General features: G+C 42.2%; 1 protein-coding gene and 1 long non-coding RNA gene across 14 annotated transcripts in view; both read right to left on the reverse strand.

The window, feature by feature from the left end:
* Positions 1–8,893, reverse strand: part of LOC119155822 — a 9,696-nt gene extending 803 nt beyond the window's left edge. The window contains exons 1-3 of one of the 2 annotated variants that reach the window (XR_005106854.1): positions 8,538–8,893; positions 6,752–6,913; positions 1,092–1,325 (exon numbers count right to left, since the gene is read on the reverse strand). This is a non-coding gene — a long non-coding RNA (uncharacterized LOC119155822). Of the gene's footprint in view, positions 1,326–6,751; positions 6,914–8,537 lie in introns of both variants that reach the window. The other variant, XR_005106853.1, reaches the window with a different exon arrangement.
* A 16,894-nt stretch (positions 8,894–25,787) lies between these two features.
* On the reverse strand, positions 25,788–106,796 carry ZNF644 (zinc finger protein 644). Of its 12 annotated transcripts, none has more exons than XM_037404465.1 (10): positions 106,658–106,796; positions 103,800–103,945; positions 101,441–101,523; positions 98,034–98,117; positions 58,520–58,571; positions 45,872–45,944; positions 41,684–44,730; positions 40,881–41,486; positions 30,908–31,010; positions 25,788–30,386 (listed from the first exon to the last, which is right to left on the reverse strand). In XM_037404465.1, the coding sequence occupies exons 7-10, from the start codon at positions 44,697–44,699 to the stop codon at positions 30,194–30,196; spliced, it is 3,918 nt and encodes a 1,305-aa protein (XP_037260362.1). In that variant the 5' UTR covers positions 44,700–44,730; positions 45,872–45,944; positions 58,520–58,571; positions 98,034–98,117; positions 101,441–101,523; positions 103,800–103,945; positions 106,658–106,796; the 3' UTR covers positions 25,788–30,193. The 12 variants fall into 12 exon arrangements, 11 of the variants coding, with proteins under 11 accessions (XP_037260362.1, XP_037260368.1, XP_037260363.1 ...); XM_037404471.1 differs by lacking the exons at positions 98,034–98,117; positions 101,441–101,523; positions 103,800–103,945; positions 106,658–106,796 and adding exons at positions 32,405–32,560; positions 38,216–38,338; positions 77,993–78,135 and having other exon boundaries at positions 41,684–42,239; positions 42,681–44,730; XM_037404466.1 differs by lacking the exon at positions 101,441–101,523.
* Between the last annotated feature and the right edge of the window lie 3,865 nt (positions 106,797–110,661).

Genomic DNA, 110,661 nt, shown 5'->3' on the forward strand with positions numbered 1-110,661 from the left:
ACTGCCCCACCGGCCTCTCCGGGACAGGAGCAAAATCCCTCTCTTGAAGTCCTCGGGGCCAGGAGCCTCTCTGGAAGGCACATTTTACTCAAGCTTAATGCCTCAGGAACTAGATGAAATTATACGGCCCTGTAAGGCAGGAGGTCAGGGAGATGATTTAATGGTCTCTTTTGGCCTTAAGAGACGTTAACTTGCCCGCTTCCCGCCTGCCGGCACCGAGCCACCCCCCGGCGGCGGGTGCCCCGCTCAGCCCCGGGAGCCCGGTGCGGGCCCGATCCGCTCCCCCGCGTGGCTGGGAGCCGCCGTCGAAGCCGCCCGCCCCGAGGGGGCCGCGCTGCTCGCGGGGGCCCGCCCGCCCCGGCTCCCCGCACCCACCGAGGGGCACCGGCCAGGAAGAAAGGCATCTCCTTCTATCGCGGTGTCGCGACTATCGCCCTTTCGCCGTCTGGGGGCAGCGGGGCGGCGAAAGAGCATTACACCGGAGAGGGAGGAGACACACGCACCCCCGCCGCCGAGCAAATGACGATGGTGGGACGGCGTGTGCAGCCGAGCAGCCGCCTGCCCCGTCAGGGGCCCGGGGCCGAACGCGGGGCCCCCGGGGTGCGTACCCTGGAGCTGCTCCGCGACCGGCCCGAGCGGGGTCGCTGGGGGTCCCCTCCCTGAGCGACAGCCACGTGGGGTGCCCCTCCGGCACCGCCTGTCCCTGGAGCCTCGTCCCCATCCCCGAGGGGACAAGTCACAGCGTAGGACACCACGTTTCGCACCGTCCCTCAATCCCCGCGGGGAGCGAGAGGCGCGGCTGGGGGTGCCGCTGCTGCTGGGTGTCCAGGGAGGGACAGGGCCGTCCGTGCCGCCTGCGCCGGAACGGCGTCTCCCTTTTTGCGGGGTCCCGGGCAGCGACCCTCGCGGCTGGGGTGCTCTGCACGGGGAAACCATGGAGGTGCCGCCGGCGGGGACAAACCCGACGTGCCGCTGCCCCACCGCGGGGCTTGGTCAGGCAGCCGCGGTGCCGGGCAGCACCGGCACCGGCACTGCTGATGTGCCTGTGACGGCTCTAACGCTACCTGCGCCGGGAAGTGCCGCAGAATTACCGAGGGCTGCCCCGGCCCGTCCTCATCCAGCGCTCCCCGGCTGTGCGGAGCGCTGGCACGTCTGAGGAGCCAGCGTTTACGTTCACAGTGCTGGGGCTGGAGGGACATTTACAATAAACCAGCCCGGATTCCTGAGGACATTTTCTCTTCCAGCTGCTTTCTAAATATAGCGCACGGCAATCCACTACCCAGCACCGCGTCCTCGGTCTTCACTTACAGATATTCAAAGTCAAGCTAGAGGAAAAAGAGAGAGCGACAAAGACAAGATAATTTTAAAGGAAAAAATATTTAACGTGAGCATCGAGTATTTAAAATCCACGTCTGCATTAAGGTCACCCGAACAGCGAGAAGGACCGTCTATTCCTATTTTAAAACGGCCGTCTTTTCCACGGGGACAGTTGTTTGCCTCCTGACCCATCGATAGCCTATTAATACAATTTAATTTTGCAGTTGTTTCTGTTTAAGAGTGTTTGGAGCGGATTGTTTCTTTTGTTTATGATCAAACAAACGAGCTCTGGTAATCTTATGTTTTATCTCCCTAACATATGGAAAAGCTATTTATCCCAGCCAATCACAATAAAGTGAAGAAAACCCCATTTTATGGAAAGGTATATATCACAAGTTTGTTCATCATTAAAGATATGATTACCAGTGAAAACCCTCCGAAAGTGGCACATTTATGATTCCAGGAACAGATGGGGACATCCATTTTCCTTGCAAATACTTTTGAAATTGCTCTACTGGTAGCAGTATAAAAATGATATACAGATGCCAGTGCCAACGAAGCCGGGACAAGAGGTCCAGATTTACACAGCAAAAGCTTCACATGCGCTCTGTCAGCTTTGATTGATCTGCACTATACCTCAGAAACTTGTTGACTAGGAAAGGAAACAGCGCAAATAATTCACTGCAACAAGGCAGATAATTCACCCAGCCAATCGCTCCGCTCCGCTTCTCCGGGCGGTGACATACGAGTCCTCCTGCCGCACAAAGAAGCATCATTCTCCAGCGCGAGCAGCGGTCGGTGTCACCGAGGGGGGAGAGGGGGGAGGAGGAGAGAGGGATAGGGGAGGGAGGCAGGAAGGTGGGAGCAGCGCACACAAAAGGAGAGGCGAGGAAGGAGAAGTTGCTTTCGGGCAGTGGGCGCAGCCACCTACCTTTTCCGAGCGGAGCCCGGGCCGAGCCATTCAGCCCCAATCGTCATTATCATATTGATTAAGTTCATCAGAGAGCAATTTTAGGTTTAACGCCAGCGGATTGGGAGAGGGAGCAAAGAATTATCTAAGAAAAGCACAACATTCTTACCGCAGGGACGTTTCCCTGTTCCAGTTCATTGAGGGAGTTGATTAAGTTTAAATGAAGCAGACACTGGATAAAAGTAAGGGTATTGACCACTGGGCAGCGCGGTCTGTGCTTGAAAAGGCCTGATACATGCAGAAAAGCAAGATTTGCTAAATGCTCTAATCTTCAATCAAATCTTACATCAATACAGACAAAGTTTGGTAATGAGAGATTCAATGAAGCATGCGGGAGAAAGAATTAATCCTCTTGGTCTAAACTGGGTTCAACTTTGAAGCCTGCTCCGAAGGAAAGACAGTTATCTAAATGCTAAATAAGAAACTTATTGTACTTTTCATGGCATGCTAATCTTTTGTCTATTTCATCTCTATTATTTGTATGCTCATAGGCGGCAGTTGTCATGGTGATTATATCAAACCACTTCTGTGCGGATGGCTGCGAGGAGTCAGGGCCTCCCTCCAGCCCTCCGCCGGGGCCAGCCAGGCCTGCCCGCCGCCCTGCGAGCCCGCGGCAGCGCCCGCACCCGCACCCGGCCCCGCACCGGCCCCGGCCCCGCCGCTCGGCCAGCGGGGTCACGGCGGGGCAGAACCCCCGGCACCGGCGCTTTGGCAGCACCGACCCCCGACCCTTTCCGCTTTCCCCCTGCATCACCCAAACCGGAGCGGTCTCCCTCCATGGAGAGGTGCTCTTTCCCTCCTTCTTCTTCCTCTCTCTCTCTCTTTTTTTTTTTTTTTTTTTTTTTTTGTATAAGCTTGCCTTGATAAGCTTTTGATGTCACAAATCAAACACTCGCCAGGAGGTAGATAATGGGGAGTGTGATCTCCTCTATTTGTACATAGACAGCGCTTTTGCACCGGCGCTGCCTTGAACCAGTGTCAAACTCCCCGGGCTTTGTTGGACTCTGCCCGCCGCCCCCTGGCCCGGGGAGCCCGGCACCGCGGGGGGGGCCGCTCCGCTCACCGCCCGTCCCCGCCGGGAGCCGCAGCTCCCCCGGGCTCGGGCAGCCCCTGACAAGAGGAATTAAGATTCATGTTATGCAAATGCCGAGGTGAGCGCAGACACTCTAACCGCGAAAGGTTTGGAGGAAAAGAAGAAAGCGGGGGCGGGGGGCGGGGAGACAGAAAGAGCGCAGGGATTATTTTTTTTCACGGCACGCCGTTAACACTTCCAGGCAGCCGCCGGCAGCAGGCACCGGGCCCACGGGCAGCGCTGCGGGGCCTCGGCCGGGACCGCTGCGGGACGGGCTGGGGGGAGCGGCCGCCCCGGGAGCCCGCGCCCAGCCCCGGCCAGCGGAGCCGGGCAGAGCTACCGCGGGAGGGGGCAGAAATCCCCAAGCTGTCGATCAGACATCCTCATTTCTCCCCCGGTACCCGGGAGGGGCTAACGGAGGCTTTTTGCACAGCTCCGGAGGGGAGGCTGCCAGCACCGATAGGTGGGTGCGGGAAAGAGAGGGGGGGGCTTCCCCCGGCTTGTTCCCTGCGACATAATAATCTGAGCGCACAAGGGTGGCACCCGAGCTTTTATGTCTTTTACAAAAGTTGCTAAATTAAGGCCGGATTAGGGCTCCCTTCAGGATTTGTGGGCTCTTTAAGAGGCTGGGAGCTGCTCGTATAGCCCGCCAGTGCTTATGAAAAGCTTAAAAAGTAATAAAAGGGGGAGTGATCCCGAGAGAAAGTAACATGTATAACTCTTATTAAAGGAGCAGCGAGCGGGGCTGTGAACTTGAATAACTGTTTGAACTTTAATTTGTTCATTAACAGGATTTGCCCCTGACTGTGAATGTTATTACTTCTCTTAAAAGCGAGGTGCAAATGCAAAGCCATAATGAAAGAGCCTGGCAAAAAGTTAAACGCCTCGTAATTACACCAGCCTCATTGAAAACCTAAAGTAATACAAAAGTGAAGGAAACGGGAGTCGGGCTGGTACTCGCCCACCGCCCCAGCCCCGGCCAGCAGCGGTGGCGAGCGCCGGGCCCCAGCTCCCAGCCCCACGAACCCCCGGTAGCTCACTCTAGCTGTATGTGAAACGGTTGTGTTTAAACAAGTTCAACACCTTTAAAACATTTAGAAAAAAGAATCCATGTTTTTCTGTTTTCCTTCTGCTCGGTGGGGGAAACCTGGTTTATTCCTCTAACCGTTTTAAGTCTTGAGTGAAACACGGTGTCTGAAGTCTGATCTAATCTGCATGTTTGTATCCTAAACAGGGCACATTAGCTCCTCTCTCCCCCATCACACCGACAGTAGATAAAACTCTGGAGAACCGGAATAAAACAAACTACTACTCCTCTCAGAAGGTATATGACTTTGTACTGATGCGTTTGCCAGTTAGCTCCGCGCTGGCTGTCGTTTCATCTGTCACTTATCCCTTTCCCGGGCTTGTCAACTGTGTTTTTATAGATTCGCTTGTGATCTGCATCCTTCCTCAACAGGAACATGCAGCCAGGTCGCAATTAAATATACAGATACACGAGCTGTTAGCAAGATTTCACCCTCCCATCCGCAGCCGAGCCGGGGAGATGATTGCCCTGTCACTTCTTTAAGCTTAAAACGCCTCAAAACTGGCCGGCGGAGCGCCGCGCCGTTAGCCGGGCGCTCGCTTTGTCCGCCCCCTCCCGCCACCGACGGCTTCTTTGAGGTATTAACTTCAGCGCCCCCGCCGCGCCCCCCGCCGGTCCGCCCGGGATCGGGGGGCTCCCGCACCCGGGAGACGCCGGGAAACGCGGCTGGGCACGGCCTGGAGCCCGCCGGAGCAGCGGGGCTCTGCCCCCCGCCGCCGGTGGCAGCGGGCACCGGCTCCGGCCGCGCTCCCGCCGCCGGTAGGAGCGGGGACGCCGGCCGAGCCAGACTCCGCAGCGGTAGTTCGGAGGGGAGCAAAAGCGAGACGGCGCTGCGCAAAGACCGCGGGAGTGAGAACTCCTCTGCTAGTGTAAAATGCTTTCGTACTTCCACAGCTGCATGCACGTTAAGGAGATTATGCTATTTTAACACTACCAAGTGGAATAGTTTCAATTACACCACTATAAATAAAGATATACCCTGGTTTTTTTACTATGCCCTAATTATTTACTTTTAACATTTTTTCGGCACCATTGAACTCAGAAAACAACAAACCCCAAACCCTACTCAATCAAATCGGTAGTCAGAAAAAAATGTCATATTACTCACAAAATAAATCGTTTCAACTCTACCTGTCCATTCTACTGTGGACAGTCAGCACTCTCACCCCAGGGAAGATCTGCAAAACCAGCAAGACCCAGCTACCACCCGAGAAGAAATAAACACAGCCTGTCTTGAGCAAGAAGGCATCATACAGGAAAGGGATGCCACTTTCTGCACTTTAACTCATCAGAATCGTGGTACTAACTTGGAACTGGAAAGAAACCCTTCCAAAATACCCAGCTCTCAAGATAGTAGCATCTTAGCCAAAAAATACCTTCCTCTGCACCTGGAGGTGAAGCAGCAGGCTAGGCAGAGCATGAAACACAGGTGGAAGGTGTTCCCTGCAAGAAACAGGACAAACTCAGACAGCTGCATTCAGTGCCACATCCAAGTGGCTTTCAGCTCCCATCACCCTGCCACCATATCATGAAAACTCTGGGCACGAGTGACAGGACCATTATTTTTAGCCGTGTCCCTGAATAGAGAGTCCCAGCTTTCTCACCGGGCAGAAAAAAAAAAAAAGTGTTTCTGGCAAGGGTTGCTAAATAATAGCATACCCAAGCTGTAATCTGGTTAGTGACCAGCATGAAAGTGTCCCAAGAACGGGAACCTCACTGTGACCTTGGCCTTGCAATGAGCACACGCCAGCACAGGCTGCTGTGCTTACAGGCCGTGCTGTGCTGTGCTGGGCCTGCACAGCATTTCTTGCAGGATCAGGGCAGGAACTACAGCTACGTTGTCCTGAGGTTCCCCCATCTAACCCCTGACGACTGCTTTACATTTGAAGAGAGTTTGATACAGGGCAGACAAATTACATCCAAGGCTTCATCAGACACTGATTAAATTGTTCAGCTTCCCCAAGTGGACTTGATTAACTGCAAACTTGGAGCTGGATATCACTTTCGCACAGGCACCGCAAGCCTCCTACGTCTGCTGGCAGCCTCAGCAGCACGCTGGCGGGAGGATGACAAAATGGAGCCTGCCGAGCCACCCCCTGGAGACCCCTTGGGCACAGAGGCAACTGAGCCTGCTCAGAAAGCAGCCGATTACAGGAAAGCAACACCCTCGCGGCTCGTAGGCCCCCAGGATGTGTCACCTGGTGGTCAAGAGCCCATCAAAGTCAGAAAAGAGTTTAAAAAAAGAGTAGGCATCTATTTAGTTGGCAGGAGGCATTTTTCACTTTCAGCAGGGCAAGGTGCTTACCGCTCCTAGCAAGGGCTTGGCTGAGGACTGCGCACGTTAGGCCGCAGGAGTTTGTTATCAGAATATAGGAGGGCTTTGCCACAGCTTCTCCAGGATGAGGCTGGTTGTAAGATGTGCCTTCTACCTCTAGCTTCTGCTCCGGTACATCTCTGGCACCCTCACCTTTGAAGACAACATGAATTTTGCTTTAAATATGCACTGGCAGATCAATCCTCTATGTATTTCTGATCACATAAAGCATGCAATTCAACCTGCAAGATATATGGATTGTAACATTTTTATAAATCAGCATTTTACACAGCGCAGCCTGCTCTTGTGAGCTAACCTTGTCTTCAGAGCTGATAGTTCCCAACACCATAGCTTCAAAGTGAGTGAAATGGTGAGACGGCACTCTAGAGCTGGAGTATATCTCTGAAAATGAGTATATAAATACTGCACAGTGCATCTGAAGTTGATTTATGAGATAGTCAGGAGTTAAAATCTTGAAATATTAGCAAAAATAACTAGACCTTTAAATCCAAGAAACCCTTAGGCTGTAGTGAAAACCATTGACGTACGAAAAGCATCTGTATTTCAATGATGGTGCAATCACACACAGGGAAAAAAAGACATTCATAAAACTGTTTTTCCTTTCCTGCAGACAAAAAATGAAAGCAATTTTGCACCAGCTGCACGAAATGCAGCTTCCTAGCGAAGCGTTTGCATTTAAACTTTCGGTTATTAGCCATTCAACTTTATATCGCTGCGTGAATCCGCTTGCTTCTTCGCGGAGAAAATAATAACAACCGCAAACAAAAGGCAGCCCCGGTCCGGGGGGCCTGCAGCCTGCCAGGGTGGCTCCCCCCGGGCGGCGGGTGCAGCCCGGGGCCCGGCACCCACCGGGGCCGCGCGGTGCGGCGGGGGCTCTGCCCGCCCGGGAGCTGCCCCGCGGTGCCGCTTACCTGCGCGGCGGCGGGACGGGGCAGCCGGGCTCTCGCTGGACGAAGCACGGGCAAGGGAGGGGGGCAGGAGCAGGGAGAGGACCCTCTTCTCCAGGAGCTGCTCCGGAGGGTCCCCCTCGCCTCCTCCCCGTTTTCTTTCCCGGAATCGGGAAGAGGGAGCCGGCGTGCGCGCGTTGCCCTAACCGGGAACCGCTGCGCTTTGCCCCAGGGGCACGGGGGGCTGCCCTGCCCTGCTCCCACCGGCACGGACACGCCGTCCTTCGGCGCCGGGGCACCCACCGAGCGGCAGCGCCCGGCCCGGGAGCACCGGCAGCACGGCGCGGGGGTCGTAGCCCCGCCGCTCGGCACTCCGCTGCGGATTCACCCCGGCGCCCTCCCCAAATATCGCGCTTTTTTTCTAAAATAAAATTACTAATGCACTCGGTTGTATCATTAAAAATTTTTAATGGGGAAAACCACGCGGGGACTAAAACCCGCAGACGACGGGAGCAGCACGGTGGCACCCGCGCCTCACCGCCAGCTCCGGCGACGCGGCTGCCGGAGGCTGCCGGGGTTACGTCCGCGGCCATTCGCGTCCACGGCGTAGCTCAGATAGAAATATATATTTGATGGCTATAATGAGACATATATATATTTATAATTAGCAAACCTCCCTAGCAGGTTGCGGGGGTCGGGGGGCCGCGCATGGCGGCGAGCCCCGCCTCAGCGCCGAGCAGCGGAGCGGGCGGGGGGGACTCTCCGCACCCGCGGGGAAGGGCCCGGCCGGGTGGGGTGGGCGGAGGGGCAGGCCCCGGGGCGCGGCCCCGCGCCGGCGGGCAGGGCAGGGCAGGGGTAGCGGTACTTACGATGCCGCGGCCGGCCCTGCCGTGGGACGCGGAGCGGGCGCGGGCACCGCCGGGGCGCGGAATCGCCACCACCGCGCGGGAGCGGCGCCCCCTGGCGGCTGCGGGGGGAGCGGCCGCGCGTGTCCGCGCCGCGCCGGTGAGGCGAGCTCCGTCCCGAGCCCCGATGTCCTGTCGATGGCCGTCACTTGCGCCTCTCCGTCCCCGGGCTGAAGCGGCCAAGTAGCGCTGCGGAGTCAGTCGCCTCCCGCCGCGGCTCGGGAGTCGGGCACCGGGCGTCCGGAGGCGCCCCTGCCCCTCGGAGCCACCGCGCCCGCCCCGGGCCCGCTCCCGTCCCCGTCCCGAGGCCGGGCTGCCCGCCCGCGCACCGCAGCGGGCCCGGCCCAGCCGCCTCCCCCGGCTCGGCTCGGCGCGGCTCTGCCCGCACAGGGAGCCGCCCGCTCCCCCCACCCCCCCATCTGCAATCCGCAATCAAGAGCCCAATTTTGTCATTTGGAAACACTAATTATCTAATCACGCCACGCTGCAGAGCGTACTTGTCTGCCCAATTAGCTAGGACAATTATTAAAATTCGGAGGCCTAATTATGTCTCAATTTAATGCTGGCAAACTCGCGTATAGAGCAGTAATTAAAATCCTCTCCTTGGCTCTGCCTTCAGGGCAGCGGCTGATGAGGACCTGTCAGGGGCTGCGCCGCTCCCAACCAGCCGAGCGGATTGTGCAACATGACCCCGCATTGTTAAGTGTGTCAACATATTAACCTGAATTCCCTTCAGCCCCCGTAATCACATTTGGTAGGAGGAAGAAAAGGGGCTAAAACATGAAGCATTTTATTAAAAAAACATAAATTCTTTTTAATTAATGCTGTAAGAGATCTGACGCTGCTTGAGCTGCCAAATGCTGCGAGTCATTTAAGACTGGTGCTTCTAATTACCAGTAAAAGAAGGTTTGCACTTCTCTGTTAAAAAGACTTTCCCTCTCTTCTCATTTACAGAAAATGATCCTTCTTTTGGGTAGTGTATTTTTTAAAACCCGGCTAGTTGGCTTCCAGTGATAAAGTTGATTACCAGTTTTTTGTTTGATGATGGAACACAAGTGAATATTGACTTCTGCGAGAATCAAACAGACGACCGGAGGCGTAAATAAAACGGTCAGGATTTAACACTTGAAAGAAGTTAATAAAGTTGAAAATTAAAAATCATAATATTGGGATAATTTCTATTTATTTATTTTTGCTCAGCTCTCAAGTTTGATAGGAAGTCAGTGCTGAAACACGGGAGTTAACCCAGCCGTCTGCGTTCCCGCCTGGCGAAGCATCGGCTCCTGCTGCGGCTGAGGAGCCCCAGAGCCCAGCATCCCCCAGCGACAGCCACTGCAGAAAGAATCCCGGTCCCGCTGGCCTGGCCAGCAGAAGCATTCCCCTGGAGTGTGTCCCTTTTTGGCTGGAAAAACATAGTGCCGAGGAAGGTGGTTCCTTCATCTGCAGTTAGAGAGTTCTCGGGTGGTTGGGACTCTGGAAAAATAAGCAGAATTCCCCATGCAGGGAAGGCTGCCTGCTGTGCGGGAGGGAGGGATGGGGCCTCTTCTCCCACTGTGCGTGCCCTACATCTTGGAAATGGCCCTGCTTCCAGCCTCCTCGGATGGCAAACCAAAGTGCAAATCTGTGTTCCGGCTTGTTCCAGTGGCTGTCAGTGTGTTTTCCTCTTGTCAGCAGCAATTGACTGGTCAGGTTCACCCTTGTACAGCGATTGTAACAGCTCATTGACAGACTAGTGACCCAGCCGGACCCGATAATGGAAAACTATTGATTTCCGTGGGCTCAGCAGATTTGAAATGAATGCCCAATATAATGTCATCAGCCGTCTTGGACTCTGATAAAGAGACAAAGTATCAAAGACGTGCTGGCTATCCTGACAATTTACTTGCAAAAAAAAAAAATGCAGGATACAAACAAACAATGAAGTGGCCTCTCTGGGTTTCCCCCTTAATAAGCAATGAGCAGTCAATGCCTGGGTAAAGGACAGCCCAGATGTGGCAGGGACTCCAGCTGCCCCTTTAACCGAGGAAGCCTGTGGCAGTTTTGCAACACTTGGTGCAGAAGCAGCAGCGTGTAGGTGGGTGAGTGGCATTGACCTCCACACGCACCCACCAGCCTCCAGAGAGGCACAACGGCTGCCAGGAGATGTAGCCCAGCAGGGGCCACGCTTAACTCCTACCTGCAGGCAAGCAAAGAAGCTTGAACAAGCCCATGATGCTCGAACTGGTCACACCCTCATCCGGCATCCCAACAGATGCTCTGGGCTGAAGAGGATGTTAGGTAATAATGATGAATCCTAGTTAATAAAAATCTGATAATGCAAGGTGAAATTTTAAATTGGTACAGCAGCCCTCATACAGTTGAGGTGTTCATGGATAAAAAAGTACTGTGAGTCCAATTGAAATTTTGGGAGGGGGGAGATGAATATTTGAGGATTTGCAGAACTGTATGGGCCGTTTGCCATAAGCAATACTGTATATAAATTTAAAGAGGAAGAGACACGGGCATGGCAGCCTTCTTGGAAAAAGTTTAACTTTTGGGGAAAAAGCAATAGCTCAAAGATTGATGTTTTTGGTCTTAGGGAGCCAAAGCATGGCCTGTCCTTCCCAAGTAGATCATTCCACCTGGATAAAGCACTCGTCACTTCCATGTCTCTGTAGCTGACTGGCAGAGCTTGAGCTTCACCAACACTTAGGCGCATCAGGAAGCTGGTGGGATGTACACCAGCACAAGGTCTATGGGAATTGGGATCAGACAGGTGTTGGCTTTCTGTGGAATACCAGGTGCTTGCAGGAGATGTTGCACTGTGTCCCAAACCCTTTCTGTAGGGCCTGGAGCCTTCCAGAACTTGCTTCTTCCAGATTAACCAAGTTTTCTACAAGGGGTGGGAGGACAAAACAGATACTTACCCTGGCAGATGCCAGCACACATTTAATTCAAGGTCTAATACCAGCAGAGATTAGAACAGCTTTGTGATTCTGGAGAAAAAATTCAGGACCTTGAGGAAACATTTATTTTAATTATGAACAACTAGTCAGTTTTATCACAAAAACACCAGCTCTTCTTGAACGTATTTTCATCTTTTGTAGCCTTCTGCTGAGTGATTTCTCCACATACGTGCCTCATAACTCTCGCATCGCTGTTCTGTCCATGACATGCACACATGTATGTATTGCCTTTACCTTCCTCTGACAACAGGCTCAGCTCTGTGATGTGCTACATACACTCGTCAAGGGGAAATGACAGCATGGATTACGTTAACATGACTGCAGCTGAATACATTTCAGTTTCTACATACTTTCATTTTCCGCACACTTCCCACTGCGTAGCCTTGGCTCCCTCTCCTGCAGACAGCTCCCGAACCACCTACCTCCACTCAAGCTTTTACTTCGTGTTCAATTTCCATATGTTGCTTTCAAGCATTTCTCTTCTTGATGTCCCCCCAGGGCCTGATCCTGTGAGAGTAAGTGTGCTACACCTGAGAAGTGTTAAGCAAGGCTGTGCAAATTGCTGACTATGCTTTGAGTCATTTTTTTAATGATAATTTTGAGTTAAATTAAATGTAAGATCTTGCAGATTTTTGTATTGTTTATCCAAAACACCCCCCCCCCAACATTTTCCATTAGCTCGAACGAGGAGCTGAAATCCCTCCTATCCATCTCACAGAAGAGTTTTTCAGAGACCAGAACCTTGTGGGTGATGCTCAAACCCAGATGTCTTGTCCCTGGAGAAGCTCAGTGCAGTTCTCAGCTCCTCTTCCTGCCCATTTCTCACAACCCCAAACCTCATGTTAAGCCAAGCGCAGATAACATCTCCACGCTATTCCCTCCCTAAGTACAACGAACACATTCAGGCCTTTGGATAGCAAGCTCCTGAGGCAGGGATTATGCTCTGTAGTATTACTGTTGTCATATTTTCCCTATTGTAATGTTCCATGTACATTTATGTCATTTATAAAATACAATTAACAGACATATTGGAATCCACAATGGCCCAAAGAAGGGAATAACAGAAGTAGAGTAACCATGTACATTTGCTTCCTACAATTAAGCTGGCTGTGGTGACCCATTCCCAACCAGGACATGAGTAATAAAAATGAAACACAATCCTGAATATTTAAAAAGTATGGCAAAGATGTCTATAGTTCCCTTTCACTTGGCAGAGACTTCACAATGGGGTTCAGCTTCTCTCTGCCCGGAGACGTTGACCCCCCCCTGTCCTGACAGTGCACCTCTCCTCCTTCCAGTGAGTACCAATAACTAAGGCTTAGTACTGTTAGAACCTGCTGGTTCGTCCAGCCACCAAGAAAGCACCAAAAAATACAGTCATCCAAAATGAGCCACTTGGTAATACCAAGTCATTACCCTCCTTGAGAAAGACCACTGCAACGCGTACCTAACTGCACTTCCCAAAGATACTCACTATGGGACCAGCTGCCCCTTGTTGTCAATGAAAGACATTGATGGAATGTAGACTGCTGCTTTTTTACTAAAGTTTCTCAATCAATGTAAATATGTATTTTTTAGTGTTCAATAATTCAATAGTGCATACACATATCTACCTGTCTGCTCTCAGGTCCAAGCCTCAGTGAGCTCTGCTGTGCTGGGGCATTACTGTCGCTGGGAGGATTGCAGTCCACCAGCATGGGCTGAGATTTCATAGGCAACTGTCCAACAAAGCCGAAGTTGTGCTTCTTAATATTTTCAAATAGGTTTGGGCAAATAATTGATTCTGCTGTAAAACAAGTCAATGAAACTAAAATGAGCAAAACCCCCCATGTTCAGAACAATCTGAAATAATATTTTCCAGTTTTCTTTGCTGAAATAAAACAAATCCCATAAATCTTGCAGCGAGAAAAGTGCTTTGTTTCATCCAAAATGTTTCATTTTGGGCACTTGCAACAGAAAAAAAAACCCCAAACCCACAAAGGAAATAAGAGGTTGGATTCACCACAGCTGCTGTCATTCCCTTTTTATCCACTAACCCAGTAATTAGGGCAGTGACCCAGGATGTGGGAGATCCATGTTTAATCCTTTCTCTGCCTGAAGGGATTTGAACCTCCATCTCTCATCTCCAAGCAGAGTGTTAGAGCTGCAGTGCTGGAGGGAGCCCTTCTCTGCCGCCTCCTTCCAGCTCGGTCCCTCCCTGGACAGGTGATTCCTGGATCGGGTGATCCATCTCGCCCAGGCACAGCCCAGCTCCCAGGGCCCAGCTCCTCCTCTGCCTCTGCCCTGTGGCTCGGTGAGTGCGGAGATGCTGTGTGCCAGCTGGAGGAGTTTTGGGAGGTCAGACAACTCTCAGATACACTATATCACCTCGTTTAAGGTACATCCATAACCAGATCACCAAGGTGATCTCAGGTCTGGGTATCCATCCCCTAAGGCAGAATGTGAGTCCTCCTCCCTAGATACATATCACAATGCCAGGGCTTTCCCCCAGTAAATAAGAAATATGTTATTTTTTTAAAAAAAAGTAAAAAACTCTAGTTCAGGTACATATTTCATTTCTCTAAGCCTAAATCTCTTCCCACTTCTCTAACCACACTTTGCTACAACTTTCAATTACATCCCTAATCAATTTTTGTCTATTATTGTCCATTGCCTGTGGTATTAGGAAGGACTGATGTAAAGAAGGGTTTCCTAATATAAACTTATTATTTTCATGTTATCTTTTTTTGTACCTTTTAACCATAATTAGTTTCATAAGCAGCTCACACTAGCCCAGGAATTAGTTGTACAATGCTGAGTACAGAACTGACCATGTCAAACCTTCAGCCTTACGCATAGCTTTGCTGGGAAGCTTTGCACACAGTAGTCCACATGCATAATTTTCATATCATCAATGAGATTGGATGAAGTCCTTTATTTAATAAGGAAAATTTGGCACCTCAGTGCTACATTTTTGCCAATTTTTAAGTTATTTTCATCATTTTAATAATGCTATTTAAAATAATTTTCTACTACATATTTCTATTGAAAAGAATGTCCTCCTCTATTCATTTTTTGCTCTATTGTTTCTAGAAGGTAAATAAATTATCTGGCACTTCTTACGAGCAGACTTGGATTACTGAGAATGCCATAATTTCTCAGTATTTGATAACCTTTTACTGGAGCTGACCTCTGGCGACTCTCCAGACAAGCGGCCACACGAAGTCACTGTGGGAGAAGGGGATTCACCCGTCCGAGTGTGAGAAGGACTCCTTTGTAATCAACATTAAAAAACCCCCTCTACTTTCATCTTGCTTTAAGAGCCTCTAGCACAGCATATTTACAGAATAATAAAACAGGGCTTCAGGCCTTTTCTCCTCATACATCAGTAACAGGACCCTTGTATCATACTTGTATGCTCTGTACACTATATAATTTACTGTATCTCACTTCTCACAGCTAATAGTCTCAAATACACTAAATGAAATAAATCTTCTGATAATGCTCCCACACAAGAATTAAATTATGCCACAAAACTGGCTGGGAATATCCCTGTGACAACTTCTGTCCCCATGAGTTAACCAGTTCCCCCCAGCACACCTCTTGCGCAGATCATTAATTGTTGCCTACTACAAACCATCACTCTGATTATTACTATTTATTTGTACTACCGAGAAAAAACTTCAGATGAAATCCCTAGTACCGAAGGATGAAAAAGATACAAAACTAAGATGCTTTCCTTCTCAGAGAGGTGATTCTCTAAAGAGATAGGAGGTGAGAGGGAGGAGCAGGGCATTTACAAGCAGTCACGACAGAGCCAACTGCATGTGCAAATGAAGGGAAACCACTGCTTCCAGAATTAACTTTGCACTGATTTCAGAAATAACAAAAAACTGTGGAGTTATGAGAGTCAGAAATTAAAACAGTGAGTGAATGGCTTGTTCTGGGGAATAACATGAATAACAATCTATTAAGGTAACCTTAGACCTTCATCTCAAAAGTAATAAACACCTGGGATCTTTATACCCACTTAAGTCAGTGGGGAAATGCTACTGTAAATTACCTGCATTTGATGTGCATGTGTGAATGGGTGTGTAAGTAACTGTATATAAATATATGCTCCTTGTATCATTTAATTTTTATATCAATCAAAAATATATTAAATGGTGCAGAAAAAGTAACGGTCTTTCTTCTCATGGTATTTTTAATTTGAAATTGTGCATGAGAGGAAAGAACCAAGGTCTTATGCTATTTTGAGTTATGAGGAGGTTTTTTGTAATGAAGGTTCACACCGATTGCAAACAGTCGAGGAAGCCAGAGCAGCGCAGGTGCCCTGGAGCCCAGAGGCGCAGCCCCAGCCCGGCACGGGGAAGGTGCGCACCCAGCTGCCGGCACAGAGCCCACGGCCCCTGCATGGTGCTCTGCTCTGGTCTGCAAAACCCGCCACAAACCTACGCCTTGTTCTCACGAGTCCTCTTCGCTGAGGAGAAACACAGGTGCTGAGGAGGCACGGTGCAGGTTTGCCAGCGCCCTGCTGCCCGCGCTGGCCTGCGCTCACCCTCGGCCCGCGGGGTGCTGGGCAGGGCTCCGGCAGCGGTGCTGGGCTGCACTGCAAGCTGCCCGGCAAACAGATCCAGAAGGCAGGAAAGCTCTGCTCAGCCCGCTCCCTTACTTGCCCACCAGTTAGCCCAAACAGAGTTTTGATGTGATTCAGGATCATGGCCCAGGAGTCCATCTACAGAATCACAGGGAACGCATTAGTGTGATCCTACTGGCATCCTGCTTTGAAGTGAAGTGTAAAACATTAATGCTTTCATTGGCTAGTGACAATCCCTGCTAAGAACTCCCCTATTCCTAACCCCATATGGGGCACTCTTAATTTAGTCTCACTTGGAGCACCAGATGCTCTAATTACATCATCCTGATCTTCTATAAGGTGTATTAGACAAACAAATGCTACATCTGTAACAGTGACAAGTATTATTTTTAATCACATCCATGATGGTTTCATTTCAAAGCTCAAGAATCCTCTCCAGCCGGCCCATTTTATGTTTTTACATGACCCAAGAGCCTCAGTGAGGAATTCCTAAGACACATTCACTTGTATCTGTTTACAAAAAGTTGCAGGCACATAAGGCCATGAACATTTCTTGCCCATCTGCTCCATAAATTTTTCTGTAAGGCTTATTGCAGAACACAGTGACTGAATTATAGGTGGTCAGCTGTTGCTTTCCAGTTTTGCCACAGTTGTTGCTCAGTATGTCACAGATAGAGCCCGTACCTGTGCCAGCCTGCTTCATACAATCTCCGTCCCAATGAAACTTCGATCCAGCATCCAAATTACTGTATCTGCACCATCTCTTAATGATTCATCTACCCTGGTTATATACAGGTGCTGGAAAGGACCTTGAGGTCTGCAAGATATTTTATTGGAATATTATAGAGAACAGTTGTTTTTCCCGTAACGCTGATGACATGTTTAAACACAGCCCAGGACAGTTAGGAATCCAGTGGCCTGGAGGCCTACTATCCATCACTGACAGTTTTCCAGATTATCTAGTTTTGTTCTCAAAGCTGATATTTGTATCATTGCCTGCCTCCATCCTCTTTGAGTACAAAAAAACCTCCCGAGAAGTACTTTTCTACCAACTTTCCTTGAGAACAGCAGCAGCAACATCCAACATGATGAGTGACTGTTCAGAAATAACTGAACATCTCAGCTGCACAGAGACAGAACGTCAGTATCTCCATCAACTGAGACACGCAGCTCAACACACTTGGTGTCAGCCCTCTCATTCACTCCAAGCCACACACAGTAAAACTTAAAGAGCTAATCCGATTCCTCTTTTGATGCTACTCATTTCAGAGTACTCATTATGCTTGAAAATCAACATATAAATCCAGTGAAATGCAGGTTAAAGGAAAAAGCACAACCTAAAATGAGGAAACCAAGATCACAATCTGAGCAGCAGCATGGCCACCCATTAAACTCCACCAGAATCCACGTCTGTTCCAGAATAGTTCATTCAGCAAACAGGATCTGGGGCAAACAAGAGCAAGACAAAGACAGCGTACTTCCTGCTCCGCAAGCATCACCAGTCTTGCAGAATTTCAGGTCCCTGACTCTGCTCTGCCTAGTGTTGCCTTAGCACATGGCAATACATGGACATTATAGCCCTTGGTGTAGGGATCACTGCGTCTTTGGGCCATTGATCTGGTCTGACCACTTCACTTCCCAAAATTCTTCATTATGACAGTATCACCCATGACCAAGAGTCATTGCCTTCAGGAATTTCACATGGTGAAAGCTTTTGCTGCATCAGCCCAAGCAGGGCATGAAACACCTTTTTGCCTTATTCATGCTGCGACCAAGCAAGCAGAAGATACAAATCAAGTGTGTTTGGCTGGAATAACTGTTCCTGGTACTGACCACAGCAGAGCTGAGAAGATCTTTCTAGAGAGCTCCAGCGTTAGCTAATATCTGCTTTGCTGACATATTTGGGCGTTCCTCTCTGTTCAGGTGAAGTGTTAAGATTTCTGCAACTCCAGTATCTCCTTTGCCTTTAAATTGTGCCTTTGTCCACGTGGTTTGTCCTTTACATGGGTGCACAATCCAAAACCCACCCACTTTCTGGGGAAAAAAAAATTATTTAAATATTTAAATTTAAAATATTTAACTTACAGAAACTGTTTATAGAATTGTTTGTTATGTGTATAAATTATCCAGTTACTTGTTTACTTCACAGAATAATTTTGACTAACAAAACTGTGTGGCCCAGATAGCGTCTTACAAATGCAGGCAACATTATGCCTATGGATTTGCGGCATGCAAGGGGAAAAAGCCTATTTTTTAAACATGGTACTGTCAGAGGGAGGGAGATGTAAGGGGAAAATTCCCATCAGACCCAAGACAAGGGTTGACAGGAAAAGCAGGGAGACAAGTAGCTGAGATCCATTCTCAAAGTTGTTGCTTCCCGGGAGGAGCACAGGGTGGCTTGGGCTGGGACTTCAGAAGAAGGAGCTTCCCTGCCTGCTGTTAGCGATAGTGGCTGTTTGAGGACCAGCAGAAGGTAAACAAATCCATTACGCTTTAAAGGATAGCAACACACGCCCACTCCAGACTTGGGGAGCAGTTAGTAGATGGCACAAGAAGTTCAGAAGAGGAAGCAAATACATCACCCCACACCCATAATCACATCCATCACACACTGCCAAGAAGAAACCAGATGATTACAAAAAAAACCCAAAAAACAAAACAAAAAACCCCATTAAAATACAGACAGTGGGAAAACCCGTGCCTTTTTAAAGGACTTGGAAGCAGAAGTGCTCCACCAAAGGGAAGTGATCGAGAAAGGAAGCCCAGCTCGCACGTCCTTGTGGCTGCCGCAATTCTGTAGCTGTGGGCACACCGTACACCCTTACCAGCTTTCCTGAGCAAGGGCGTAATGCCCTCGCAGCCCGCGTGCCCCACGCATTCCCCGCCACACTCGTGAGCAATACGAGTGCGTGAAGGACATTTATAGGCATGTGTCCAAAATACACTATATCTTTGGGTTTAATCTCTTTTGAATGACATACTCCCACATGAGGCAAAATCGGGGCCACGTTCAAGCTTTTGTTAGGAGAAGATGCTGTGCCCACATGAAAGCAAATTCGGTGTGTCCCAGCGGGACAGGCGTGCCGCCCCGCGCTGCGCTCCCGCCGCCCAGCCAGATGGCCGGTGCAGCAGCCTCTTGCAGGAGCACATCTCTATAGCAGGGGACGACGCGCTGCGCTGGGTGACCAGGCTGTCACTGAACGCAACTCCGTCACGGTATTTAAATCACATTAAAGCTTTCTTTTATTACATACCCCCTTGTGATTTTGCCTAGCTACATTCTAATTACCAGCCTTGCTGCAGCACATGCGGGTTCCACAGCTTGCTCCCCCTCCCATTTTGTAGGAAATTACTTATCTTGCACAATCCTAATGAAAATACTGCAGTGAGATAACTCTCTCCTTTTTATCTTGCATTTCCCATTCTATAGCATAAGCCATTTTTTATGTGGCAGAGAGACAACAACATGTTCAGGTTTACATGCATTTGTTTTTTGGAAACAGCAGGTACCTCTGTTGGGTCCCTGAAGTAGTTGAATCACTTACGCTGTTTTCTTACATAACGCCTGATCTTGAAGTATCAATATATATTTCCATGTGAGACATCAGCTGCACCTGTTTTTCAAAGATACTATGTTTGCATTTATTATTCTCCACCAATTAGCTTCTCAAATAGAGTATTTTAAAGGACATGCGTTTCACTAACTTCTGATGACCGACACCAGTTCTTTTTCTGAGCAGTTTTTTTAGCAGTAGCCACAATTCCTCTCTCCTATCCAATTAGCTCCCAGCACTAATCAGGTCAGAGATCACGAGGACATTAATGGAAAACTTAATGCTCAGGAAAGCTGAAGGACTAGGACGTGGCTTTGTTCAGTGTGTCCACAGCACCACCCTTGGCCACGGCTTTGCCATTCCCCATTTTCCCGCAGCAGCACCAACTGTGGCTAAACACGACTGCTGAGCTTGTTTTCATGGCTTCCTTGTTGAGGGAAATCAAAATAATTTTGACTGTTAACCAAGGAAAAGCACTGATGCGGTGAAAGGCTGCATTTATACTTATTTAATTTGATTTGGTTCCTAGGTATAGAACTGGAGATGGGCTCATTAACCCGCGCAGGCAGAGACCACCTTCGGGTAGGGAATTAGTTTAGATCTGCAGGGTGAGGAGGGGTAAGAAATCTCACCTTTGCAAGCCTTCCAGAATTAACACAGGCTTTTAATGAGAACTTTTCTAGGTAAAACCGAGATGACTAACAGTCTCCTGGGGGCAGGGGAAAGGGACAGAAAGTACGTGATGCAGGGGAAGTTCAAAAAAAAGTAGGGAAAGCGTTCAGATTTTTTCTGGTGGTAGATGAGCTTCCCTCAACAGCAGCAAACACCGGCGCTGGCTGCGGGCAGCACGTGCTGCCAATCGTTGGAAGCCGGAGCCTGAAGCAGTTGTAGCTCTGCACACATCTGGTTCAATTTTCAGTCACTGCTCAATTTTTATTGTGATCCCAAACTGGCCGGAGCTTTCTCTCTGTGCACAGTAGTAACAGCAACAAGCAGAACAGATTTGCCAGCTTGGGTCAGATCCTCAGAGCCAGCTGGAATAAAGCACCTGTGCTGGGCTGAGCCTGGCTGCACCCCAGGTGCCCAGCAAAGCTGCCCTGTCCCTCCCCTCCTCAACCAGCCGGGGGAGAAAATTTAGTGAGAGATCTATGGGTCAGGATAAGGACAGGGAGAGATCACTCAGCAATTACCATCACAGGCAAAACAGACTCTACTTGGGGAAAATTAATTTAATTTATTACCAATCAAATGAGAGTAAGATAATGAGAAATAAAACCTAAATCTTAAAATGCCTTCCCTCCACCCCTCCCTTCTTCCTGGGCTTAACTTCACTCCCAAATTTCTCTGCCTCCTCCCCACAGTGGTGCAGGGGGATGGGGGGGAATGGAGGCTGTGGTCAGGTCACCACACTTTGCCTCTGCTGCTCCTTCCTCTGCAGGGGGGAGGACCCCTCACACTCTTCCCCTGCTCCAGCATGGGGTCCGTCCCACAGGAGACAATCCTTCACAAACTGCTCCAGCGTGGGTCCCTTCCATGGGCTGCAGTCCTTTGGGAACAGACTGCTGCAGCGTGGGTCCCCCGTGGGGTCACAAGCCCTGCCAGCAGACCCGCTCCAGCCTGGGCTCCTCTCTCCATGGGTCCTGCCAGGACCCTGTTCCAGCACAGGCTGCCCGTGGGGTCACAGCCTCCTTTGGGCATCCTCTGCTCCGGCACGGGGTCCTCCCTGGGCTGCAGGTGGGATCTGCTCCACTGTGAACCTCCCTGGGCTGCAGGTGGGATCTGCTCCACTGTGAACCTCCCTGGGCTGCAGGTGGGATCTGCTCCACTGTGAACCTCCCTGGGCTGCAGGCGGGATCTGCTCCACTGTGAACCTCCCTGGGCTGCAGGTGGGATCTGCTCCACTGTGAACCTCCCTGGGCTGAGGGGCACAGCCTGCCTCACCAGGGTCTTCACCATGGGCTGGGGGGGAACCTCTGCTCTAGTGCCTGGAGCACCTCCTGTCCCTCCTGCACTGGCTCTGGTGTCTGCAGAGCTGGTGCCTTCACATATTCTCACTCCTCTCTCTGGCTGGTGTGCCGTTTTTCTCCCTTTCTTAAATACTTTCTCACAGAGATGCTACCACCAATGCTGATGGGCTCGGCCTCGGCCAGCGGTGGGTCTGTCTCGGAGCCGGCTGGCACTGGCTCCATTGGACATGGGGGAAGCTTCTGGCAGCTTCTCAGAGAAGCCACCCCTGTAGCCCCCCCACTACCAAACCTTGCCACGCAAACCCAATACAGCACCTAAATCCAAACCCAGCCTTGACTGCTGAAGGATGGGGAGCTCTCACCAGCCATTCAGGGACTGACCCAAGACCAGGACACTAGCCAAGTGTCCAGCACTAGATAGCCAGGATTGACACTTTCAGCCTGTTAAGGTAGGGAGGATGTCTGAAGCCTGGAAGGCAACAGCAAAATAAGCATCTACTGCTTCAACGGAGAAAAAGGCTACAGATGTGTCCACTGTAAACCTGGCTGCTATGATAGCAGGTACTTTTGTGTGACATACCTGCCACTTTCAGTTTCCAAGGTAGTCCAGGCCACCATACAACTTCCACAGCCCAGCACACGTTAGAGCAGGAGTGACGGGAATGCAGGGCATCCCTCTGTTCTCCCCACCCTTTATGAAATTCTGTGCCAGCTGCTGCATATTGCAGGGAATTACCGAAACCTGTGGGCTGCTGATTTTGTTTGCTGTTGGCAGTGGAGAGGGCTGCTCACATACTCCTGGCGCATTTCTGCATCTAAATCTGAAATCACAGTTTAATTTCCTAAGAATTTAATGTTATCCTATTTGTAATTTACTCGTAATTGGGCTGAGATTCTTACCTCCAGTATGTTTTTACCAGTTTTTAATAGATATCCCTGTTTCGTTTTGCTCAAAGAAGCTAACCAGCTGCTTGTTCATAAAAATTGTTCAAGCAAATGCTCAATTTTCTAAATACTTCTATGGTTTCAGAAAGGCTGTCAGGAAAAAAAAAAAGAAAAAGAAAACAAAGAAAAAAAGTAAGAAAAGCCAGTAATCTGCTTTTATGCAGACAAAACAGAAAGAGCACAAAATGTTTACTTCCCCAGCTGGATTCATGCCAGGTAAGGTAACTCGTGAGGTGAGAATTCAGCTCCCAACAGCAGCCTCAGCTCCGGAGTCCTGGGCTGGTACCAACTCTGTAACTTGGGATTTTTGTTCTGTGTAATTCCTCTTCCAAAATCACTCTAAAATCAAAAAATTTCCTCCTCCTCCTCCCACCACTTAGGTACAGATAGCTACTGTGGCCATATAAAATAAATCACAAATCAGGCCATTAGCTATGCTTTTAAGAATATTAAGCAGTACTCTGTCTGTGTTCACAGGGATCTAGCTTATAGGATTTTCCCCCAAAAAGCTTCATCACTGGTAGTCAGTGGTAAAATAAAGTCCTAAAGAACAATGGAGATGAAAAATGAGGAAGAAAAAGCAAATGTGGATATAAGCAAAAACTGAGGAAAGGGAAAACAAACCAAGCTAGGAATGAAGATAATGAAAACGGTCAGGTTAGCAGCCCAGTGAGACGCAGCTAAGTACTGTCCCCAGATGGGAACCCAGGCCTGAGGGCACAGAAATGAGTTTGGGATCCTGGAAGAACACTCGCATTCTGGGTCAGGGTCTTTAGTCGTTTATTAGCACTCACGGTCAGCTGCAGCCAGAGAACACTGGGTTTAGTAGTGGAGGTTATTTCAGTGAGAAGAGAACATTATAAAATGCTGCATACCAAATAGTAAAGAGGAGATATTTTTTTGGAGGCAGGGAATGGTAGTCCCTACACGGACAGAACCTGGAAAATTCAGATTTCTGTACAAGGTTGTGAGTGAGGCCAGATGTGGGAAGAGGAGCTCATGTTCCTTCATGACTGGACCAAGCGTCTATGGATTTATATACAGCACTTAAAAAGCATCAGTAAATGTACTCCAGACGGCAAAGGGAATGGGTATGGCTGACGTTCAACACAAGAAATCAGATTTAAAGCCTCTTTTCCCTGTCACTGCCTATTTCTTTAACGGTTTGGGGTTAAAACTTATTCCTTGACTGTTCAGCTAAGGATAATATTTGCCCTAACCTCCTCTGTGCCAGGAGCCCAACCGCACCCCCGAAGATTTGGAGGCACAGCAAACACAGCCATCAGCTGGATTTCGGGGACTACAAAACAAGTGTCAACCTCAGGCTTACGCTGTCTTCTCCTGTTTGCAGTTTCTGTTTCAACCTATGGGGTTTTTGTCTGTTTGTTTGTTTTTAAAAGATTGTTTCCACTGCTTCTTTATCCAAATAAGGCTATTTTCTTTCTCCTGCTTCCACACAATTGGTTTTTTTTTTCAGGGAAGAGACAGATGAAAGAACTATTTCTTGTCAGCAAGACTTGTACCTGGGTGACACACAGTGCCTTATTCGGTTAGAACACAGGTTAATGGTGTTAGCTTGCATTCTGCTTTATCAGTCACTTCTTTTCTGAAGCCATTTCAAAGAGCACAATGGGATTCGAAGCTTCAGCATTTGTTGCTGCAGCAGTGAGGATGGATTTGGATGAGTTTCACAGAGAGCTACAAACATGATTCACAGCTACTGCTGGCTTGAAGACACATAATCAAATGTTTAAACATGAAGTTTCACATTTCCAACAAACAGATTTTTTACTAGCGGTAGATTATGTTTGGGAACATGCACCATAAACATCACGTAAACATGTTTCATGTTGCAGGTCTCTGACACAAAAGTACAGAGATTATCATCACCTGGTATGTAAAGCTCAGAGCTTACAAGTTGAAAGTGTACTTATAAGTGAAAATATAGCACAGACAGAAAGCCCACCAGTGTTGCGATTTATACAACATGTATGGTACAAGCACTTTGGATCTGTAAGAAGGCTCTAGGGCTCTCTTCGTTCCCCCACTGGACAGCAAGAGCTGTAATTCTGAGGCCTGTGGGCTCACAGTCACCAAGGATGCTATTTGTTGGGTTTTAATTGTAACAAAAGGAGCGTGCAGAGCCTGCACAAGAAAGGTCTTTCAGCTTTTGTAACAAACTTTGCCTCCACCTAGAGAAGCGCACCCCAACAGGGGTGCAGTTAATCCATTTTTTATTTCTAGCCAAAATAACAGCATGTTAGCCTTCAGGCAAGATGGGCACACCACCTCCATAACCAGCACCACCCCACACAGCCCCCCCTCCCCGTGCTGGCACCCTGGCACTGCCCGCACTTGAGCTAAGGCAGCCAGAATGGCTCCCAAAGGGAAAGCGCTGCAGCCACTCGCAGCTACTTGGACCACAAGGTTCTTCCACCTGATGCATGTGAGTGCCACCACGTTTTATGAGAAAGCTGTTTGCTGACATGTTCAAATCTTAATAGGCGAATAGGGTGCTGAAGTCAGAGGGCTGCCTCGTTTCGCTTTTTCAAATACAATTTTATCAGCCTATAGTGCAACTAGAAATGAGAACGAGCAGCGCTGGAGTATCAGCCCTAGTAGGACAGTGTGGAGGGAACCCCCACTCCAGCCCTTGTTTAAAAAACCAACCAACCACCCCAACGCTCTTCTACGCTGAATTTTATTATCTCTTCATTTTTGTTCTTACAGCATGTGTGTGTGACTGCTTGCGGCATGGCAATGAATCCTTTCGTGCTGCAGCAGGAGACTGTGGGGAATTTGTTGTGGAGTGCCAGGCAGACTGGGTTTTCCAGAATACTCTGGGTCCAAGTATGTGTGGAAGCCACCGCACGGCGAGCATTGTAGGGAAAAACTGCTTCTAACTGGGAAAGAAGGCATCAGCAAAATGAGACTGTGCAAAGCAAGAAGCGGGAGGATGTGTGCTAATGAGAGCTGCTGTTATTTGTGATTCGGATCCAGATTTGGGCCCCTGGCTCTGGTGATGTTCCCTTCGCCACCAACCCTTGGTCTCCAATACTGGGATGTAACCACCCTCTCCTTGCCTCACCTCTGCATTTTCAGGCGGCTACAGCCAGCAAAGCCACCCTGTCTTGCCACACACCCACGTTAGGGTGGAAGTCCCCCAGTTAAGTGACACACGCTGTGTGGCTCACCTCCGAACAACGGGAAGAACACCAAGAAGCCTGTGGTGTTAAAAAGGAACATTTTATTGCAAGAGATTACAGACCTGGCACTACGGCCAAATGTTTCCATTACATCAAAATTGCTACCCATGTATCAGGCAACAGCACCTACAAAGCATGGTGGATTCAAATATCTGAAATCATAATGCAGTTGGCTTTTTTAAGTACGTACCACCCTAAAAAGATTTTTTTAAAAAAACAAAGTCAAAACTATAAACCCCTTTTTTTTATTTTAATATGAAACTGGTGTTTAAGTATCCAGGCCATTAACTACTGTGATAAAAAGTGGAAGTCTGTTGACCACGGTGCTCAACTAAACAGGCTTTGTTCACAGCCCTCACATGGAGTTAGAAGAAAGTACTTGTTATTTGCTGTTAATTTTTCCACATTTGCGCAACAAACTTATATCTTCTGTAGGTTTTCAGAATCTGGTAGATTTAATGAATAACACTTCTTTAAAGCACTAGTGACATGCAGGCAATCCAGCCCCACAACCGGCCCAGACAAAGCACTGGAGTCAAAACACTTTTGCAGGAACCGACCTCGCCACCCCCATCCTGTGGCGCTGACCTTTGGGAAACTTTGGGTGGATGCACCTCTCTGAGCCCTAATTCACCACTCGCGTTCCTCCTGTGAGCCACTTACCTCAAAGACCTTGGTGATCTCCCTGAGTGTGGCTGAAAAGGTAGAACTTTGAACCGGCACACAGCTCAAACACAGCCTGGCCCAGGGCACAAGCCCCAGCCGTTAAGTCGCCCATCTCTGGCACGTTAGGTGCCCGCTCTCCTTCCCCAGTAGCTAGCGTTACCTACTGTCTGGCCTGTGCTTCCTCTCCCCTTGAGAAGAGCCAGCAGCTCATCTCCTGACGCCACCGGCCGGGTGAGGCAAGCCCTGGGGAGGTCTGAGCTGATCTGCAGGCAGAGCTGGACCACCTCGGCTTGCGGGAGCAGCCCGCCTAATACAAGTCACACAATCCACACGAAGCAGTATATGGCAAACAGAAGCAAATGCCCAGGGATCTTTGTGAGCCAACATTTGTTATCCACTTGCCTCCATCTCCTATTTTCCATGCATACAGCCTGAACATGCTACCACTGGGCAGTGGCTACCACAGGCACTTTAAAATCGCCTTTTGGAGATCCTGCAGAAACATCATTTCAAGGAATGCAAACAGAGTTTTAATTTTTTAAGATGATTTGGAAGTATCACTGGAGCTAAGGGATATAGGCCATCTTACAAAATGTGGGAGGTGGGGTCTTCTATGATTTCCAGGTTTCTCTAAGCATTCTCAAAATTTTGTCATAATTTTCCAGAGGCTGCTACTTAAAGAGACCTTTACCAGACACTAGAGTAACTCCAGAAACACATAAGATTATGATAATGAACCAAAATCAACCAAATAAAAATCACTACGCTAGCCTTTACCCCACAGCAATCTAGCCAACGTGAACAGACTAACACTCGTGTTTATACGTGCAGTTCTGGAAGCCCAGCTCTTCAGCACAGACTGCCACACTGCCTCTCAAGCCACACATCTCAAAACATGAGATTCATATAATATAGAGATTTAATTAACTCTGTTCTATCATCAGATTATTTAGAATCTCTGTCACTCTGGAAAGGGGAATTTGTATCTCCTTGCAGGCAGTGACAGAAGATCTGTATTTCCAAACAACAGAAACCAAGAAAATGAAGAGCCCCATTTGAGGACTGGAGGCTAAAGAAAGCTTAAGGGTAGTCAGTTTTGTTTTAAGAAGATCATTCAGTCTGTATCAACCATATATGCAATTAACTTAATATATACAGAAATTGTAGAACTCTTCTGGTTATTTCAAACTATATTGCCAAGGATCTGATGCAAGCAGGGTACACAGCTCCAGCGCACCCACTCAGAAAGCCTGCCACTGCAAACTGCTGCTCCTGATCAAAAGAATCTCATTTTGGAAAATAATCAGGCCTTGAGCTAGCTCCCTGCTCTGCAGACACAACCTTGCATTTTAGTGTTACACAAAGCAGCTCACTATTGGGGTTTAATGAATTAAATAGAATTAACTAGTTTTTATTATTATTATGAACCTAATAGAGTTTTTTTGCTAATGCAGAATTCTGCATGGTATGGCTTCACCTCACAAGCTTTCTTAACAATACTAGATAAATATCATTTGCACTCAATTGATTTTTTCATCTGTTAAACAGCCACAAAATACGGTGCTCTTACAAGCACCCTTTTTGGTGAGAAAGGTAAACAAGCACTCTATTAAAGCATTATAAACATTCAAGGTGATCTGATCACTTCCCTCTATTCCGTTTCCACACATTGCTGCTACTCTTCCATTTTCACAGCATATAAACCCCCCCCACAATCATCCACAAATTTAGAAATTCGTTAGTCTGCATACATATAATTTGTCTGCAATACACTTCAACATCCCAGTTACCTTTCCTAAAATCTCTAAAGTATTTTTTTCTCCAGCCTTTAAATGAACTGATACAGCTTTCCCAGTTAAAAAAAAAAAAGGGAATAAATTTTGTCAATAAAGCTGAAGTTATCTGTAGCAACGTGTACAGTAAAACACCCAATATCACTCATTTAATGATAGCCTTGACAGAGCGAGGATGGCTTTGTCTCAGGACTGTCCTGTACAGCTGTGCATTTCTAACCCACCTATTTTTACCAGACCGTTAACAAGCCTTGTGTGTTACCTCTGAACCATGCACATACAGGAAGACAGACATTTATTCATATTTTCCACCAATCAAATGTAATGTGTCTGTGAACAAGTCAGTTTATTGCAAGTAAATGTACTTTTACTTAAGATCATGAGAAGATTCTAATCTCAAGCAAGACAAATCAATTTCACAAACTTAATTCACACAATGCAAATAAATGCTTCACATTATAGACATTTAGATTTTATTTAAACCTTTTTATTTAGAGATTTTTCTGGTAAGGAGATATACCATAGGAAAGCAATTTCACTGGCAGTGAGGTATGTATATACTCTACCAAAATACTCCTCTTGTTTTAACTGCTTTTAACTTTATTTACATATAAAGAAAATATCAATGCATATCCTTGGCTTAACTACAGTATCGGTTACCCTATATGAGTAAAATGAAATGTTACTTGCATACAAAATTGATTTGTAGAGGAATCTAATTTGATTTAAACAAAAATCATGTTCTGAAAACAGTTTAAATGAACAAACACAATTCAGCATGACCAAGACACCTGCACCATATTTCCATCCTCACAGCACATTTATTTCAGTAATTCTGTAAGTAGGTCCTTAGCATGAGCATAGTGTTACAGTTTTCATACATATAATCACATCCAAAACAAGCTCTAAAATTTAAGTTGTAAACATTCTCTTCATATGTAGAAACATTTCAATCTGTGTTCAAATTTTCTAAAATGATCAATCTTTTAAACAGAATTATAAATGAAAAGTCTACTCTAACCGTGTAGTGAGCAATGCTTATTAGTACATTTCTACAGTGTTAAATAAAATAGTAGAGAGGCAAACTTCTGTAAGCAAGTCAGACTTTAAGTAAATCATCATAAAGAAACAAACTTGTTAACAAAAAGATGCTTTGTAATAAAGATAGTTGGATTGAATCTACTATGATACAAAAACTTAAGGGTAAATACCATCTTTGTTGACAAGTAGGAGGTAGCATGGATGCACCACTTTATTGTCAGTGAGAAATGCAACTGAAGTAAAGAATATTTCCTTACCACAAATTTCCAGTATTATGTACATATTTCTCTTAGAAATTTGTTTAAACAAGTTTCCCTCCACTTTTTAGTACAAAAAGCCTCATGTGATTTAAAAAAAACACGTACACACCTAGATAGAAGAGTACTAATTGCCCTATTTGAATGAAACAGTCTCTTGAACTATGAAGTACATGATATTTAATGCCCTAAGTTGAGTAAATTGTATTAGCAGTTCTTGGTATTATACAAAACACTACATACATACAAACAAAATATAATAATATCTTATTTTACTATGTAATTCTTTTTGGAATAAACAGAGCCTTGATTTGGGTAACACTGAAGAGAACATGGTTTCTTTGCTTTATTAAAATCTGTCTTTTAAGTACCCATGTGCAACAATTTAAAAATGGCTGCCATACATGTAATGGTCTTGTATTGATAGTGAACACAGTAACTGACAAAAACATAATAAACCTTAAAAACACATCTTCCACCCTATATAAAATATAAAGACTACTTACTGTAACTGTTAAGTATTCAATTTAGTTTGATGTTACTGTAATCCACTTCCTCTATTTTTCTGTCTTTAGCATTTATAAACATAATTTAGTGTAGCAATTTATTTTAAAAAATGACAAAGTATTTCAAATTTACATCCAATTAAAATTTAAAACGTTTCCTTGTTCTATGATGCTGCTTCTGCCATCAGTAAAGAAAATGAAGTTTCAGTAATTGAAGCAGGCTTTTTAAGTAGTGATGTGACTTCAACCATGCCAGCTCCAGTCCGTGGAAGATTTGCGTTGACAATGTGTCGCTGCAAGTGCTTTATCCAGTCTTCTTGAACAGACAAAGGTCCTCGAAAGACCAGACCACAAAACCTATGCAAATATTAAAATTATTCCATCAAGATATATCTAGCTTTACTGTAAAATTATAACATAAAAGACATTGAGTGGGAAGTCCTGATTTTCTTTTAAAGTTTGTTTTTACGTATTTTAGCTGAAAACCTTAGTAACTGAGTTCATTTATATTATATTATAGGAAACGTCAGCATGAAAAAACTGCATTTTTTTTTTTTTACATTCTTACTTTTTCTTTTTACATTTCTTACATTTTTAACGCTGCAATAATAATCTGTTGTTCTTATGTAAGGTTTATTTTGAAGGAGAGAATATTACTCAGACATGACCAGTAAGATTTTAGTTAGAGAAAACAGCTGGCAACCTAATATCCAAATATGACTGATTCAAGTTCTTTTGTTCAAATTAATGAAAATAGGCAATTGCTTCCCCCCTCTTATTACTCAATTTAATCACAAACATTCACAGGATACAGTCTCAGGATTAAAATTAGCAAGCCTTTAGGAATGTGTTCTTTCAATTAAAATAAGCCTATGTACCTGCATCTGAGTATGTAAACTTCGTCAGCACTATGAGGTAAAGGCAGCATTTTTTTCTTGCTTCCGGATCTTGACCTTGACTTCTTTTGCTTACAGTCTAAAGCTAAGAAGAGAAATTTCCATATGTGAAAGTGATACTTCAACGAGTGTTAACTAAACAGAGATATTTAGTAAGCATCCCCTATAGCAGTAGTGAAAAGACATCTACCTCCTTGTTATTCTACATGTAATTATAATGTAAATCCAAAACAATTACAGCATGCTCTAAGAAACTTACTGGCAAAACACATGAAGCTATTTTTTTAGTTTAGCACAGTGCTTGCTCTTTAGAAGACTAGATAACTGACATTCAGCATTAAACTGTTGTTTTAGTATCAGCAAGGACCTACTAACCTATTGCAGAATTATATAAAAGCAAAGCACCACTGGAAACTCCCTTTCATGTATAAAACGCCGTCAAAATCTTGGAATTTGTTCAGTAGTTCAAGTACCATTATAAGACGACTCATGTTCAACCAAGTTACAATTTCACGAAGTTGTAGCTTTCAGCTAATACCATCAAGAATTGCTAGTTTGAATATAACACCTGCCATTTATTTTCAAACATAAAGCAAAAGTTTGTCCTTTTAATTTAAGAATGTCATATGAAGCTTCCCCCCTTACTCCTGCCTGAATTCTAATGCACCTTATAAAAATTATGTATTAATCCTTGGCAGTGGGAGCTTGTATTTGGACAATAAATGGGGATGGCAAGGCCACTTTTTAAATTCAGTCTAGCATTTGAAACTATGTATGAAAATGTGTATGAACAAGAAACACATAGCAAATGTGTTCAGTTAGCACTGAGGTCCATACCTCCCATAAACAGGTGTAATAGGAATCTGTAACAAAACCTGGAGATTCTAGGAGCCAGAGCTGGGGAATGAGGGGATTAAGCGAAGTTAATATTGTTATGATGAATACAGCTGATAAAGCTCAAGAAAAAAACAGTAAGTTTGGGATTGCTTGAACTGAGAAGTATTTCTAGCTTTACTCTACTCCAAAACACAAGACACCAACGCTAAAACTCCACAGAACCTGAAAGACAGTAATAAGTGGTATACTTGATACCAAAAAGGCATAACACTATGCTACTGAAGCAACTTGGCAGTAACATCTTAAAAAATTGTTACACTTGTCTGACTCCTGTAATATAAAACAGAAGAATAAACCTCTTAGTATTCTGAAGCATAAGACATCATCTGGTGAGGCAAAACATGCTGATTTAAAGAACACACAGTCTTGATTGCATCCTTCATTTTTCTCACATCGTCCAGATGAGCACCTCTCATGCTCTTACCCTGTAGCCAAACTTTTAAGTTGTAGGTACACGAGACATTTCCCAGTTCCATCCCCAGCTTTAAAGATTCCTACAGTATATCTAGAAAAATTAGAATGACTTTTTGATGTTTGAAGGTACCCGAGAACTAATCATAAAAATAGAAAGCAGATACCAACCTAAAGAGAATTCCTTCAGACCCTGGGTCAAACCATCATTAGGAAGATGAGGCTCAACAGCATTTTTTCTGACAGCAACAATGAAAGCAGTCTGGATATAAAGGCAGTAACCCAAGGTGGTGGGGGGGAGAGAGACAGAAATGGCCAAGATAACTTCTGGAAAAGTGAATAGGTAAGGGGTTCTTAATGCTTTATGGTCTCATCAAAAGCATATTCCTCATATAATCAGGAAGAAAAAACCTGCTAACCATCTTTCAGGCTGTAGCAACTACCGAGTAGTACAAATATTTTACATACCGCAACATCAGTAACAACATCACCACAAATGTAAGCAGATAAAATACTGAAACCCAGAACCCATTCTCTGAAGAGAACTATTTGCATGAGCTGTGGCTTATGTGAAGCAGTTATTACAGCAAAAGCTTTGCCATTGCTGATTTTGCAGAACATCATGGGAAGGAGGGAAACAGAAGTCAGTATTATCTGAATGCAGACATATCCACGAGTTGCAGCTGATGTCAGTTAGTTGATGTCAGTTGAGATGAGAGAAAAAAAAAAAAGCAGTAGACCACAGTTTCCTCCTCCCAGAGAAGCCTACATGCATTTGAAACAAGAACAGGCTTATTTCTTTCATGTTGGCAAACTTAAGACATCCATTCCCCTCAAGAAATTAGATTCTACTCACATACATCCCAAGCATTTCAGAGATCTTTCACTTTCTAACTAGACCTGAACTGGTCCTCTGCAACAGAGTTCCTGAAACCTAATGGCTTTTTGTGCCTGTGTGTCATCTTCTAAAAACCCTCTGAACTACTGTGCAGTCAAATAGACAGCAACACAGAAACTGCCATATGCACCAGGAGGGGTAGTTTCTACTTCCCTGAAAGGTACCTTTTCCAAGAACAATGAGAACACAAGGAAAACAAAAGAATGGACATCTTCCCCGAGCCGTTTATGAGAGGCTCTAGATAAAGAAACTACAAAACAAAGAACAGAAAATACCACAGTAAAAGACGTCAAGAAAAAAAATTCAGATCACTCAATGCATTCTCAGAGTAGCTTAACTAAGACTGGAAGCCGATTTGCCCAAGCAAGATGCTGTTGCAAGGGGTATTTTTTGTTCCCTTTGTCTTTTGATCTGGTGAACATATTCCTTCACATTTTAATGGGGCACAAAGCAGCACAAGTACATTTTCAAGTTACTCCAATGGAGCAGGAATGTAAGTGGAGAAAGAGCAATATCTGGGTAAAGCTGATGGAAAACCGTAATTCATAAACGAGTTATCAGATACATGTACCGGTAACTGTCACAATTTCATTTTTGTCTATCCAGAGAGCAACACATTTAAATGAAGTCACATGCATACACCGAAGTACTCTTTTCATATGATGCTTACAAGTGCTTGCAAGCATTAAATCAGTCACACCACTGCCCCACCCGTAAGAAAGCATAGCCATGTTCTGACAAAACTTAGTTACTGCTCTTCTGATGCCTTTACTGTAACAAAGCATGACCTCCTCAGCAGGTATGTTTTTAGCACTTCCCAGACGAGACCAAGCATAATTTAGCTCTAGTAAGCTGCATGGAAATCGCAACAAATTGCCAGAGAGAAGCAGGAACTACCTACCATTAGCGCTTGCTTTGTGGCTATCACAGCTCCCAGACTACCACCCTGCATTTCCTGTAAAGGCCCAACTCTTTTTGGAAGAAGCCTCCTTCCTTCAAGTTTGGCCACCTGGTGTTTCCTAATTGCTATTCCAAAAACATTTAGTAAACAACCAATTATACCACTTCATCAAACTTCTGATACAGCATGACAGAGAAAGAACCCATCTAAACCAAAAGACAAACAAACTTTGGAGAAGTCTCCTTGAGGCACTCAAGTTCAACTTCAGAGCCCACTACTTAGAAAAATACATGCTAGGTAAAAAGGCAGATATAAAAGCCTTCTTTACCTCCATGACCGCTTCCATGAAGCAGATGGAGACAGGAGGCTGAAATGTGCATGCCTAAGAGAACATGAATTAGAAAAGTCACCATTAGAGGTCCTTCATGCCATTAATTTTGAACCTCACACCAAATGTCAAGTACATCTATGCTACTTTGCACGCTCTGTCTTGATGTCCCCCAACATAGAATACTTCTCATTTCAGGAAGACCAAAGCTAGGTCTTTATTCAGACTTCATTATGTTTGTCATAGTGAATGTAAGCTAACGCAAGTTGAATAATTGAATGCACAAATGGATCTAATTAACCATTTATAAACACCACCCAGTAAAAAATAATGAATTATCTTTCTTGCATATTTATTCACTAGTTTCTCAAATTCTATCACTTGCTATCTATCCTCATCATTACTGCACAGTAAAATGCATTAAAAAACCCTCCAGTAATTTGCTCCCTGAAGGATTTTATAGGACACTAAAAATTAGCTCATTGTGCCAGCTGATCAGTTATAACTGTAACAGCACAGAATAAAGACACACAAAGCCCGCAGATCTGATTTCTGCTGTAGCTGTATATGCTTCCACAGTAAACTTCCCAAAGCTACAATTTTGGCAAAGCAGTATTAGAAATTATTTGGAAGCATAGCAGCTGCATGAACTGCTACTTCAGCCATACCACTGGCTCAAAGGCCAGACTCCTTGCTCTGTATTTTATTGTTCTGTCTCGAATTTCTGAAAAATCAGGCTCCATTACATAAGCAAAGACCAAAGAAAAAAGTGGTGATTCCCGGAAGATGACAGCCAGTAAGAAGAGACTGAGTATGTGAAAAGAGTGAACAAAGAAAAGATGTAAAAAGCCAAGGTGCAAAAGAGTATTAAGAGACTTTGGGGGCAGGGGGAAGTGAAGCCTGGAGAGAAGAAAAGGAAGGAAGCTGAATACACAACTGTGCCAAGAAGAGTAAGATGCATTTTGAAGATTTTGCATAGGTCTCTCTAATGCTTTAAAGATAATCCGAAGAAACAAGCAAGTTTGCCACATGCTCTGAGAAACACTTACACGTTGCTATTCATCAAAATAAGTATAGAAGGAAAGTCGCATCTACTCAGGATGAGCAATTAAATCATTACATTGGTCAAAATTGGACTGCATAACAAAACAAAAAAAATTAATGTTCCAGTCAGACCTCTGAAGACCATCACACAAGCACTAACACAAAAGCCAGTCACTATCAAAATGAACCTAGACAGGCGTTTGCTATACAGTGGATCCATACAGCATAACTATAGGCACAAATTAAGTTTAATAAACACTAACCTTGAACAGCCAACAGCCTAGAAAGTTTCACTTCTAGGATCTTGAGTCTATTCTCAAAATTTACCATTGTGCTTAACTACGTCTATTATTACTGCTAAAACTGTTCAAGGTGCATTTGAAAAACAAAACAAAAAAAGGGTGAGATTTGATCAAATTACTGACTCTGAAGAAGCAGGGCATCTGATAGAAAAGCAATACGATAATAGTATCAAAAACACGCAGACAACTGAAAAACTGAGCAGAAGACTAGTATGTAAGCTAACCTAACACTAGGAAAGGTCTCACTTTGGTGACATGCAGACATTACTATGTTTCTCTTACTAAACAGTAATGCCTAGATAGCTCCCACAGTTGGCAAATAATTACAGAAATTACAGCATTCATGTTTACACATAACTATTTAATTGCAGCAAGAAACTGAGACAAATATTGAGCCAATATGATTTCTTTTCAGTAGTTATGTTTACTTTAGAAGATAAAAGAAAGGCTTTGTGAAAACAAGAAGAACATGTATAAAACTATCTTCATTGTCTCCACACAGGATCCAGGCTGATGCCAAACTGAAGACATCTCAAAATTGCCCTGAACTGCAACCATTTTTTAGTAAGAAAAATGAGTTCTCCTCAAGAGTGACACTCATAGAGAAGTTTAAAACTAGCGAGTGCTACTGAAATTTTGGAATAAAACTTACAAAGCCGAATATCAAATAAAACCGCTGTTTAAAAGCGTATTTTTTGGTCCACAAGCCTTGCATTGAGCTTGCTTGAACAAAAAGTAAATTGGGCAAAGTTTACAATCTTTGCAGTTACAACAGTTTTAATGGTAATGACTAAGTTAATACAAATATACATTGGTTGCACAATGTTGTATAGCTAAAAGTTCAGCCTCTCTAAGTCATCAGTTTCAGTGAAAGGCCTTTATCGACATGGGACAGGCTATTCGTCTGGCTCAGCTCCAGCTTCTGAGATCAAAAGACATTTTTGTTTAAAGTTTTGTTCCTAACCCTTTTTATAAGCTTTGTTTCTAACCTAATTTTAAATAAACTTCTAGGTCCAATGATACAAGACTCCAGAGTTTTCTTTCAGTTCTTTTAAAGAAAGTGGCAACTGTTCTGATGAGTATGCTACTGCTTCACTAGCAAAATACATTTCTTAAAGAAAATAATTAAAAATCCCTGAAAGCACCTTCACAAGCTACCCTCACTTTTCCCATTTAGCAAAAGGGAGGCTGAGGTACAAGGAGCTTGTCCAGGATCCAATCTGTGTACTATCCTGTTTGCCACAGTGTCTCCTCCACTGAATTATTGTTAAGATTTCAGCATGCAATTTAAATATGTAGCTACTGAAAAATATTTCACCAGTAGGTATATAAGCAAAGTAACTTACCACAGGGCTATTATCAAATCACAGCAGTGGTAAATGAAGTCCGCTATCATCACCTTTCTACTGTGTAAATATGAAAACTTTCAGAATCACTAACTGAAGGCATACACTCCTACACATTGGATATTATTGCATCTGCTGACTTCCTTCTAAATCTACTTTGTTATAGCATTAACTTAGTATAACGTAAGACCTGGCAGCCACAGGCCCAGTTTGTAAAAGTATTTCTTTTAGCCTTCTGCAGAGAAAGCCTGAAACTCAGTTTGTCATTCTTATCATAAGGAATTACATCTGCAGATTAAAAAAAGGATTATGCGGTTTTCTAAAGCATTATGTAGGAGTCTGCGCTTGTTGACACAGAAAACTGATGGTTGCTCTTGTTAATTATTGAATATTCCAGACTTCATATCTCCAGATTTTCCTCATTGTATTTCATTTCTGCTCCCCTATTTGCTGTTGATCATATGAAACTCCACTAATTTCAGCAATAATCCAAGTAAACTCAGAAATTGCTTACAGCCAAGCAAACTGCAAGTGTCTGGAAATAAGTCGAAATATGGAATATTATAGGAATTTCAAAATGAAGTATGTTTTCATAAAAAACATTAATAGCAGTGCCAAATGCTGTACTACACTCACTCCATGTCAGACCAGGTAGTTTCTGGGTTGTGAGCCAAACAAGAATATGCTGTTAGAAATACACAAACTGTAAAATTACTTGCTTTTCCTGTTTTAACTATAGTATTCTTAGTAATTATATGCACTGGATCGTAAAAATTACTTGTTGGTTCATTGTGTGGATTTTTTTTTTTTTGGGGGGGGGGTTCCCCCTCCTCTAATTTTTGAGGTACTTTTAAACACTTCATTAGAAGGTCAACTAGCTGGTTTGGAAGCTGTGATATTGTAGAATGAATTTAAGCAACCACCTCTTAGTTTTGCTTACATACCTTAAGTGTTGGATCCAAAATAAATAAGAATGAAAATCAGACATGAGAGTGGACAACAGCAACATACCTTTTCTTAAAAGTTGCTGAAGTTTTATGGCAAATAAATTGTTTACCAGCAGAAGCTTCATTATTATTTTGAATTAACATATGCTTTTGTCCAGTCTGATGAGGAAAATGTATCATAGACAGACTTGCTTTTACATCTGTAACAAAACATACCTGTCCCAGTCAAAAGTCCAGCACTCTTCTTTCGTGCATAAGCGCGTAAGTGGTTGGACAGGCTAACAGCACTTGTAAACGTCGTATTGCAATGCACACACGTTCTAAGCTTCACAGGCATACCTATCATTCAAAAGAAAACTATAATCCAGTTCTCTCTTCAAAAAATGAAATTCTCAAAGCGTTGTAAAAAGTTTTCTGCAATAAAGATGGTTTAAAATATATTCACTGCATTGACGCAATTGTTTAGTATATTAGAAGGATCCAAGTTAACCGTTATTAGTTTTCCATGTAGTGCTTTAAGCCAAACCATGTTATTTGGAAAAGAACAGAAAGGAGGCAACTTGAGCCCATTAGGCTACTCTGTGTTTAATACCTGCTATCAAGTTCCTACAGATCTCCACATTATGAAGCTCTAATCCCAAATTCAACCCTGCAATTTGAACAGCACAATTCTGTTGAGAAATTTCAGAGCTTGCAACATTTCCAATAAAGAGAATTTTAAAAGTCTAGTCGAGAAAGCAGTAATTGAAAGTGTTTTACCCATAAGACTGAAGAGCTCAATACTAAATTAGGCTGCTGTTGAAGGCTCAGAGAAAAAGGTGGTAAAACACACCACTGAACAGCTGTTAGACAAAACATTTTGTTCAGTGTGTTTTCTGTTCATTACACAATTAATAATGAAAGATAACGATTTGAAGTTTTTTGCCAAAATCTTTGTGCTAAATAAATGATCAAGAAAGCAACATGCTATTTATCACAGGAAAACAGTGAAACAATACTGACCTCCTCACTTACCAGACAAAGAAAACCATTATAACTTATCCCCTACTCAACTCTACCATAATGTTTCTCCCTTTATTTTACCAAAGACATATTGTTTTGGTCAACTAACCAAGTTCTCTACTAATAAATTATTAGAAGAATAAATAAAAAAGCTAAAACTACTCAGCTGGAAAGCCTGTATTTGCAGGAAGGAAAGAATGCTATTCTCCAGCAGCCCACAGAAGACATGCTGTTTTTTCAGGCAAGTTACAGAAGAAGAACACCTGGTTGGTAAAAACCTTTTTAAAAACTAAATCCAGAACTAGGAATATTTGCCTTTTTAGGGAAAACAGAAGAATTTCAACTTGATGTTAAATATTTTCGTATTAACTCAACTGGCACAGTGCGTTAGTTGTCAAATTCTGTTACCTCAGCCACAGATAAAGGCCCCATTTGTAATTGTTAGTACTATGCAAGCATATGTTTATTTTTACCTGGTTGTTTATCACAACCAAAGAGGTGCTACCTAGTATTCAGTGGTAAATATTAAACAAAGTAATACACAGTGTCAGGTTTGGCAAGCTATTCCTTTAGCATTGTTTTTCAAATCATTATGCCTGTCAGAGATATACTTCCTTCATTAAGCAATCTCCCATCTTAAAGGACAACCACAGACGTCCAGAAGACATTAAATGTAATTCTGTTCCACCTCTACTATGTCATTTTAAACGTCATCAATCTTAAGAAATTGACTAGCACACTTTTGTAGTCCCCTAAAAGAACTTCTGAGCACATCAGACTATTGGTTTTTTTATTTGTTTAACTGAAGACAAGAATATAGGTGAAAAAGTACTAGGCACTGCCAGTTTTACTAACCTGCACTGGGTAATGACAAGAAAACCAAGAGAACCAAAAAGTCAGGAGTATAAAAATAAGATCCTGCTCCTCGATCTAAAGCATGCTGCAGCATTATAAGGTGGTGCCCAAACAAGAAACAGGTAAATGCAAGCTCTACATACACATTAAAAAGGATGTTGTTAAGAATTCCCCAAGACTAGAAATAACGACAAGTAGGTCTAAAAACATCACTCTAAAAACCTGCTCCATTAGTATACAGAGTATCTAGGAAGTTGCCTATAGAATTGTTTAGTTAGCACAATTCTCAATGGAGGGGCACTCTGTCCGTATCGGTCAGGGGCTATGCATTAGAAACCTGCTGGCTACAACTGTATTCCAACAAAGCTTGAACCAGCACAGGTCTTCACTCAGGATAGACAGGCCCTAAAGAAAGCATGTTTCTCACAGCAGCCGCAATTTCGAAACAAACAATAATTAATCTATGTTGTAAGAGTACATCTGCCTAAAACCATCCAAATTAGTTGACAGTGATTCACCAATTTGGAATATTATGCATTTATAATGGTATCAACAGTTCTGTTAGTTTGAGCAAATGTTGCTTTGCACAAACCTCAAAGATTTAAATGAAGTAGCTCCCAAACCAGCTGTTTCAATGCCCAGAAACAGGGTTACAAGCCCAAACATTTCAGAACTGTTAGTCTACCAAAGATGCACAGACACTTCAACTTGTTATTGCAGGATGTGTCATCTTCCTTACTGAGGCTCATTTGGAGTCCGCTTTGAATTTGTATGCCCAGCCACATGCAGAACAGGAACTACGTTCCACGCAAAAACCCCTCAGTGGTGCTAAGGGTTTTTTTCACTTCAGGAAAAACATATCAGAAAAATTTGCTGTGCTACCTCTTGCAGTCAGTGTCCTCTGGAAATGAAACAAGAATGAAATGAACAGAATCCCAAACAAAATACTCTGCACTTGTACGTTTTCTACGAATTAAAGGACTCTTTGGAAATGTTGTCAAGACAGGTAGAAACATCTTCTTACCTGACTGCATAGTCAAGTCCATTTTTTGTGGCTGATACATCAATGGACTGTCTTCATTTAATGGAAGAACACATTTCTGAACAAACCTCTTTCTTGCAGTTTGATTATGAATCTTTTGTGGAGAAATATCAGGATTTCTTTCTTCTCCTAACCTCTTATTTTTCAGGAGTTCTATCAGTGTAAGTGACTGATTTTTTTTTTCATCATGTAGTACTGCTTTTGTTTCATCACATTCATTTAGGAAATTCAGCCCTTCTTCCTCCGATGCAGACACAGATGTATCTTCAGTCTTTAGGCCATTATGGTATGCTTCAAGAGGTATAACATTCTGAGATAAAAAGTCATCATTTGATGCAAATTTCTGAGCAACAAACGGTCTGGGAATAATGCGGCGACTGTTCAAAGCCTTTAGGATTTTTTCATACTTCTCTTCATTTTGCATCATCTCATTCAGAACACAGATCGGAGACTTGTGTGCGTCCCACTTGGTTTTACCAAGCCTTTTCAGGTGTCCTCGCACATGATTAGACAATCCAATTTTAGTATCAAACCAGCCTCCACAGAGCTGACATGTATGCTCAGAAGTTGTTTCAGATTTCTCGATCGCTACAAAGAAAACAATTACCATTTTTTTTTTACAATTATCCACAGTCAAACATTACCATAGAAAATCACAAGGGTAAGAGAGGATTTATAACAAGATAAAGCTAGTTGTTTAGCGCTCAATAAATCCCTTTGTCCCCTTTATACACAAATTAATAATAAAACCCCCAAAACCAAACAACAAACCCAAACCAACTTACCTTTTCTAACACGTTTAACAGGCGTTCCTGTTCCAGTTCTTTTAAAATGTTGCATTTTGTCACTTGTTGCTATCTGTTCTGGTGAAACAACATGACGGGCTTCATAGCTCAGTCCGGCTCTGTGAAGATGTCCTCTGACATGATTGGACAGTCCAACACCTGTTTCGAAGGTTGCTGGACAGTACGGACAGGACTTCTTTTCAAGCGACAAATCCGTCCAGTGGAAAACTGAATTATGCTTTGGCAATGCCGATCCTACATTTTCTAAATTCTGAGGATCATGCAAATCATGCAGGAAGTTACTACCCTCAGCATCTTCATAATACTCAAAATAAAAGCCATCATTCTGCTCATAACTAAGTGAAGATTTATCACCAGCTTCATGATCTTCCATTTTACCTTTGAATATGGGGAATAGGTTTACATGCTCCTGATTAATATCACTGTAAGATTCATCCTCCACAGACTGTGTAGTGTAATCACATAGTTCAACATTATCCCATGAACTGTCATCCTCCGTTTCATAGCTGTCTTTTTTTTCAGCAGAGTTAAGTTTCTGTAAAACAACAACAGTCATTTTATGCAGAAAATCTGGATAGCAATCCAAATCATCTCCTGTAACAGAGCCTTCCCTCTTGGATTCTTTAACCACTCTTTTTACAGCTACATGCCTACGATCTTTACAGCCTTCTGCCCTTTTGCAACCAAGATTATTTGAATCCATGACAAAATAATTATTACAGGGACTACTTGATGAAGAAAATAAATGTAAAGAACTGACAGAGTTGGACTCTTCCTTTTTTAAATGCAAAGGATAAGAGTCACTAGATTTTTTAATCATCCTGTAGTTTTCGTATTTGTGTCTATATAAATAATTACTGCTCGTTTTGACACTAGCTTTCTGCTTTGCTGCTTGATGAAAATATTTAGGTTTCTGGTCAATGCTATTTCTAATCAAAAAGGTCTTGTTTGTAGAATTTAGATTGCACACACTTACAGATGACTGTGAAACGCTTTTCCGAGCCTTCTGTATCCTGTAGGGTCTCTTGTGAAGTTTTGCGAAGCTAGTGGACTGTGAAGCAGAGCCAAATGATCTTTTTACATCCTGTTTTAAAACAGAGTTCTTTGGAAAAGTAGAAGATTGTTTGATCAACTGTTTTGTCCTGCTACCAAAATCTAAAGATTCTTCTATTATGCTTCCTTTTCTTTTTTCTAGTCTAAGATGGCTACCAAAGGGATCAATGCACGATGCTGGGTGCAAATATTCCATGTGTTTTTTTAAAATGCTTCTAGCTGAAGTAGTAAATGGACACATCTTACACACATACGTTGATGATTTTTTTGAGGATCCCAAATATGGATCTTTCAAGGATGCCTTTTTCTGTGTTTTCCTCTGGGACATATCGCTACCGATAATGGAACATTTGACTACTGCTCCATGAGCGATCCCTCGATGGCATTCCAGTTCATTTTCTGTCACAGCCATGAAATTGCATTCCTCACAGCAATAATATCTTTTATCTTTTTCATGGGTCTTTGCATGCTGCACAAACGTTTTGGGACAATTGGTACCAAATACACACTGTGGGCACTGTAACCGTGCGCTCCTACCCTCATCCTGAAGTTCTTTCAGCTCACGGATTTCTTCCATCAGTTTCTGCCTTCTTTCCTGGTGAATTATCATATGTTTAAGAAGTGAATTACGATCTCGAAATGTCCTTCCACATTCCCTACATGCATAGGGCCTGGGGACATTGAGATGTCGGAAATGACTGTTCCCATCTAAATGGTACATCATATGCCTATGCAGATGTTTCTTCTCCCTAAAATTCACATTGCACTTTGTACAGGGATAAAATGATGGTTCATCAGTACTGAAAGTAGATGGCGATTCAGAATCATTCTGTTCACATTTGTTTTTTAAAGTATTGGAAAGAAAAGTGCTAGTGTGAACAGGAGAAGTATCTTCTGCACAGTTACTAGTGGGACTATAAATGAGCTGCTGGATAGCATCAACAGCTTCAAGCTCTTCATCTGTGGATTCAGGCTTTACTTTACTCAATGAATATTTCTGCGGTTCTACTATTTGTAACTCCTCATTCTGCTCTAAGAAGTCAACATCTAATAGTTTCGATTTACTAGGAATACAACTGGTATGACCAAAACAGTCTTCAGTATAGCGTGTTATTTTACTAACATCCATTTTCCTTTTTCGCTTTTTTTCTAAGCCTACTTTACAGTGAATAGGAGACTTCTCCATTGTTTCTTCATTTGTCATAAGAAACTGTATAAACTCTTTTTGTGGATCCCAGCTGGGATCACAACCCGATGTGAAACCACCTGTACCTGAGGAAATGTCTGTTAATGTATCAACACAGTCGTCTTTTACTAGCAGATTTTTATCATCCTCACAAACTTCTACTTGGCCTACTAAAGTGCTATCTACACTATTTCCTACTGATTTCTGTGAATCACAACCAATTGAAGCAGAGGTAGGTAGATTTTTAATGGAATGAGTCAGGTTCTTAGCATGTGCTACATCAGGTAACAAAAATAAAACTTGGTGCTGATTTGATTTCTGTGTTGCACTCTTTGCAGGCAGCTGAAGATCATGAACCACTGTCAAAGTTGAGCAGGAATCTGTGTGATGACCTACAGGCTGTCCAGTGGTTAATGAAACACTGCCTTTATTCATAATGGAAGTCTTAGTTGAGGTGGAGTGTGAAACTGGTCCATTAACAGCAGTTCCTCTAGACAAGATAAAGTTTTCGCTAGAAACAGTAGGAGCACCAGCGTGTATAAATAGAGAAGTCTGGCCTCCGCTTAAGGCTTTTTCAGATCTATCCCTTGATAACTCCTCAGGCAGAGTCAATGTACTGTTCTTCTGAAACGACGTGTCGCTCTCTTGTGGTTTAGGAATGCCACCTTCTTCCTCAGATATGAAATTATCACCACATAGGATTTCTTCTTCTTCTTTAGCACCAGTGACTTCAGTATTTATCTCTAAATCATCCATATTGCTGGTCTGTCCATTAAGTACATTTACACTAAAAAACAAACAAGAAAAGAATCAGGCAATCACAGAAATAAATAATGGCAATTTTAATTTACATTTTCTTCAGGATCACTCTTCTTCACACTGTAACTTAAAAATATGGTTTGAACTTGTTAAAAATGTATTGTTTTTATTTAGAATATTCAACATGTTAAAAATTAAGCAATGAAGCAATTAAAAAAACATATGTTTTTGCTGTGCTACGTTAATAACCATACAGCAAACCCGTCACTGCCCAGTATCCCAGACCAAAAAAGCCTAAACACCAACACGCAAGCAAGGCACGGGAAATGAGACTGTCAAAACCTGTGCAAATACATTCCACATGTACATTAACATAAACAAAGTTTATCTTTAGTTGTTTTCTAGAAGCAAAACAAGTTAGGAGTAAAGGCTACTCAGATATCTGCTAACCATTTTCATGATTTAAAAAAAAACCAGACATAGCAAAGGATCAAACTCACTGAAGCAATAAAATGTCTTCCCATTCCCTTCTTAAAAAAGGATTCTCTTTCCTTTAAGATCCTGCTGATGCTATAAGGCCATATTAAATGATCAGCAAATAAAACAGCATCTTCTCAAAGGTGGGGAAACCCCCACAATTCGAAAGAAACACTGAATTAGCATTTACCTACCAGAGGAAATCACAGTGTTGAATCCAGAGCATGACAATAATAGTATCTACTAGTACAGAGAACTACTACGTACTCATTCTCTCTGGGAGGCCTTGTGCGTATGTATCTCTTTCCACAAGCAACTTTCATTCATACACGGTACAATCTACCCAATGCTTAGTGAGCACAAAGGAGTTGCCTACACAGTAAAATCAGTGTGTAATAAATATGAGTGTGAACTTAAGCCTACCCTGGCATTCACCTCTTATACGGGTCCTCAGAACGCAGTAAGCATAAGGCATTAAACCACCCATCTAGGAGCCAGAAACATCTATCTAGGTTTTACAGAAATCACATATTTTACCCTTAAAGAGCACTATTTGCTTTGATCTTTTGAGGGATTTGATTCCTGCCATCACATACTTAAGTTTCAGCTACTAATTAACATTTTGAATAGAGCTCAGGTAAAAGGAGTCATTACTTTTGAATGACTCTTTGAATTAAGATGTTATAACTCACAACTAATATCCATGGCTCCCTGCAACAGTCCTTCACCGAAATCAAGGAAGACCACTCTTGACATCCTTTTTTCCTAAGGAGAGAAAACAACCCGGTTAAATGACACCACTTTGACCTTTATACGTCACACTCTAAAATGAGTCCAGCATTTCTATTAGTTTTTCAATTCAACATTATGGTACGCTATCCACATGATCCACATAGCTACAACTCCATGGAAATTCTCTGTATTGTGCTTGTCTTGTTTCAGATCAGCAAAAGGGCAAAACAAATACTTTAACTTCCTTTGAGTTTGTAAAAAACAAACCTTAATGTAACAGGACTTATTTACTATTTTGAAGATAAAAGTAATTATATTTGAAGAGAAATATAATAAAAAATGTCACTAAAAATGTTTCCTTTGCTACCTAATCATTGATCTAGCTAGTTTATAAACACAACAACACTCATATCAGATGCATAATAAATGCTTAAAGTGTATGAAATATTTCATTGTATTATTTATCTATAACATACCCTTATGTGAATGTTCTACTCAACACCCCAGTTTCTCACCTTAAGAGTTTTGCATTTCTTTGCTGTTTTGAAATGGGTCATTTTCCACCATAATAAAGACTTCCAATAAGATCACATTCAAAGCTATCACCCTAAAATGGTGATAATGCACCACCCAGCAGGAGTCTTTATGTCACGTACACAAGTTAGAAGTGGACAGTGCAAACATACACTAAGAATCAGTAATGCAAAAGTCAATTAAAAGAAGTGAAACCTCCACGGATGCACAACAGCTCCAACAATTTTACAACTGAATAGTGCAAGCTTCACATAATACCAAGCAGCAAAGTATAAAAATTTTCACAAAAAGTTTAGAAGACATTTAGTAAGTCAATTTTGCCTGAAAGTCGTGCATTTTCCTCATTTTATTACTGCAGAGGTAGGCAAACGTATGCTCAGTCAATTTGAGAACCTAGATTAGCTTTTCTCAACAGGAAGCAACATTGCTAACGAAGTGGCAAATTCAGTGTTAATGAGTGGCTTCACTGCTACCACCTCTGAGGTAAAACCTTCCATGTTCCAAGTTCCACCCATCTGTTCTGGTGTGAGGGGTTCAGAGGAAGAACAGACGCTTCCCATTTAAAGCAACCTCATTGGTACCCCCCAAACAGCGGGGAGGCAAACTGAGAATATCGTGCCTGCTTGGAGATTGCAATCCTCATTACCAGAATGGCTCCTGAAAACTTTTCACAGGTTTATGTGATGCAGACAAAACCATGTTGCTCTACACACAAAACCATACTGATGCTAAATGCTAGTGTTAAAGCTTAAGTTAAAAAGGTGGCTAGGGCACCCTATGATCACCTTTCAACTGGGCCTCTTCCTGAGTTACCATGAAAAATATCTAAAACATTACACTGTGCTATCATGTAAGAGACTCCTTTCCATATTGTGTATTTATGGAGATTGTGAACTATTCCATATGGATCTGATTTGAAGTCTTCTATGGTAATACAGCTGTCCCTACAGATTTCAGTCTTTGAATCAAGCCTGAAATGCTTACTGTATCAATAATATCGCTGTTACATTTTAATAATTTTCTGCTAATTATCACGTTTTTTCCAGCTATCAGGGTGGTACAATTTACTATTTTATGTGCAGGACAACAAGAAAGTTAGCAGTTTTAACAGCGTTGTATTAAAGAAAACTTAAAAGAAATTAAAGACAAATATAAAATCTATTTTAAATTACAGTCTTGTGATGACACTGAGTCAAGATGCAATATTTAATTTACATTGTATACTCCACATGTAGAAATGTATGCAGTAACAGTGCTAGGTTTAACTAGACACACACAAGAAAACATTCCACATAACGCCATCATTTTGAGGACACGTTATCACCTAACTTGGACCACTCAGGAAGCACAACACTAAACTGAAACACTACTTAGTCTGAACACTCGGAGGGGGGGGAATATATCATTGGAACAACCAAGATGTAATCAAGGCCATGCAATATTCTTTGGATCACATCACATCACATCTTTTCCATCACAGTTTTAAAACTATCTTCTCTATACCAGATCAGAAACAAAAATGTATTATTTCTGTCAAAATATATAGTAATTAATCCTTACCTAGTGTACTTGAAAAGTTAAAAGTTGAGATCAAACTTTAAATTTGCTGGAAATAGTGCTTGTTATAGCCTCTACCAGGGCAAACACTATACAGTTGAGGTAATTTTTATTTAATCACATAGTGCAATATACCTAGGAGATAAGTAAGTATAAAAATGGCAATGCTCAAAAAGCCTACACAAGCGTACACAAACCCAGGCTCATACCTTTGAAACATACTTATTCAATTAAAGTATTTCAGTTAAGCCTAGAATGACTGTAATGCAGTTTAACAGTGATATTCCTGGATTACGTGACACACTATTTATTAAATAGAAATTATTTCATATTTAGAAGTAGAAAACAACCAGGTATTTAGCCAACTAAGCTACATTCCACCCCTATTTAAGTACTTTCAAATTTACTATTACAAATTATTGTTTTTCTTCACAAAATATCAGGTTTTAAAATCATGAGTTTTTCAGATATGACTGCCTGTGGCCAGATAGTCTAAGCATTAAAAAAGCATAAGGTCAGATCTATCTTCAAGCTGACAGATCATAATTTAAATGCCTTAGGCTAATCTTATTGTCTCAAAAATCTTGAACATCAGTATTTTTGCAAACTATCAGCACTTGCTATAACACCCTTACTACACTACATCTTGAGGTTACTACAGAAGAAATGAGGTGATAATTGCATATTAACATAATTATTCCATAATCCCTCTGAGCAAGCTTCCTAGGTCACTCAGTAATTCAGATTAGATGCAACCTTCCTGTCATCAGATCTATGCTGTCCACTTTCTGTTCATTAATAATTCTTTTTGATAGGAATGTCCTTAATTCCATTTTCTATGTACATTATTAATTATATTTATTATCAGTAAGTTTATGACATTTTCAAGTTCTTATTTCATAATGACAACTTTGGCTATGTAATAGGGTCACACACCAAATAAAGAGTATTGCCTTCATGCAATGCTAGTTCATTAAAGCTTACACTCCAGCACTAAGTGTACTATGTTGTTGCCTGCTAGCAGTTGTACTTGGAGATTTGCCAGTTTCTGTTACAAAAGCCATGTTATTTTACAAGGATTTAACAGATTTGAAAGCACACTGGAGCTGAAAAATTAAGATGGAAGAATTCGGCTGAATTTGTGAAAAGCATGGAGTACTTTTATGTGTTTTGATATCAAGTTCTCATTAAATTCATAAATATAAGCCAGTGAGCTAAAAGCACAAAGCGACTATTAAGTGGCTCAAAAAACTTAGAAGCTATCTCCTAAATGGATTTAATCAGCCTAGTTAGTAACTAAAGAAATACGCTACCTTTCAGCAGTGCTGTAATGAAGGCAAAAATACACTTGTCCTGTGCTAAGTAACTCCTCAGAAGTCAAGTTCTTTCAGCAAATATGTGAATAACCAGGACACTCAAGGGATTATCCAAATATTCAAGATATAGGAAAAGTGTTTCAGGTTTGCACTGTTCCCATTTAGATTCTTCCTCAAGACTCTGTTATGTAAATAGAGAAAACTAACAAAATCTATCATTTTATCCACAAGCAGTCCTGTAATAAAGCTTTCTTAAATGACGGTTTATATTAAAGATGATGGAACCAAAGTCACAGATTTTTAGGCAACAAGCAGCAGACCAGAGAGAGCTTAGGCACAGGACGAAAGAGGTGTCTCCTTCCACTCTGCCCCATTACGCAGTCTACTACTTTAACGACTTAATCACAGCAAACATCAAGCACAGAGCTTCCGTCAAAAGTGAAATGTTTAAGAGCCCTTGGAAAATGAAGGTTTGTACAGGGTAATAGAGGAACTATTAGTGTATTAGCATAAACCAGCCACATCTTGAGAAAAAAAATCAAGTTACTCAGAAGATAGCTGTGTAGTATCTTTGCTTCATCCACACAGCAATGCACACAGCTCACACCTCCTGACTTTGGGTGTTATCTAGCAATATGAATACCTAAAGTCAGTATAAATCACAATACTTCAATCATTAGAAGAATACCTACTACTTGTTTTCGACTTTTTGCCATCTTAAAAAGCTATCCAGATCCACCCTTCAGATGAATAGAACCACAAAGCCTGACAACCAGAGAATGAGTCAGTGACTCACCTTGCCTTCCTCTAGTTTCTATTTATGTTTGCAAATTAAGTTGTTGAAAATACATTCCCTTCTACATAGCAGACACTATTTGTAGACCTCCTTACTCAGCTTTGAAACCTACAAATTCACCTGAACAATTCTGGATTTTTGTTTTAACTTCGGTAGTTAAGAGACAGCTTGTTTAATATGCACAACGTAATGAAAAATGCTCTCCCTACTTTACATATAAGTATATGGTTATTAATATAAATAGAGTCTAAGGACTTCCACTAAAAACTAGTTATCTTCAATTCAGATCCACAGCTGTTCACACAAAAACACAAGTAAAGAAATACAGTTATAGCCACCCACAGTATAACCTTTTGTTATACTGCTGAAAGATTCACTGAGTTGTCATACGTCTGTGGAAAAAGCTGACCAAAGAGAAACTATAAATTACAGAAGAGTCATCACACAAAAGCTGCCTGTAAGATTATACTCTGGAACATCAAAACTGAACCATTCTTCTTGATAAGTTTGTTTACCTGAAACTTTGTTTCTAATGAAACAGTTTATTCAAAAGCTGCGTGTTAGGTAGTAAGGAGAAAAAAAAAAAAGGTGTTTCCCTAAAAATGTCAAAATTTCATAAGATTTATTTCTGGTCTAAAATGTTTAAGAGTGATATTTTAACATTTCATATGTGAAAGGAAACAAGACACAACTGAAAAATAACCACCTTACAATTCAGAAATCACGGAAGAGAATACCATTACTGCCACCGACCATTCTTAATCTTATTCCTCTAATATTGATTTGCTTGGGAAAATAAAACCAGTTTGTCACAGTGGGGTGCATCATGCTAAAATTCAATACTGAAATCAATAAAATAAATGACAACACAAGTGTCACAAGAAGCAGACATATGACTTTAAAAAAATACTCCTCTAGTTGTAAGTGTTAAAGGAGCCGTTCAAGATGGTACCATTGGTAAAGACTTTTCAAAGTGAATTAGGTATTTCTAAAAGACACCTAGCAAGTACAAAAAACCCAGGATTTTGAATGTGATAACTTAAGAACAGTCACATGTTTTCTGGCAACTCCACAGGCTTCCATAACTCCCCCCCAGCACTCAACAGCCCTGTTCACAGAGGACAGCCAAGTACCTAAGTCTCCGTGTTCCTGCAGCTCTTTGTCTAGTTTGGATTTTTAGTAGTACAATCTGGTTTGAATTGCACTGCCATTAGTTTCTACTAAAGATGAGGAAAATTCAATATTTGATTGTTACACTAAATGCAGACACACATAGACAAATGACTAGCAGCACTCCACTAAGAGAGACAGAAGTTTGAAAAATACAGACTTAATGCTCTATGATAACACACGTTATTTCTCTCCAAAACTGTTCCCTTACATACTTCTGCATGCATAGATAAATTCTTTTCCTTCCTGTCAATCTCACATGCTCACACCTTTTTTTCCCTCTCTAAAGAAACTTAATGTTTGAGAAAATACTTTTAATCTCTTTCATCACCATTACCTGTGTTTTTCAGTCAAATGTTTTCTTAAGCCTCAAGCATAGTAACAAAAATTGCTTTTATCTGGACACAATACAATGAATAGTTTATTTTGTAACCATCAGCATCTCAAAACAACGATGTTTTTCCTCATTACAGTCTATAAATAAAAGCCCTGCTCCCACCCTTGTTGTGACACTGTCTTTATCATGCTGCCAAAAAAGTAAGGGTTGTGATGAGCGGTACAAAGTGTAGTTGGTGGCCAGTAACTAGCACTGTATCCTGGGGTCAGTACTGGGTCCAACACTGTTCAACATCTTCATTAATGACCTGGATGATGGGTCAGAAGACACTCTCCAACAAGTCTGCTGCTGCTAAGAGACTGAGCAGAGTGGCTGACAGACCGGAGGGTTGTACTGTCATTTAGATGGACCTCAACAGGCTGGAGAAATGGGGTGACAGAAACCCTGTGAAGTTCAACAAAGTAAATTATGAAGTCCTGCACTGTGAATAATTCCATGGACCAGTAGATGCTGAAAAGCAGCTTTGCAGAGAAGTACCTGGGGGTCCTGTTGGACAGCAATCTGAACATGAGCCAGCAATGCACCCTTGTGGCAAAGGCGGCCAACAATATCCTGGTCTGCACTGGGAGCATTGTCGGCACACTGAGGGAGGTGACCCTTCCCCTCTACTCAGCACTGGTAAGGCTAAATCTGGAGCAGTATATCTGATTCTGGGCTGCCCAGTCCAACAGAGATATGAAGCTACTGGAGACAGTCCAGTAAAGGGCCACTAAGACAATTAAAAGACTGTAGCATCTCATATGAGGAAAGGTTGATAGACTTAGGACTGCTCAGACTGGAGGAGAGAAGGCTCAGTAGGATCTCGTCAGCGTACAAACATCTGAAAGGAGGGTACAAAAAGATGGAGCCAGACTCCTTTCCAGTGGTGTCCAGTGATAGGACAAGGAGCAACGGGTACAAACCAAAGTATGTGAGTTTCCATCCAAAAGCAAGGAAAACTTTTTTACTGCGAGAGTGAATAGCACAGGTTGCTCAGAGAGGTTGTGGAGCCTCCAACCTTGGAGACATTCGAAGCTGTCCAGACACGGTCCTGGGCAAGCTGCTCTAGGTGACCCTGCTTATGGCAGAGAAGACCGGACAAGATCCCCAAGGATCTCCCTTCCAACCTCTACTATTCTGGGATTCTGTTTTAGTATACTTTGCCACACAGTATCCAATTCTCACTTACTTTACTCCTTTTTAGAGTGCTCATATGTTCAGACTGTCCACTTTCTCCTTTCATTTCAAAACATTAGCAATATAGGCACAAGAGTATTTTAATAAAAAAAGTTCCCAACTACTGACTTCAGATTTACTGTTCTGGCAGCTTAAGAAAATTACAGAAAAACGATTAGGTATACAGCAAAAGTGCATATCCCAAGTTATGCTGAACATATTCACAGCAAAACTGTAATTTGATAGCCCTTTCCCTTCTACCTCTCTGCCAGCATTCCTGTTTTCCAGAGCGCTCTCACTAAAAGAAGTAATATTATCAGTCAGTAAAGTAATATCACACCCAAATTTACAAACATGCACTTCCCCATCCCACCTCATTTTCTACTAGTATTTTTACAATTCAGGACTCCCACAGGATGAATCCCTCTGTGTCACAATTTATCAGAAGCCTTCTTGATATGTCACGCCTCAGAGGGGCCGAAGGATGCTGGATCCTCAGTGTCAGCTTTTCAGGCAATACAATAAAAATATTTCCTCCTCAGAGAACCCACTCCCACTAGCAATGCTCTGTTATAATTCCAGTCACAGTGAGCAAGACGTTTCATGAAGAGCACACGTTTAGGGAAGTACTTGCATTCTTCCAGGCTCTAGTCTCACCACTACAGTCCTTACATGGGGGATAATACTAACATGAAAGATCTGCTGTCACTGCAGAAGACTCTGGCTTGCAGAGAAGAGGAAGTTGTCTCACCATGGAGCCATATACTGTCAAATTACTGTGCTATACATTGGAATTATGCTTTTCTTTGATGCAAAGCCAATTTAAATTAACTCCTGCCTTCCTCCACTCCCCCAGGTTCCTTCTTTCACACTTGATCAACAATTTCTTTACCTAGTTTAAAAGGCTGGGACCCACGCACTGCTGAATTGGCACAACCATGAGGCAACAACTATGAGTAAGGGCAGAAACTTTTACTAGATTTGTTGACAGAAAAATCTACTGGGGAAGCTTTTCCTAAAATTAATATCAATAAATAAAGAAGTGAAAATGCAGAGCATGTTTCAGAATGCAAAAAAGAAGCTTTGGCAGTCCTCTATTTAGCTGCAAAAGACAACATTATGAAGAATACTACCATGAAGCAAATTCTACATTCTAAAATTACTTGAAGTACACTACTCAATTGAAGTAAAATGCTAGAAGTAAATGCCAAAATAATTCAACTGGGGAATGTTAAATACATCTTCTGAGAATACTATTAGCACAAGAAGTGCTCTTAAATTACATATTAGACATGATAGCTAGGATTTCTATAGAGACATCCAAATGCAAATCCTTCCAGTAGGTTTAATAAACAGTACTTTCATTTCTAAACCACATCACTAACTTTTAGAAATTTTAAAACAGATCTACTGTCTCTTAACCTATAGTTTTACAGAATCAAAGTCACTTCATCTGCTCAGAAACAAGGCCTTTTGAAGCCAGGTACTGCCACCAAGTGGTGGTGAAATTCCGTATGCAAATCTAATTACTCTCCATGTGTAAAGCACACGGAGCTGGAAACGTTCCCCCAGCCACCAAACATGAGTGATGGTCTACTAACACAAAGACATTTAAAATTAATCAAAGCAGAACCTACAGAATTTTCATATCCAAATCTGAAACTGACTTTCAATTTAAAACAAAGTTTTTTCCTACAATTCAGTCTTTTTGTTCAGACACCTTTTGTGAGCAGCTGGGTAAAGAACCCTTATTTTCCAATAAAAATCTAATATGTATCAACGAACTTACTCTAATAATTAGCTGTTTTCCATAACTCTATACAAATTTCCCATGACTACAACTACATGGCCACAAAAGTCTTATTTTCAACATATCCCAAATTTCAGACAAAGGTAAACTCAGTAACTGAAGCAGAAGACCTCTTAATTCTGACCTTATTTCCTATTATATTAAATGAAAGTTGTAATTATTCTTATCCAGCATTACCTGAAACATACCTAGCAATTTCTCATGCTTTTTGCTTTTTTGGCTGGTTACTACACGCTGTACATGTTTTAATACTTTCACAAATTTTAAGATGGTCTCTCCTGCTAATATAGAGAGACTTCTTAACTCCTAGAGCATGCTGGTTTTCCCAATTATAAAAAACTACTTGAAACAAACACTATGCTTTTACTAATTTAATTTAGAACCGTAGTGTAATGAATTGCATTAGTGATACTCACTCATCCTTACCAGCAAACTGGCTCTCATCATCCTCTACATTCTTTCAGTGATCCAGGGTTAAAAAGCTAGTAAGATTGTAGGTAACAGTGTCAAATAAGGCCAAAAAAACCATCTTGTACCTTTTGAGATTAACAACGAAAAATTCTGTCAAATTGGAGAAAGTTATCATACTTACTGATGAACAAATGAAATGAGAGTTTTTAAAAGACCTAAAGCTATATAACTCTGTATATGACCAGATGAAGACAAAACTCATTAACTCCAAGTGACAAGAAAAGATAGGGTTCACTCCCCTGATAACTGGGTTTTGTTCAGTTGTTTAAAAGTGTAAAAAAAACCACACAACAAACAAAAAAAAGTCATTGATATAAGTGATTTATTTAATGGCAGAAAACTCAACTTCATGTTACCAGGATAATATGAACAAGATGAACATTGTAGGAGATCCCTGTCTGAGCCGAAGAAACACAAATCCCACATACTCAAATTTATCCTGTGTAGAATTCTGTATATAACTCATGCTTCTTCAACATATGTGATGCCATTATTCATTTATTACATTCTCCACTTTTAGGTAAAGCAATACTAAATATGTTCAAGGCAGTTTCTGGAACCAAGTCTGGTTTTGCCCAGTATCTCAAATGCTTAAAATCTGGCCTCACACTACACACTGCTACAGGGAAATTCAGCATAAACATCTACCTTCTATGACATTTCCTCTTACACAGAAGTGTGACCCATTACACTGTTAACACACTGAAACCAAGATTACTTCCTCCTAACTTTCCCCCATATTTAAAACAAGACAGGTCCTCCCATGGGGCTCAGAAGATGCAGTCTGGAAGTCAGAAAACCTAAGAACAAAGACTACAGTTATCCCAATAAATTCACTGTTTTAAATACTCTTACACCTGTGGGATTTTAATTGGCAAGATATATATATATATATATTTATTATTTTCCAGAAGTCAAGGTATCATACCTTTCACATTTGCCTTAGGAAAGCAAAGGATCTGAAATTAGAAGAATGAAACGCCTAAATCCTTTATTCAAAGAAAACCTACATGGAAAGCACACTATCAGAGTCATTAGGAAATGCATTCTGGTCAAGAGCACAAGAAAAATGTTTAAGCAAGTATTTAAATCACATTTTCAGCTATTGCTTTAAATGACCTAAGTTTACACAAAAGGACAACTCCCACAACTCAGTGCAGACTTAAGTTCATTGTTTAGACACTTATAAGATGCTGCAGCCACTACACTCATGAGTGGAGACAGAAGACGGAGGCTTTGGGGAAATGCAGGTTGTTCTTTAAAATGAAATCTTTCAATCATCCTTGCCGCCCTTCTCTGAATCTTCTTCAACTCTGCTACGTTGTTTTTCAGTCACAGGACTACACTAATAGCCAAGAAGCAATACACATTGCAATGCAATGCATCTATGGTACACCACAAATTTGTATAACTGGATCCGGTTTTTGTTTTATTCTGGTTTTTGTTTTGTTCCCTGATAATACGTAGTATTTTCATTGATTTACTGACTATTCAGTTGTCATTTTTACAGAATCGTCAGAACCTCAAGATCTCCTCCAAGCAATAACAATACTGATCAAACGTCATCACACTGTTTCCATGTATTCTTTTACACATTTTTCTGTTCTCTTGTTATGCATTCAAGAGCACAGGCTTTCTCCTCAGAGACCAGCTTTTTTCCATTTTACACAGCTAACCACCATTAAGATGAAAGGTCTTTGGAGTTTCACTCAGAAGATTTCATGCCCAAAGAACACACTCAGTTATTTATATATTAGACGTCTCAACTATTTTTCTGTATTTAAACCAGTAACGAGATAACACATAAATTAAGAAGAGACAAAACTGTAAGCATTAGGTACTGAAAGCATTAGAAGACACAGAGAACAATCTAAATCTTACTGTGAATTCAAGTCCCCTCCCTAGCTGTAATTCTTGTTTCACACTCGTCCTCAGATAAAGTATTGCCTTTTGCAGAGTTATATTAATTCCTTTTCTCAAAGCAGCACGTTCTAGGAACCTGCAAAGTCAGGGTAAGCAGTAAACGTCCTCTATGCATAAGTATATACATACTACAGCAGTATAGCTTACTTTTAGCTGTTCATAGTTCAGAAGACAATTCCTAATCAAAGCCCTGAAACAGTTACACATTATACAAAGGAACAACACTGAACGGAAGAGTTAAGTTCCCCATAAAGCATTCTGCTGTAATCAGTATTTTAAAATTTACAGCAGCAGCTCTAAAAGAAGTCTTAGCAGAGCAAAGATACAAACAAAGCAGGTCATATCTATTTTAAAATGCATGTACTACATTTTTAAAGCTACATTAAGTCTATATATTAACTGGAGATCAGAAATGAAGAATAAGCTCATCTGAGCGAGTGGGATCTCCCTTCTCACCTCTTCAAAATATCAAGTCACCACAAGCAGCTGTATTCTGAGATGGCATATGAGTCAAACAGCAAGCAGGAAACTTGAGCAGCCAGCTTTTGTTTGTTATGGAAGCCTGTGTACACAAGTCCATTGTGCTCTGTCTCCACAGCAGAAAATTTACCAAACTGTGGGGCCTTACCTAAAGATACTATTGAAAGACTCAAGCTAAAACAGATTAAAGCAAATTGCTCTTTTGTTAAATGTTTCACATCATTTAATGGAGAAGAGATTAATTTTATAGGTCAAAGTATTCCTGACGGAGAATATCAAGTAACATGAAGAGAAACAATCTGGGCTTAGCTAAATTGTTTTTCTCCAGGTAAGAGGGCGGTGGTAGAGGAGAAGAAATGCCAAAGTTACAGAAATTTTTTCCTAGACAGACACTTTGCAACTGCAAATGAACACAAGTTCTACAGCTCATGAGTACCAGCAGTAAATCTTCATATACTTTGTCTTCCAAGTAGCTCCCAAAGGACTCCTGAGGACAGGAAGGCTGGGGTGTGTGTGTGACCCCCAACAGGATTTCATTATTAAAAATATGAAATACTATTCTGGTAGCTGGTCAAGTTTCCCACACAGTTATTTATTAATAGACTAAGTGCAAGTTTAACACACTGCTTTGACAACGCGCTTTCAAAGTACACTTTCAGTACTTTGAAACCAGGTGGATAATATGCAGAGAATGAAATTCATTTGAAGTACTCCTAATTTTGAGTCTCAACAGCTAGCAGAATGCCTTGATAGCTTTTTGACTATAATACTTTAGGGAAGAAAAGCATAATTATCATCATAATCTTTAAATATTAGGTGGGTGTGTGTTTTGTTCCTATTTTGGTATCACAGAAGTAACACTATGTTCATAAATTACAGTAATCAAGACACATGTTTCTATACAACTTGCACTGACCACATTTTCTGAGTGTTTAGCAGTATATGCCAAGGATCCAAGGAATCTGACAAGAAAAACAAACCCACAAAGCTTACTCTCACCTTTGTTCGATTTACATTAAGCTGTGAGATCCACTTCCACATGAAAACAAACCTGCAAAATAAAACAAGAACTTACTGTACACAGATGTCATTGTTCTCTGATTGTGTTCTAGACTACCACACAAGACAGACAAAGCACAGAGACAAGAAATCCACAGCGACAGAAGTATTCTATCAGTTTTGTCTCAAGGTAGAAATATCAAAATTCCAGTGGTCGTCTCTCAAACACACGAGTAATTTTCAAATGTTGGTACTTCAGTTAAAAAACCCACCAAGAAATCATACCAAATATACACATGCTATTAAACTATGTGGGCAGAACAGGGAAAAAAACATTGCATGGCAAGAAAAGCTGTGCTGCATTTTCTGCTAGTGCCTTCAAAGTCAGCCACCTTAAGTTCCCTGAACGGGGAATGAAACACAGAGAGGTAACGGTTACAAATGAAAGCGCTTTTTAAATCTTTCTAGCAAAAACAATTGACATATCTGAGATTAAGTGTCAGAGGGTTTTAAACCTAGGCCTCACTAATTCCTTGCCTTTCCTAGGACAAAGTTGCATTTATTATTTTTAAGGCTAGTCCACCCATTTTAAAAACATAATTTTCTTTGCCTTCATGAAAGCTGATTAATGTCAGATTAAATGCTCTAATATCAGTTTTGCTCATGGATCTTTAACAGAACTAACTATACAAGAAGATTTTTCACCTCCTAGTTGGGAGATATCAGACTATATAACGTTTGGAAGAGACTTTGGAAGTCACTGAAGCTGCACAAAACCAAGAATGAATCTGAGCACAGCTCTCTACAGAACTGGGACTTCTAACGAGGACACAGCAACTAGCATACAGCATTACAGAGAGGCCTATTCATATCTAAACTAATGTATCCATCACCAAAATGAACTCTGAAAGAAATACCTATCCTCACATACTGCTTAAGATTCCTTCCTTCAATTTACTCACACCAAGCTTTTTGATTCTGAGTTCCCTAGTCAATGCGTAACTATCTCAAAGCCACCTGCCCAAATTACAAAGACAGACAGGTAAGGAAAGGCAGACCTTTCAATAAAGTCTTTCTGGGCAATACAAAGCAACAGAAGACAAGTCTTCAAGCTCCTTTCCCTAGCTCCAGGATAATTTCCTAACTTTACATGAAACTGCAGCCTTTAAGCATTAATGTTATTCAAAACACATGCTCATTTCTCAAATAAGGTGTATTACAGAAAAAAATTAAAATTCTTTAGTCGGGTTTTAAAGTAGATAATCATGTGCCTGGAGAAGCAAAAGTGTTATTTTCAAACAGCAATGGAGCCTTGATGTATGTTACAGAATATAAATGTAAAGCTACAGTTAAAAATGCCCACAAAATACACCTGCACATACGAAGACCCAAAACACCTTTCAAAAAATGGGAAAGAAGGTCTATGCAGGCGTTACATTATCAAACACTAAGATGGGCACTAACCCAGACATCTCAGTAAACCTGTGCACTTTGGCTGGCCCTTCTTTCACTGCAAGAACACCAATGCCTCTGCCCCTGTGCGAAATGATCTCACACCACCACTGTAACAATTCTTCTATCTTCTGAACATTGCAGTTAGCTAAACATTAGCAATAACTGTTCTCAACATAGATTTCATGGTTTGTGATTCAAGTGCTGACAGGATCTTTGCATCAAAGGATTGAGCCAAACAACTGTAGATCACTGTGGTAATACAGCAGGCTGCCGTACAACCCATGACTTACCCTAACAGCTTTTCCATGGAAACACATTACTTCAGACCAACCAATTTAATTTACTCTGTTGACATAAAATGGAAAGTCTTACCCTACACCACCTATTTGGAGGGCAGGTAGTCTTGTGTTCACTGAATGTGCTCTTTGGAAGAATTTAAATGCAAGTACTCTTGAATGTAGTAACTATTCTTTGGTTCACAGGAAGCTTACAGACCACTTTGGGGATAAATCCAGGGTTACTCTGTATCTACATCTGGCACAGAGGAAAAGAGAAGGGAACAGAAAAGATGGGCCATCATATTCTGGATATTTTCCAGCTGAAGGAAAGGTGACAAGTTTCACAAAATCATCAGCAAGCAAACTGCTGAAGGACCAAAAGTCTGACCACTGCAGCCCTGTGTTCCAAACTTCAAAGGGCCCGGCAGAATTAACCACCTTTTTTTGGATTTCAAACCCACTAGTGTTCCAAGCTCCACCCAAGAGTAAACAGTAGGCACAGCAGCATGCAAACATCTCGATGAAGGCAATGCAATCCACATCAAGACACCAGATCTTTAGCCCAAACTACTGATAGCATTGAGACTCTCACTGGTTTAAGTGACTCAACTCAGAGTACTTAAGAACACTCACCTCTCAAAGGTCTTTCTGCTGTCAAGGAATACTCCTCTCACTCCAGCAGAAACAACTGAACTCTAACACCTATGATTCATTTCAAGGGTGTTGGCATTTGGAATAACTGAGCACCTGAATTTTTTCAGCAGCAAATCCAAGAGAGGTATTTCTCCAAGCCTCTTAAGCAAAGGCAAAGATGTCAAAATCACAGATGCTTTGGCTCTGATTTTCCTGTCTTAATTCTCAATACCAGGAAAAGGAGTGAGAATGAAAGCCGCTCTCCATCACCAGGTAATAAAGGCAGCATCAAAAGGGACTCAGAAGCAAGTAAGAAATGTAGTTACAGAGCATTCACCTTGCGGCCTCACCATTCCAAGAGTGAAAAGGGGCCCACAGCAGGTACAAGGACTGCTATGAAGTGGTTAAGCTTCTGATCACTGATAAACAGCTGCTTGTTCCGATAAGGGCAGAGAACAGGAAGAGGAAGAAAACTGCCATGGTGGAGATGGGTGATATCTCAAGTGTACCCCCAGTGATACTACAGAAACACAGAGGGGCGGACAGCGCTTTAAAAGCACAAGTGTTTCTCATTGATTGGTGAACATCTAAGGCTGGTTCAGTGCTAGCAATGATCACCTTGCCCAGTGACACAAAAAAAAGCAGCATACCAGTGATACTCCTCTTCATGCAACACATGAAAAAGGCCAAAGCAGGCACAAGAAGTTCTCCAGTCTGTATGCAATGACAGAGTTGTATCTGTGGGATTGCTCAGCGACACAACCACCCCTCAAGTGTATCTGAGCTACAGAGACACACAGATCCTCAAAAGGCATTTGTTTGACGAATAATTTAAAAGGCTGTATATACAGGCTGTAAAGTAATTGCTACAGATAATCACACTAGACTAGTTAAATTTTTTAATCTTTCTGGCTGCTAGAGAAGAGCTACGAAAGCTTCTATAATACTGCTTTCCCAAGTAAACAATTTACAGTTGCTACTTCAAAATTCAGGTTCATAAAGAACAACCAAGAGAACAACTTTCACACCCATAAAGAGAGCAAAGGCTTTATCCATGACTCTTGCATCAAGCTCATAACCATTCATAATACAAGGTTTATATAAAGACAATTAATCTGAGTTAAAATGTGAGTTACTACACAGAATTTGCCTAACTACTCCTCCTGTCATTAGAGTTGGATCTTATGTCAAGACTGAATGTAATTTTATTCACTTTCTACTTATATTAGGGCCCTGCTTGCTGTAATCAAGTATCTCCTGTAACTTGCCCCTCTCTGAAAAAAAAAGTTTGAGAAACTAGAATGCAAAGGTACACAACGAATAAATAAAGTCTGCAGTAATCCTGATGAGTTTTGACCTATTCACCTACTACTTAGCCCTTACTTCCTAACAGATGTTATAAATCTAACTGGGAAAAGACATGTAACTATCTTTTAACCACCACCTTCTCCAGTTGCAGTCAGGAACATAATTCATGGACAAGTTTTTTAGTAGTTTCTTCTGTTTGCTTGGGTTATTTTTGTTGTTGTTTGGTTTTTTTAGAGAGTTGTAATGTAATACAAAACTAACTTTTGCCCCTATAGCTGATTATGCTTGTAGGGGAAGGAAGGAAGGGCAAGAAACAAAGGCTGGAATAAACTATACTATACAAACTACTTTTATTGGTATAAGCTGCGGCTAAGCAGTCTATCTCAGCAGCTTAACAAAGACACAACAAAAGGCTTGCAACTGTAGTCTTGACTTAAGTAGTTTCCAGGACTTACAAAATTTGATTAGTTGGTTGGGTGTGGCATTTACATTTATTAGGATACTGCCATCCCAGCATTAAAATATGCTAAATTCAAAAGTCAGGGGTTGAGAGGGCCTAGGGGGACAGAATTTCATTCTAGTGTCTGATGCAGCTCTGGAAAACATCCATAATCTTACAGAAATCTAATAATCCTAAGAATCAGTGCTGGAAAGCAGAGATTACTCTAAGAAAAAGCCCAGACGAAGCTCCAGCTAAAATTGTACATGCAACTATCAAGGATAAAATAATTTCAGAACAGGACTGAAAAAGCAAAAACTTAGCTGACAACAGTCTCCCAAATTAGTTAATACAGCTGAAAAGCTCTTTATATACAAGCCTATACTGCCATTTTCCCAACAAGTAGTCAGCAATAACCTTGTCTGTACAAAATGTAGTTACCTGCTTTCTGTTTGCAGAAGGAGCTTTGATAGTCTTTGATTTCTATTAAAAAGTGTAAAAATAACAATCTACATTCAGTACCCACAAATACCTAGAACTAACATCCACTGTAGATTAATTTAAATAATCACTTGAATTTAAACATGAGGTTTTCTAAAATCACAAATTAATTCCCTTTGAGAATTTCTAAAACTTCTCTCAATCTATACTACTCCAACCTTAGTTTAACCAACTGAATTGTAAGTGCCATAATTAAATTTATCAAAATTAAGTTTGCGAAGGAAAAATATCAATCTACTTACAGTAGTTAATGCAAAACAATATTTAAGTGCAGGTACCCTACTGAAGCCTGAATGATCCACAAGTCAAATTAAGCAAGAACTTAACACTTCACAACATGAAGAGACAAAATTTAAGTCCTTTTACTGGAGATGTTTCTGACTTCAAAGAATCTGCAGCGACTGAACAAAAGCAAGCAAGCAAGGGACTGCAAGAGAGAAGACTGCCTCCTGCATTTTGAATCTCCTGCTAGATTTTGAGAGTTATCTGAAAAATAGTTCAAAGGAGTTACAGTTCTTCCTTTGTCTATTTATCACAGTAAAAGCCACATGCACAGTTCCCAAAGCTGTGGTAGGGCTTTCACGTGGAAGTGTTGAAATCTCTCATTTTTCTGCTCAGAGAAAGTTTTGCTTTTTGACAACACCCCATATGGGACAGTGAAGCACTTCAAGGAAGTCACTTATGTGACAGCATAAGAAATGAACACAACTAATCATACCTCAGCCTGTGATGCTGTTTCAGTCCAGACAAGAAGATTACAAGTAGATGAATGCAACATTAATAGGAGTATCACAACAGGGAAAAAAGTAGTCGAGAGAGTAGACTGAATGGAAGAAAAGAACTGGTGTTTTAACCATCAATTAAATCAAACAACAGATTTAATTATTTCAAAAATCTGTGTTATGTAAATGAAAAACAATTGAAAAGCCACCAGAGGGAAAAATACTCTTTGTAGACTGGTGTTTGGACTAACAAAACATATATTGGTCAAAAATTTCTCCATCACTAAACAAGTAAAGAAGTAAGCATTTAAAGGTATACACAACAGGCACACAATAAAGATGAAAAGGTGTCTACAGAAAAGGGGAAAAGAACTTAAGAGCTCTTTACTTTGGGCATACGTTATCCAGTAAAGCAAATACGTAACTATCAATATACAAATGAAAGTCAATGTACAAATGAAAGCATCATAAAAGCACTAAACTGAAGCATCAGTTTAAAGATGGAGTTCTGAAAACATTTAGAACTTCAAGACATTACGAGAAAAAATGTTGTTTCTGAAGGTACTTAATGCAGTTTCCCTTCATCTAAGATTAGGTGTAACATTCTAAGTACCACTGCCATTTAATAATAAGTTTACAGCCCATCAATATCAAACTAAATTGAATGGCATGCTTCATAATGAGAATTACCATAAGCAATAAGCTGCAGAGAAATAATTCACCTTCTTTTATCATTTATCTACTGGTTTAAGCTACAGAACAACATACCACTTGCATAATAAAACACCTGTAGATTTTCAGTCACTCGTCAGCCTATTTATCTTGATCACATGAACTAGCTGCATTTATATACCTTAAATATAACAGCTTTTCTCAAATAGGAAAAGCTTAAAGCACAAAATGACATCATCTCTCCATTCCACTCCAAACTACTAATAGCACTGTACATAACCTTGGCATCATCCTTGAACACTTCTCCATTCATTATGCTGTCAGCAAAATCTCATCAATACATTATGTGTGCAGGAACTGCCTCTACCCTTCAGCTATGGAAACATTCCTTCCTCCAGTCTGAATTACTACCATATATTCCTTCACCATATCGTCACATAAGCTTTACATCCAGCACCCCAAAATACAGTGACATACTCTCTGACTATACACACTGCACAAATGCACTCCAGAAAACAGTTACATGAGATCTTGCCTACCTCACAGGAACTGATTATGGTTTCTTACAAATTTCTAGTCCAAGTCTGCATAACCAGTTTCTCAGCTGAAACAAAGTAATCAGAAATCCAAAACAGAAAACTTCCTCAGTGAAGTGTCTTCCTGAAGAACCAACAGCCTTAATTAAAAAATGCCATTCAATTAAAAAAAACCCAAAAACCAAAAACCAAAACCAAAAGCCCAAGGAAACAGATATCTGAGGCAATACCTTCCATGTGCTCATTTTAAGAAAACAGCCTGTCACATTTCAAGGTATTTTTAAAATACCTAACTGTACAGTGGTGTTAAGACATTTGTAGTGTCATCCTCTGCTTTCTACAAACCCACAGAATTTTAATAAAAACACCAAGGAGGCAAAGCTAAGTATTAAGAATAAAAAAAGTTCAGGTTAAGATTGTGTACACCAAATTACTACATCCCCTTTTGTGTATCACCAAGCAGCCACATTCTATTGTCCAAATCACTGTCTTTACATACTACACATTCTTCTACAACTTAACAGCTTCATTTTATGTATTTGGCACATATGCCTGTAAATGAGGTAGGATTCCACTGAAATCAGTCAGAAGACTGTTTCGTACAAGATACCAAAGGAAGGTATCAAATAAGGTTGTAAAATAAAAACAATACATACATTCAATCAAAATAAATAAAGCGTGTGTGCTACTTGAGAAATACCATGGTTTAAATACAGATACTTACCTTCCAAGTCATAGGCAACCATGTATTTTAGATGCATACTTTAATTATTAAAGGCCACCTTAATTTTTACCAATGACCCCTGAATAATCTTTCATAACTCTCCTGAATAGGTAACAGTTTATCAGCTCCATATCTACTGAATGAATCCAGTGCCTTTTTCAGCCAGGAAATCTGACAGAGGACTTCACCAACCTTGCCCCAAAACTGAAAGAACTACAGAAAAATGCCATCTGCTATAGGTATATAGGACACATCACACATACGGGACTTTGAAGAAGAGCAGACACAGTTTGTTATCAGTCCATACCTGCCATGGAATCTGCTACCTGTGGAATCCTGATATACACAGAAATGCATCAATTAATCTTCACACATTCACTGCACTTCACTTATCCCTTTCCTGATGTACTGCATTACACACCTCAAATTCTTCAGCATAACTGCACCCTTCCCTATTCATAAAAAAGCCTGCAAAAAGTTTATTCCACAATACATACACTTACATCCTTATAAAATAAAATACAATGCAGATCCCTGAGCAGATTCCACCCTAGAATCCAATCCTTATTTATAAATCTTCACACAGGATTCAAGTTGGCCATATATTTTTTTTAATCTCAAAATACAGAAATACCTTAAACAAAAGCTTTGCTGCAAGAAAAAAACCCCATATTAAAAATAAGGGGTTAATTTCTGAAAGCCAGAATTATGTTACCAGAGACCGCGTAGTTTGTGAAACAGTATCACAGTTTTTTTAAAAAAATACTACCAAAAAAGATCAATACTTTGTACAGGTTTTTCTCCCCTGCAAGTTGTTTTATAAGGACATTATGTTAATTAATACAATTTTAAACCATTACACATTTTTTTTGGCTAGAAAAAGCAATAATTAGGTTTTAAAAAATATTTACTAGAAATCAGTTTTTCCAATAAATAGATTGGTATTTTAAAACAAGAAGCCTGACGATATCCATTAATATCTAAATGGATTTAAATCTCTGTTCCCATTAAGGACACTTACTTAAAAGCAGTACCTCGCACAGCATTTCTAGTAGTAGTTAAAGCAGCACATTAATAGTCAAGCTCTGTTGTTACTGTAGCAACAATGATTTCTGGTAGCCATTTTCTTTTCAGCTTTAACACTGTTCCAAAGCCAACAGTCCTTACTGCAATCTCTGTTTAAACCCAATGGCGGCAAAGTGCTCAGCAGTTTTCTTGACATACTTCAGGCATCTGCCTCTAGATTGTCTACTTCATCTGATGTACTTACCTAACAGTATTCTCTAACCCTGGACCCGACACAATTTCAGTTTATGCTAATGAAAACATAACAGCATGGTAGTCCACTTCAAAAAACCCGACAACAATGAAACCCGCCTACATTTAGGAGACTAAGCAGTTTGCAGGACACTGGAAGAGAACTGCAGCGATGCAATTCACTATTTTAACCTGCAGGCTCCAAGAACACAGTCTGAATTTTATGTGTTTAGAAAACAGTTTCTGCAGTCTTGAAAATGACAACACCTGAAGAACTTTCCTGGCTTTCTTAAGACTGCAATGCATTTTTTAAAAAGGGTTGAACCTAAATTCCTACAGCTCAAAATTAGTGATAAATGACACTATTTTCACTTTGTTCTTCCAAAAAACCTCCTTGTATCACAACAGTTTTTTGGAAGAAAGCAATGGTGGGAGGGCACTAACAAGAAAGTAAAATACAGAAACATTTGTAACAGCAATGAAGGGAAATAATGAACTGGTATTAGGGCGTAAGTACCCCCTACAAAACAGGATCCTAAGTCCAAATTCAGTTCCTCACAAGTTTGTTCCAGTTGAACGGGTAGCTATGCTGGGATCACGAGCTCTAATGCCTGCTGTTGTCTGTCTAGACAGCACTTCTGACACTTCCCGTAGACCACGGCAGGAAAGTGAATCTGTTCATAGTCTCAGAGGAAATGTATTTTCTATGCATGTGAAAATGTAAAATCTAACAAAAATTTCCTGGAGATGTCATGCACACTTACATTTCCTTAAGTATTCATAAACCGCTGCTTATAAACTAGTAATAAATACCTCGCATGTAAGGGCTTAAACTTAAAATGAAGGTAGGTTTATGCTGAACTCTGAATTGATGTGACTGAGATTTTATTCTGATATCCTTATGACGGTAACGTCCAGCAGAGGACAGAGCAGATGCTCTGGAGTATTAGCGTCTTTAAACACCACTGCTAACTCCCAAAGAGCCTGCCAGCTTATCAGAGGACTAAGCTGTCACTACAATGAACATTCCAGTATGAAGAAAATAACCATATAAAACAATGACCTAAAAATATACATTCCAGTACTGTCATTTTTCCTGCAATAGTTTTCTCCAAATAAAATTACATATATTTTACACAATATTATTCAACTACTGATTATCAGAACTGAAGTAAAGCTACAAAATACTTTGCTTTCTAATTGGGTTTGTATACACACTATTACTCATGATCTATGAAAGATCACTTTGGAGAGTCGCATACATACAACCAGTAACGTAAAGCCTTTCCTTCATTTTTCAGGAGTCTGCTTTTTGATGACAGGATTGGTTTTGTTGAAGGAGTAAAGTTAGAATGCTGTCAATGCTACCACCTTAATAGCTATTGAAAATGTTTTTAAAAATAAGTAAAAATCCATTCCTCACTGAACTACTCAGTGTTCACTCTTGGGTTTGGTGGCACTTTAAGCTTCCAACATTGTCCATCACCTACATAAATAGCAAAAAACCCCATTTCCTATTTTAGATAAGCTGTAGCAATGTGACATATTTAAACCAACTGTGTCTTATTTTTACATCTTTATGCTAGATAGCTGCAGTAAGGTTTAGTGGTTTTTATTATTATTAAATAGGAACAACCCACATCTCACAACCCAGATTATACTACCACACCTGACAAGCAAGCCAAGGCAAAAGCCTCCACACACCTCTCTGAAACGTAGTTTGAGACCACTAGTTACCATTTTGAAGACTCCATTGAATCATTCACACACCACCACCACAACAGACCTGCTCTGGCACAACATCCATGTCTCATCAGCAAGCTCCTATTCATGCTCCCTGTGTTCAGTCAGGCAGTGTCCACAAGTTTTATTACTAACACACTTAGTTTAACACAATTAATCACCATACTGGTCTGTTTCCTATAGTATTTTCAAGTGTTGTGTCGAGCCTTTGCTCAAAAATTATTCTATGAAAAGCATTAAGCTATGAAGCAGATATTCTCAAGATCTTCCCCAAGGTCTCTTTACCCAAGTTATGCAGTACCTTAAGATCTACTTTCTACACTGTTTAATAAACTACTACGGAGTCTTCATGTCAGATTGCAAGGTGTAAGCAACACCTAGGACTTCTAACAGTCCTAGGCAGGCTTCGCTTCAAGGTCAGGGCTTCATTAATCTTTCTCTCTTCAAACCTGAACCCTTTAAATGCGTATGGACTTTGTCCCACTGTTCACTTCCTTTTGCTTAGCCATCAATTGCGCAAAAGCTTTCTATCTTTGATTCCTTCACTATTTGAATTAATTCTGCCAAACACATGACAACCAATGGACAAACCGAGTTCTTCCAGCTTGTGTTTTTTCAGTAATATCTGGGATTTCAGGTGTCAGCATGCAGCGTTTCATGCAGAGACTTACCTCCATTCACTTGCATACACACAGTAAAGTACGCTGGGTTTTACTGCCTTCTCACACCTGCAAATATGTATTCTGTGGCCTAGATTCCGCTAGCTATGATGATACACAACCAATAAACTGAGGCAAGGCATACAGATTCTAACAGGTATATTTAAGGGTCACGAAATAACTGCCACACCACAAACCAAAATACTTTATATCACATGTGTCTGGCCACTTTATCACCACGGATCTGGTCATGTGACATGCATTGCTACTCATATGAAATACTGATCTCATGATAAAAGTGCTGATGTCTCCATCATATGACAAATTACAGCAGCGAATACCCTTGTTCTGCCTACAGGAAAGCATCCTTCTGGTACATGTCCAAAGAAGTCCTAAAAGACAACAGTAAAAAGCACACCACGTTGTCTGTCCTCACCTGTGCATAACCAGCCCACTGGCTGTCCCTTAGGCACCTAATCTGGCTGGAGCTAAAAAAAACCAAACCAAAAAACAAAAAAAACATACACTTAGTTTGTCAGTTTTCCTGACCAAAACAGATTTTCCAACCAAACTTTCAAAAAGTAGCCCAAGAAACAGAAGAGACAAGATATATACACTCTAAGCTCATTTCAGACACTTTACAATGGATTACAGGGATAGTATAAAAGAACCACATCTGCATAGGCTCAGGTTGTATAAATTCAAGAGTATAAAACAAATATATAGTCAGTTGGCACAAACCATTCTCATAATGACTCAATTTCAGAATATAGACACGAATGCCAGTTTTTTAACTGAGGCAAAGAAACCTGCACGTCTCCCATGCCTCCCTTTCACCATAAAGAACACCGAAACAGAAATATTTTCTTCTAGCAAGTGAACAGCGTACATTATTTGCACTAATAACAAAGCTTCTTAAAACTAATGAAAGTGAGCACCTAAGATAAAGGAAACTGTCATCTTGGATACCCACGGTTAAAGCAAAACAACCGCCATAATACCTCCTGCAAAGGCTTCATAAATTCACAGATATTGACTAATATGTACCAAAATCTTAAGTTGCCTACATCAACAGAGGTTCTGTGCCTACTTTTAGGGCTGTAAGTACAGCTGACTATTTGCCAACTGACTGGCCCCTGAGCTACTATCTTAGCTCATTACTGGGAATTTTGCAAACATACAAATTAGATCTTTCAAGGTTGGCTCCAGTATTTCACGTTTGGTTTTCGCCATAACACTGAAAAAACTATAATCAACACCAAATGCTGAGAGAGTATCTATGAATGTGAAATCTTCTGGTTTAAATGGATTAAAGGAGAGAAACTTTTCCTTAAGTTCCTGGATGATATATAGAAGCATATTTAATTACAGCAGTTCTGACTAAAATGCTCAGAACTCACTCAGTTCCCACTTAATTTTAAACAGCTTCAGAAAAAATAAGAGCCATGAACTCTTCTCCAGAACTCTGTTAAAAATACAGAAATACATAAGGTATTATTACAAATTTAAGAAATAACCTGCCCTTATCCCCAAGTTCACAAAACTAAAGAAAATTCAGAAAACAAATAAACCGGAAAACGAAGTTACAGAACAGATCAAGTTCTCCGAAGTAAGACTTCAGAATACCCTAAACAAACCTATTCCTTGACTATACTTAAGCCTATCAGAAAATTGCTGGGAATTTACAGTACTTAGCAGAAAACAACATGGTATTCGTGTCTTTAATTTTTTATGCGGTATATCCAGTCATAAAATACTTCATATTTGTACTGAAGGTAAGAGAAAAAAAAATGAGGGGGAGTTGGGGTGGTTTTTCTGTTGATTTCTGGTTTTGGGATGGGTTTTTTGGGGTTCATTTTTGGTTTTGGTGTGGGTGGTTTTTTTACACTAATAAGACTGCCCTATTAACAACAAAGTGTGAATTCTGAATAGAAAACTATTGGTAACAAAAGGTTACACTTTAATATTTTTGCACTCTTTCAAATAAGCTGTTGATTAACATCATACAGATTTGGTTTTCATTTCTGAATGCTAAAATCTCATTTAAGGTCAGGAAGAAATGCTAATGAATCTACAGTGACAGGAAACATGAAGAACAAGGACAACCTCAAGAATGTAAAAAAGTGCACTTTCTCCTGCTGAAAATAGCATTCCAGAAAATTACTTAAACTGGAAGAGAAGTTAAGGTAACACCGTCTGGTGGAATGAAACTGAAGTTCACAGAGAGGTTACTTGGCATAAAATCACCCTGGGTACTAGTATTAATATTCCTAAGTTGGAAGAAGCGGCACTTCTGTGTGAAGAGACAAAGCCATTTATATAGGAACTTTTCAGGCAAAGTCTGTCCTCTGCTGAAAATACAGTTTCAAATAACATGCCAACTTACAGTAGGAACAGCAACAAACTGAAAAAATGCTCCCCTTCTCTATCCTCCCTATCAATTACCACAGGGGAACACAGAATCTAGTGTCTTTGGTGAAGACATCTAAGAACATCCATAAGAATACACAGTTTCTTTGCAAACAAAATAATCATAAATATAACAAACACTTCAATAACCTACAACCACGGTTTTGGTGGTTTGGAGCCTAATTTTAGGATATAAATTCTATAAAGTTCCTACTTCTGACTCAAAAGATAAATTTGGAAAATTAAGTTAATATTAGAGATAGTTTCTGAAACTCTACTGCCACAAAACTGTTGTATGTGCCTACATCTGAAGATGAAGAAAGATATTGGCAGCAAACATAAATATTAAGGGCTTTTTTGAAAAAGTAGTCAAGAATTGTCTCACATAGTGCTCCTAGGAGAGCCGAGTGGAATCAGAAGCAAAGAGCAGAAATATTCAGAGGACAGCCACTCAAGAAGACAAAACACAAAGTTTAAAAAAAGCAACCTGCCACCCAGAACATGCTATGAAAAGCAGCAAAACAAAACAGAAAACCAAACCAGAAAAAACCCCAACCCCAACAAACCATAACTGCTACCCATCACCCCACTGACTGCAGCCAGACAAGAAACAGATACCCAACACTTCCTAGCAGCAGCCGCAAGGAGCAGCTTTGGAGTTGTCACACTTTCAAAGCAAACTTAAGTAACAGTTTTCCAAAAGCAGTTCCCTGACTTCCTTTGTATGCTTTTTTTGGAAAGAAATCTTGGGTGCAAAGAGCCACACTGGGAAAGTAGATGGGATAAAGCACAACTCATGCTATAAACACACCAAATTATTATTCTGTGAAGATGCAGGAAAGAGGGATTCATTACTACTTTTCACCATTACAACGATCACATAAGGAATTCCTCATTTCTTTCACTCAAACTAAAAAAGGATGCATCAGGTAAATCCTGTAAATAAGGCTAAATTATACAAGACATATACCTTCCACCTTCTTTTGCTTGTGTTCTATCACTTTGCTGTGGAAAGTATTTTTACAAGGGAGTGCTAACAGCTGGCCCGGAAAACAGGAAAGTTGCAATGATCTCAATCCCCGTCTTCACCTACAATTGGGCAAATCAATAAGGCACCTGTAATTCCTTCCATCCCATTTCCCAAGATGCATTCTTTCCCCCACTCCCGCTGCTCTGTGAAGACTGTAACATTATCAAGTTCTTCATATATAGCAAGCAAAAAATATAATCATTCAAATACTTGCTACAAATGTCCCTTTAAAAAAAACAACTGACTACAACTTCTACTTTTTTTAATTTTCACTCAGAAGAGAGTAAAATTGTACTCCAGTCTCCAAAACTCCAAAGCTGTTGTAAGTATGCTAAGTACTTAACTTGCAATGTTAAGCATACTGAAAATTGTTACTACACACTAACAATAGGCCTGAAGTATTCCAAAGCCCCACAACCTGACCTTTACGCCGATTTAAGCACAAACTCTGCATCCTCTGGATTAAGTTTCAAGAAATACTGAATTACCAAATATCCCATCACATCGTCCTTCAACTAGTCAATTATATGTAAGATTAAGCACTCTGTATCAATCAATAAATGTCAACTAGAGATTTACCACTTCTAATAGCTGGATTTAGTCACATTTGAAACGAGCAGTTCCCAAACCAAAAGTATCACAATTACATCTACTGGAGCGAGAGTTCTCTGTATCACCAAGTTTGCTCAGAAATATTACATCAGTTAATACTTGGTGTAACCAAAACCAAAAAAATGCACACTCACTGTTAAGCCACTGTCTTCCCCCCCTTCAACCTCATTGGCAATATAAGGGCATTGCTGCAACATTTTATCAACATAACAGCTGCTGTGTACAGCTGACCAGTGACAGAAATGCAGCACAACTTGTTATTTTTTAAAAAATTATTTCCTTACTTTTCAATTTAAAAAATCTTGCTCTCCTTTAGCGAAGCAACACCCCTTATGAGTAAATACCATAGAATTTTGGGTAGACTTTGTACCAAGACGAAATACTCATTACATGCCACTGCACCGCATACTAGGTAACATGACTGATACCATGACTATCATGCTTGTTTTTTTGAAAAAACACACATTAGAAGTTTATGCAAACTCATTACATGGTCTTTCTTGACAGACAGCTGTGATTTGAGCATCAAATTACATCTCACAGTATTACTGTAACTGCAGAGATGCATTGTATTTATGTCCATTTTCACGTAGCTGGGGAAGATGGAGTGACCATTTCACACCCTCACCTACCCAACGTGGGCATGATCTTTCTACCATCACCGCTTGTGTGAATGGTTCCTATTAACCGACACAAGTTTTGATTTAAGGGGCACAATGTATACAGGCATGGAAGTGTATGTGCCTTTTTTTTTTTTTTAATTAAGCACAAAAAGGGAATCTTTTCACGATGCTATGAACTACATGTAATCCTTTAACCCAGACAGACAGCCCAGTAGTATCTTTATGTATACAAGCCAGAATGACCGTTAACATTTCCCTTGGGTAACTTAAGCCCTTTTCCCAATAGCTATATGAAGTCTGCACTTACATTAAAAAAAAAAAGAGTGGCAAGGAAAAATGTTAATTATCAAAAATCAGCTTAGAGTGCTCAAGAAGATAAATGAACACATTTTTAGAAAAGACAAACTTGTTTTGGTTTATTTCATCAGGGATTTCTTTACATTCTGAAGTAGAGTGGACACTTTTCATCTCAAGGAATTGGGCTTCAGAGGCTATGCCAACTTAAAGTGAGTGCAACATTGTTCTGATATAACCTAATTTTATTAGACAATTTTCCTCCCAAACTCTGAATACATAATACAGTATAGTCACAATCCAGGGCAGAGGAAAATAATTCAATTTGGCTTAAAACAACTGCATCATTATAGTGCATTTGGTATTAAAATAATAAAACAAGTATCTTAAGGCAGTCCTCTGATAGCTACATGACTTGAACTTCATTGACAAAAAGTTGCTTGAAAATGTAAAAACATCTGAAAGTGAGTTACCAACTAGCCAAACAAACACAGCCAATCAGCAAGTGCTCAAAGACCTTTAATTCAAACCAACTTCAGGTGAAACTGCACTGCAAGTTTCCATGTTTCTTCCAGTTTGAAGTTCTCAGATCTTTTGCAAGCTGGTAAGAAGTCTCAAAGTGTTTGAAATTAATAACTGTGTACTCGTACCCGTGTGTTTTATTATTACAGAGAACTTTATTCCCTTTTCAGTTCTGTTTTCTCCAGAAGTGACTTCAAAAGGTTTGAATCAAAAAAAACCCCTATACATGCTAGTAAGTTCTGCTAATATCTGCAAGTGTAAGCACAAACTATTCCACAAGAAATTCCACTGACAACCCCTGAATTCAGTGCCCATGTTGAAATTCAGCCTACACTATTATTTTAAAGTGGAAGGCATTGCCACTATTGTTTAACGTCCTGTTTATTCAGTTGCTGATGGTCCTATTTCAATCAATTGTTGCTGTACTAAAGAACCCACACAAGGATGCTCTAAGTGATCAGTACCTTTTCCTCCTACTGGCCAGGTCACCTGTACAGATTTCAAGACAGTAGTATTATCTTTTAACGTTCACTCAATAACTTTCATACACATTTTCCTAGGCATATTCCTTCTAGTGCTACTTGGTATAAACTTGATGCTGGACTTTATGAAACTAAAAAAAAGAAAAAGGTCAAAGTGGTACAGCTTTACTCTGATTTTGTTACAATGATACTTGTCAAGGATTAATTTTTTTTAATATAAAAAAATACCATACAGGTTAGAGAAAACAAAAGAATAAAATGTATCTATAAAAACAAAGTTTCTTGGTTGACATTAACAAGAACTTTTTTTTCCTCTGAAAGACTCCAGTTTCTTGGGTAGATTTCTTATGAAAAAAAAAAAAAATCTAATTTGAATGAATGCTAGATGTCAGAAGAAACAATTCTAAGACACTATTTTGAAGAGTAATTTCAATTCTCGCTGTAATTCTTGTATAACTGCACCACATTCCCCTGCAGTTACATTAGACAGGTCTGCACCATCAGCTTTGAATATAAGTCAGTGTAATAGGATTGTCACACTGCACTGCTCCTCCACACACTCTGCTTGAACTCCTCTCCAATAAGAGAACTGCTGCATTTTCTCTGCATCTAAGTGACCCAGTAAAAGCTTCTCCAGATCTATTTTGCATTGTCTAATCAGCCCATTTATTCTGCCCTCAAATCACCTGCCCTTCACAAGACAGGCAGCAAAGAATTCTATGCAGAAGAATCACATTAAGTTACAAAAACTCTGAAGCACTTCACTCTTAGCTATGAAGAATCTTCTCTTGAGCTATTTGTTTAGTAATTTGAATGAAAAATTATTTTGCAACTTTTATAAAAAAAATAACATATTGCACAAACTTCTCAGTAAAAGGCAGAATGCTATGGTGGAATTCCAGAGATGCTTATCATCCTCTTAAAGAGTGTTCGTCCCATGTGTTAATTCATTGATCTATACAACATGAAATGGCTTCTTACTCTAAAATCTGGTGCACATTCATTCCCCATATGCGTCTGAAAGCTAAGTTCCATGACACAATCTTCATAATTAAATTATGTGCGGGGGGGGGGGGGGGGCGGGGGCGGGGGCGGCGGGAGGGGGCAGGAATCAGGGTATCACTGCGATTGAGATTTTGCTTAAAGGGCCAGAGTTGTACAACACTGCTGGAAGGAAACCTACTTTGATATACCATGCTTGTTTCTCATTACCACTGTGACTTGTCAGTTTATAGCCCACACGATCCCAACCGAAGTACTTCCGACAGACTAAAGGTTACGTATAAGCCGTAAGAAATTTTTCTAGATTTCAGGTAAATTACATGGCTCGAGATGATGCTCACCTCTGCAACCTGACGGAACACAAACTTTGCCAGAGAAACAGCTACACCCCGGAGCAGCTGGGAGCCCCGACACTCCCATACCCTAACTGCTAACTTTTCCGCCGGCCCCGAGAACCCGGCTGCAGCGGCACGGCCCCGTTACAGGGCACACTGGCCAGCCCCGCAGCGGGCCTGGCTTACACCGTGCGTTTCAGAACCGCCCCGCTTCACGCCGAGCAGGAAGGGAAGGCAGGGGAGGGCGGGGACCGCACGGTGCCCCCTGCCCCAGGACAGCGGCAGGCAGCCTTCCCCGGGCCGACCGCCAGCTGGGGTGGGCAGCATGCGTGGCGACCGCGCTCGGGAGGCAAGCGGCAGCGAAGCGGCGAGAAGCAGCGCGCAGGTCCGCCCAGAAGGGCCCGCCGCGCCGCCCTGACACGCCGGGGCAGGCGGCGGGAGGGGACCGACGCCTGCCGGAGCCCCCCAGGGTGACCCCGGCCACCCCCGAGCGACGGCATCCTTCTGTCCCGGCCCCAGCCGGCCGCGGCGGCGCCGCGCGGGGCATTACCTGGCTCCCCGCGGCCCCGCGCCGGCCCGGCCCTGGGCGGCTCTCCCCGCGCCCTAGGCCCCGCCGCGGCGGCACCGGGCTGCCCAGCTCCTCCGCGCCTGGCAATGGCGGCGGCCCCGCTCCCCCCTCCCAGCTCCGCGCTCACTGGCTGCGCCTCTTCATGTGACCGAACAAAACCCTCCTCGGCACAGCCCTTTGTGTCCTGCCCGGCCGGGGCACCGAGGAGGCCGCTCGCCGGCTCGGGGAAGGGGTGAGGGGCGACGGCGGGGACGCATGGAGGCGACAAGGAGGGCCGGGGAGGGGAGGGCCGGGGAGGGGAGCGCCTCGCCCGCCCGCCCTCTCTCTCTCCGCCGCGCCGCCGCCGCCTCGGCCCGGCCACTTACCGCAGCGCGGGCGGCTGCGGCCGAGTCGCGGTGCCGCACCAGGTCGGAGGCGGCCGCCATGTTCCCCGATGCGGCAGGATGGAGGCAGAGCCGCCCTCCCCGCCAACCGCCGCTAGGGCGGCCGGCTCGCCGCGCCCGCCTCAGCCCGCGCCGCCCCCACCCCACGCGGCGCCGCGCGGAGCGGCGCGCGCGCGCCCCCTCCCCTCCCCTCCCGGCTGCCGGCGGGGAGGCGGGGGAGAGCGCGCGGGGGGGGGGGGGGGGGGGGGGGGGGGGGGCGGAAAAAAAGGCATAACGGGAAACTCACGGGCTCGCCGGGGTGTGCGTCACGCCGGGGTTACGTCCTGCGCGCGGCGTCGTGACGTCATCGCGCAAGCTTCCCGACCCCCCGGCCACTCCGCGCGCGGCTACACGCGCGCACACACACGCACGCACACAGCCCCCGGCGCACACGCGTCCCGGGGGCGGAACGCGCATGCGCGCGGCCTTCCCGCGCCGCAGCTCCCCACCCCCTCCCGCGGCGCCCGTTCGGCCGGGGGCAGGTGTGTGACAGTCACGGCCGCGCGCGGCAGCCACCGGGCGCCGCGGCCCGCTGCCGGTAGCGCGCTGCGGGTGGGAAGGCGATGCCCCGCCGGCGGACGGGTGGACGGGCCGCTGCCTGACAGACCTGCCCAGACCGTGGGCCGCCCGCGCAGCGGGTGCCCGCCCGGCGCGGACTCCTCTCCTCTCCTCTCCCCTCACCTGCGCCGAGGCGCGCAGCGCGCTGGGCGCGGGAGGTCGCACCGCGCCAGCTGCCCGGCGGCGCCTTTCCCACAGAAAGTGGAAAAGTAGGTCAAGTGCTGCGGAGCCGTACCGAGGCGCCGTGCCAGCGGGCAAAGCCGGCCTCCGCGACCAGCCGCGGCAGGCGAACGGCGTGAGGGTACCGGAAACCTGAGCGGGGGGCGGCCCGGGGCTGCCCGGGGCTGCCGGTCTGCTCGGGGGGCCGGGGGCTGCCAGGCGACGCCGAGAAAGCGGCCGGTGCCATTTTTTGTTCAGATTAATGCTGCTGATGGCAAACCCTGATTCAGAAGGGCAGGGATTCCGGGGAGAATAGTAAATGCGTAAAGTAGAGACTGCTCTGATAAATTAGATTTTTTTCCCTCAGATTTGCTGGGCCCGGAGGATTTCACACTAGAGTGAGAAGTTGATTAAGGCAGCCTTAGAGGTGTGAGCAGTCGTCACTGAGAGCTCAGGAAGACAACTGAGATTTCTGGAGAGAGGAAAAGGAAAAACACAGCACATACAATTCAAAAGGGGGGGAATAGGTAGAGCCAAGAACTGTCAATCATTCCAGCCTCTATTCCCAGAAATGTATTGAAGCAAATAATCGCACGTCTTTTAAGTACATGGTAGTTAATGAAGTGATAAGTTAGAGCCAACACGGATGTGTCAAGAAAATCATATCAAGCCAAACCCATCCCATGCTGTGACTGTAACAGGCCTTGGATGGGAGTAGCAGTAGATCTGTTACAGCTCGACTTAAGTAAGGCTCTTGATGCCATCTCAGAGAACTCTACAATTGTGCAAGCAAAATACTCACCGTAATGAAATGACTCTGCAGTGGTGCAAAACTACATCAGCAATGCTCCACCTGTGACAAACAGCACGATATAGCAAATACGCTTCCTTGGAGGGGGTATGTCCTGAGTTTGGTAAAAAGTCTAATTATGTGAACGACAAGTACAGTGTATGTTGGTTGGATTTGCCAACAATCCCAAACTGGCAGAGCTGGAAGCATGTGGCAGGACAAGAAAATAATTAAAAACGTTCTTGACAAATTGGTTGGAGAAATAGGATGCAATGGAATAAATACAAGTGCTAACTTCAGCATTTAAACAGGAAAATAACAATTGCACAATTTCAGGACTGGAAACAGACAAATAAACATTGGGTCTTCAGAAAAGGGGTTGGGGATCAGAGCAGATCACAGACAATTTCAGACAATGCACTGACAATTTCACACCATTGTGAAAAAAGTACAGAGAAACGTGTAGACAGAACCATCATACCTAAGACATACAAAGAAATTATCATATTTAATACCGGTAAAGCTTTATCTGTAGTACTGTTCAGATTTGGGCTCTGAATTTAAAAAAAAAATATTTCAAAAAAGTCCAATAGGAGAGAGTACAAGGAGGGGGGGGGGGGGGGGGGGGGAGCAACATTTTTAATAGACATGACCCTAACTGAAAATAGGAATGCTCGAGATTTTTTAGTCTAGAGAAGAAAAGACCATGGGGACAAAAATACATTTTTCACAAAATCCATTGCAGACAGGGCAAAATTTAACAATTTCAAACTGCACTGAAAGAATTTTAGGTTGGACATCAGTAAACATTTTACTATGGTATGGGTGAAAAAACCTGGCATCTATTCTCTAGAGGATTCTGGAAACATCATTAATATTTTCTTAAGACTAAGTTAAATATCCATAAGAAAAGATTAGAAGCATTTGACTCTGCTGTGAAGTAATGGAGCAGTCATTGTTTTCAGCATAATTTTCTATAACTTCAGTTACTATCCAGGTTTCTGTTCTGAACCTGTATTTTCTGATAGAAATGAATCCCTGAGACATTTAAACATTTAATGTGTTGGTGTGATCTTATGCACAGGTGTAGATATCCCCTTTGGGAGTCTTTGTCAGGTTACATTCTGTAGAGCTGTGCAGCAACATATGTCACATGCTCAGCTAATGTGCTGATTTATAAACTTTATATTATAATCACTATACATTCTATATTTAAACATAATATGTTTGTTAGTGCTCATGCAACTAGTGTAAATCAAGGTTTTTGCTTTTACTTGTTTTTTTTCATGGTACCAGACATTAATTTTTCACAGAATACATTAAATTTTGGGGTTTCTCTGGAGCTTGCTGGTTAGCAGAAGGCAGTGTGAATGGTTTATGTTATGGGACTTAGACCCACCAAACTCATCTCATTAGAGATGACTAAAAGGCCATTAAATAGGCCAATTTTTAATCTCCACTCAGTTAGACTGAATTCAAACTGATAGCCCACAGGCAAAAGGCTATGAATTTCATTAATAGTACCCTAAAGCACTCAGTCCCCTAATGAGTGATAATGTTATTCTTCTGAGAATTAAGCTTGTTTTCTGAAAAGACACATTTATAAAATCAAGTTCTGACATTCTGGAGCATGTATGGACAGTTTTCCACTGCTCTGAAACACAAGAAAAAAATAATCCACAGATTTCTTCCAAGATTTTTGCTCATATGTGCTCTATACTAACCAAAATACAAACAATAAAAACACAAAAAAGCAAATATTAGTACTATCCCTATGCTTCATATGCTATCATATATTTTTATAGTACCAAATAATTTTAAGGTCATCACACCTACTTACACATATTTTGTCCCCTAGCACATCACTTTTAAGTAACCGCAATTCCTCCTTCAATTCATAGTTTAAGGAAAACACCAAATTTTATACAAGCATTAACTTATAGAAGAAGATGCAGTGTTTTATTATATTTCACATCTATTTGTGAAAAAATAAAATGGTTAGCATAAGGAAATCTCAACTTTAGTTCTAATGCTGCCACATCTCACAATTTTATTATGGTATCTAGCACTATGGTATAAAGGTATCTAGCACTTTGTTTAATCCCTTGACTTACTACTTGGGCTAAAAGGCCCAATTTCATGGGCAGGAGTAGACTCTAAAAAATGCTTATGATTCACACAATCTGTGGATCCAAAGAAAAATTGACATTTGGCGTGAATTCATGGAGCACATAACTGCAACATTTCATCAAAATGGCAATGTGGGAAAAGATTATGTCCAGTAGTGTCAGAACTCGTTTTGATTTATAATTCTACTAGCTTTGCAGTTATAATATGTGAAAAGTAGTATGATCTTAAAGGTTGGACGTTGGATTAAGAAGACTTGAGAAATATACACAAAATGATGCAAAATTGGGATTGCGTGTGTGCACAAAATAGAAATTTTAGGACCAGCCCCCAAATGAGGCACTCCAAGGTCAGTGAAAGAACGTGTGCAGACAGTAAAGGACTATACAATACAATTCTTGAAAATTAAGCCAGATACTGCACAGCTGGCTTTTTGTTTCCAGGAATTCTGGCTGTGTCCTGTATTATTTCTCCACCAATGCAGACAAGGCCTAAAAATGGTTAAAAGAGCATTTGAAAAAACTCTTGAGAGCAGGTTACTACCTAATTCCTCCTGGTCTTCAACATGGTTATAGAAAGCTTAAACCAAGACAGGCTCTTTCATGTTACCAGCAAAGTATGATTAACTGAAACCAATTTAGAAACTGTTTCTTCGTATAAACATTTTAGTAGCTGAAGCTGCAGAGGGAGAGTTGGAGCAGGTCTAAGCTGAAGCATTTTGAATGAAAGAAGACTGCAAATGCCTCCTTGTAACACACACAGCAAAATCCCAAATGCCTGGAGGGAAAAACTTTTTAATGATAATTTCTTACATTTATATAGCACCTTTTATTCCCTAGGACCCCAAGCACTTCATTAACTCTATGCAAAAAGCTTCACCATGGAAATATAGCCACTATATGCATCATTCTTTGAAAATTTCATTTTCAGTTGACACATTTCTTTCAATAACAAAATATTCTGCTTATCCTGTATATAGCCACCAAAACAACAACAGATAAAAGATTAAATTATATAGTTTTGAGTTGTAGAACAATTTAAGCCTGTATGATTTTCAAAATAGTAATGCACTCATGTAATAGATACATTGCATTCATCCCATCCATTTCCCCTCTCCATTTACTACTTTGATCTCATCTTTATACTGTAGCCTTTGGTAGAAAATTTTGTCTTTCATAACATTTTCAAAATTGAAATGATCCTTGATGTCTGAATTACAGACAAAAGTGGGGTTTATAGGAAAAAGTAGCATCTTTCATTAAATCCACTACTATAAACTGAAAAAGTAGAGAAGTTTTTGAGTACCCAAGACATAATGCTTTTTTTCCAGCAAAGATGGTCGTTTTAATAAAATATCCTACCTTTACCTATAAAGTTTGTCTTGTCTTTGACCTCAGGCCCTTATAACTACAAAAACAAGGCCCCAGAAACATGATGTGAAAGATATTTGTGTGTTATTGCTCAATTTGCCACAGAGTTTTGCTTTTCATCCTACGGAGAAGTTTCTGGTTTCTTGGCCTTCCTTACAAAGATACAGTACTCATTTCACCAATATCAACAAATTTAGGAACTCAATGTACTGATTGTTTCAACAAACAGTAATTAACATGATTTCCATTGGAGTTTTAGAAGAACTAATAAAAATGAATTGGAGCAATTTGATTTATTTCAGCATTGTAAAAATTGAAAGAGGAAAAATGACTTCTTAACTTTTTGTTGTTTGAGCTGTTGATTCATGTTTTGTTGGCTTGCTTGTTTCACAGGCTCTTTTGAAATACAGTTGTCAACGTTAATTAAAGAGGATTGTCTGGTCTCATCTATTTTTCAGACAGAAAAAAAAAATTAATATAAATTTAGTCTCTGCTATAAATCAAGATATTCTAGCCATATTTGTCATTATCCATTAAACTTTTAGAATTGCCAGTAAAACAAGAAAAAGGCAGTAAGAATGTATAGCTAAAATTAAAGCCAGTAGCCATTAAAACCTATGGCTCTCTTAACAGTGAAATAAAATATTTTGCAATGGAAGGACATTTAGAAACTCTACCTAGGGGAACAGTACTGCCTGCCACTGTGAAATGACTTTAGAACCGTTGTACTGTTACAAGAGTTTTAAATCTCCCAGCTAGGAAAAGATTTCTCACATTACATAATAAAGACAACTGGCACGCTGTTTCCCATTGCTAGGCTTCTGTCCATAGGCACCAGTACGAAATACTGGGTCTGTTGCGTCGACCTGCCCCCTTGGCTAGGCCTGTGCTAGCAATTACAAAACAGCTTTTGTCAGGAGAGCAGCTCCATACCCAGCCTCCCACAGTTGTCTCCTGTTTTCAGTCTCACCACTAAGGAGTGTTATTGTCATCTGCCATTGATCAGAGGAGCAGGTGCTGGGGCAGCACTGTCTTCTGCTCCTCAGGTACCACCATAATAAGCATTATCAATCAACAAATCCTTGATTTATTATCAGTAGAAATTAATTAACCTTGGTCTTGATGCTTATTTTCTTTTTCTTGTTATTCTAATTCATCCCACATTAAAAAATGGTAGTTAAGCCTACATCTTTGTCCCCTTCAGAAGGCTCTGACATCTGTCTTCTCATGCCCGAGTTACTGAGCTCAAGTCTTGCAGAATTCGAAGATCACAAGAAAGCAGATTAGTGCAGGAAAATACCACCATATATTATAGCACTGACCCTCTTAAAAACAATGTACTGCCTTGGAGGGTTGCCATTTGCATCACGCACAGGAAGTATTAATATATGAAAATATGCTATCAGCAACAAAACCATAACAGATTTCTTCCTGAGTCTGTTGATGAATTATAATTCAGTGGGAGAGGAAGAAAGCTGTGGCAATAAACTGGCCTTCAGCAGATGATAGAAAGGACCTAGCTATAATAGGTATAAATTTTCATAGCTCTGCTTAACTGCAGTCCAATGATTTGGTTCACATTACAGTGCCAAAATGACACACAGAGAGAAGACAGAGACAGTAATTTCAACTTCTCTGTTTCAGGTGTCACACTTGCAAGCTTAATGTATCCCTGTAGAGCACAGGGCATAAAAAGGGTCCAGCTGCTACCTCTACTGACCACATGCCTGACCTTCGCCATGACTGTCCTACACCGGCAAAGTTACTAAGGAGAACGAAATTGCACTAGACCCTGCTGAGTGCCATGTTCAGGTCTCCCAGTCGTGTCACACCCCACTTCTCCCTACACCCACTAGTGTTAGGGTCACACCCATGTCTACAGCATGTATTAGACCTGAGGAATGTTAATGTGGGGAATTAGTAACAGTAATTCTTTCAGGCACACTCCATCTCCAAATCTGTGACTTCTACATGTCACAGTGAGGGACACAGGTAGCACAACATAAGGAAAGTCACCTCCCTCAACTGAACACCATTTCAGCACCCTCACAGAAAAGAAAGGAAAAGGTTTTGCCAGCCAACGCCCACCATTTCTGTACTTCAGAGCCATCTGGCTAGATGGAAGTCAGGACAAGGGTCCAAGTGAAGACATCTTCCACAAAAACCTTTGCCTTTAGAAGCAGGTGCCATTTTTAACAGCACTTGAAAAATGAACAGCATCTCTTCAGTTGTCAACATCGTTGCCAGTGTATTAGTGTAAATACATACCAGGCAGGATTTCAAACCACCTTCTTTTCCCCACAACTTCCTACTGTTCTGCCTGGTCGGCAATTGCTACGTCAGATTTCTTTCATTAAGTTGGATGGACATACACCCTCTTGTCCTTATGCATGAAAGAAACAATTAAGTAAATCTTTATTATTGTTTGTTTGTAAAGCACCAGAGGTTTGTGTATGGGAAGACATAATAATCATATTTAAGGGAGAAGTAAAGAAAGCTAAAAACCACTTTATTACTATTAATGTAGAAGTACTGAGGAGCTTATTTTGTGTTTAATTAAGATCACAGCAGCAGAAAGTCTGATATGCCATACCTTCTGTTTGTTTCTTAATTGTAAGGAGTTTGGTTTTGATCAAGACAATTAATTATGAATATGGCTCAGTTTTCCAACATCAGAGATAAAGCTTAAAAAAACTACAAAAGCTTTTTTAGAGTATATTGTACTGTATAGATAAGTATATATCTTCAGGGCATGAAAACTGACATCTTTGTAATTGAATCCTGGAAAGGGGGACACACACACAACCATATAAAACTGTGACAGTTTTACACAGTCTTAGAGTTAATATGCAATTTTGAAAAATTATCGGATCCTGTGGTTGCACAGAGTCAGTATATGGCATGGTAATCTGACAAAAATGAAAAGACCAAGTTACAACCTAGGGTCATTACAATGCGAGTTTTGTTACGCAGTAAGTTTCTTCTTTCCAACCTCCCTGCCGGACCCTGTCTATGCCAACAGGGGAGAAGCATCTAGCTCCTCAGCTTGGCCACATCCATTAGCACTCTATCTGCCAAAAAGTATCTTCAGTTCAATGATCAAAGCTGTATTAAAATTTTTGCTTCTCTCTTGTTCAGCCAGCATTTCCAGATCACATCCCACCTAAACTCTCATATGAATTATTTTGAACAGCAGTTCCGTTGCCATTATCCCATACAGGAAATAGTGTCTTAGGTTTGGGATCTGCAGGCAGATCTTGTATTATAATACTACTGTTTTTAGTGTGAAGCTCATAGGAACATATAATGTCTTATTGTAAGCCGAGTGAAATAGCAGCAAAAACTTTCAGCCAGCCAGGCTCAAAGACAAAAAATTCTAGCACTAATTTTCCTAGTATTTAAAATAACTGTAAAATAGTTTTTTCAGTATCCTGAAATGCAAGCTGGGTAGAAGTTTCTCAGACAAAAGAAAGAATGAAGAAACTTAGAACAGTCATGTTCACTTTTAAAATTTGTCCCAGTTTCACAGCCCTTGGCTCTGGTTTCCAACAATGTGTTCATAGGTCATTGTGTGGAAATGGACTCAGGCAAGGCTTTGAAAGTGTATTTTTAGTTAGGCCATGCAGATAATTCATAGAGTAAAAATAAGGTATCAGTAAAAGCAGGAATAGTCAGCAGAGTAGTTTCACTTTGGGAATTTCAGCAAAAGAAGCTATGTCTGAACACTCTCAGGAAGCACTCAAATCTATCTACTAGTGTATCAGATGTGTCTCTCTAATTCCATCCCGAGCTTATTAAAATTCTTTTTTAAGAAGTTATGTGTAAATTGTCATTCCAGTATACTTCTGGCTTTGAGTTACCATGTTTATATTCTGCTTTAAAACAGCTGAACAGTTTTTACTCACTCTGCGTAAGAGAATCCTGATTTTGAATCTTAACAGGAGCCAGATAAAGGTGGTTTAATATTTCACTTAGATGTCTTAATCAGCAAGTCATTTAACCCAATCTATGCAAGACTGAGAGTATTTTTTAAAGTATCCCATTTATGAATAAGCAATAACCACTTTTTTGTCACATTTTATCAATTATGCTTTCTTGGCAAAAAAAAAAAAGAGGAGCATGTCATCACATTTGTGATTGCACAGCTTTTCACAATGACTGTTAAAATGGCACGTGCTGGGGAAACCAGTGCTTATTAGGATTAATTTAAGACAATGGGTATTCACTAAGCATGAATTGTATATGATCACTTCCATCATTGATGCATTATAGTTTATCTCATCCTTTAAAAAAAGATTATTATATATTTTGAGTACTTTCTTTTCTTGACAGAGCTGACAGAACTTAAATCCCAGGCCAAGGAAGGACAGCAGTAGCTCAAGGCATGCAGCACGCCTGTGCTGCAGCAGGACAGGGCAGCAGGCATTTCAGGCCAGCAAGGGCTATGAGGAACAGTGACAGCCCGTCCTTTCAGGAGTTTCAAGTAGTAGGCTGTGGAAAATTAATGATGCCTGACTGTCAAAGCTTGTGTTGATCAAACAGCTCTCCAGCACACTGAGAGTAGAGAGGCTGAAAAGACCATCTGAGAGGACATACTGCTTTTGCTGTGCAGGACCCACCAACAGGAGATCACAGTGCTTCATAGTTGTTCAGGGAGCTGATACCTGGTGTTAGGAAGAAGGCAGGGCTGGAAATGATAGTGAACATTCAGGACACAAAGCCATCATTTCTAACCCCAGGCATATGTTAACCTTGGCCCTTTAACATTCCTCCTGCTGAAAAGGGTCACTGTAAAGTACAGCTTGGGGGGGAACAGCTAGTGGAAGAGCCCTTGAATGCAGAGATGCTGGGAATCCAGATAGCTGCACAGGGGCTGCCCCTACATGCTGCATGGCACAGCAAACAAGGCACATCTATCCCACAACATCAGCAGGATACCATGTGAGGCCTTTCTAGCACTCACGTGACATCAGGACATTCATACCACATACAACCTGCAACCTGCACACCCCTACCTTTATATAAAAAGCCTCACCGATCACCACCCTTCTGATGCTGCTGCAGCAAACCTGTTGATCCCTTTCCTGGGACAGCTAGCACCTCTGCGGTCTCTCAGTCCATTCTGAGATGGTCCACTGAGGCCTTCACTTCAGAAACAGACTCTGTAGTGCTCTCCTTTGGCTTTACAGACAGTATGGAGAAACCGGTCACTCTTCCTTCTGGGAAGGAAGGTGGCTGATCCTTCTCTGGGTTAACAGAAGCAAGAAAGGCTTGGCTTGTAACTGTGGCCTCCCAAGGATCCTTCCAAGGAGGAAGACTGTGAGAAGGCCAAAGTGTTTGCAGATGGCAACCCAGGGCCAGGTGGAGAGGACTGGGCTGGTGAGGCAATCAGGGCACTGTAAACCAGAGGGCCGCATAGCCAGATGGTGCTGAACAGGTCTGGGCAGGTATGGCATGCGTACAGGTGCAGAGCTGTAGTGTAAAGGCCAAGCCATATGGCTCTGTTGGACAGGTGGAGGGGTGCTTCAGGGAAAGGCACTGAGGAGTGGGGATGATCCAGACTGTATGTGTGTGTGGGGGGGAAACAGAGAAGGTTTCTGAGGGATTTCCCCACAACACGCTAGCTGGAGCACTCCCAGGGAGCCCCAGAGGATACACGATGTTCAGGCAATAGAGTCTTAACAGTAGCACAGGAGCACTTCTATTGGACAGAAGAACAAAGCTAGCTGTCCTCCCTACATTTGGCAGTTCTTTTATTTTGAGTGGGATGAGGATATTTTACTTGCAGGGAGGCTGACTGAACAAATCCTGTTTCCCAGTAGGCGCAGGAAAATTAAATGGCTTGGGGAATTCCCCAGTGCTTATTTAGAAATGCCATGTGAGTGCTTACCTGTGCACCTAAAAGGAAAAATAACCTAATACAGAATGTAGTATGTATCAATGTCAACTGCAATGCATCCTAACTATGGGATCCTTTCTCCCAAAGGTTATATGATTTTCAAAAATATGCCTTTGAGGCAGGGAGTGAAAAAATCTTAAGTCCTGTGTTTCATTTAATTTAGAAATTACAATTTTTTTTTTTTACACTGGGCTGAATTTTAAAAGAGACTATGGAAATAGAAACTGTCATGAAAGAGCTTGTAGAAGAGTCATAAATGTCTCCTTTTTATTTTATTTCAATGAAACTACCAGTGTAAGAGGGCTAGCTTGGTCTAGATTTGATCATTCTCTTCTAAAGCCTGGGAGTCTTGCAGGAGAGCCTGTGCTTTACATTCTGCTTTATTGGAATATTATTTCGATTTTTATTTTACTACTATCTAAAAGCACGCACTAGAAGTTCCTGCAGCTGTTTGGTCACATAGTAAGAGACAGACTCTAATTTCTCTTGCATGGCACTCAGCATGATGTATCAGAAAAAAGGCCCCAAACCTGCTCCTGCATTCTAATAAGTGTGCGTCACTTTGCAGGAGATCAGAATCCTGTCCAAATTCTGCAAAGTGTAATAGAACAATGGTTGCCAAATGACAAAATCTATCAGAAGAAACAGAGTAAAAAAAGCACATCTTTGTTTCTGATCTTCACAGCTTCAGTACTGGCAAAATAAATGTCAAGGTTTCCAAAATAAAGCCAGTTAACCACTGTAACTGCTATCAAATATAAACAAGGACATAAAAATAGAGATGTTGGAAGCCAGGATATGAACATTTGAAACAGTAGCTATGTATACAATTACAGTTTTGTTAACATCGTCTGCTCCTGGCGCTGTGCAGCTCCACTGGTTGTGGCTGTGCTAGGAACAGAGGCGTAGACCTCTGTGGCCTATAGCATCTAACCAGCAATGGGAAAACCCAGAAGCAGAACAGTTGTGCAGTCATGCTGTGGTGTGGAGGGAGGAGAAAAGGGACTGCAGAGAGGTGCAGCTTGGCAGCTTGTTCCCCATTAATGTCATGCAGGACGCACATTACACAAGGAAGCAGCAAGAATACCTTCACTGTCCTTCTTCTCAACAACTCTCCTCATCTTAGTAAAGGCAAGCAAGCTAAATTCATGACAGCAGCTAGTTGTTTTAAAGGCTCTGCCGCTGTGGCAGTAAGACAACATGCACTGGCATCCTAAACCAGGTAAAATCACTTGGAAAATAATATAAAAGTGAGAACTTAATGGACATTAGGCAGTGTGTTAAAAATATCATTTTTCTTGCATAGACACAGCTGTTGAATAAATGCACTGCTCAGCATTGATCATCCATACGACATGGTAAATTAAGATGGCATATTCCTAAGTAAGAATTATGGTCCTGTCTGTACACAAAACCTGCATCCATTTAATTTAATCAGTAAAGAAATGGATGCGGCACAGCCAACGTGCAGACAAAATGCAGGGGGTAAAACGACATTATGTGCACCTATCTAAGACATAATTTTAGCAGTCTTGTTTTCTGCAGGTACAATGCTGGCATTTTTTGTCTAAGCACAACATAGAATGATCAAGATTCTGGATGTGAGGAACAGGACTGTGATCCACGACCTGCTGGTGTTCATGCTGATCTTTTGAGGAGCTGCTGAAAGAAGCCAAATAGGATTGTTATCTGCAGAATTACACTGAACTGCTATCCAAGACATGGCCATTATTGGACTACTCCTGGTGCTTCAGTTATACCAAAGAAATATACTAAAATAATTAATTGATGTCATTAAACTACTGTGGTGTTGAACATATATTGCACTTGTACATAATGAATGTTGACAATTAATTATTTCAGGTTTTATGACAATACCTCTGTGATAAATATTTCTACAAATCCTGTAAGTCAGATATAGGAAGGAGAAGCCTGCACACTATAAACTGCCACAAAACTGAAGACTTGTCAAAACAAAATGAGCTATAAAAACAATAATATTCAGGCAATGTCACTCTCATTAAACACCTAATGATGCCACGGGCATATTAGTAGGGAATGCTCATGAGGAATTAGTAGAAAATAAATAAATAAAAACCCTGCCCCTAAAACCGCTTGCCAAGCTGTTCGTACATTCTGCCGCAGGCAGTTTCTTGAAAAAGATGGAGACGTGAATGGAGAGAGTCAGTGACTATTAGATGCCGATGATGGTAAGGACAAGCAAAAGAACTGGTGCTAAAGATTAAGGGCTGCATTTTGCTTTCAGTTATGTCTCGCCTGTCTCAACATTTCATAGTATTTAAATTAATCTGTTACATAAGGCATTTTTCCTGTCTACGTCGCTCAGCAGCCATATTCTCCTTTCTGGTATGGATTGTCTTGGGAAACTTGCCAAGCTGTGACAGAGCAGTGCATAAAAGGAAATCATGCTCATAAGCTGGGGGTGGGGAGAGCTGCAGGTGAACAGATTCAGTGCAGCAACATGTATACCGTCTCCTGTCTCAAAAACTCAGGGTTTAAATGAAATGGGAGCCACAATACTTCTTTAAAAAAGTGTATAGGGCCGCCAGAGACCCCAGACTATCCCACTCATTTGCTCCAGGGAGGGTGTGAGCACAATGCAATAGAATTGCTCAACACTGCACTGGCTGCTGCTTTAGCAGATTGGAAGAACAAACAACTATTTCCTCTTAAGATGCTAGAAAACCCCCATCCAGTTGTGGAGCCCATTCCTGCCAGATGCTGAACACCACCTTTACATTTACGAAGGATCTGGACCTTTTAATTAAAGACAGAGGGGAACAAGGGTGGACTCAGCCTCTTGTAGGAGTAAGCTATTACCTGCCTGCCAGGACCTGCCCAAAAGGTCTGGCATTTCCTATAGAACTCAGGGAAAGCACTCGCTAATATTATTTTATTTATTAATAGCCAAGCTCTTAGGTAGTTATTGGCTTTTCATCTCTAGACCTCAAAGTGCTTTACAAAGGAGATCATTATCAACAAAGGAACACAGACATCTACATTTGGGCTTTGGCATGTAAAGAGCATCTCAGTTCACCTGTAAAGTAGATTTGCCAGTTGAGCTTTACTCTGGCCACTTGCTCTGGAAACAATCTCCAAATCTTAAATGACTGGGGCACAGGGAGGGAGTTTCAGCTGAAGTTCAGTAACACAAACTTCTACAGGGGATTAGGCAATCCTGCACAATGCTGTGCCTGGCTGGAAGATGTGGAGGTCAAGGAGAGTCTCAGCTTGAAGTCTACCACGACGACACTGGAACAACCTCCAGACATCTCCAAATCAGACCAGGATTCATTACTACAAGGTACTTCTGTGGATTACAGCACTGAGGACTTTTAATTGCTCTGTTCCTGAGGACAAGATTTACTGTCCTTTCACCATCTTCAGTTGTTATAGTAAAAGACAGGTGAAGAAATGTGCTTGGGCTGATAAATTTTTTGGCAGTTTTGCACTGCACACACACTAGGATTTTTCATCTTAATGACCTGCAGCTGAAACAGATGTTTTGCTTTAGTGTTTTAAAGCACTTCACAAAACTTAACACTAATTTATTCTTTCACAGTGCGGGGGAAAAAAAATGTTTGATACCGTTACTCACATGTGTGAGAACAATGTGAAAAATGAAAACAGATGTTTCTCATTTAAGCATGAATAAGGAGGAGTGAATGAAAAAAGATGATGTAGTAGTAGTGATTAAGAGAAATATGATGGCTTGGTTAAGTTAAGACAATTTCTTATGGATCTCCAGTCAGTCCTGAAGATCTTTCTAACAACTTGGTCCCTGATTCAGCAAGCACGTGGAAGTGCTTAACTCCAGCTGTGGAGGCTGTCTCACATGCTTCGTTTATAATATTTTTAAAAGCTGTATAGCCAAATGAATGCTTTACAGTTCAGAGTTGAGGGGTCAATGGCATTGTTCCTGTAGACAGTAAAGCACTGACTGTTTTTACAAACTACAAACATCTAAATATGAATAGAAATAAAGTCAAACTGAAAATACATTGTTTGCTGAAACACTAAGAAGTGCTTTGATTTTACTGCAGCACAGACAGAGCATTGTGAGACCCAGAAGAAGCAACCAGGGACCTATTACATGCTCCCTGCTGAGAGCCCCAGCTTCCCCTGAGGGGTGAGACACCTGGCAGGAGGGACCTGCTCAGCTTTGGCAACCACCTCTTCACCTCTCCCTGTCCTGGCAGAAGGAAAACTCCAACTTCAGCTGCAGGGCCTTTCCCAGTAAAACTCTTTTGGAAATCTCCAATGAAGTGGCTTTCACCGAGGGAAAGACAACCTTTTACCAATCTACCACCAAGAACAAAATTACTTGCTAGGGGGTGAACTGAACCTGGGGAAGGGGGTACATGTAATGTGCCCTGATTTTTCTGTGTCTGGTGGGACTTAAGTGCAGTCCAAAGAACACATCTTTCATTGTTGTTACTACTTTTTGTCTTAAGTCTGCCTTGGAAGGTGAAGGATCCAAGCAGGCCAGTGCAGTATCATCAGGCTCAGACAAAATTGTTCCCCTTTGTCCTTCCCTGGCTCCCTCCCTGCCTCCCTCCAGAGTAAAGCCTAGGCCAGGAGACATGTCCCTTTGCCAGGGCTGCCCTCCCACCCCCGACAGCTTCCAAAGGCCTCCAAGGTGCCCTAGGGCTTGCCTCTGTGGAAGGCAGGACAGCCCTACCCATGAGAGAGGTGCAGAGATTTTTGCCACCACAGGAGAATCCTCCTGGGAATTCCATGTCACCGAGTGCCTGCTCAGACAGTTTTCACTCTGTAACCTCTGAGAAAATGATGCTTTCTCCAGCCTCACTAAATTATTTTTGGTCCACCCACACCAGCACATTCTGACCCTTCCACGACAACCTAGCCCCAACTGGCAGATGGGTACCTACTCCTGATGTTCCCAACAAGGAAGAAAGAGAAAAGAATGCTCAGATTCCCCATGGATTTCAGCACTGTTAAAATAAAAATTAAATCCCTTTGTTTCCAGACTGTAATAATCTACTAGGAACCACTGGGCAGAAATATAGAACAGTATAAAATTCCTTTTACAGAGGAATTCTTAGAAGAAAAAAAAAGATGACTAAGCTTCAACTCCTCTTCTTTAAGGACAATACTTCAGTTCTAGAAACTGTCACTTTCCACTCAGCATTTTTAATATGAAAACAATGCTTCTGAAATTGTCACCGATTTCAGCGTAGTTGCTGAGAAAGATTTGGCCCTGTATGCAGTCCACAGACTGTGCATGCAGAACTAATAATCTCGTTAACATTACTATATGCAAATGCTCCCAGGATGCAAAGAAAGATTTGTATTTCAGATTAATATTTTATGGGAATTTTGTGTGTACATGATAAATGAATAAATGGAGGGACACAAGGGGGCATGCAGAACATGTGCATCATGTGTGAGAACTGCATTAATTCTTAAATGTTTCCAATGGCCAAAAGATGGTTAAGGAACAAAAAGATTTATTATTGTAATTACATAGAAGGAGAGAGTAAGAGAAGAAAAATGAGAGATCAAGTGAGCTGTTTCATGTTACAGTTTCTCCAGCTGCAGAGCTGGCTTGAGAGGTTCCCCAGACCCTCCTGCTCCCATCCTTTCCATCCTATGCACCCTCCCCTGGCTGCAGATTACCATCCCTTTAATTCTGCCAATTCAACCATTTTTATGTTCAAGCTTTAAACCAGCTCTGAATTACAACATGGAATCACACCCTTAGTCTACGTGGTCTCTCATTCATTTTCAGCTGCTATATAACGAGGGGCAATACCATACAAAATCTCAGAATTAATACAGTGCTATGGATATGAAAAAAGAGGCACGTCAGGGAGACTAAGAACAGGTCTCAGAATCTGAGGGTTAAAAAGGAGTTATTTGGAGAGAACCATCACTGGTTCCCCATTGTTTCAGCTTCTGGGTCACCCCCTTCCCCACCTCTCCAGCTGTCCTTATTTAACCAAAGTTTTATTGCTACTCTGGAATGGCATGAAGCTCTCTCATGCTTTAACTATAAGAAATGTAATATTGTATTTGTCCAAAAACCTACATGAGTAAAAGAAGATCCCTGAGGGGATATTATTAACTGCCTGCTACTTATCATTGATGGTTATTCTCTGAGACAACTCTCCTGTTTAATCTTTATGCTCTCGACAATTACCCTTCTCTCTTTCTGATCAAGTGTTTAATTTTCTTGAAAGATTTTCTCAGACTTTAGTTATTATTGAAGGGGATTTTAATTTTACCCCAACTCTTTAATGGCTAAATCTTGCATATCCACTGTTTCAAATAGGGGTATTTCAGTTACTCTAAGTAAATAGTTCATGGATTTGGTCTTGATAGGTAGCTGGAAAATTTTAAATCAAAACAAAATTGAAATTGCAGTTTCTTTTCCACTTCAGAATAGAGTTTTTAGTCTCCCTGAGTGACCTGTCAGCATATTGGAATAAGAAAAGGATACTGCTAGACTGCTACAGAGCATACTCCCATGTCAGCAGAGTTTCATCAGCATGAATGGCAGCCCTATATGGGAAATCAGCTAGCTGATTATTTCATCTGCAGCTGATCAAAGATAAACAAGATAAAAAACACAAAGGGAAGTGGTGATGTAGAATGTATTCTTACTTTCCTAGTCTCCACAGGCAATATTATTGCTAAATTTCCTCTAATTGTTTACAGTAGAACTTTAAAGCATAACAGGAGAGAAAAATAAAGAAAAAAACAGTAGAGGTTCAGCAGAGAGCAAAGCCCAGAAACCCTTAAAAGCTGCTTGCTTTTCCTTCTCACAAGCATCCTCAATCCTTTCCCACTGTCACTGCACCTCCACAGCTCAGTGGGAGTCCAGATCATGGGTTAATATCTAATAATGTAATAGTTACATGTAGAGCAGCCTATAGAGCAGCCTACAGAGCACCATAGGACTGAGAGGTCTTTTGGGGAGGCTTTGTTTTGTTATACTGGGTACTCCTGTTTCCAATGACCTTGTTGTCCATGATAATTACAACAGTCTCCTGTTTCTGGAGCCAGTAAATTATTAGATTGAGCCCATGATTTTGCAACTCTAGTCTGTATTTCCAATATTGGCTTATTGTCTTTGCTTTGTCCAATCTGAACATGTGTGAGTGGAAGCACAGAGCCTTGGTCCCAGTGCAGCCAGCCTCCACTCCGGATTCCTAGGTTTAAAATGGGAGCTTAGCGGATCTTTCTTACAGCCTGAAGCAAGATGGTCATTCACTCATCTTCCTTGCCCCTTTTCTATAACCCATCCTTCTGACTACCTCCCAGCATGGACTTGCTCACAGGATGCAATCAGAGAGGTGCCAGGAGCTGTGTAGGACACATCTGCTCCATGACCAGGAATTCAGGTGAGGAAAAGACTTGAGTGAAAGTGAGAAGGGCCAAAGGCCTAATTAGCAGACACTAGAATATGCAGATCTAAATCTATACATCTGAGCCTTAAGTTTCCCCACCTACAAAAACAATGTTGAAATACTTCCCTATTTCTCAAGAAAGTTACTGGTGTTAATAAATTAATGCTTAATACCATATTGTCAGAAAAAAATATTTTCTCTAAATCAACATGTTTTCAAACATTTCAGCTGATGGCAGAAATTAATTTTAGAAACAGGTACAACACAGCCTATAAATGGTGGGTAATAACCTCAAGATGATCCCCTTAAGATTAATCTAATATTGCAAAATCTTTCAGGCTGAGTATTTATTTCCCCTGTTGCATTTCTGTTGAGGCAGTTAGACTCAGCAGCCCCATTTGCTTTCTCAGCATCTGATGCCAGAGGACACAACAGTATGGGTGGAAAGAACGCAGTGAGAGAGAGATGTAATCACCAAAGAAATGGAGCAACAGATTTATAAAGAGCATGATTCTCACAGCAGGTCAGCTGAAGTGGCAGCTGTGCATTTCTGGGCAAGTACCAAGTGTCCACTACCACCTTACAAGAGCCTTGTGGCTTTAGATTTTATCCCTGTTGGTGGAAATACGTAAGTATTTTCTAACAGTACCATTGCTTTTCAGAAAGTACTGGTTCAGCCCCAGCACAGGACAAACTTTCTCCAATACTTCACTTTTCTAATCTCCAAGGCTCAAACAAGAGATGTGTGGAGAATCTTTGTGTGCTGCCCTTCACACTTGCATTCAAATCTTCCCTGCTTAATGAGCCATGGGCTGTTGCTCTGAAACAGAGGACATTAACAGTTCAGAAAAAATAAACCCCTGCAGATTAATCACCTGGCTTCCTCACGGGCCCAACTCCAATCAGCAGACAGTGTGAAAGCAGAATATCTCTGTATACACTGCCTGACTGATAAGCATATTAGCCGGTTGCTGCGCCTGGCTTTGACAACTATATAGCATACGAGTCTTATTTTGCTGTTTATTTCAAATGAATACTAGACATCTCCAAATGTCACTATATTCACAGAAACTAACAACTGTGCAGCCATTACATGATTCTCTTAGCATTTCCCCCTTCTCTGTGCCAGTGAAATAGTATCTATTTCATGCTTCTTGATTTTTAAAGTGAATCTTTTACTGCTTTCTGAACAGCACTTAACTGATAGGTATCATATTTCTGAGTTCACCATACAGTAATCCTTGCAAAGACAAGCATCTCAATTCATCTTGAGAACTACACTTTGCTAGAAACTGGCCACTGACTAATGGTACTCCTGCTCCTTGGCAAATCACTAGTAGCTTAACTGTTATTTAGCCTGACCACTCCCATTTTAGTACAGGAGGGGTAGTATGAAAAGGAAACAGGATTAAGCGTTGGCCAAAAGGTTGACAAACCCATCAAAAGCTCTTTGCCAAACCTTGAACATAGCATAGGCAGGACACAGTGCTTAATTTTCTGGACACAGAGAGAGAGTAAACAGACAAACCACCAGTTGTGCTATCAGCATGATCTCCCCCATCCCACAGCAAAGCAAGCTCAGAAAAGACAAATGGGATATGACATTAAATAGTTAAACAAACCTGAACCGCTCCAATTTATGTAATGACAATACCCTCCTATCACTATAATCTGCTCTTCACCCTTGCCCACCCCAGTTCTCCATGGCTCAGGAGACTTTTTGAACAGAGTGATTCTAGCATAACATATCAGCTCTATCTTTCGATCATGAGTTATTCATCTCCTTTCTCTCGCTGGGTCAAATCTCAGTCTCACTGAACTCCTGATTTAGCCTATTAGCGGGGAACAGTGAACCCCCATCCTCATTTCTTTCCTTCATGTAGCTTGTTTCCCATGTTTCCATTTTTATAGCCCTTAGAGGCTACAGGACCATGCTGCTTTAATTGCCTTTACCTTATCTTTCCTACAGGTCAGGCAGGTCAGTGGCATACCTGGAGTAAACTGGGACTGTCACTTCAACCATCAGTCACGCTTCAGCTGGAAGGCAGAGCCCCGTTAGCAGGGAGACTGAAGTGCTGCAGAGCAAAGCAGAGGACAGTAGTGTCTTTGACGGCAACTGTGTGCTTCAGCTCCCGCCCGTTAACAGGTATCCATGGGCACCACTGTTCCCCTGGCTCTGTTTCTCTTTGATCATGTTGTGTTGCTATCGGAGCATTTCAGTAAACAGGGCCCAGGGGGTATATGCCTCTGTGACCAGGCACCACAGCCTAGATTCTCCACAGATTAAAAGTAAAAAAAAGCTGTGGTGTTTTCCTGAACTCGGATTTGGCCCTACATTTTCTGTGTTCCTCTGCCACCCAGCAGGGCCTCATCAGGCAAGATACTGAGCAGCATTTGATTCAGACCAGCATGAATGGAATACACACAGCACCAGATTCCCCAGAAATGGTTCCATACAAAGAACTATCTGGATGCTACAAAGTCATCCACATAAATACGTCACTTCAAACTGGACTTCTTCATAGACCTTCAGCCTCTGCTGGGGTTGCAAGCTCTAGATTTGGACACATTAATTCATCACTTCTTCAAAAAGACAAAACACTGCTGAGAGGGATGCAAACATGTTTGTTTTATGATGACGCATAAAGACTCTGCCTAGAGTCTCCCAAACAAGCCTTCCCTTTCCTCTAGTGTCATGTGAACAGTGCACACTACATGCTTTAAATGGGATTCAAGTCACTTTTTTCATTGCTACTAGAGCAGGTACTGCTGGAGATAAAAGCAACTGTCTCAGAAGAGTAGGTATGACATCTGGTACATAGCACCAAAAATAAATCTTTAACTTCCTCTCATACCTGCCAAACCTGCTCCAAGGAAATAAACCTGGGAAATATTACAAATACACACTTCTCTCTGATTTCAAAGGAAGAACTGACCTATTTTTTCTTTGCCTGTTTTAAACTTTTCCTATGATGAGATCAGTTTGCTAAAACAATGGGCTATGTTTGGAATAACCACAATCATAAAAGAAAATTGCATGCGTATGAAAAAGGCAAGTGGCCTGATGTTTGCATTGGAGGTAATTCACGCTAATACTGCTATTCATAGTGCAGCAGCACCTTAGGGACCCAGTCATGTTCAGCACACCTACTTGGTAAGCACTATACAAACACAAAATCTGATAGTCTCTCCCCTGTAGTGCACATATATTTGTGATTTATGGAAACTGGTTGTGTAACGCCATACAATTTGGGAGTGGTCCTCTGTTAAATTATTTTCTTTGGTCATATTTATGTAATAAGTATTTTCCATGTCCTTTCAATAACTGACTTGGCTTACAAAAAGACAAGAGATTTGTGTATTGGTGAAGATGACCTACTTAAATCAGGAACAATTAAAGACCCAGTTCCTATTTACAAGCTTGACTAAGGAACCACACACACACACATCAAATTGAAGAAGCCAGGAAATGTTTCTCAGTGCTACAATTCTGGTCATACTGCAGGGTCTACCAGGGGGATCAAAAAAGGAAGTGACTCTTGTGATTCATTATTAGCAATGTAAATAGGACACATTTGGAGGCTGTCACCATCCTGATCGCTCATCTGCTTTTATTAGTCCTCATTCTTTATTCTTATTGTCTTTGGTTTTCTGCGCTTGTCGTTATAGTTAGTTATGTTATAGGCATCTGTTTAGCATATTCTATATGAAAATGCAAATTAAGATGGAAAACAGTAAAATAAACATATGCAGCTTCCATGTCATGTATATATTTGACTGTAGCATGTCAAATACAAAAGAATTGTTTATCACTTCAAACGTCTGCTTGTTCATTAGGTGCATTACTTTTTTACCAGCAGGTGGCAGTTTACCATTATTTTAAATAGATTCTTTTGTTAATATCAGATGTTTTAAAGTTCTAACTTGTTGCTAAAAAGCTTTGAGCTCATTTCAAAATTAATTTTTAAATCAATTTCCTTCTGCATCATTCCCTCTAGGAAAGGTAATCAGGACTGAGCTATTTGTTTCGGTTTACAGCCCTGCTGTTGACCAAGGCTAAACATTATCTATAGTTACCTGACAGCAAATTCATGCAGCACCAGTGGGTATTATCCAGCCTCAAACACTCACTGCTGATACCAGCTCTCCGAGACACCCTTTACACTCCCCAATTCCCAGTGTATGCTTGGGGAGTTGCACACAACATTATTAACACTAGTTAATAGCAGGGCAAGGGGCAGGGCAGGGGCAACATGAAGCATGTGAGACTATACAAAGGGACAAGCGGTTTATTTACTGCTGTGTTGCTTGGACACTGTCTGAATTTCAATTAAGAAAGAGTTACCACCCAGGTAATGCTGCACTGCCTCCTGCACTGCAGCTGAGGAAGACCAAGGAGGAAGAGAGCCTGTACCAGCAGATGCAGCCTGCAGGGTGCTTTCCAGGGATCCTATGGCTACCCAAGGCCATCCTTTAACCCAGAGGCGCAACTACAAGACCATGTCCTCTGGCCTAACACAGGGCTGAGAACCAGAGCTTTCCTAGTGAGAAACTCCAGCAGGGAGCACAAGTGAAATTAAGGGAAAAGTCTGTCAGTCCAGTGCTGCTCTAATGCCTGGGCACAGATTCACTCTGGGCATTGCCTGACACTGCCCACTGCCATCCACATCCTAAACCCAGGAACTGGGGAGAGACTCATGCACCAAGAGCCTCACTTTCCACTGACACTGTGGTGACATAGCTCAGTCTGTGTGAGCCCATCTTCCCTTCCTGCCCCAACAAACTCCCTCCTTTGTGTCAATGCCAATATTCGTACTGGCCTGATGAGGCAACTTGCTAGCTCACAGTTGGATTTGTTCCCTCATTGAACTCTGCCACCCACCACAGCACACCAATGCTCCTGGCAGTATCAGCCAGAGATTTTTGCTGGATTAAAGCAATCATGTGTCTCCTGGCTTCTTTCAGGAGCAGAACCAAAATGGCAACAACGAGCAGAACTTCCCTCACTCACCTTACACCACAGGCAGGCCAGCTCAGCCTTTCACTATGTGACGGTATTTCAGGCACACATCCATTTCTGCCACTGAGCACAATGGTGGGTTGAAACAGACTGTACAGAGAGCCCGAAGGAAGAAAGGGCTTCCCTTACCTGCCCACAGGCTGGGGAAAGACTGGTTTTGTGACTGGCCTGAGATTTTGTTAATTTGGTTTTTTGCTTTGCTTACATGGCAAACTGCCCTTTCCCTAGGGTTGCACAGGTCCTTTCAAGTCCTGCAACTTTGAATTTGTGTTCCTTGTATTCTCAAACTGAAGTGGCAAACAAGAGATCCAGAGATCACACTGCGTCTGTTAAAGAACTAAACAAAGCTAAAAGTTCCGAAACAATACTGATACACACCAGTCTGCAACCTGTCTTGGGAATGCAGTGTTTTCTTTCACAAGCAGTCCCATATAGCTTCTTTTTAATGATCTGCAGAGAGACTAAGAAATTCACCAGTGGTATTAAATTAGAAGCTGAAAACAACAGAGAGAGCAGGTATGTTGTACAAATGGGCAAAGATATGAAAAACATGGGAAGGAGAAAGGAAATGCGACACTAGTTTTTGGGAAAAACAGGTGAGTGCTGCAGTCTGGGGAACAGGAGGACACATGTATACATGGTATCAGGTGCAGACTGACCAGGGGAGATCAAAACTGTGCCAAGGCGAACAGGTCGGCAGTAGTGGGGGAGACACTGACTAATGTCTTTTCTCTCTAATATTCAAGATTCCTGAAGATGCAGGATGCTGGGTACCCATTGTGATGAAGTCCTCATGGGCAGCGCTGTGCTTATAAAATAACACTGATACAGTTCCAGCAGCCTTTTGTTGGAACAAATAGCAAATGGAAGTATTAATGAATCACATAATTACTTTTTAGCCTTTGACAGTTCCCAAACAATCATATAGCCAGAAAATATATGCTGATCAACCTCTCTTCCTTGTGTGGGCAACTGCATACGCAAAGCAGATGTCCAAGTGAACCTGACACTATCCTATCAACTTTTTTTCCATCTGGGAAGTACTTTAAATAACATTCAAAGTAGGCTTCGCATCAGTTAATACTCTGTTTGATTACTGCATTCCTAAGATAATGGATTTCAAAATTGTATTTTCCAGTTGAAGATTAAAGAGCTACTTCTAGGCTTCCTACCTCCTTTAATAAAATAAGATTTAATCTAGTCTCAAAAGTTGAACATTAATATAGAGGAGATTTGCTGTCATCTTAGTAAGTGTTAGCAGCAATCATTTAGCATTCCCACTACTTTTCCACCCAAACTTCACCTACACATGTTGGGAAGCAAACTGGATTTCTCATACCCACACACCACCTTCATCTTACAGATACTCAGGGATACCTACCACTGCTGGACCCCAGCTTTTCTGTTTCACAGAATGAAAGCAAGCTTGTGCCTCAGGGCAGAAAGAGGGCAGCTTTTCACACCTGTGATGCACAGGTACCCCCCTGACTTTCTGAGCAGCCTGCTTCCCCTCCAGGGAGCCTGCTGCAGACATGGGAGAATCCTGCTGGCTCACTGCACAGCCAATGTGCAAACAGCATCTAGCCACATTTGATGCTGTGGTATATACTTGGCACTGGAAAAAAAACACATTCCTTCAGAGTGCAAGTCAAGAAGGGAATCTTGTCAGATCATGCACATCAGCAAGCAGTGGAAGTCCATTTAGCTAGCCCTGCATTTCTTGTACACACCTCATCACCTTCACACTGCAGGCACAGAGCCCCAGCACTTGCCTGACTACTGCTTAGAGCCCCAGAAACAGCGGTGGAGGGAAGAAGGAAGAGACAAGACACATCTCTCAGCGAGGTGCAGAGCTGGGCTCTTGATCTCACCTTGCAGAGCGAAGAACAGGTTATCTCCTGGCCCTGCTGCTGAAGAAAACAGAAGAAAAATCCCGCATGCTGATGGGAATCTGGAGCAAAACTATGCCCCATGGATTTTGTCTGAGATACAGCATTGCCTAAATCAGGCCTAATTGCCACACAATACGGGATGGAGAATCACTTAATTTCCACAGAATCTGTCCCAAAGGCTGAGCATTCTTAGCCACTTCATAATCTTGCGCACTGAGTCATATTGAGTCAGTAGCAGGACTCCGGCTTGGTTTGCCACTCTATGAATGTTCACTGCATTGGGAGGAAGGAAGAGTTGCAATCTGACCCTAAAAGCCAGGGTGTGCATTTCCTCCCCCTGCTTTCCCCTGGCTTTATACCAAAAGCAGAGCAGCAACCAGGTGACTTATCTGCTCTCAGCACCTCCTATTTTTCTGAGTTTCCTATGAAGGCACAGAGAAGCCATGGTGCTGAAGAACATTATCTCACTTTGCACCAGATTTTCCACCTCCCTCTGTGACTTACCATGCCCCCAAATCCTTGCCATTTGAGTAATGTGGAAAGCAGAAGACAACTCAAAATCTGCACTTTTGCCTAGAATATGTAGCAACTGTCTATTTAAGAAATTAAAATTCATGAGCTATGTTCCTCAACTACAATTTGTTCTGCCCCGAAGTATCACTACAGGGTCACTTAGAAGACAAGAAAAGCTGAGGTCAAGTCTCATAATAGAGAAATATAGCAGAGTACCATGTGGGGAGCAGAAGCAGACTGGGGGCTGACAGTACTTGCCTCTACAGAGTCGCCGGCCTGCAGGACAGGGATAGAGGAGCCCACGGACAGGAGAGCTTCAAGACATTAAATACCTGGTGGCTGAAAGCTGGTGCAGCTGCAGCAACCAAGGGTTTGTCTTCATCTGCTGAGCAGGGCTGTGGGCTCCTTCCCGGTGGAGGCGGACGTGGGTGGGTCACGTGCAGCTGTGTCCCTGGAGTCCAGCTTCCTGCAGTGTGCTCTGCAGAGGGCAGCAGCTCAGTCAGCACAGGAACTGAAGCCAGTGAAAAAGACCCGCCTGTCTCACAACGCGTCTTATTCTGCCTTTGCCTGTTGGTTTCTGGGTAGAACGAAGTCCTATAAATGAGTGTCTCGAACCTGGCACCACAAAACAGAGCTTCCAAATACCTGGAGGCTTAAAAAAAATGTACTACAATGTGTGTAACAAAGTTGGGAATTGAACTTACGGCACGAATTAAGGGTTTGACTGTGTGTAAAGATGTCCCATCAAAAGCCAACCTATGAATAAAATCAGCAACAGAGCAAGGCCTGAGCACCTACAGAATGGAAAATGCACTCAAATGAAGCAAACAGCTGAAACAAAAAGAACCATTAGAGTCAAATCCCCTTTCACCTCCTAGCAGTGTGTAAACACCCAAAGGCCAAACAGGCAGAACTGTTGGTTCTGTGGCAAGTTTTCTCTGACAAAAAACACGCATCTTAGTCCAGATCTTTGGCCAAGCTGCACACTGCTACATGTTCTGCAGTTCTTCTACTTGGCTGAGGTGTGGGACAAATGCGAGACTAATTCTTCAGTCAGGACTCATCTACTGTGGCACATAAAATGAATTAAGAACACACTCACTAGGTCAGCGGGTCCTGTGAACTGCAAGTGTTACAAGGGTTACTAACAAAATAAATTGCAGGGTATACTGAGTTTCACTTACAGCTTGTATACTGAAAGTAAAGATCCTAACCCAGGAGTGAATTCTGCTCAATGAAACTCAAAGTTTAAGTAAATGCAAATAGCCTACACTGAAAATGTGAAAAATAAACAACATATCATTTAATTTAATTTGAGCGCCCAAGCAAGTCATTCGCAAGTCTGTTTAATGTTCAGGAAGAAAAAGCCTTAGTTCAGTCTCTACAAATGGTTTTAGTTACTTCTGTGACTTTCCATCTCTTGAGGATAATCTACTCCTAATAAGGACAATTGCTTAGATTTATTACCCCACTGTGGTCTTGTTAAACATCTAACAAAAGTCCTATTTAAATGAAAAGGACAATAGAATCTTTAAAGTCAGTGCAGAGTTTAATTAAAACCTGAAACAGAATCCATGCCTTTATGCATTAAAAAAAAAAGCAAAAAACAGATTTCAAAGCTGTTAAACTACATGTAATTGGCATAAACTCTCCATTGAGCCAAAGTTAAAAAAAACCACCAGGCTATCATATGGAAATTGGAGTCTATTAATAAATAGCAAACCTGATACATGTGCGTAGCACCATATTTTGCATGCATTTTTTAATTTGCCTAATTTGCTAGGCGTATCTTAGAGCAAACATGAGACATGCTAGCTGTTAAGTTGAACAAATCCAAAAGGGACAAAAAAAAGACTGATTGAAATCAATGCATTAACATGCACCAGCATTTAAAAACATTTCATAACGTTCCCAAAGAGAGCATGTAAACTGCAGCAGTCTCAGTGCAAAACTACTGTAGTCCGTGCTCCCATGTAGTCATTACTCATACATGGGAGTATACAGTTCCTACAGTCATTTTTCATGCATGGATAGCTGAAAACCAAAAATCACTGACATAACTGCGCAAGGGGGACCTCCCTTTTGAAAGTTAACATCTTATGAATTCTGAAAGGGAATGTGAAGATAGACACCAGTCCACATGCTGACCCAGCTCTCCTGTAGGGAAGGGTCTGTGTGCAGCCCCCCCCCCACAACCGCAGGGGCACCCAAGCCTTCCCCAGGCTGAGTCACCACGGGCCACCCGCCCCCAGCTGCAGAGCCAAACCCAGCAAGGTCAGGACAGGACAGAGCAGAGCAAAGCAGTCTCACCACTGCTCCCTTCCCCCCACCGGCATCCAACTGGGGCTGCACACGTAGAGATAGGAGGTCAGCCCAAGAGCTTCTTTGGGCATGCAGTTTCCTTTTCAGGAGATAGTAAATTCTGAGACCCCCCCAAAAAAGTCACATAACCTATTACTGCATTAAAGAAAAGGCACTTTTCCTTTTTGCCTTTTCCACACGATAAAGGACGATCAGCTGGCTGGGTGCAGGCAGGCACACAGATGGGCTCTGCGCAGGGAGGAAACACACACAAAGACGGCTCTGTGCAGCAGCACCGACTAGTGCAGCAGCTGGGAAGAAGGTGACAAAATGGTGGCCCTCGCCTCCTGGCTGGCTCGGCTTGCACCCGATCGGTAAGAATGACAAAGCGAAAAAGTCATCAGGGAACTCCAGCTCCGACGTGGGTCGCACAACTCCCTCATCTGGAAAAACTCGAGAGGATGGTGTGTTAAACCTTCCCTCTGCAGCACATCTGTCCCTTACTTAATAATTTTGTTGAAACACATTTCAAGCCCACAGTAAGTGGCCATTTTGTTACTTAGGCTTGCCCCCCCATTTAAAATTACAGCTCTCGCCAGTGCTACGGCAAAGTTGGTGCCTTGGCTTTTAAATTACATTTTCATACCAGTGTTCAGTATTGGCAGACACCTCTTTTACATCCACAAAAACCTGTCTAAGGCCGGCTGCGCGCCCAGCCAGCGGGTCCCTCAGAGGCCTGGGTAGGCGGCGGCCCGGGGTCGCTGCGGCCTAGCCGCCGTGGCACCCCTTCCCCCGCGCGCTCTGCCCCTCATCATGAGGTGCCTCGAGAGGGCTTTGGACACACACAGTGCAATACGCCATGGTTCGGTTTTTGCAGTACCTCACTCACCTTGCACTCGGTGCTACTTAACACCAAGCTGGAGCGCACGGCAAGACGCGAGCGCCATCGCCTAATTTAACCCCAGGGCGGGACTGACAGGCCGCCCCCGCCGGGCCGAGGCCCCGCTGGCAGGCGGCGGGCAAGATGGCTGCCGCCGCGCCCCGCCCGCCGCGCGCCAGGCAGGGCCCGCCCGTCTCCATGGCGACGGCCGCGCGAAGGGGGGGCAGCGAAGGGGGCGCCGCGCCAACGCCCCGCCGCAGCCGAGCGGGAAGCGCCCGGCCCGGCCGCCGCCGGACCCTGAGCGGGGGAGGCCGCGCCCGCCCCCCCGCTCCGGGCGGCGACTACCGAACCCCGAGACGTGGCCCAGCGGCCGCCGAGGGCCCGGCAGCGCCTGGGGACACCGGCGCGCGGGCTGGCTCCGCGCCGCGGCTCTGCGGGGCGGTCGGTCGGTCCCCGAGGTGCCCCGGGGCGGCGGCTGCCAGCGCCACGGCGAGGGGGAAGCGGCCCGTGCGGGGCCGTGCGGGAGACGCGCTGAAGCACCGAGTGTGCGGTGCATCCTGGGGACTGTGTTCCTCGGTGACCTTTTTTTAAAGAAATATGTTGTGAAATCTCTTGCCAGAGTCAGCGGGAAGGCACAGCTGTTCCCAGATGCCAGCCAGCGCTCGTATTATATCGGATATATATCACCCATTCTGCTTGTTCCCCATTCCCCCATGTATTTACGTAGTAACTGGCAATGCGAGCACAGCGCTGCTCTTGTCCCAGCTCTTGCACCAGAGCTACAAAACCCCACGCAGCTCCCAGGCGGTGTAGAGAGCTGTGGAGCTGGGATGGAATCCTGGAGCATCCCAAGCACTCTCAACCTCCTCTAAAGCTAACAAGCAGAGCTAGGCCTTGGTGAATTAAGCTACAGACAAAAAATACAACTGAAAATACGCCAATAGCCACCAATAGCATCTGTTTTCTTCATGTTATGTAGTTCACTTGTCGTATATGTGAAACAAAGGCTATTAACCAATTTAAGGATGAGTGAAATACAACCATGGAAGATGGCATTTTAGTCTGCTTTGCACACATGCACTTTTTTCTAGCAATAACAGCATTACCAAGTGATAGGAGACAAGCTTCTCAAAGGTGGCAGGGGGCTGAGGGGGGGCGGGGGGCTGGAGATTACGCATTTGTTTTAACTGATTTCGCACCACAAGCCTACAGAAATCCGGCTGGCACAGGGCAGGAGCGGAGCTCAGCAGCACCAACAAGCTTTTCTGCCAGAACATGCTTAACACAGAATTACTCTGTGAGTACTTTCACTACTGGTGAGGTTCCCGTGTCTTCACAACCACGTTCCAGCCATACTAATGTCCAAAAACATCTGGCCAGTCAGCACGACCTTGTCTTGCAGTAGAAAATGTGGCATCTGCATAAAGTTTGTCCATAGGAGAGACAGGGCGAAATACAGGCAATGAAGGTGAGCAATGTCCCTAACTCAACATGCCTACATTGCTCCAGAAGTCTCAGCACTTCATATAGACAACAGATGGCTCCTAAAGGTGGGCCACTGAAGAAGGCAATACTTTGTCCAGTATTTTTTCCTCCTGTGTTTTTTTAGTTACAAGATGAACTGAATTAAAAATCTTAGGCCAGATGCCCCATTAAAAGTTATGCGAGGGACTTGTTCATAAAAACACATCTATGAGAGGCTTTCTTGTATTCTTACCCTGCTGGAGGAATGGCTTGTTGTCCTTGTCCCAGGGCAAGCCGCTCTGAGGAGGCTGACGCTGGACATGTGGCTGCTCTGTGTGCCTTCCCTGATCCAGAGCCTGGGGACTCTCCTCCCAAGCCTGCATCACAGTGTTTCCATGTCTAACACCAGCTCTGCCTATGGCTGCAGTCACAGGTTTTTCAGTGAACACTTACACAGCTACAGCACCTGACACTGTGACAGCCTAGCGCTTCCCAAAGGTATGAAGGGTATGAAGGAATACAGATAAATACTTACTTACTTCTGTGCATCATACCACCCCAGGAAAGGAAACAATTTCTCACAGGGCTTCAAGTAAGCAAAAGGTGTGGCCTGCAATGGACAGGTAAATGTTTCCATGCCACCACCTGAAACCTTGCAATTGGATGACACATTTTACTATCAGTCTCACAGTGACAAACAGCCCAAAGAACATAAGAGCTACTTTGGAAAGCCTTAATGCCTATTAAATCCAGTCAGTAGCAGAAGTCAGAGTTACTTGTAAACTCTTCTGGTCCTCAGATCTGCTCTTCCAGAAGAAAAGCACTTTAAGAACACGACAGACACTTCTGTGCACACTCCAGCGGAGCTCGGTAGAGCTCGTGCACCTGAGCGAGCAGGAGTTCATACAGGTGAGTGGACAGGGTTGTCCCACATCGGTTACAACTTACCCACTTGCAGTACCAGCACCTAATTATCTCTGTAAAGCTAAAATCAACCAACCAAATAAAACCAGAAAAAGACCAGGCTTAAGAATAATTAGCTCTTTTTGATCCTGTCCGCAGGGACCCTGAATTAGCAGCTGTTTTTAGGTAGAAGCTTTTCCTTCTGAGAAGCACACCTGCAGAATCCAGATTTCTAAAAGGTGTTATTAGAATAGCAGGACGTAATTATTCTTTACTCATAAGAAGTCTGATCTGTTGGAGAGCTAGATTAAATAAAAAAGCTTGAAAATTATTCTTCTCATTGTGTCACTGCAGAGTGTATCTTTTTTTCCAGTCTTACTTCCAATCTGAAAATTTCCAAATGGTTCACAGAGCACCACAGGCACCACTCAGCCTGCTCTAGGGAACTCTCATTTCTCCTGTCACTTCTAAAGCTTGTCTCTATCCTGCAAGCAAAATCCCAGCTCCTCAATGTTGCTTACAAGATCTTGGCTCGCTGTATTTCCTTTCTCTACCCAACGTGAGGGTGCCGATGTCCCCACGCCTGAGCACTGCTCAGTGCCTCTCAGAGGAGGAGACAGCTGCCTCTTCCCCCAGTCACCCAGAATGCAGGAGGAAAACAGGTGCCCTCCCCACAGCCTTCTTCATGCCCTGCAAAAGTCCCAGCAACAGAATATGACAGGCAGTACTTCTGCAGTGAACTAAATGTTCAGCACAGACAGAAGCAGGGAAAATCCAAGACAGTGGTTACCATGAGGAACAGCTGAAGAGGGACTTGGGTTCTTGTTCATTTACACAGACTAGAAAAAGTCACGTTTTCTTGAGCATAGTCGATTTTAAAAAGCAGGAGGTATTTTCTTTGCTCAAAATTCAAAGGGATGTGCACCTACACTAAACGTAAACACACTTTTAGCATTTTATTAGGCAAGCTTCTACTGTCTAGTAGACTACTATGACTAGTCCATCTTACTGTCACCTTTCCCCTGTTACTCACTAGTGCTGCATGCGCATATACATGCAGGCACACCCATCTATTAAAACAAAATGCAGCAAAGCCTCTACCCAACTTTGGATCTGCTTAAACTGACAGTGAAGCCACACGGTACGCTCGGAAGTCCGTGTAAATACTCTCAAGAAAATACAATTAAATTAAATAGCCAACTAGAAAAAACATTACAGCAGGTCCTGTAAGAGTGCTCAGACAGGAACTTAAACGAATACCTCATTTCTTGTCAGGTTACCATTGGTTTTGCGCTACATTTAAATACTGAAGAGTGCTAGAAGGAAAAATGTTTATGTTGTTACTCTTCTAGTGTTTTCAGTCACCCTCCAGCAAAACTTCTGCAGAGCTAGGCTCTGGTGATAGAATGCATAAAAATGACGGCCAGATGGTGGCACAGTAAACGCCCTTCTTTTGAAGGGCTGTGCTTGTCTATTAGAAATACTTCTTGTTCCGTATGCATATCACAGAGGATTAGACACATACACTCCTCACACAGAACCACCACCTCCCAAAACACATGTCAGCAGAGTATTTACTACCAAATCCAGAAGGAGTTTGTGATTCTAACATTGTCCCCATTAATGAGAAAAATGTCACTATACAA

Source organism: Falco rusticolus, chromosome 11 (assembly GCF_015220075.1).
Source record: "Falco rusticolus isolate bFalRus1 chromosome 11, bFalRus1.pri, whole genome shotgun sequence".
Classification (NCBI taxonomy): domain Eukaryota; kingdom Metazoa; phylum Chordata; class Aves; order Falconiformes; family Falconidae; genus Falco; species Falco rusticolus.

Excerpts from the sequence above, each read along its gene's own strand:
- ZNF644 (XM_037404468.1), bottom strand. The coding sequence starts at position 44,699 with ATGGATGATTTAGAGATAAATACTGAAGTCACTGGTGCTAAAGAAGAA. Across the intron at positions 41,487-41,683 it reads TGTTAAACGTGTTAGAAAAG|CGATCGAGAAATCTGAAACA; the intron begins GTAAGTTGGTTT and ends TTTTCTTTGTAG. Across the intron at positions 30,387-30,907 it reads GTTTACATACTCAGATGCAG|GTTTTGTGGTCTGGTCTTTC; the intron begins GTACATAGGCTT and ends ATATTTGCATAG.